Genomic DNA, 142,801 nt, shown 5'->3' on the forward strand with positions numbered 1-142,801 from the left:
CCAGGGGATATTCCCTGCCCCTTCCCAATTTATGCAGCAAGCAATGCTCCTGAGCAGGCTCGAACTTCCCCCTCTTTTCAGCCCCCCCCCTCAAGGTTTAAGGTCCAAAGTTTCGCCGTTGCAGAACTTCAGCCTCTTGGTGAGATTCACCTGTGGCCAAGTGAGACTCACCTGTGGCCAGGTAATACCGTTTGACGCAGCTCTTGGCTTCCAGGTGCACCAGGAGGTCGCCAGCGGGTGGGCAGGGCGGCCAGGCCACGCCTCCTGTTGCCAAGGGGGCGTGACCGGCAGGTGGCTGGGCGGGCGTCACAGAGAACAGGTGCGCGCCTAGCGAAGCCTGGCTGTGACGCCTGCTGGAGGGAAGGACGGAAGGAGCAAGAGTCCCTCTGAGGACGTGCAGAGAGTCCTGGAGGCTAGCAGTGTCTGAAGGCATTGATCCAATTAATCAATGTTGCTTGCTTCAGCCAGTCATTCTCTGCATGCTTGCTGAGCGTAAACCCCGCTCACGGAATGAAAGAAGGGATGCAAATAAATGAACATCTCCCTGCAAGAATGTACACTGGGGGTATGAAACTCTGCCCTCCAGATGTGCACGGATTGCAATTCTCACCAGCCTCTGCCAGCATGGCCAATTGGCCACATACAAAAAAGACCCAGAGGGCGTTGGTAGTTTTTTTGTGAGCAAACTGTATAACAGAGGTGTAAAACCCTGACCTTCCAGATGTTCATGGACTACAATTCCCATCAGCCCCTGCCAGCATGGCCAATTGGCCACATACAAAAAAGACCCAGAGGGCGTTGGTAGTTTTTTTCGTGAGCAAACTGTATAGCAGAGGTGTAAAACCCTGACCTTCCAGATGTTCATGGACTACAATTCCCCATCAGCCCCTGCCAGCATGGCCCAATTGGCCACATACAAAAGACCCAGAGGCGTTGACCGGGCCTGTGAAACCTTTAGCTAACAGAGGTGTAAAACCCTGACCCTCCAGATGTGCACGGATTGCAATTCTCACCAGCCTCTGCCAGCATGGCCAATTGGCCACATACAAAAAAGACCCAGAGGGCGTTGGTAGTTTTTTTGTGAGCAAACTGTATAACAGAGGTGTAAAACCCTGACCTTCCAGATGTTCATGGACTACAATTCCCATCAGCCCCTGCCAGCATGGCCAATTGGCCACATACAAAAAAGACCCAGAGGGCGTTGGTAGTTTTTTTGTGAGCAAACTGTATAACAGAGGTGTAAAACCCTGACCTTCCAGATGTTCATGGACTACAATTCCCATCAGCCCCTGCCAGCATGGCCAATTGGCCACATACAAAAAAGACCCAGAGGGCGTTGGTAGTTTTTTTCGTGAGCAGACTGTATAGCAGAGGTGTAAAACCCTGACCTTCCAGATGTTCATGGACTACAATTCCCATCAGCCCCTGCCAGCATGGCCAATTGGCCACATACAAAAAAGACCCAGAGGGCGTTGGTAGTTTTTTTCGTGAGCAGACTGTTTAGCAGAGGTGTAAAACCCTGACCTTCCAGATGTTCATGGACTACAATTCCCATCAGCCCCTGCCAGCATGGCCAATTGGCCACATACAAAAAAGACCCAGAGGGCGTTGGTAGTTTTTTTCGTGAGCAGACTGTTTAGCAGAGGTGTAAAACCCTGACCTTCCAGATGTTCATGGACTACAATTCCCATCAGCCCCTGCCAGCGTGGCCAATTGGCCAAATACGAAAATACAAAAGAAACCAGTGACCATCCGTGAAATGATAGTTTCTCTCTCTCTCCTTGGGCTTTTTGTGAGCAGAGTGTACACCAAGGGTGTCAAACTCTACCCTCCAGATGTTCATGGACTTCACTCCCCACCAGGGCTAATGGAAATTGCAGTCCATGAACATCTGGAGCAGCAGGGCCTGCCCGCAGCCGCCTAACAGTGCATGTCCATGAACATCTGGAGGGCAGGGCCATGCTGGCAGGAGCGGATGGGAATTGCAGTCTATGAACATCTGGAACGGCAGAGTGTGACGCTCCTGCTGTGCGCTCTGCTCACGAAAACCCTGAAGAAGAAGAAGAAGAAGAAGAAGAGGAGGAGGAGGAAGAGGAGTTTGGATTTATATCCCCCCTTTCTCTCCTGCAGGAGACTCAAAGGGGTTTACAATCTCCTTGCCCTTCCCCCCTCACAACAAACACCCTGTGAGGTGGGTGGGGCTGAGAGAGCTCCGAGAAGCTGTGACTAGCCCAAGGTCACCCAGCTGGCGTGTGTGGGAGTGCACAGGCTAATCTGAATTCCCCAGAGAAGCCTCCACAGCTCAGGCGGCAGAGCGGGGAATCAAACCCGGTTCCTCCAGATCAGAGTGCACCTGCTCTTAGCCACTGCTCTTAGCCACTACGCCACTGCTGCTCAAAGACTTTCATTTCAGGAAGGCACACTGGGACTTGTTTGCATTTCTATAAATATTGCTCATCACAGCCTCCCCAGCTGAGCGCAGGAAAAACATTAGCTTAGTTGGGTTCTTTGTGATTAGTCCTGAGCGTCAGAGGAGAAAGGAAGGTATCGATCCCGCAAAGCTATAAATAACTGCGTTGAGCGGCTGAGCCATGAAATCCCGGAAAGTGGAGTTTGGACCCCAAAAAACTACAATTCCCGCGCGGGCCCGCGGGTATCAGCCGCTCTTCCCAACTCAGGCCCGCGCACAGGCCCATGGGATTCGTAGTTCCTGTCTCCGGCTGAGCTTCCGGTTGCCATGGCGACCGGCTGGCCTCCGACACGTGGCAAGACTTAGAGGCCGCTGTTCGGTTGCTGCGGGCAGGCGTGGCGTGAAAATCGAGGCCCAGGCTAGAGAGGGGGTAGTAGGCCCCACGCCCGTATAAAAGCCTGAAGCGCCTCAGTTGGGGGGCATCATGAGGGGGATGGCGGGACTCTGCCTGCTGCTTCTCTGGGGCGGCTTGTCGCGGGGGCACGCAGGGCTGCGCGTTTACTTGAGCAGCTGGGCTGTGCGCGTGCCCGGGGGCGTGCGAGAAGCCCGGAGCCTGGCGCGCAAGCATGGCCTGCTCTACCTGGGCCAGGTGAGGGAGGTTTGGACGTGGAGAGGCTTCTTCCCCCCCCAAAAAAAAACAGGGGTGGGGTATTCCCTGCGGAACAGACAGCAAAAGGGTGGTCTTGGTTAGTTTTGGCTGTAGGAAGAGTTTTTGAACCTGAACATGTGCAGAGTGCCTTACATGAACCAAAGGGCGTTGCTTGCAAACAGTAAGCAATAATATCCTTTTAAAATATTTTTAATTCATTTATGAAAACACATACAAAAGTTAACAAAGTTATAAAAATTATACCATATAACAAGCAACACATTAACATATATATATATACACACATGCTTAGATATACATGTGTGTGTGTAGTGTGTGTATATGTGTGTATATGTATATATGTGTGTGTGTGTGTAGCTGTATCTCTATCTATCTATCTATCTATCTATCTATCTATCTATCTATCTATCTATCTATCTATCTATCTATCTATCTACCTACCTACCTACCTACCTACCTACCTACCTACCTACCTACCTACCTACCTATCTACCTATCTACCTATCTATCTATCTATCTATCTATCTATCTATCTATCTATCTATCTATCTATCTATCTATCTATCTATCAAGTATACACACGCATATGCATACATATAATATATATGTGCACACAAATAGTAAGATGGATCTTAATATTCTGTAACAACATGATGTGGATTTGAGCCAGAACCTTCTGTCTTACTTATTTCACCTAACTTTCTACTATTCAAATACAACCACTGATATATCAAATACATAATTACTTATAGCTTTATATTTACCTATTCAATTAATTCCTCTGATTCTGATTTTAATCCCCTTTGGTATTATTATTATTATTTAAAATTAGATGGTTAAGTAACTATCCTTTTGAAGTAGTTCGGATGTTGCTGTGTGTTTACGTGTAGGATTTAAAAAAAATTTTTTAATTAATTTTCAACCAATTTATAAAACAATAATTATAACATAGTTTACATGATATTGAATATAGAAGAGGAGTTATACAAAAAACAAAGTATTAAAAAAATAACATAATAAAACAGAAGAGAAAAAGGCATAAAAATTATCAAAGGTTCCTCTCTTTTTCTAAAGGCAAGGTATGCAGTAAGTCAGAACTAAAACACTTATGTATTATCATTAACTGTTGTAACTTCTAGTTTTTTATCCACTGTTTCCTTCTATACTGTCCCCTCCCCTATAATATTCTAGTCGAGGAACATATATATGAACAAAATAAAATAAAACGTGTAGGATTTTTGAGCATGTGCAAAAGGGCCTTCTCCATCGCTACTTTCTTTCTTTCTTTCTTTCTTTCTTTCTTTCTTTCTTTCTTTCTTTCTTTCTTTCTTTCTTTCTTTCTTTCTTTCTTTCTTTCTTTCTTTCTTTCTTTTTCTTTTTTTAAAAAAGGCAACCCACATTTATAAAAAGTAATGGCAGAGGCGAAGTAGCTCGTCCCACTGGGCTTCTTCATTCTGGCTTTCCACCCTCCATTTCTGGAAACTGAATAGCTGTGAGAAATTCTAGCCCAGCTGGTTAACATGAGCTTTGTTAGCTGCTCCAAAAGGGAAGATTTTTCTTTCATAAATGAACACCCAAGGGGCAGAGTGTTCCTGTTCATATGCAGAGTCCTCCTATCTCTTTCAAAGCATCGTTTAGGGGTCTCTCTGCAATGATTATAAAATATGAGCTGCCCTAAAGAAACTGGGAGTGGGAGAAAGTGGAAGAAAGCTGCCGGTTGAGTAGGTAGGAGCCTCAAACCTGCTAGTCATGTACTTTCTCCTTTTCTGTCGGAAAAAAAAAAACTAATTTGGCTGCCACTTTGCACTGGGTATGATTTAGTGCAGAGCCTCATCAAAGGCTGTTTGGAAGGAGAAGAGGCTAGCACTGTGAATCTCACAGAGATGCACTGGGCAGCCTCTTTGCTGAGATTGCTCACAGGAATTATGAATTGATTTCGTTCTTGTATGCAAGTTCGGAAATCAGGGTGACTTCCAGTTATTAAAACCATATACATTAACAATACATGATAATAGACCTCGTAAAAGCCAACTCATATAGAACCTATCCTCCAGTCAATTACTTTTATTGAAAGCCCAAAGCAAAGTACCAAGTAGAAAAAAGAGTACAGCCTCCGAAAATATTCAGGATCGGTGCCAGGAAGGACTTTTATGGACAAAAGTGGTTAAGGGGTGGCAAAGTATTTAGAGCCTGATATCGCTGGCGTTGATGAGATCTTATTTTTATAGAAGGGTGGTAATTGAAAGAAATTGTGGCAAACTGGGAAGCATGGAGGGGACTGGTTTACAGAGTATCCAAGAGTCGGACATGATAAAGAAGAGTAGTGCTTTGAGGCCAGGGTTACAATTGTCGCCTGCTGTTTGGAACATTATTCCCCCCAACCTCCACTCCTCGATGTGCAAATTCGATCGAGCTCCCATTATGAATGGATTGATTTTTGCGGTTGTTCTGAATTGTTTTTTTAAAAAGCTACCTGACCCACTTTGAACAAGCTGCGTTTTGCTTTGGATGAACAAATATTCCCTCTCTGGTTTATTTTCTTTTTTGCTTTTTGCTTTCCGTTTTGTCAGCCCTTTTGACTCTCAGCTTTTCACCCTTTGTTTTCTCAGTGTAGTATTCACACATTGTATGCGTTTGGTATCCAGCATATATCGTATACGTGTGTCCCACCAATATATTGGCACCTGTAGCTGTAAACACTGGTATGTTTTGTGTGGAAGAAAATGCATCAGGCGTACCTGGGGTAAATGGCGCCCGGAGACAAATTGTCTCCAGGATGCCCGCCAGGCTCTGTCCCCCTGCCCTGCCCCCAGGCTCTGCCCCACCCCACCCCAGCTCCACCCCCCACTGCCCTCGACCCCATCCATGTCACCATGGACATGGGCAAGGTCTAGGGTGCCCACCTCCCCCCCAGACTCCCCCTGCCGGCTGGGCTCCCAGCTGGCAGCCTGCAGTCTCTTCTGACCTCCCCTCCAGGCAGGCCAGAAGAGACTGCAGTCCCGGCCTTGGAGACATTCTTTTATAAGCACTGAGGCCGGGGGGTGGGGCTTGGGGAGTAGGAAGGGGTGGGAGCCCAGCCGGCAGGGGGGAAGGAAGGGAAGGGGGTTGAGGGCACTTGGAGGCAGCAGGAAGTCCTGCTGTCTCGTTGTTTTCGCATGCCTCAGATGGGGTCGAGGCACGCGAAAATGAGGAGACAGCAGGACTTCCTGATCACGTGGGGGGGCTGATTTTGCGCCCCCCCCCATGTGACCAGAAGAGTGGCACCCGGGGACAAGGGGTACCCCTTGTCCCTAGGCAGATACGCCACTGCAGGACAGTGGGAAGTGGCACAGGCCGCATGAATTTGATTGGCATGAGAGGGCAGGGAATTTCAAGAGGTAAATTCAAAACACAGCCAAATCTAAAAGGATGACAAAATTGACTTGTCTTTGAATTCATGTTCCTTTTATGTCCTTTTTCTGGCTCAGGTGAACAGAGGTGCTGTTTTATAACTTTCTGTATGTCCTGTTGCTCCTATAGGTGATTGAAGGGAGAGATTATTACCACCTTGAACACAGAGGTATAAAACGACAGTCTTTAAATCCACACTGGGGTTGGCACGTACGTCTGAAAAAGGAGCCTGTGGTGAGCAGTTTCTTTAAGTGGTGGTTTGATCTGCATCACCTGCATCATGTTAATGAGTATGGAGTAACTGTTGGCCATGTGTCCGCTGACCGCCCCAAAAAGAAAATCCCCACAGTCAGTCAGAAACCTTGCTGTGCAAAAGCCCTACCTGGCTCTGCCTGCTTCCTACAAACGTTTGGGTTCCACTAAGATATGAAATGCTAGTAACTCTAAAAATGTCACTTCAAGTGCATGTCAGGGGTATGTGTGTGTGTGAAGCGGGGCAGGCTCATCACGACTGAGCTTGGAAGTAATGTGGGCCAACCTTTGAGGGGGAGTCATTTTCTTGCCGCTGTCTGGTGGGGTCTAGTGACATTTAAAATGGTACCGTGTTTCCCCGAATATAAGACAGTGTCTTATATTAATTTTTGCTCCCAAAGATGCGCTATGTCTTATTTTCAGGAGATGTCTTATTTTTCTGTGTTCTGTTCGTCGGGCATGCTTCCAAACAAAAACTTTGCTATGTCTTACTTTCGGGGGATGCCTTATATTTCGCACTTCAGCAAAACCTCTTCTATGTCTTATTTTTCGGGGATGTCTTATATTGGGGGAAACAGGGTAGCAGTTACGGGATTCTGGAGCGATGCTTAAAGCGCTTTCAAAAATTGGCTTTAGGTCCATTGGCTTGAGCAGCAGACTTTAAAGAGACGGTCACGGAGAACTATTACAGTGGTGCCCACAGACCCATGGTTCCAGAGACAGTGGTATATGGTAAGTAGCCCGTGGCAGCAGGTTATAAGTGATCCCCCAAGGCAAGTGAGCCAGGTGCCCAGAACATGAGGTAGCAGACGTCAGCTTCCCAAGGTAGAAGGACAAGGGGAGTCATTTTGGAGGAAACATTTGAAAAGGATGTTAGATTTGTCCATGTCCTCAAAAATGCTGCCCCCCCCCACCCTTGCCTCTTGGCCAGCAGGGAGCTAGGGTGACCTCGTGGTTAAAGGGCTGGGAGATTCAAGTTCCAGTCCTCACTCTGTAGAAGCTCACTTGGTCCTGTCAGACGAGCCTAACCTACCACGCAGGGTTGTTGGGAGGATAAAATGGAGCAGATGTGAAAGATCTTGTAAGCTATTTTAAATCTCTGTTGGGGAGGAAAGGGGATAGAATTGTTCAAATAGATATATTCGTGTAAAAGGCAAATAAAAACAGATGAAGGAGAATTTGGATTTATACCCCACTTTTCTCTTCTGTAAGGGCCCTCAAAGCAGCGTACAAACAGACACCTTGTGAGATAGGTGGGGCTCAGTGAGTTCTGAGAGAACCTTGACTGGCCCGCGGGCACCCGGCAGGCTGCATGTGTAGGAGCGGGCAAACTAATCCAGTTTGCCAGATAAATTAGCCACTATACCACGCTGGCTACTTGCAGAGGGCTGCAAACTCTGAATGCGTAAAAGCAATTTTTTCCCAACCCAGAGTGGGCCATGAATTCCTTTTATCTCTGGGATGCATTTTGTGCCCTCTTTTCCACAGTGAGCATCCTTAGCAGCTTGAAGTGCGTACAAGTGGGGCAAGCAACGTGTGTCATGGGAATCTGAAAGACAGCAGCAGGAATTCTAGTACTCCAAGATGTCTGCTGGCAGGGCAGGAGAAATCAAGCTTGTGAGGAGTCAAAAGCCCAGGAAAACACTGTCATCTCTGCTGAGCCTTGAAGAATTCCAATGCTGGTCAAATATCCTGTGGCAGGGAGTTCCCCAGATGGCCATGCTGTCATAGAAAAGGCCATCTCCTTGCTACTTGCTTTACTTTTAACAAGGGTGGGGGGGTGACCAACGAAAGCCCTCTGGAGGTCTGAGGAACTTATAGCAGATGGTCATTTAGGCATCCAGCTCCACAGCTATTTAGAGCTTCTCAAGTTAAAATCAATATATCGAGTGTGCAGGGGATATAATTAACTTGCGTAACTCCCTGCTCACAGAATTCAGTGGTTCTTTAAAAGAGGATTTAACGCGTTCATGGAGGGCAGGTCCATCGATTAGCCAAGATCGTGAAGTTGAACCTCCATGTTCCAAGGTAGTATTCCTCTGAATTCTAGTGCTCAGTGCGAGAGAGCAAGACTTTGTTCTTTGTGCCTTGCTTATGGATATTTCTGGAGCCATTGCGGGGAGCAAGATGGTGACGTGAGCTACCGTGTTTCCCCGAATATAAGACAGTGTCTTATAATAATTTTTGCTCCCAAAGATGTGCTATGTCTTATTTTCAGGGGATGTCTTATTTTTCCTGTGTTCTGTTCGTTGGGCATGCTTCCAAACAAAAACTTTGCTATGTCTTCTTTTCGGGGGATGCCTTATATTTCGCACTTCAGCAAAACCTCTACTATGTCTTATTTTTCGGGGATGTCTTATATTAGGGGAAACAGGGTAGTTCTGAAACAAATAAAGAACCTTAGACAAACAGGCACTTTACAGTGAATCTCTGTTAATAGGTCGCAGCACGGTGTGCAGGTGTCAGATTCCCCAAAACTGAAACAAACTCCATGTGAAGAACAGAGGTTTATTCATGATCTGAAGAACAGCTTGGAAAAGCCAAGACTGGCTTGTCCCATGCCATAGACCAGTGGTGGAGAACCTTTGGCACTCCAGATGTTATGGACTACAATTCCCATCAGCCCCTGCCAGCATGGCCAATTGGCCATGCTGGCAGGGGCTGAATGAAATGTAATCCGGAGATAGGTACCACCACTACCATCAAGTAGTAATATGTTTCCACACCCCCCCCCCCCCCATGAGAACAGCACTGAGAAAATATGCAGACAGTGAGGCAGCACAAACTGAAACCACTGTGCCCGACCTTGGCCAACACCTGGCAATACAGAGCAGAGAAAGACATCCCATCCCCCACCCGAGGAAGGCAATCAGCAGCCCCAAAAGCAGTCCAACTACTAGGCTTCCTGACAGCAGGATTCAGCAACAAGAAAATAAGGGTTGTAATAGATAAGATCCATTTTGGAAATAAGACTCAAAAGCTCAGAACTCCAAAGCTTGAGGAGACACTGGGATGTGGAGAAATTTGGAAATATTCCTGATCTTGCCCTTTGTTTTGTTTCTTTTCTTTTTAGAACAACGATGTGACTCCAGACCTCAATGTTCTGGCTGCCTGGAGCAGAGGCTACACCGGCTTGGGGGTAGTGGTGAGCATTTTGGATGACGGCGTTGAGAAAGACCATCCCGACTTAACAGGCAATTATGTCAGTAGATCTGGGGAGAAGGGTTGTTGCTGAGTTACTGATCCGTTCTTTTTCGTCTCCAGTGGGGTGGTTTAAATGAAGATTTCCGATTAAAATCCTGAAGTTTCTGGCTCTTCTGAAAATGCAAAGCAGGAATCTTTTCCATCAGCCACACGTGGGATTTTAGATCTTCCTTGTCATCAAAATTAGCTCTATCAGCCATGGAGAGGTCACTTAGCTGTTTTGGTGTGTCATTTCCCCCCTCTTCTTTTCGATTCTGCCTGACAAGCAGTTTTGTGAAGCTGACGTACAGCACTGACAGCAGCTTCTAAAACATGCTTTTAATGGTTTAAGAAGTTTCTGGGACAGAGTTCTGCGTGGATGAAATAAAGCTGTGAGAGCAGTGGCGTAGGAGGTTAAGAGCTCGTGTATCTAAACTGGAGGAACCGGGTTCGATTCCCAGCTCTGCGCCCTGAGCAATGAGCTTATCTGAAATTCGATTAGCCTGTTTTACTCCCACAGCATCCAGCTGGAGGGACCTTGAGCTAGTCCTGGCAGCTTCACCGAGGAGCTCTCGACCCCTGCCTCACAGGGTGTTTGTTGTGAGGGGGGAAGGGCAAGGAGATTGTAAGCCCCTTTGAGTCTCCTGCAGGAGAGAAAGGGGGGATATAAATCCAAACTCCTCCTCCTCCTCCTCCTCCTCCTCTTCCTCCTCCTCCTCTTCTTCTTCTTCTTCTTCTTCTTCTTCTTCTTCTTCTTCTTCTTCTTCTTCTTCTTCTTCTTCTTCTTCTTCTTCTTCTTCTTCTTCTTCTTCTTCTTCTTCTTCTTCTTCTTCTTCTTCTGTCATTATAAAGTTAGGGGAGTGTCCAGAAGTCTCCTCATCTGAATTTCTTCTCCAGATTTCACAGTTCCAGATTAGCTAATCTATCTGTCACATTTTAACTCTCCCCAGGTGGTCAGTCCTTCTCTTCTCCACTTCATCCTCACAACAACCCTGCAAAGTAGGTTAGACTGGGAGACAGTGGCCAGTCCAAGCTTCACAATAGGGTGGGTATTTGTGCCTCAGACTTCTTGGTCCCAAGCCAATCATTACCAATCCCCACCCTACCGTGGGGATTGCTGATTGGTAATTGTTGCATTGCAGACTTCAGCAACCATACCACGCTGGTGAGTTTTGTTTGCAAATGAGAATTGCTGCACTTGGAGCGTTCTCTTGGCTGCTTTTTTTGGTTTGTTTATTTGGTTTCTGAATTTTGAGTGGCACCCTTCACGCGCACAATTGGCCGCAACGCTTTCTGTTCCTTCCACCCCTTTTCATCTCTTCTAGCCTTAGCATTTCGTATCTGTGTATTGATTTAAAAATGTAAGAGAAGTACCATTTTGCTGTAGGATTGTGCGAAGATTCTTTTTCTGTGATATTTTGGCCATGTGCAGAGTATGCGTGCACATTGTCGGCAATAACATCAATAGAATAATGCACATGATTGCATCGAGGTTGGCGGGGTTTTTTATCAGTATTGTATCAGTGTGCAGGAGAGTATATGCACATCAGCATCAATAAATCCCCGAAAGATCTTTCATCTGATGTCTAACTCCGACAAGGTTGCTGTATTATGTGCCTTCGGACCTCAGTTGGGTGCTCTTTCAGACCTTTGTAACTGTTATCCTTCTGCAAACTGTCCTGCCCTTTCCCATCCAAGTCCACGTGTGTTATTTCTTTCAGGATCCTGCAGCGAGTTACGATTTTAACAGCAATGATCCAGACCCCCAGCCACACTATGATGCCTGGGATCAAAATCGGTAAGGTCCGAGTCCTGGTTTGGGAGTTTGGTCCGAACATTCCTGTCAACAGCAGTACAGCTAAAAGAAGACAGTATGTGGAGGGGGGGGGGGGGCATAGGCTAGAAATGAGCAAATTTCCCCCATCACATTCTTTGACTGTGGGACAGAATGGAATTCCTGCACACTCCACTTCATTTTTCTTTTTAACTAAGAACGTTTCTAAAATCAGTTCTGGAATAATTCCAGAATTAATTCTGGAATTCAAATCAGATCAAATCCAAAACCTTTATTAGGCATAAAACCAGTGCCAAGAATTTCAAATACAATAAAAAGATCATTATTGATCAACTTGCAGTACACAGAGCAAAAACATAGCAACAGCTTCAGAGATTTCAACACTAGAGCTATTTAGAAGCTTAGCCATTTTTATTTTATCAAAAAGGAGCATAAATCCTGTTGGTAACACAGTTCTCAAATCGGTTCTGATGTTGTTGTACTTTGAACAATGAAGCAGAATATGAGAAAGTGTATCAGTTGTATCAGGACAAAATCGACAGCGACGCTCATTTTGTGGAATACCAGAGAAGCGACCTTGAAGATGTACTGATGGAAAAGAGTTACACCTTGCTCTAGTCATGACCCGTCTGCAATTGTAATTAATAAGTTGTTGCAGGTATATAGCAGGGCTAGATTTCTGAGGGATAATCCCAAAGAATATTGGAGAGCAAGAGCTTTGCGCTTTGCTCAGGAGAAATTGGTACTCTTGATCAAATAATCTAGTCTTTAAGCGATGGTAAATCTCCAAAGCGGTGAGCATTTGTAGGGCCTCCCAAGAGAAGCCCAAAGAAAAGATCTTTTTTTTTCAATATGTAATTCTGGAATTAATCAATTCCTTAATTCCAGAACTCACTATGTCTTTCTGTCCCGTGCGTTTGTTTTTCTTTTCTTTTCCCTTTGTGTTTGTTGAGAAAACAATGACCCAAAGCAACCTTGATGTGATTGGGCATAGTATTCTGTTTTGCATGTTGGTTCCCTGATGCGCATATGCTCTGCTGCACATTGGTGAAACACTGCACAAAAGAAATTTGCCTACAACTGCCATAAAATCACATCAAGACCACTCTCTTTTTGTTCATGGGCACATGATGCCAACAAAGTGTGAATGAACAGCCCCATGCTTAATGCAGGGTACAAAATCTGGAAATAAAGGGTGGAATAAGTGAGGACTTTGAATGGTTTGGTTCCACTTTTTGGTCATTGCAGATGGACAAAAGGATGCAGCCCCCCCCCCCCCCACTCATTCATGCTGAGCTTGAAATCTCCTTGTAGTCCATACAATTTTGTAAGGATTTGGTACATAGAATCATAGAGTTGGAAGAGACCATCAGGACCATCAAGTCCAACCCCCTGCCACGCAGGAACACACAATCAAAGCACTCCAGTCTCTGCTTAAAAACCTCCAAAGAAGGAGACTCCACCACTCTCCGAGGCAGCGAATTCCACTGTCAAACAGTCCTGACAGTCAGAAAGTTCTTCCTAATGTTTAGGTGGAATCTCTTTTCCTGCACCTTGAATCCAATACTCTGTGTCCTAGTCTCTGAGGCAGCAGAAAACAAGCTTGCTCCCTCTTCTACATGACATCCCTTCAAATATTTAAACGTGGCTATCATGTCTCCCCTTAACCTTCGCTTCTCCAGGCTAAACATCCCCAGCTCCCTAAGCCTCTCTTCGTAGGGCATGGACTCCAGACCCTTTACCATTTTGGTTGCCCTCCTCTGGACACATTCCAGCTTGTCAATATCCTCCTTAAATTGCAGTGCCCAGAACTGAACACAGTACTCTAGGTGAGGTCTGACCAATGCAGAGTACAGTGGTACAATTGCTTCCCTCGATCTAGACCAGGGGTCTGCAACCCACGGCTCCAGAGCCACATGCAGCTCTTTCAGCCTTATACTGCGGCTCCACGTGGCCTGGAGGTCAGAGGGTAGCGTGGGCGTGTCCTTCCAGCCCTCCAGAGAAGTGCTGGAAGGAAAGGTGAGTGGAGGGGCTGAACCAGAGGTGGCTCCGTGCGTGAGGGCACCGCTACGTTGGGCAGATAGGGTTTCCCTGCCCAGTGCCACTGCCTCCAGCAGTGAGAGAGGCGGCAGCATCAGGCAAGTTGCAGTCACCATCCCCCCTCTGCCCCATGGAGCAGGTGGCTGGCTGCTGTGTCAGGCAGAAGGGGTTTCCGTGCCCGGCGCCTCCGCCTCTCAGCACTGGAAGGAAAGGTGAGTGGAGGGGCCGAACCCTCTCTGGCTCGGTAGATCTTCGGGGCTGTGGAAAAAGGGTCCAAATGGCTCTTTGGTTGCCGACCCCTGATCTAGACACTCTACTCTTATTGATGCATCCCAGAATTGCATTGGCTTTCTTGGCTGCCGCATCACACTGCTGACTCATGTTCAGTTTGTGGTCTACTAAGACTCCAGGATCCCTTTTGCACGTAGTGTTGTCAAGCCAGGTGTCCCCCATCCTATATCTGTCCATTTCATTTTTTCTGCCTACGTGTAGAATCTTACATTTATCTCTGTTGAAATTCGTTTTGCTAGTTTTGGCTCAGCCCTCTAATCTGTCCAGATTATTTTGAACCCTGCCCCTGTCCTCCAGGGCATTAGCAACCCCTCCTAATTTGGTAATCTGCACATTTGATTAACATTTCATCTGTTTCATTATCCAAGTCATTGATAAAAATATTGAATAGCAGTGGGCCCGGGACAGAACCCTGTGGTACTCCACTACTCACTTCTCTCCAGGATGAAAATGAGCCATTGATAATCTATCTAACAGTTGCATTGTCTAGTCCACATCTTTCCAGCTTACTTGCAAGAATATCATGGAGCAATTTGTCACAGGCCTTACTAAAATCAAGGTAGGCTACTTCCACAGCATTCCCTTCATCTACCAAATTAAAAAGAGATAAGCCCAGATCCAGCCTGGGAATCAGTAGGTTCATCCCAGGGTATTAGTAGCAGTTTAGCCCTCTACAAAGTAGGTAGAATGCTGAAAGGGGGTTGGGGGCATGACTGTTACAGTTTTATTCTACCATTCCCCCCTCCCCCTCCCACTCCCTGAAGGGTAGGTGGGCCATGACCAGATTATTGGCCCCCTCTCTTCTCCTCTCCTTCCCTCCCCCTCCTCCTAGGTGGGTGGGCCCCTGACCAGATGCCGGCCCCCTCCCCTTCCCTCCCCCCAGGGGGGTGGGCCATGATGAGCCTCCTTTTCCCCCTCCCCTCCCCACTCCCCCAGAGTGAGTGGACCACAATCATGCAATGCAAGTCCCAGAAAAGGCACGCAGTATAAATCCTAGAAAAGGCAGTGAATGTATTTGTCTCGGAGAGGGAAAGGAAGAAGTTGCCACCACATAGATTTTGCCCTCCTTCACTTTATCCACTCAGGAACTCCATGAGGTGTCAAGTCCTGGTTAGTTCTTGCCATGATTTCAAGCCCTGGTTATTTCTTGACATGACTCCCAGATTGTTTTGGTTTCCTGTGAGCTTCGAAGGAACAGGTTCTCGGGCAGGCAGATAACACTGATAGTCTGTCTGGGAACCTCACAAAGCTTGAGTAATGCATACGAGGGGGCTGGGTTGCTTGGCAGCGGGAGGAGGGAGTGGAGCTTCATACCTTGCAGCTTTTGCGGGCCAAAACTCTTGTAATTTTTTTCCTGTGCTTAATTTCTGGTACCTGTCTCTGGGATGGACCAGAGGCATGACATGAGGTAGATTAGTCTGCGAAAGAGTGACTGGTCCAAAGTGTCTCTTGCCTGCCTGGTGATGAACAAGACAGATAAAAGGAAATACTTATTTTCTCAACAAGTAATTAAATTGTGACACTCAGACTTTTGAAGAAGAACCCTCAGTTTTAGAAAGTGAAGTGAATTCCACACTGAAAGCAGTTGGGAGAAAGAACTCACTGGGAGCAGATGGGATATCAGAGGAGCTATTCCAAGCCACAAACATGGAGTCCAGCATAAACTGAACAACAATATGCCAACAAATAAGGAAAATAAAACACTGGCCCGCAGACTGGAATTCACATTCCAGTTCTGAAAAAAGGAGACATCAAGGACTACAGCAACTATGGGACCATAGCATTAATTTCTCAATCGAGTAAAGCGATGTTCAAAATCTTACAGCAAAGACTGTTACCATACATTGAATGAGAAATGCCTGGCTTTCAAGCCCAATTCAGAACAATAAGAGTCTCTAGAGATCATATTGCAAATTGACACTCATTACTGGAGTGTATGAGAGAATTTCAAAAGAAAATCAGCTTGTGCTTCATAGATTGCAGCAAAGCTTTTGACTGTGTGGATCGTGAAAAACTGTAGTTGGTTTTGAAAGACATGGGTTAATGCGTCAATTTTGCTCTGAACAAGAGGCTAATGTTAGGACAGAACATCAAAGAAGAAGTAAGCCTTTATTGGCATAGACAACAGTACAACAGTAATAAAAAACGGATTAAAAAGCATATACAATACAGGTCGAAGGAAATCTACTGGCTAGTAATTTCCAGGAGAAAGTCTGCCACTATCATACAGAGAGAAGGATCAGGGTTGTCCAACAAGTAGTGTAATCTAATTAAATCAGGGAGATGTGGTAAATGTAAAGGAGTAAGATTCACATACTTGAATCTGATTGCATGGAATCTGACAAGGTGTAGTTATTGGTGGGGCAGAGATTCAACTGAGCCATAATTACATGGGCAAAATATTTTCGCCTTTTCTTACTTATTAAATCTGCCATGTAACAAGGCAGAAGGCATAGCATTAAACCTGGCAAGCATTATGGCTCTCCTTTGAATAGGGTTTATTAAGCAATACAGGTAGTGTGCCAAGTGGCCCCGTTCAAATGGGAGAGAAAAATACAGGGGGGAGCATGTTTTCTTGGCTGCGGTGATTAGGGAAGAGAACTCTTTATCCAATAGTTGACCTTTTAATTTCCTATAAGCTTCTGAATAGGACAAAGGGCAAAGTGAATCCACTGACAGTCCAATAGAGGCCATTTTTTCTTCAATTGTGGAAAACCAGGGGTTGGAATGGGTGTCAGAGAGCAGAACATGAAAAAACTGAATGGTTTCCAGTTGGCAAAGGTGTCAGGCAAGGATATATTTTATCTTCAAATCTTTTCCGTCTGTCTACAGAACATATCATCATCCCTGTGACTATGTGTGGGTGTGAAAGCTGGACAATGGAGAAAGTTGATTAGTTAGAAATGTGATGTTGGAGGAGAGTTTTGTGGCTACTGTGAACCACCAAAAATCAAATGGGTGGGTTCTAAATCAGAGGTCTGCAACCTGCGGCTCTCCAGATGTTCATGGGACTGATGGGATTTTTAGTCCATGAACATCAGGAGAGCCGCAGGTTGCAGACCCCTGTTCTAGATCAAATCAACTCTGAACTTTCCCTAGCAGTGGTGTAACATCTGGAGTGCCAAAGGTTCGCCACCACAGCCCTAGAAGCTAAAATGACTGAATGGAGATTATTGTACTTTGGTCACATTCTGAGAAGACGAGAGTCACCGGGAAAAAACAATAATGCTAGGAAATGTGGAAAGCAGCAGGCAAAGAGGAAGACCCAACATGGATGGATGGACTCTATAGAAGAAGCCATGACTCTCCTGCAAGACCCGATCAAAGCCGTTAATGATAATAATAACGTTTGGAGGATGTTAATTCGTAGGGTTGCTGTAGGTTGGAAGCGACTTGATGGCACTTGGCGCATGCGCACGTACAGGCTTGTACTATGACTACAGATGGTTTTATCAGAATTATACAGATTGGTATATCTGGTATATTGGAGCAGCAGTGGCGTAATGCTTAAGAGCAAATGCACTCTAATCTGGAGAACTGGGTTTGATTCCCCACTCAGCCACCTGAGCTGTGGAGGCTTATGTGGGGAATTCAGATTAGCCTGGGCCACACACGCCAGCTGGGTGACCTTGGGCTAGTCACAGTTCTTCGGAGCTCTCTCAGGCCCACCCACCTCACAGGGTGTTTGTTGTGAGGGGGGAAGGGAAAGGAGATTGTAAGCCCCTTTGAGTCTCCTGTAGGAGAGAAAGGGGGGGATATAAATCCAACTCTTCTATATTACTATCAATGATGATTAAACAGCATGTGTACATATAGAGAGCAGGTATACTGCTATTCATATTTCCTGTTCTTATTTGTTCAGTAGTCTTGACTCCTAGGAAAGTGTTTTTAGGACTGGCGTATTTAGGGTAGGGCAAGCCAGGGTGTGAGCCCGAGCGGTACTATTCTTAACAGCAGATAGACCAACCCTCGAGAGATCTGGTCTACCAGCAATTGAAAGTAATAAGTAGATTTGCGGAGGCCAGGTCTACAATTCTTCTTAATCGTGGGCAGACTAGTCCTTCAGAAAGCTGGTTACCAGTAATTGACAATAATGGTAGACCTGGCCACTGGAGAGCTGGTTCCCAGATGAAGAAGACCTGTCTTTTGGGGGGTGGGGGAGGCGCTATTTTAGTGCTAGCCGTGGGCACCATTTTCTGTATATACACCCCTATCCAGGGCAACAAGTTGGCCACTTTGTAAAACAGAATGCTGGACAAGATAGACCCCCGGTGAGATCCAGCAAGGCTCTTATGTTTTTAATGAATTTCAGGACAGAAGGCCAGTTTGAGCCTTGGTCTTCCCGATCATAGCCCAGTGCTCTAACCAGTACACCACACTGGCTCTGTTTGTCTGGGTTTGCACTTCCACATCCATTTGTTGGCTCTTTGCTTCTTGGGCATCTTAAAAAGGCTTGTCTGTGGAAGGGACCTCCCTGCTCCTCCCTAGCAAACGTCCACATCTCATTGAGAGCACCCCATTTCTCGTCCTGCAAGTCCTGGGAAAAAAATTGCAGAAGGGCACTTAGGATAAGGTGACCAGATGGTCACCTTGTGAACCCGGGACAGGCGTAGGCAGCTGCACGCGCACGCAGCCGCAGGAGCACGGCCTTCTGGGGCACTGCTATTTCCCGCCCTGTTACAGGGCGGGAAACAGCAGCACCCCAGAAGGCCGTGCTCGACTTTACGTCTGTGAGCGGGAGGCTGCCGCACTGCCTTGCGCCCCAGAAGGCAGTCGCGGCAGCCTCCCAAAAATCGGGGACAATGGAAGAGGAGCAGCGAGGTTGAGACAAATTGATGCAAAGGCTATTGTCCCGCCAAAAGCGGGACGGTTGGTCAGCCTAACTTAGGATAGTCTTATAGTGATGCTAACTTTCAGCTCTTCCACCCAGGCACGGTACTCGCTGTGCGGGAGAAGTGGCGGCTGCTGCCAACAATGGCGTTTGTGGAACTGGTATTGCATTTAGAGCGAAAATTGGGGGTAAGTGAGCCTGATACGAGGAGTGAGCAAATTTCTTCCATTCTGTTCCTTTGTTCGTTCCAGTTTTTCCTTGCGCTGCCATCTGCTTCTCTTTGATTCGCACGTCATTTGGAGAACTTCCCAAATTAATTCTAGAAATGGGCAGATCTGGCCCTGTTTGCTGAAGATTAGTGTTCTTCCTTTCATGCATGTTTGTCCCTCCGCCTCCTAGATTGTGTTATCAGTATGTGCTGGTAAAACACTGCCCTGTTTTGATGGGGTCATGCATACGATTTGTTTGGTGTGGGGTTTTCCTGTTGCACAGAAGCAGTCTTGGATGTTGATGAGGCTCCACACAATTGGAGTCTTGACCCGACTGCATGTGCACTACGAAGGACGCTCATTTGCAATGTTTTAACAAAGTGAGCGTTGGAGTTGCTGAGGAAGGAAGATACAGGTGGGCTGAAAGCTGTGCCTGCTCGAGTCTGTGCAATGGTTCTGTGTTAGACCAGATGTATGAGAGAGAACAAATCAAGACCTGTTTGCACTAGTCTTAGGGTCACGTGGAGGCCATGTGGGATGCTGGGGGTTACCATAAAGTGTTCTCAACTGGGGACGTAGTCCAAGACGTCAACCAACATTTAGCTCTTCTCTCCCAGGCGTGAGGATGCTGGATGGGCCTGTGACAGATATCGTGGAAGCCCGGTCCTTGAGTTTCCATCCCCAGCACATCGACATATATAGTGCCAGCTGGGGCCCAGAGGATGATGGGAAAACGGTAGATGGCCCAGGGACTCTGGCCCTGGAAGCCTTCTACAATGGGATCGTCAACGTAAGCTGTGCGCCAACATACCTTCGTGTTTGGAGGGACGATATGTTAGATAAAGCCAAGAGAGTAGAAAAATAGGGCTACACCAGCAAACCAAAAAAAGGGGGGGGAGATGATGATTTTATTGAGAGCACAAAATTGTACAGGTTTTCAGATTAGAGCGGTGGACTCTAATCTGGAGAACCAGGTTTGATTCCCCACTCCTCCACATGAGTGGCAGACTCTAATCTGGTGAACGGGATTTGCTTCCCCACTCCGCCCCATGAAGCCTTCTGGGTGACTTTGGGCAGTTAAAGTTCTCTCAGAACTCTCTCAGCCCCACCTACCTATAAACTGTACCTAAAATAATGCATCAGGTGCACATGTCCTTGAGGTACTAAAGAAACATAGGCCCTTTCCGCACTGCGGAAAGGGCACCCCTGCACCGGCAGGAATCCTGCCGGTGGAGGGGTGGGGGCCGTTCGCACGGGAGCATGTGAGCGGCCCCCGCAGAGGCTGGCGCGGGAGAGGCGGCTCCACACGGAGCCACCTCTTCCCCGTCCCCCCCACACTCACCTCGTCGTCCTGCGTCGCCCTCCTGGACTACTAAGACCCGCCCACGCTGCCCTCTGACCTCCAGGGGTCGGAGGACAGCGAGGGAGGGTCTCAGCAGCCCGGTAGAGCGACGCAGGATGACGAGGTGAGGGGGGGATGGGGAAAACAGCGTGTTCCCGGCGGTGCCGTTCGCACTGTGGGGAGGGAGGTTTTTTGGGGCGGCCTGATGCCACTCTGGGGGAGTTGGAGGGAAGCCAGGTCGGTGCTGCTGCGTTTCCCGCTTGGTGCAGCCTGTCTTGGCTGGCAACAGAGAGGAAAGGCATTTTTTGCCATCCCTAAGTGGGTTGTATTGAGCCCGTCTTGAAGCTTGACCATAGCAAAGTTTTTCTCACCTCATTATTCTGTTGTTCTTTTAAACTGTGGGAAGGTGGGTGGGGGGAGATCCAGCAGGAAAAAATGTGTTTGGAATAAATGTGTCTGCAGAAACCATGATCCTTAGATCTGGCTTTCTGCAGCAATCGTCACTGACACAGGTTCTGCTACAGGAATTTGGTAGCCTTTATTATTCTGTCATAATAAAGGCTACCGAATTCCTGTAGCAGAACCTTCCATCTATCCCTACTTGTGAGAGGTAGAGACTCCAAGGGTCTTGGGTAGAGAGAGGGAGAGCATTTCCACCACCTGTAACCTGAAGTAGGTACCTTTTGCATCCAAAGTGGGTCTTCTACCCATGAACTGTTGGCTAAAAAAGGGTAGTTGCAGATTTTGTTCTTGAATCTATGGAACCACCTTACGATGGGTCCGCATGGATTCCGCTCGCTCCAAATGGTCTCTCAGTGCCAACCGCTTTCATAGGTCTCTGCCAGCCCTACAGGTGGGGGACCTTCTACCTGCACAGAGTGTGATGCACCACTGGACGTTCTTTGCGTCCCTCTGCAGTCTGAATAACTTGTTTAAAGAATATTTCAGTTTGCAGCACTTCAGCGCAATGATATGCAAGTTGGCGGTGGTATCAAAATATGCCCCTGCCATCCTTTAACACATACACACACACACACAGCCAGGGATATTCTGCCAGGATTCTGATTCTGCAATATTTCCCCTATTCCAGGGCCGTGGCGGACTGGGATCGCTCTTTGTCTGGGCCTCCGGCAATGGTGGTCACCGTTACGACAACTGCAACTGTGATGGTTACACAAACAGCATCTATACTTTGTCAGTGGGCAGCACTACCGAGAGTGGCCGGGTCCCCTGGTACAACGAGGCCTGCGCGTCCACCCTGACTACCACCTACAGCAGCGGGGCAAAGGCAGAAAAGCAGATTGTACGACCCTTCGCTGCAGCGACTGCATGTTTGTTAAGGGCTGTCATGTTGCGTCTGACTTACGGCAACTCTATGAATTATTGCCATCCAAAATGTCCTATTGTAAAGAGTTGTCAGACTCTCAGATCAACAACAACTTACTTAAAGTTTTAAGGAATTTATTCATGACAGAAGAGCAACAGCAAAGAGAGTTCTGGCAAAAGGGCGCCCAAACCAGTGATAATATCATGTAGCATCCCCCCCCACCCCCCCATGAGAACAGAGTCGTAGTTATGTCCAAAGGCAGAGGTTGGGAACACTTCCCCAGCTCAGATCTTCAAGGACGGTGAGATGAGCACCTGCAAAAAGCAACCAGCAGAGAACAAAGCCATTCCCCAGCTCCTGTCCCTCTCTCTCGCTGCCATGCCGGGAAGCGAGGTGCTTTTGAAAGCCTCGCAGAAGCCGTTTGCCTCGGCAATGTCCAGTGGTGCAAACAAAGGAACAAAGGATGTGCTAAAAGATGACAGAGAGATTGCAGAGAAGCTAAATGAATTCTTTGCATCTGTCTTCACCCAAGAGGAGGTGAGGAAAATTCCTGCACCTGAACCAAGCTTCCTAGGAGGTGAATCCGAGGAACTAGTGAAGATAGTGGTAGACAAGGAAGAAGTTCTGGCAGCCATTGATAAACTAAATCAGGGGTAGGGAACCTGTGGCTCTCCAGATGTTCAGGAACTACATTTCCCATCAGCCCCTACCAGCATGGCCAATTGGCCATGCTGACAGAGGCTGATGGGAATTGTTGTTCCTGAACATCTGGAGAGCCGCAGGTTCCCTACCCCTGAACTAAATGCTACCAAATCCCCTGGCCCAGATTGCATTCACCCAAGAGTTCTTAAAGAGCTCAAGCATGAAATTGCTGATCTTCTCACTTTAATATGCAACTTATCCCTGAAATCTGCCTCCATCTGTGAAAACTGGAAGATGGACAATGTCACACCAATCTTTAAGAAAGGGTCTAGGGGGGACCTGGGAAATTACAGGCCAGTCAGTTTGACATCTGTTCCTGGTAAATTAGTAGAATCTATCATTAAAGATAAAATTATTAAACATGTAGAAAAGCAAGACCTGCTGAGGAAGAGTCAGCATGGCTTTTGCAGAGAGCAAAGATCCCTGTCTTACAAATTTACTAGAGTTCTTTGAGGGTGTAACCAGGCATGTGGATAAGGGGGAACCAGTGGACATTGTCTACTTGGATTTCCAAAAGGCTTTTGACAAAATTCCTCACCAGAGACTATTGAGAAAACTCAGCAATGAAGGAATAAGAGGGGAAGTCCTCCTATGGATTAAAAACTGGTTAAGGAACAGGAAACAAAGGGTGGGTATAAATGGGAAGTTCTCACAATGATGTAGGGAGTGAATTGTCCACCAGGATCCCATTTTGGGACCAGTGCTGCTTTAACTTATTCATAAATGATGACCTGGAAGTGAGGGAATTGGGTAGTGTGGTGGCCAAAGTTTGCAGATGATGATACCAGAATTATGTAGGGTGGGTGAGAACCACAAAGGGATTGCGAAGAGCTCCAAGCAGACCTTGATAAATTAGGTGAGAGTGGGCTGAGAAATGGCAAATGCACAGTTCAATGTAGCAAAATGTAAAGTGATGCACATAGGGGCAAAAAATCCAAACTTCACATACACGCTACAGGGGTCAGTGCTATCAGTCACAGACCAGGAAAGGGATTTGGGCGTCTTAGTTGATAGTTCCATGGGCATGTCAACTCAATGCATGGCAGCTGTGAAAAAGGCAAACTCTATGCTGGGGATAATTAGGAAAGGAGTTGATAATAGGAATTTTACAGGATTGTCCATGCCCTTATATAAAAGCAGTTGAGTGCGACCACACTTGAATTACTGTGTTCAGTTCTGGTCACCACATCTCAAAAAAGATATTGAAGAGATAGAAAAAGTGCAGAGAAGGGCAACGAGGATGATTGAGTGACTGGAGCACCTTCCCTATGAGGAGAGGCTGCAGCGTTTAGGACTCTTTAGCTTGGAGAGGAGACGTCTGAGGGGGGATATGATTGAAGTCTATAAAATTATGCATGGGGTAGAAAATGTTGACAGAGAGAATTTTTTGTCTCTTTCTCACAATACTAGAACCAGGGGGCATTCATTGAAAATGCTGGGGGGAAGAATTAGGACTAATAAAAGGAAACACTTCTTCACGCAACGTGTGATTGGTGTTTGGAATATGCTGCCGCAGGAGGTGGTGATGGCCACTCACCTGGATAGCTTTAAAAGGGGCTTGGACAGATTTATGGAGGAGAAGTCGATCTCTGGCTACCAATCTTGATCCTCCTTGATCTCAGATTGCAAATGCCTGAGCAGACCAGGTGCTCGGGAGCAGCAGCAGAAGGCCATTGCTTTCACATCCTGCCTGTGAGCTCCCAAAGGCACCTGGTGGGCCACTGCGAGTAGCAGAGTGCTGGACTAGATGGACTCTGGTCTGATCCAGCTGGCTTGTTCTTATGTTCTTAAACCAAGGACCCTGACTACCTGGATTGAGTCAATCCATCCCAGGTTGGCTCTTTCTCTTTTCCTGCTGCCTTCAACTTTTCTTGGCATTATTGCATTTGATTCGAATGACTCTATGGAGAGCGAGAAGTACAGAAGAGAGAGAGGACCAGTCAGAGAGAGGCTCCCAGGTTGAGACAGAGAGTGGGACATCCTGTTCAGGGAGATAACACTTATATGCAGTTATTTATTTCTTAGATTGGTATATAGCCCTTTCCCTTTCAGGCTCAGGGCAGTTTTCCAGTGTCTGATAAAACAAAATGTAAACATTCTAAATACTGAAACCCTTGCATTTTTCAGCAAATGCAAAACTTCAAATCTAATAATAAAAACATACGCAGACCATTGTCCAGTCTATACCAGTGTTGGCGAACCTATGGCACGGGTGCCAGAGGTGGCACTCAGAGCCCTCTCTGTGGGCACGCACAAACAGAGTGCCCCCCTACACCTCTAGGCTGGACTGGGCCGCTGGGCTCCATTATTAGCATTAAACCTAACACCTAGTTTTGGGAAAGCAGCGTAGGTCACCCTGTTAAGTGCTGTTAAACCTTACTTATTTTCATGCGTAGAACTAAAGCGCGATTCTTTACCTGGGAGTAAGCTCGGTTGCTGGCAATGGGGCTTGCTTCTGAGTAAACCCTCCTAGGGTCATGATTCACCCGTTGGAAGAGTTGCACAGTTGCTTCAAAGCCAAGCCACCAACTACCACCAAGCTTACTCCTGAGTAATGCATGCCTTGGAGCCAACCGTTTTTTCTAAACTAAAACCTCAGTATTCAGGTTAAATTGCTGTGTTGGCACTTTGTGATAAATAAGCGGGTTTCGGGTTGCTATTTGGGCACTCGGTCTTGAAAAGGTTCGCCATCACTGGTCTATACAAGCGGTCTCCTTTCTACCAGCATTTGTGACCTCAAACTTGAACGGGATTTAGAGTGATGTAGCGCCCTCCAATGGCCAGGCACGCTTCAACATCTACTGAGTCATTTTGCATTGTTTTAACACATCATGCTATCGAGATATTTATATTTTGCTTGAGTTCTGTTTTCAGGTTTCTGATTGGTTCCAGGTTTTTACAATCCAGATCCTATTGCACTGTTATCAGATGTCCTATCCTGTTGATTGTATTGAGGTACTCTGGGCAACGCACCTTGAGTCCTAGTGAGAAATAAAACCAAAACCTGATAAAGATGATTTTTGGAGAGATGCCCTCTACTGATGCCACTCCGTGACTGAAGATCCTTGGCTTCATCACTTCGTCTTCCTACTGACTCCCAAAGGGCACTTTCACACATGCAGAATAATGCACTTTCAATCCACTTCGCAGCTGGATTTTACTGTGCGAAACAGCAAAATCCACTTGTATGAATTATTCTGCATGTGTGAAAGTGCCCTTTCTCTCTCTTTCCAGGTAACAACAGACCTACGGCACAGATGCACCGACAAGCACACGGGCTCCTCTGCCTCCGCCCCTCTTGTCGCCGGTATGATCGCTCTTGCTCTGGAGGCCAAGTAAGAATTGGGACCTCAGTGGATTTCTAGCACCCTTGAGTTTCAAATCACAGTGGTGTTTGGGCTCTTTGCAGGGTTTTTTTTTGGGGGGGGGGTCATCTGCCTTTTTGTTCAATGGCAGAAGAGCTTTGTCACTTCCTTCCATGTGAATTTTTAGTTTTGTTTTCCTTTTTTAAAAAAGTGTTTGCTTGTCGTGCAAGGTCCCAAACACATCCCTTCTTTGTTTCCATCGTGCTGGTTTGCTCTATCTGTTACAGGGGTCCCCAACAAGGTGCCCATGAATGCCAGGGTGCTGGCCAGCACCTTCCCTGGCACCCACCAAGTGCTTTCAGGAAGTGGGCCAGGCCAGGTTGGCCTTTTGCCCAGCAAGGCTTCTGATTGGCCACCAGAGATTTGGTTGTGCAAAGTTTTTAAAAACATTGCTTTGCTGGCCGCTCTTGCCACAGCTCAGCGATCTTTACTGTATGGCTGAAGTTAAGTGGCAGCCACCCTTTTATGGCAGTCGTTCTGTGGTTGCCTGCACTGTGCTGTACCAGAGTTGCAAAGGTGTCTGTGGGCTCAAAAAGGTTGGCGACCGGTATTTATTTACACATCTTGCTTACCACGCAAGGATTAAAAATGCAGTCATTTGCCTTCTCTTTTCCCTTCTACAAGACTGGCGAAGTTTCCCTCTCTCTTGTCAGTTTCATCCTGGGGGTGGAAACAGGGCAGGAGATGGCAGGTTTGAAGGTGGTCTGCCCCGCTGTGACCACACAGGTGGTCTGCCTCTTGGTGAAGGTAGATTCTCTTTGCAGCAGAGTTTCTGTTACGGATGCCTCCCCCTCCCCATCACTCACAGCACAGCGGATCTGATCATCTCTGCAGTTTGTGGAAGTGGGCAAAGAGTGACCTTCCCCCTATCTTTGCAGGGAAAGCAAAGGCCCTGTATTATATTCTTCCCTTCGGGATTTTTGACTCCACTTTGCCTCCCCCTTTATTTCTGCTCTTGCAGATGATAAGGAGGGCACTTTTTAACATTAAACACCTGGATAATATTGGATCGATAGAAATAATGCTAAATCTAACATGGGAAACAATTCTTTCAACAGATCTAATAATGCCCATGCACTTAGTGTTAAAAAAAAAAGCCCTTCCGATCATCGGCAAAGGGGGAGGGGGAAGGCAGGTTGGAACCGAACAATGGTTGGGAAGCCAATGAGAAAATTGGTGGCGGGCAGGCTAAGAGCAGTGGCTAAGAGCAGGTGCATTCTGATCTGGAGGTACTGGGTTTGATTCCCAGTTCTGCCGCTTGAGTTGTGGAGGCTTATCTGGGAAATTCAGATTAGCCTGTGCACTCCCACACACGTCAGCTGGGTGACCTTGGGCTAGTCACAGCTTCTCGGAGCTCTCTCAGCCCCACCCACCTCACAGGGTGTTTGTTGTGAGGGGGGAAGGGCAAAGAGATTGTAAGCCCCTTTGAGTCTCCTACAGGAGAGAAAGGGGGGGATATAAATCCAAACTCCTCCCTCTCCTCCTCCTCCTCCCTCTCCTCCTCCTCCTCCTCCTCCTCCTCCTCCTCCTCCCTCTCCTCCCTCTCCTCCTCCTCCTCCTCCTCCTCCTCCTCCTTCTTCTTCTTCTTCTTGCAGGGCACTCAGGTAAGTGCAGAAAGCTCCAGGGAAACCCCACTGCAAAGCGAGCCTCTGCAGAGAGAATGGAACATGCATGGAACATGCATAATGGGCCTATGATAGAAAAGTACATGTTGGATTGAATCCAAGCTCCCTAGCAGAGGGGTATTGGCCAGTGTCCAGGGTAGCTGGGGGAAAGGAATGCCTTTGTCTGCACTAGCTGGAGAAAGTGTGCTACCTTTTAAATTGTGGAGAACAAAGCTCCTAAAAGCCTGGGAACACGCTGTAACCTAAACAAGAAGGTTCCAGAATCGTCATGCAAAGTTTTTGAAAATGTGCATGTCGTTTCAGCTTGACAGCTTGACTGCTGCTTGCTATGATTCTCGGGAGCTGCTTCTGTGCTGCATGCATGAAACTTCTTCTCCTTTGTGTTCTAGCCCAGCATTGACCTGGCGGGACATGCAGCATCTCGTGGTGAGATCATCCAAGCCAGCTCACCTGCAGGCGCCCGACTGGGCTGTGAATGGAGTAGGACGGAAAGGTGAGGTTGGAGCCGACTGCTGTGGCGGTAGTGAACTGGTCCAGAACTGGGATGTGGTAGAATTATCTCTCTTCCCAGTCCAGATCTTATCATCTGCTTTTGGCTTTGGTTTTGCTTGTTTCTCTTCCACCAGACAAATTATAAGCGAACGAAACCTTCAATCAGTTTCATTGTGTGGATGTAGCTCTTGAAGGCTTAAACAATGTTAAACAATTTTAAGTTTAAAAATTTAAGATGATACAAGTTAAACAGGTAGAAAACAAGGCAGATGTAAAGCTGTGATCAAGAAGGACTTTTTCCTCTCTGTGAGACGGGTGCTAGGGAAACCCGGATCAAGTTTCTCATTCTACCATAAAGCAATCTGAGTGATTTGGGATCAGGCTGTCTGCCTCCCCTACTTCATGGTTTTGTTAGATAGACTTTTAACAGCAGTTTTTTATTCTGCCTTTCCTCCAGTGAGCAGTGTTGTTGCATGGGTTTCCCTATTTTATCCTCACAACAACCCAGTGAGTTAGGTTGTGGAGACCAATAGGGAGAAGCTTGGCCATCAATCAGTGAACTTCGTAGCAGATTAGGGGTTCGATCTTTGATGCATCTACAACGTCAGTTACACACGAAGCAGGGTATAAGATGAAGGATGGAATAAAAATGTGATAGAAAATAAGTGATTTCCCCCACCTCCTCCAAGCCAGCACACATTCTTGTACTTTCCAGGGCCTACCCTAGAATAATAGCAGTCAGGGGACGTTATAGAAATGACAGACTGTATGTATACACCTATATTTTATAACCTTGCTCAATCTGTTGCTGTGTAGAATATGTGTGTGGACACTTTTTCTTTAATAAATGTCATATTATTTTGGATGCTGGAAGCTTTGGTCTTCATAACCATGATAAGCCCCACTCAAACCAGTGTTAAAAGGGCACCAGGGATGAAATTGGTCAGTAGATCCCTAGATCCCCAGAAGCGAGCAAGTGTCGTAAGCTATCCCTGTGAAGGCTAGTCAGAGTGGAAGTAGGAGAGGAGGGTACTAGGCAGAGCCAGCCAGTGAACATCATTAATGACACATACTCTAACTTACCAGCTGGTGGCAGCAGAAACAACAACAGAAACACCAGAAACAACAGTGAAAAATCAAGAAACCGTTCAAGAGTTGGGTGAATCCGAAAGAGCGGTTAGGGCAGGGGTCTGCAACCTGTGGCTCTCCAGATGTTCATGGACTACAATTCCCATCAGCCCACCAATTGGCCCTGGTGGCAGGGGCTGATGGGAGTCTCAATCTATGAATTTATCGAAGGCATACAGGAACCAGACTCCTGGAGATTGAGACTTGAGGCTGGACTTGGGACTTGCTGGACTTGAGGCTGAGGTTCTCAACCCCTCAGAGAATCCAAATTGGAATGGCATTCTGTGGCTCAGCGGGACGTTCTGTGACACCTGCCAAAAAAGAAAGCACCTGCACTAGTTGCCAGATGAATGCTGGATCAGGTTTAAAGTTTTAGCAGTAACTTTTAAGGCCTTGAGTGTTCTGGGACTTCGGTATCTTCAGGGACTTGGGTATCTCCCTATCCCCACAAAGGACACTTCGGTCCTCCAGTAGCAACACTCAGTTAGGCTCAGCCAGGGCCAGGGCCAGGGCCATTTCAGCTCTGGCTCCGGCCTGTTGGAACTCCCTGTCACCTGACACCAGGATCTGAACCAGTCCCACAGGGCCCGTAAAACAGATGCTCCACTGGGCCTTTGGTGGAGGCAACAACATGGGTCTGTTTCATCTTGCCTCCCCCCACCCCGACCTTGCCTTCCTCCTCCCCATCCACACATTGAGTAGATCTATGATGAGACAGATAGATAGATTTCTAGTCTGTTTCAGGATCTGTTAGGGGCATCTGACTGGCCACCATTGAAACGAAACTGTGTGTTGTGTTTTAATGTTGCTATTGTTGGAACATTGTTGCTATTTTAAATGATTTTAAGTTTTATTGTTTAATGATATTTTGTTGTGATTAAGCAATGTCTGGAAGCCGTTCTGAGCCTGGTTTTGCTGGGAAAGGGGGGGGTGTCAAATGTAATAAAATAAATGAAATGAAATAAAACCAGAGAGAATCTTGAAACAGTATACAATTACATCAAGATTGATTTTTTAAAAAAACTGCTATAACAGTATTACAAAGGTCAGAAGGTGAAAAACATCGCAAATGGCACACACGCAGCACTGTACAAAATTCAGGAAGTTTAAAAAATAGATAACTGAAAGCTTCCTAGTTCATTTGTTTCCTTTTTGGAAGCCTGATCTGATACTTCAGAACTCAACAATTTGGGGAGGAATTTGGATAAGGAGAGAGTTTTGAAAACATCTCTAGTTTTAGCAAAATGTCTCTGTTGCTTCCTTCTCTTCTTTCCTTTTCAGTGAGTCACCATTACGGATATGGGCTCTTAGATGCTGGACTGCTGGTGGATCTGGCCAAAAAGTGGACACCAACTCGGCCCCAGCAAAACTGTTCCATCAATGTTATCCACAAGCCACTGTAAGACGAGCACAAATCTCCACTTGATTGGTTAGGAGACTTGGGATAGATAAAATCAATTCCTCTGTGTGTGTGTGTGTGTGTGTGTGTGAGAGAGAGAGAGAGAGAGAGAGAGAGAGAGAGAGAGAGAGAGAGAGAGAGAGAGTTTACTGGATGAGGATATGGGATGCTGACCTGCTTGATAGTAGAAAGCTGGTGCTACAATTCCACCTCCCTCTTTCCAGAGTTCTGTAGCTTTAAAAAAAAGAGCAGTTTTTTTAGAAGCAATCACAGAAAGATGCTAGTAGGGCTTTTGTTTACTATTAAGACAGCCACATGTTGAATCATTCACTGTCAGTTAACTTTAGTGATTCTCTGCAAGTGAATTTTGATCTTTGACAATGTGTTTGTCTGTATTTTCATTTTCCTTACTTGCATATTCCTGTTTCTTGGTTTTTCCCCCTGTTCCACACATGTTTTGGTCCCTCTAGCAGCCAATTCAATATTACATTGTTAGATGTCTGGCATAAAAACCTTCAGTTTAAATCTTCAAGGGGATATGCTGGACATAAACCAATGCAATATAGAATCGACCACTAGAGAGATCAAAGCACTTGCAGAACAGACACTGCCTCAAAGAATCAGGAGTTTACAAGTGAGGAAAATGAGAATATTGAAAATCCCAAAGTGAAATCCAGTTGCATTGAAAGTGCATTATATTTAGCGTTTGTGAAAGTGCCCATTAAGAAAAATTCAACTGGTGTTTAAAGCTGGAGGAAGCTTGTTGATTGCAGTGTGAAGGGGGTTGGGGAGGGTAGTTGGGCTGCTGTTTTCTAGCATGTCTAACTGCCCTTTGGGTCTCTTGGCAGGACAGTCGGCTCAAGGCTATCCATCTCCACCAATGCCTCTGCCTGCCATGGGAAAAAAGCTGAGATTCTCTCCCTAGAGCATGTCCAGGTACAGCTTTCACTCAGCTACAGCCGGAGAGGAGATTTAACCATCACGTTGACCAGTCCAGTGGGGACTAAATCCACCCTAGTGGCTGTCAGGTAAATTAGAGCGAAGTGGAAAAGTGGTTAGAATTAAACTGGGATTTTGGAGATCTGGGTTCAAGTCTCCTCTCAATCATAATAGCTAAATGGGTGTGTTCCCTCTCTCTTTCTTCTGCCCTCTCCCAGCCTTGCCTACGATGCATGGTTGTTGTGAAATAAACCAGTGGAGGACCTTTGTGTATACTACATGGAACTCGTTAGAGAAGGGACTCGATGAGAACCTGATGGATAGATATTTCTGTCCAAGAGATGCAAAGCCGTCACTGCCAATTCTGTACTTCTTTTGTAAAGTTCCAGAATTTTTTTGTGTGTGCTCTGAATCCCATTTCCCTTTTGTTCCAATTAATGAGGCAGATTTCCAAAGTTAACAGCAGAACTAATGCACACCTTTGTCTCTTCAGTCTGTTGATCTTTTCCCTTGTCTGATTTTGCAGTTCACGCAGACACTTGAATCACAAGAGTGCATCAGTAAAGACACGGCACAAAAACAATCACTATATATATTGCTGAAGGTTTTCACTGCCAGAGTCACTGGAATGTTGTGGGATTTCCAGGCTGTATGGCCGTGTTCCAGTAGCATTTGCTCCTGATGTTTCGCCTGCATCTGTGGCTGGCATCTTCAGAGGATCCTGTGAAGATACCAGCCACAGATGCAGGCAAAACATGAGGAGAAAATGCTACTGGAACACGGCCATACAGCCCAGAAATCCCACAACACTCCAATCACGATATGATCATACCAAGCTTTCTTTTTCGCAGTGTTAAGTCGGGGAGTCAAGCGAAATATCCAATTGAGTGAGAAGCTGTGGGAAGCCTTGCTTGTATAATATAGTGTACAAAATTCAGAAATAAAATGTCACGAGGGAAGATTCCTGGTGGTTTGTCTTCTTCCACTAGGCCTTATGATACTAGTAGTGACGGGTACAATGACTGGTCCTTTATGTCCACACATTACTGGGATGAAGACCCTCGTGGCGTTTGGACCCTTCTGCTGGAGAACAAGGGAGATGCATACAACACAGGTAAACCAGCCAGCTTCTCCCAACTCAAGAAAGAGCTGGCTGCCCCAGCCTTCTCCTGGTTTAGCAGCTTATATTAAAAAAAATCTGTGATGCTCTGCACCTTTTCACAGAACTTGGTCCTCCTCTCCATCACTGGTAATGCCAGTGATTTTAAACAACCCAAAATTTTGAATGATCCTTAGTGCTTTGTTTCTACTTTTCAATAACAAGGCCTAGATCGTTTGGATATTCAAAATTTGGAGGCTGAGGATTTCAGTCGCACATTACTGTAGAACAGGGATCTTCAAACTATGGCCCTCCAGATGTTCATAGACTACAATTCCCATGAGCCCTACCACTTGGCCATGCTGGCAGGGGCTGATGGGAATTGTAGTCCATGAACATCTGGAGGGCCATAGTTTGAAGACCCCTGCTGTAGAACGTGGTTCCATATTTCTGGAGCTCACATGTCCATCTTCTTCTACACCCCTCCAAAGGTGTCCTCACCCACTTTGTGTTGAAGTTGTACGGGACAGATGAGGACATGTCAGCCAGGAGAACTGCTGCCTTGGTGGTGAGCGAGTGCGTGAGGCGAGACGAGGACGGGACATGCCAGGGTGAGTTGTTGGGGGGATTTCATATTGCTTTCTGTTACTGGTGAAAGATCTTTTAGTGGGGATGCAGCCAGGGGACATCCTTCAAATTTTTGCCACAAGATCTCGGGAAGGCTACCAATATCAGCAGAGTTCTTTTCAGGATGTTCCTGTTGCTACTGCATTTCCACATCATGTGTCCAAAGGGCATTATAATAAATCGATCCCCTCACCCAATTTCATTTGACTGTAGTGAGGAAAAATGGGAAAGGGGGTATTTTCAGCAGAGAAACAGAGAAAAAGTTCATTCACCACCACCACCACCCCCCCCCCCCAGTCACTGGGAATTTAAAGTCTAAAACAGTCCTTATGTACCAGATTTTCGAACAAGATCCTCGGTTATTGAGTGCGTTCTGTGTACATATGTTGGGCATGCTCTGTGAGTGTCGCCGAGTCAAGATAGGGGAGAGTTACCCAGAGTCCGAATCACTGCCCGATCATTCATGCGGAGTGTGTTGTAATTTCCCCTTCCCTAAACACAGGATGCTGTTGAATTTCTCTTGCACACCATCCTCCCTCAACCCCCCCCCCCATTTTTCTCCCTTCTTGGGTAAATTGAAGTTGTGATTCTTTATTTCCACACACTGAACTTTCCCCAAACAATCTATATGTTCAATGTATTGTCGAAGGCTTTCACGGCCGGAATCACTGGGATGCTGTGTGGTTTCCGGGCTGTATGGCCGTGTTCTAGCAGCATTCAGATGGTGTTCTAGCACCATCAGATCCTCTGAAGATGCCAGCCACAGATGCAGGCGAAACGTCAGGAGAGAATGCTGCTAGAACACAGCCCGGAAACCACACAGCATCCCAATCTATATGTTCTTCAAAAGTGTTTGTGCGTTGATAAACCGGCAACAGTTATGATGTATGTATTGTATGCATAATAGACAGTCACTGCCACCCTGTGATCCTTTGTGACGTGAGACTCTGCCAATCCGGTGTCCCTGATTTGTATTGACCTCTCTCTTTCCCAGAGTGCACCAGCCCGTTCTACACTTTTCGCCACCTGTGCCTCTCCTACTGCCCGCCCAGGTATTACAACCATTCTCATCATTCACGCGATCCCAGTGGAACTACCCGCACGGTCCAAGCATGTTCTGCCTGTCATTCCTCATGCTACACGTGCCAAGGAGGAACAGCCGATAACTGTACGGCCTGCCCACCCTTCAGTGCCTACAATAAGCGCACCTGTTCCCAGCCACTGCGCACCTACCTGTCCCATGGCGGAAGCCTTTTTCAGGGACCCCAGCGCCTTCTGCTCTTGATTGTGGTGGTCTTGCTGTGCGTGGGCCCTGTTCTTGCTGGCATCCTCTGCCTGGCGTACCGCTTGCTGCTCGTGGGCCTGTGGCGGAAGAAGCACGTCCTCACTTCTGGTTCAGAGGCTGCTGGCTTGGAACTGGTCCGCTGCAGCCACGGTGAATCAGTGGATCAGACGAAGGAAATGGGACAGAGGCTTCTTCCATGAAGCCCTGACTGCGGTCTCTCCTCTCCTCTCCAGAAATAGCCAAATGCAACTTGTATTGTTATTTTAATCTCCCTAAATTAATAAACAGCCGACTTCAGCACGTCTCGCTTCTAGTTGTGTGTCCGCTTCCAATTAAAGCAGTCTGGGCAGGGCTGAGGTCCTAGTTTAGAAGAACCTTGTTAAATCTAAAGGTCCATGTCTTCTGTTATCATTTTTCCAGCAGTAGCCACCCAGACATCTCTGGGAAGATCACAAGCAGCAGAACAGGGAGGTAAAGGTCCTTCTCCTGGTATCTTTCTCTGGCTCTAAACATGGAGGGTTGGTTGAACGATCATAACTGGTAGGCCCTTCTAGATCTTTCTCTGCTGAATTTATTCAGTTCAATTTTAGTAAGAACAAGTGGGGACTGGCAAGAAACCTGTGGGTGCAGTCATTCCATCACCCCCACATTTGCCTTCTCCCATGCATGCTTGCACATTTTTTTCCTTGCAAACTTGGAGGTTCTAAGCTTTGCAGAATTGCTTTCTGTCATTGTGTCCCTAATCTGTAGATATGAGTATCTGCAGATTGGGTCACACTTGATTAGTAGGCATGTATTGGAAACATTACTTGATATATGTCAGAAGACAGATATATGTCGGAAGAGAGAGAGATGTCAGGCCAAAGGTCCATCTTTTTCATCATCTTCTTCTCAAGAGTTGCATTTTGCGAGCAGAAATAAACCTCTCTTTCCCCTACAGCAATGACGGCGAACCTTTTCGAGACCGAGTGCCCAAATTGCAACCCAAAACCCACTTATTTATCCCAAAGTGCCAACACAGTAATTTAACCTGAATACTGAGGTTTTTGTTTAGAAAAACGGTTGGCTCCAAGGCGTGCGTTACTCAGGAGTAAGCTTGGTGGTAGTCGGTGGCTTTGCTTTGAAGCAACTGTGCAACTCTTCCAACGGGTGAATCACGACCCTAGGAAGGTTTACTCAGAAGCAAGCCCCATTGCCAGCAACCGAGCTTACTCCCAGGTAAAGGATTACGCTTTAGTTTAACAGCGCTTAACAGGGTTACTTACACTGCTTCCTCAAAACTAGGTGTTAGGTTTAATGCTAATAATCAAGCCCAGTGGACCAGGCCAGCCACTGATAGATGTGGGAGGGGAACTCTGGGCTACAGGCGTTAGCCTGAGAGAGGTGGCTCTGAGTGCCACCTCTAGCACCCGTTGCGGGAGGTGAACCATCACTGCCCTCTGAAGCTTGAGAACGGTCCCATGCCAAGGAATTGGGGTCCCTTGGTGCATCTTTTTTCAGGATTGTCTAGTCCAGAGCTGTGCACATGGAACGCTGACACAGGCTCTCAGATGTTCAGGAACTACAATTCCCATCAGCCCCTGCCAGCATGGCTGAGTGGCCATGCTGGAGAAGGCTGATGAAGGCAGATTCCTGAGCTGCCTCTGGAAAACATGATTCCCCAGTCTAATCAGAGATGGCAGTGAACAGCCTTTTCCAACATCTGCTATCAGAGAGCCTTTCAACTGAGATACCGTTATCTTTACAAATCATTTTTTAAAGTGGGGGGGTGGTGGTTCTGGGGGGGGGAATTGCTTGCTTTCCTCTTCCCATCAATCGATGAAAGATATGGAGGGGAGCGGTTTCCTGTGTGTGGAATGGAATGAGGGCAGAATTCTGTTCCAGAGCCATACCAGGACATCAAAACCAGGGATTCCTCATACTGGGTCAGAGAATACTAATCTCTTGTGTGAAAGGGCACACCAGATTCCCATATCCCGGGTTGTTCTTCTGCTTTGCTCTAGTGTGAAGGAAGAGCACTGAACTGGATTACAAAGGACTGCAGCAGAACACCTTGCAATCCCAGAGGTTCTTATGTCACCCTGGAATGGTGAACCCAGGAGAACCAGACTGAGCCGTTCACTGGAGAAGGAAGTGCCATGGGCATGTCAGGGGGCAACTATTGGGCCCACATCTCCTGTAACAAACATCAAAATTGAGAAAACTAAGCCCTGTAACAAAGTCAGGGAGAAATACAACCTGTACATTCCGGGGGGGGGGGGGATCCCCCATAGCTGAAGATTAAAACTCAACCCCAATAATACCCACATACAAGGTTTATTTTTATTTATTTTATTACTTTTCTACCCCACCTAATTCCTGACAAAAGGGCAGCTTACAGTATAAATTAAGAGCCAATATAACATCGGAAAATCACGAGTAAAACACTACAATATGAATGCCACTCTAAAACAATCCTATAGAATTCTAAAAATCAAATACAGATGTCACCATACAATAAATCTTAAGCCTAAACTCATCACTTTCTATTATTTCTCATCACTCTCTTTTATTTATTTGCTGGGGGGAGAGAAGGGAACAGAGGGGGAGAGCCAGGGAAGATGTATTTTGTTTAAAGAATGGAATGGAGTCCAAATATCCGTCGCAGTTCTTTTTTTTGCCCGTGTGGCTTATGAAGGTAACGACGGATATTTGGACTCCACATTCCCGTTAACTCTTGGCGATCTAATTGAGCTTACTGTTGCCTCTCACACCACACACACATAGACTCTGATCTCGAAGTCTCTAATTAATGAGACGCCCAGTTATATTTGGCTGATATATTTCAATGTTCTGAACTTACCTGTATATTTGCATGTTGCTAAGTTATAGGATATTTATAGTTGTGACTAAGAATATAGTTATCATAAATCCAATTGCACTATTCCTTGCATTGGGCGTTTATTTTGGGGTTGTTGCCAAACCTGTCCATTGGTTTATATTTATGCCCGGTTGATTTTTGTTCCTTGTAAAGGACGCCAGGGCTCTAATCATCATATGGCAGAGAAGGGATTGACACAGAAAGAAAACGTCACCTGCATCAGTCTGCTGAGTTTATGGCAAGATTTAAGTGTGTCTTGTCCTGGGTTACGCCTGCTTCTCCCAATGCCTGTCCAGAGATGTTCCGTTGCACAATCACAGGGCTGCTTCGGAGAAACCAAAGAGCTGCCCTGGAAAGTCAGTGCAGGGATGAAGAAAAAAAAGCAGGGTATCTTAATTTTGAAGTTTGTGGCGGAGAAATCATTCACCCGCCGAGACAATCGCCGAGTGTCGGGCAGGCAGAGCAGGGGGGGATGTAACCCGGCGGGGCGAGCCACGAAAAACCAAAGCCATACCACGTAGAGGCAGAAGAGGTTGTAGGCCATCAGGGCGAGGTTGGGGAAGAAGGACAGGCCGAACCCGAAACCTCGGTAGGCACTGCAGAGATGCAACGTCACCCAGTAGCTGAACCTGCAGGACAGAGGAGACAGGAGCAGTGAACTGTGGGGGCCCAAAGCAGAGCCCCAAAGCAGCCCAGGGCCCGTCTGGCTCGGTGGGGTCTCCTGTGATTGGCAGCAGCATTTCCAGGGTCTCAAACTTCTGTCGGCTGAAATCCTTAGAATCTGGGGTTTTGAATTTAGCACTTTCCAGCGTGCAAAGAACGTGCTCAACCACTGAGCTATAGTGTAGCCCACCTGACCTGCAGCAGTGCGGAGGGAGAGAGGGTGGTCTTTTCCCAGAATGGTGCCCTGTCAGACCTAGCAGGACAGTGCCCTGATGCGTAGGAGTCTGTTTTGTTTCAGATACTCCATCATAAGAACATAAGAACATGCCAGCTGGATCAAACCAAAGTCCATCTAGTCCAGCTCTCTGCTACTCGCAGTGCCCACCAGGTGCCTTTGGGAGCTCATCTTGGGACTGTCTCTCACCTTGTGAGCAAGAATGCCTAAAGGACCTCCCCCCCCCCGCCCCTCCCCAAACCTCATGCCTGGCACTTATTCAGGAAATAACATTTGAATATGAACAACCACACGCCTGGGTGAGACCAGTTCTCTTTTGTCTATGTTCACCTTCCCTGTCAGTCATCACCTCCTTGTGACCATTTATGTCTGGGGTCTGCAACCTGCGGTTCTCCAGATGTTCACGGACTACAAATGCTGGCAGGGGTTGATGGGAATTGTAGTCCATGAACATCTGGAGAGCCTCAGGTGCAGACCCCTGATCTATGTTGTAACACCCATTAAGGGTCATTAGAAGAAGAAGAAGAGTTTGGATTTATATCCCCCCTTTCTCTCCTGCAGGAGACTCAAAGGGGCTGACAATCTCCTTGCCCTTCCCCCCTCACAACAAACACCCTGTGAGGTGGGTGGGGCCGAGAGAGCTCCGAGAAGCTGTGACTCGCCCAAGGTCACCCAGCTGGCGTGTGTGGGAGTGCACAGGCTAATCTGAATTCCCCAGAGAAGCCTCCACAGCTCAGGCGGCAGAGCTGGGAATCAAACCCGGTTCCTCCAGATTAGATACACGAGCTCTTAACCTCCTACGCCACTGCTGCTCCTGTATTATCCATAATGGGTCAGCCATCAGGTCAAATGGTCTGACACTCAAGACCATTACCTCACCTGGAACAGCAGGAAAAATCCTTTCTTAAGGGATCTCCTTGGCCCCATGTTTTGGCCTATAAAAGCCCACCCCAGACCCCAGTCATTTGTTCAATATTATCACACCACCATGGTGTTCAATAATATTATTCCATCCGCGCTGCTCATCCAGAGCCTAGTGCTGGTCATTAGGTCTCTGCTTCCTGGACATCCACTACGACTGGTAAATATAATTTTGATATCCCATCTCCCCCTCACTCTCTCTCCAAAACCTGTCTTTCACCTAACCCTAACCCTAACCCTAGAAAACCTTGCATGTGTGTTTTTACCCCAGTAACTGAGTGACTGTGAGTGAGATTTTATTTTATTCCATTTGTTGTTTTCCCAATAAAACCACTGAAAAGGAAATTTATTTTTCTCTGGTGCATCCTTATAGTGAGCTGATATATAAATAAATATATATATAGCGATCAAGTTACCCTTGCTCCTCAAGCGACCTTGTGCTCTAGAGCTAATTTCCACAACCAAAAAGGGACGTTGCGTCCCACCATTTTGGGTAACAATAGGCAGGGGTGTCCAATTGTGGTCCTCCAGGGGCTGATGTGGTGGCCCCCCAACCCTGCTGCAACACTCAAGGTCACAGCAGCCAATAGTGGGTCGCATCCCCTGCACACTTGCCTCTCCAGTCATCCCCGGGCCAGGCCTTCGCACTTGTGCTTGGGAGCCAGGAACAGAGGGAATGTCCCGCCCCCGTGCAAGTAGAGTGGGAATGAGAGAGACCAGTGGTGGGATCCAAAAATGTTAGTAACAGGTTCCCATGGTGGTGGGATTCAAGCATGGTAGCCAATGGGGACTGGGCGGGGCCGCGACGAGCGTGGCGGGCATTCTGGGGGTGGAGCATTCCTGGGCAGGGCTGTGGCAGCCACTGCGCCGGTCCTAGGGCGGGAAACAAATGCACGCAGGCGCAGGCTGCCACGCACGCCGGTGCACCTCCTGCTAGACTGCTTCAAGTTCTGTGCACTACTGCTGAGAGGAGGGGCGTAACTAAGGCAAAAATCACGCGGCAAAATCACCAATTAGTAACCCCCTCTCGGCACACACAAATAATGAGTAACCTACTCTCAGGAACCTGTGAGAACCTGCTGGATCCCACCTCTGAGAGAGACCCATTGACTGATCTTACTTGTTTCCTTAAAAGCATCCATGGCCTCTCCCTCACCTGACATGCTCACACAACTGTTGAAGCCTTCCCACATTCATTTGCCAGAGCCTCATCAGGGATTGGCTGGGAGTGAGTCGTCACCATGAATTCCTGGCTTACTGAATTATATCCCCCCTCTGATTGGAAGTTGGTGCTGGGCTGCTGGCTCATCTTTGTAACTGAATTTATGGCCACTGAACTCTTCCCGCGCTTGTGTGCTGGAACCCCATCAGGGATTGGCTGGGAGTGAGTCATTGCCACACGTTCCAAGCTTGCTCAATTATATCTTAGGATATTAATTTCGAAGTTTGCTGAATTAACCCTTTTTTGGCCATTTGATTTCACAGAAGCCTGGAGCTGGAAGTGGTGATACTCGCCAGCTAGTTCAACCCCTGGCTCAAATTTGCTTTTAGAGTGTGTCCATACCACCACCACCACCACCCATCTTTCTTTTTAGTCCTATTTCATGGGAAAAAAAGAAACCAAGGAATATCTAGAGCCGGGGGGGCCGGGGAGGGGGCAAGAAAAAGAAAGTTGGGGAGGAGGGGGAGACAAGGAGAAACGGAACCACGTGGTGGCAAAGGAAAGCCCAGGTGTTCACCAGCACCTGTTGATGCTCCAGTGGCTGCAGTCGGTGTTGCAGCTGTGGCCTGCCTGCTGATTGTGAATGTGGGCTATGAAAGAAGACTCCTGCATTCATCTAATAAGGTGTTACGGCTCATATTCACCGGTGCTCGTTCTCACGTGTGGAGCTGAGGTTTAACCACTTCTGGGTTTCCAAGGGAAGTCGAGATTGGCCGTCAAGAGGTCAAAATTGGAGGTGGGGATATTTTATAACCCCTCTTGATTCTTTCCTCTTTCAGCTCCATCCCATGTCCACTAGACTGCACCTTCACAGAATATGCACACAGGAAGCTGTGATTTAGTGGTTAAGAACAGATGGATTCTAATCTGGAGAACCAGGTTTGATTTTCTACCCTTCCACATGGCTGGCAGGCTCTAATCTGGTAAACTGGATTTGTTTCCTTGCTCCTACACATGATGCCTGCTGGGTGACCTTGAGCTAGTCAGTTTTCTCCAAACTCTCTCAGACCCACCTACTTCACAAGGTGTCTGTTGTGGGGAAAGGAGCTTATAAACCACCTTTAGTCTCCTTACAGGAGAGAAAGGTTGGGTATAAATCCAAACTCTTCTTCTTCTTATGTCCAACCACCGCATTGGTCCATCTAACTCAGGGGTCTTCAAACTATGGCCCTCCAGATGTTCATAGACTACAATTCCCATGAGCCCTACCACTTGGCCATGCTGGCAGGGGTTGATGGGAATTGTAGTCCATCTTCTGGAGAACAAAATGATATCTCCCGATGATGCGTGAGGGCAGCGCTCCAGATGTTATGGACTACATTTCCCATCAGCCCCTGCCAGCATGGCCAATTGGCCATGCTGGCAGGGGCTGATGGGAATCGTTGTCTGTAACATCTGGAGTGCCAAAGGTTCGCCACCACTGATTAACTCATTACCTCAGGATACTAGTTGGTGAGGAAAGCATCAACTGAGGGACTTTGGGCCTCTATGCTTCCGTTTGTGGAAACTTGGTGGGCCACTGTTTGATCCAGTAAAGCTCTCCTTTGGGAATCCAGGTTGGAGTACCAGGAGAGACGGTGGCTTACCTGCCAACAGAAAACAGCCCAGCAAAGATGGGGATGAGGCGGAGATGTTCCTGAGGGATGAAGGTGGCCGTCACCACCAAGTTGAGGCAGAAGATGGCAAACTGGTCCACAGAGGCTGCAACAAACATCTGATGGAGCAGGACTGTTCGGGAGCAGGTGTCCAGCGGACCAAGGCTGCCCAGGCACAAGGCCGAAGAGGCCCTCAAAGTGATGCCTACAGAGGGAGAAGAGAAGAGTCGATCTTTGGGAACACTCTTGTTGTGTCTCACTACCAAAAGCAGCAGCGGGCTGACAAACTATGAAGTGCAAAGGAGCGAGAAACTTGCATTTTTAAAATGAAACCAGAATATCCATGGAAGGCTCCTAGAATTCACAGAACAGGCTCTGGCATATTTCTCCCTTCCTACTTCCTTCGCGGGCCAGTGCTTTTTGCTCAATTGCATTTGAATTTTCTCAATAAAGTCATTTCTTGACTAGGGATGTGTAAACTGGCACCTTTTGGGCTCCCAGAAGTTGTTGCCAGAAACCTTCCTTTGTTGCCAGTGTCCCAAAATAATGTCATGTGTGGAATTTTCTCATTTAAATTTTAGATTAGATTAGATATTTAATTTATATACCGCTCTCCCCCGAAGGGCTCAGGGCACAACAAAGTAAATAAACAATAATATAATAATATAATAGGACTAACAATACGTTGCTGCTGAGATTGTTTCTAATAATGCTGGCTTTGGGTCTGATGTATACTCTGTTTCAGAAAAGGATAAAAGCGCTGTCAGTAGTGGTGAGGTAGAAGTGCATGCTTCCACAGTAGAAAATAGTCCCAAAGGACTATCAGTAGGTGAGCAATGAGTTGCGGGTGGGGGGAGGCATGTTCCATTCCTCCTGAATTCTGGTTTACCTAATGAAATTCCTTCCCGAGTTGCTTTGTGCATGCTTCGCTGCAGTCAATGTGGATCTCCATCCCCCCATAAACCAAGAAATCTGAAGGCATTCATTCACACAACTGAGCGGTGTGTCACCAATATGCATATACGCCCTTGCACATTTATAAGACTGCAAAAAGAAGTCCCACCGAGATTGCTTTTTTGGGGGGGGGACAATGGCCCTTTCCCCACTTACCCTTGTTGGAGGGTTGCTGCGTGCAATTCCTGGCACGTGCCCCGGGCTTCCCCACGACCTCGCGCTCTGCGTGGGGTCATCAAAAGGCGCCATTTGAAAAGGCGCCAGGAATTCCACGCGTCGAGGGGGCTGCGTTCTCACTGCCCCTGAAGTGGGGAGTGCAGCTGGACCCCACGCTACTTTAGAAGAGTAGCGCGGGGCTTAAGGTAAGTGGGGAAAGGGCCAATGTGGAAAATGTCTTGACATCATTATATCGATTTTTTTTGGCGTCTTATCAATGCACACTCGAGCATCAGCAATTTAGAAGACAGAAACACAGTTGAACAGAAGGATGCCGCGGTTGCCCACGTGCAATGCTGTCTATGGTGGAACTGATTAAAAATGTGTTTGGTCCCACTTGAGGGAAGGTCTTTTGGAGCATCGCTATCCAGGGAGGAATTTGGATACGTGCAGAGCAAAAGCTCTGCTGTAGTGAGGAAAACGATGCTGGAAGGGTTCCTTGCCCCCACCCCACCCGAGCATCTAATTAACAGAATGATGTTTTGTTTCCGAAAACCTGCAATTAACAAGGCCCAAACGTCCTTGTCACACTGAAGCTGTTCTTGCACGCATCCCGTTATGACAGGAATGCTCAGCTTGGCCAAAATTCCCTGGAGTTCACCCGCGGAACACGCTTCCCATCCGTCCTGTTTAGAGACATAACAAAAGAGTGGCATTTGTCTAATTAAAATGGAGGAGGGGAAAGGGGGAGAGAATGCAAGCTGCCCAGTTTGAGAAGGGATGATGATGATGATAAAGAGGTCAAAGAATGCACAGGCGAAGAGCACAGAGAATTCTCGGAGCTGGAGTTTACATAGCTGAACCCTGACCAGAACTCCTCCCAACGTGCCCTCCCATAAATTCAACTGGACTTTGGAATTTGAAATTATTGCTACACTAGAACTCCATGCAATATCTTATTTCTACATCATGCTCTGAGATCTGCACATGTGTGGTTGGTGCAAGTTATGTATGTATGTATGTATTTATTTATTTATTAGATTTTTATAACCGCCCACCCCCAGAGGCAAGCAGGATGTGTTTGATCTCCCTAATAGCAATAAAGCCCATTGTGCGAAAAAATGCAAAGGGCTCAAGAAAACTGTTACTGGTCGTTTCCGTCACTGTTCCTGGCATTGCTAGCTCGTGCCTGAAGATCACACATTTGTTACAAGGCGCAGTGGCAGGAGGCAGTTGGAAAATTGGCAACTGCTTTGTTCCTTAATGATCTGAATTCCCCTAAGAGTAAATGTACTCTAAGAACATAAGAACAAGCCAGCTGGATCAGACCAGAGTCCATCTAGTCCAGCACTCTGCTACTCGCAGTGGCCCACCAGGTGCCTTTGGGAGCTCACAGGCAGGAGGTGAAAGCAATGGCCTGCTGCTGCTGCTGCTCCAGAGCACCTGGTCTGTTAAGGCATTTGCAATCTCAGATCAAGGAGGATCAAGATTGGTAGCCAGAGATCGACTTCTCCAGAAATCTGTCCAAGCCCCTTTAAAGCTATCCAGGTTAGTGGCCATCACCCCCTCCTGTGGCAGCATATTCCAAACACCAATCACGCGTTGTGTGAAGAAGTGTTTCCTTTTATTAGTCCTAATTCTTCCCCCCAGCATTTTCAATGGATGCCCCCTGGTTCTAGAATTGTGACCCTACTTTCATTTCTTTCTGTTATCTCATGGGGCAGGAAGCCAGGTGACTCTCTCTTACTATCTGCTGCAAACCTGGCTTGATACTATTGTTTGCCTGGCCAACCAAACCTGGCTTGATACTATGAGTCATGCAAGGCCCAGGTCAGATCCAGAAATGCTGGGCTCTGCAGCTTCTAAGCACCAGGACTGATCAATCCACTGAAATGCAATCACAGCAGCCTGTCCGCAGGTTCTTTGGCTGGATGGGCACGGGCAGGCGGGGAGTGCCAACTGCTGACCCCGGATGGCGTTAAGCTGAAAGCTGTACCTACTGTTTGGAATGTGGGTGTGCTCCTGGGCATCTCCTTAACCATGGAGGTCCAGATGGCACACACGGCGTTCTTTTATCTGCGCCAGGCAAAGCAGGTGGCCCACCCTCTCTCCCAGCCTGACCCTGCCGCAGAAATCCACGCAACAGTCACCTCCAGGTTAGACGTCTGCAATGTGCTGTATGCAGAGTTGCCAGCTCCAGTTGGTCCAGGGTTCAGCAGCAAGGGTGCTGACAGCGACCCCATGGCAGGCACATATCCACCCTGCTGTTAGAACTGCAAGCCAACAAGCAGACTCTGAGGTATTGATCAGTAGGGTTTATTGTTGAGGTAACAGATTACCCAAGCTTGGCAAGGCCAGTTCTGAACAACCCGGCCTTTGCCACCCCCTTTATTTTCCATTGTAAATCCCCCCTCCCGTTTTTCCAATGTCGTAAAAGACAGAAAAACAGACCCTGGAGCTGAGGCGCCCCAAGGTTTGCAGCAGATAGTAACAGAGAGTCACCTGGCTTCCTGCCCCATGAGATAACGGATGCAGTTCTCTCTCTCATGGGACCAGAGGGCCAGGGGAAGCCTAGTTATCTACAAAGCGTGTGAAGCCATAAAGTAAGGATCAAGGAAAGAATGCCCCAAATGGTGAGGGTTACATATATCTTTTCGTAGCAGCCTAAAAACTCTCTACATTCCTAATGATCGAATTGCCTACTACAAGGAGCCCCACATATCCCCAAGGGGTATCCTCGGTGTAAGAGGATAGCTGATCACCAGCTAAGGAAGGGGTCCCATCTAAGGGAGCATCTTCCACCACCTCAGACTGGCACCCTCCGTCCCCCAGACTCTCATTCTCCAAGTGCTGCAGATTGTAATCCAAAGAAGAGAACTGAATGAATAGTTCATGAACCCACCAGTGTGAGGGATAAAATCTTAAATAAGCAGCCAGAGGGCATGAACCATAGCCTTCTATGTCTCTACACTAATGCACAGAACATGGGAAATAAACAAGATGAACTTGAACTCTTAACACGGATAAGCAAATATGATATAATAGGCATCACTGAAACCTGGTGGGACGAATCTCATGATTGGAATGGAATAACTGAAGGGCATAAACTATTTCAGAGAAATAGATCAAGCAAGAAAGGAGGAGGAGGAGTGTTATACATCAGGGATGATTACACCTGTGAGCAGGTCCATGACTTAAATCCTGGAAGCCATGTTGAGAGAATCTTGGTAAAAATTAAGGGAGAGAAAAACAGCAGTGGTCTCATTGTGGGGGGTCTATTACAGACCCCCCAGCCAGACTGAAGAGTTGGATGAAGCCTTCCTGGAACAGTTGACCAAACTTTTGGAAAAGAAAGAAGTAGTAGTAATGGGAGATTTCAATTATCCTGATATTTGTTGAGAGTCAAACTGTGCCAAGACCATCAGGCCCAACAAATTTCTCACTTGCCTTGCAGACAGTTTCATGGTCCAGAAGGTGGAAGAAGCAACAAGGGGAACGGCTATTTTAGATCTGCTCCTAACCAATAATAATGACCTGATAAGTGGAGTGGAAGTGGTAGGATCCTTAAGTACCAGTGATCATGTTCTCTTGGTTTGTTATATAGTGGTAAGGGGATGCTAAGTGTAACATCCTAGAGACACATCCTAGACTTTAAGAAAGCAGACTTCTGTAAGCTCAGGAAACTACTGGGTGTGATCCCGTGGTTAAAAATACTAAAAGAGAAGGGAATGCGTGATGGATGGGAATTTCTTAAAAGTGAGATCTTGAAGGCACAATTTGAAAGTTCCAATGAGGAGAAAAAATGGGAGGTGTCTCAGGAAACCAGGATGGACGTCTAAAGAACTTCCAACTGAGCTAAGATTTAAAAAGGACATGTGCAAGAAATGGAAAAGGGGGGAAATCACCCAAGAGGAACTCCAACAAATAGCGAGGATGTTTAGGGAGAAAGTCAGAAAAGCTAAAGCTCACAATGAGCTCAGACTTGCCAGAGAGGTTAAAAACAACCAAAAAGGCTTTTTTGGGGCATGTCCGTAGAAAAAGGAAGAAAAAAGATAGGATAGAGCCACTGAATGGAGAAGATGGCAAAATGCTAACAAGATCCTTCTTGCATGGTGGTGCCCAGAACTGAACACAGTACTCTAAGTGAGGTGTGACCAATGTAGAATAGAGAGGTACTATTATGTCCCTTGATCTAGACCCGTGATGGCAAACCTATGGCACTCCAGATGTTCACAGACTACAATTCCCATCAGCCCCTGCCAGCATGGCCAATTGGGAATTGTAGTCCATGAACATCTGGAGTGCCATAGGTTCACCACCACTGATCTAGACACAATACTCCTATTGATGCATCCCGGAATTGCATTGGCTTTCTTGGCTGCCACATCACACTGCTGACTCAGGTTCAGTTTGGGGTCTCCTAAGACTCCCAGATCCCTTTTGCATGTAGTGTTGTCAAGCCAGGTGTCAACCATCCTTTATCTGTGCATTTCATTTTTCTGCCTAAGTGTAGAATCTTACATTTATCTGGAATGGGTCTAAGAGGAGGGCAACCAAAATGGTAAAAAGTCTGGAATCTATGCCCTACGAGGAGAGACTTGCGGTCTCTTCCAACTCTATGATTCTAGCACCCTGATACTCAACTGAACATGTAGGGAGGGAGGGGTGGCATGCAAGGGAGGGGAGAGAGGGGCTCCGGCATCTGGACATGGCCCACCCACCCTAGCAGAGGGAGAGGGAGGGGAGGCATGCAAGGGAAGGGGAGGGAGGGAGGGAGGGGAGGGAGCAAGGACGTAGGTAAGGGGTGGGTTCTCGGGTTCAAACCCCCCCCATTACATGTCCAAAGCAGAGGGCGCAGTTTTTAGATTAGAAGCACCAAAATTTCAGGGATTTTTTGGGAGACTCTCCTGATGATACTACCCAGGTTTGGTGAGGTTTGGTCCAGGGGGTCCAAAGTTATGGACTCCCAAAGGGGGTGTCCCCATCCCCCATTGTTTCCAAGGGGAGCTAATAGAAGATGGGGGTTTGAGGGCCCATAACTTTGGACCCCCTGAACCAAACTTCACCAAACCTGAGTGGTATCATTAGGAGAGCCTCCTAACGATGCCTTGAAAGTTTGGTGCTGCTAGCTTAACAACCGCACCCCTGACATCAGGCACCCCCCAAATTTCCCCAGAATCTCCTTTTAAATCCACCCCCTTCGGCATGGATTTAAAGGGAGAATCTGAAGTCCCCAGTTTAAACATTGAAAGTGATGCTGTTTCAGGGTGGGGGATAATCAACCCCAAAACAGCATCACATTCAATGTTGTTTTAACTGGGGACCCCAGATTCTCCCTTTAAGGTGGATTTAATAGAATTTGGACTCTCTAGTTTAAACACTATTGAAAGTGATGCTGTTTGGGGGTGGATTCTAGCATCACAGCAGCCGCCCATGGGGGGGCGTGCAAAACTCAGATTTTGCACTGGGCTCCATTTTCCCTAGCAACGCCTCTGCCCAGAGGGGAAGGCAGAAGGGTCTGCCGGCCGGGAGCCCAGGTGGGGGGGGGGGGGGAAGGGCGTGGCGCGGAGTCTGCCATCCCCAGCCTCGGAGAGCTGCACTTATAAGCACTGAGGTTGAGGGTGGGCTTGGGGAGGTGTGGCCACGCCCCCAGAGGCAGGTGGGGGCATGGCCCTGCCCCCTGAACTTCCCCATAAAAAATCTATACCTACGTCCCTGGGAGGGAGGGAGGGGTGGCATGCAAGGGAGGGGATGACAGATACAAGCAATTTTGTCAGCAAAATGTATCACGAGTGTCACAGTGCGCCAGGTGCAAGGAAAACAGCCCTCTTCCACTACCCAGAAAAGCTCCACAGGACACGATGGTGCAGACCAAGAGTGGCAGAAAAGGATCCACTGAACATCACAGAAACAAAAACCCTGGATTCCGTTCCGAGCGAGGAAGGAACTGAAATGTGGATTTTCTGTCAAAGCAGCAGGGATGGGAAATGTGAAGCAATCCCTTTGGATAAGAACTAAGCTCTTTGTGCAGGTTGTGTGTGCGCGCCATGAGGCCACAACTGGCTTATGCCAGCCCCACAGGGTTTTCAAGGCAGGAGATATTCAGAGGTGGTTTGCCATCCCCTGCCTTCATGTGGGCTGAGAGAGTTCGGAAAGAACTGTGACTGGCCCAGTTTCCCCTCAGCAGCCTTCACGTGGAGGTTATAATACGATATGCAAGCTATAATTTAGCTTCTAGGGCAGTGGTGGCGAACCTTTGGCACTCCAGATGTTATGGACTACAATTCCCATCAGCCCCTGCCAGCATGGCCAATTGGCCATGTTGGAAGGGGCTGATGGGAATTGTAGTCCATAACATCTGGAGTGCCAAAGGTTCGCCACCACAGTTCTAGGGGCAACCAATATATCCCCCCAGCTCTGCAAATTTTCAAAGCAAGGGCGAGAGCACAACTGCTTTATGGAGCGCCCATTTGGTTAACACCCAGCAACAGTGCCATTAGATCATTCCATTCTAAATTTCTGCACAAATTATTTGGCGTGCCATATGCAGTTCTATGTGCAGTTCTATGTCTAGAATCTGGCCAATACTCTATAGAGGCCACTATCTGGTTAAACATCATAAAATTTGGGCTGCATATTCATTATCAAAGCTCTGACAACTCACTGACGCAACTCACCTTGAGAGGAGGAGGAGGAGGAGGAGGAGGAGGAGGAGGAGGAGGAGGAGAGTTTGGATTTATATCCCCCCTTTCTCTCCTGCAGGAGACTCAAAGGGGCTGACAATCTCCTTGCCCTTCCCACCTCACAACAAACACCCTGTGAGGTGGGTGGGGCTGAGAGAGCTCCGAGAAGCTGTGACTAGCCCAAGGTCACCCAGCTGGCGTGTGTGGGAGTGTACAGGCTAATCTGAATTCCACAGATAAGCCTCCACAGCTCAGGTGGCAGAGCTGGGAATCAAACCCGGTTCCTCCAGATTAGAAAGACGAGCTCTTAACCTCCTACGCCCTGCTGCTCCCTCCATCACTCTAAATGGTGCACAACAGTTATAACAAAGATTGGGGAATTGGGCTATGATAGTGATTCTCTGAACATGCTAACCCTTACTGAGACATTTGCCCTCGTCAAAGAGCGGCTACTAGCAATGGATTATCAACAACTGCAGAGCTTGGCCAACAAATCCTGCTCGCCAATGAACGTGGCAATTCCATTTGTGCAGGGAAACCCAGCCTACTATATTGCAGTGCTTACCAACTCTATATATAGGAGAGCCTACATGCTGGCTAGATTTAACATTATGCCATCCCTGCTCCATAGAAGAAGACTCAAGGGTCTACCAAACGATACGAGCCTTTGCCCCTGCAGTCCAGGGCAGTTGGATTCCATTGCGCACATTCTCCTCCACTGCCCGCTTTACCAGAATCCAAGATCCAGCTTATTATTACAAATCATTGACTCTATGAAAACCCTGACAGAGCTTGATAAAGTAAATATGCTCTTAAACTGCAATGACCTTGACTGTTGTCTCGCAGTGGCAAAGTTTCTGGCTGAGGTTGGCGAACTGAACTTATGATCCAGTGTGAAGTTTTATCTAGTAATTTTAACTGTATTTATATTGTATGTTCTGTATGCCAATAAAGGCTGATTGAAATTGCTATAATTTAGCTATACGCTTTTATACAGCTTTCTTCCGACAAAGAAGAGTCTTCCCCTCTCTTTTATTCCTACAATAACCCTGCGAAGCGGACTAGTCAGTGCGAGGGCTTCACAGCAGAAATGCCCATCCAATAGCAGTTTTTTAAAATCAGTATTTTTTGTAGGCTGTCCAGCCCAATAAAACCATTTTGCCTGCCTTGATTTTGGCTCTTGTTTCTTCCTCTGCGGTTACCGTCGTTTTCCCCATAACAAATGTGTGCTTTTCCCCAATGCTATGTCGGACGGCTACGTAAAAAAAAAGACATGCAAAAAGACCAGCGAATCATTCTCAACTCTGATGCCAAATGAAAAGGTTGAGGACATCGTTTCATTTAAAAAGCGAAAATTGCAAGAGCAAGGGTGTTCAACTCTGGCGCCCCAGATGTCCATGGACTACGCTTCCCATCAGCCCCTGCCAGTACGGCCAAATTGGCCATGCTGGCAGGGGCTGATGGGAATTGTAGTCCATGAACATCTGGGGAGCCAGAGTTGGACACTCCTGGGATAGAGTGACTCTCCCCTCTTAAGACGCCCCCCCCAACTTGCAAACCCCCATGCAGATTTACCGAGCAGGATAGGAATGCCGGCGATCAAAAGGCAGCGCAGAGCAAATGCCATTCGGCTGGCGAGTTCTGGACAGGTGGGAGCTTGGAGAGGCAGGAAGTAGTAAAACCCATACAGGAACCACGGCGCAAGCAGCAGGGCCACAAAGGCGGAAGCCACGGCCTTCATGTGGTCACTGGAGCAGCCACGACAACACTTGCCTCTCCCGCCACAGGAACGTGGGGCGGAGTCCTCCAAACTGTGGCAGGAAACGTGCCGTGTGGCTTCCACCTCCAGGAAGGGCTGATGTTCGTGGTGATCGGGCGAGTCTAGAACCTCAAGTTGGCCCTGCTGTGCCACAGGTGTCTGTGGGCTTCCTGATAGCGGTTGGACAGCATCCAGAAATGACGTCTCACTGGGCATTCTGATGGCTACGGTCTGGACCCCATCTTGAAGAGTAGCATCCTCCACCAGATTTCTAGATCCATCCATCGCTTCTGGTGGCCCAGGATTCTTCTGGGTCACAGGATTCTGAAACCTACCCACGTGGTCCACCGTTGCCAGTTCTGGAACCTGCACCGCGACAAGACTGCAAACGTTCCCCTCCTTGTCTTCCTCATTCTCGGTAGAGTGAAGCTCTTCCAACGAAGATTCAGGGCTGTCGGAGATGGGGGCCAAGGAGATCTGGGTGTCCAGGTCAAGGAAGGGTGAGAAGGAGAGGCGGCTGGGGTCGATGTCACGTAGCTGTCCGATGATATCCACGAGGGAGTCGTGGACGCTCTCAAACTCTTTCAGCTGACACTGGCCGGCTGGACTCTTTGCTGTCATTGTGTCCTGGGCCCTAGGAGAGCTGAAGGAGGCAAGAAACCAATGAGGGCAGGCTGGAGACCCCAACCCCTAAAGAGGACTACAAACCTGCTGGTCAAATATTTGGCCGAACCCTCCAGCAATTGGTTTTCATCCACTGTCTTTGGCTACCCCTCGCAGATCTGCATCTCGGCCCTTCTGGGGGCTCCCCAGATAGCTGCCGTTACCTCATTTCTGATAAAGCTCTAAAAAAAACAGTAGTACAAAGGGGCATATAAATTCTAAACATCCCTAGCACAAATGCAGGCGAAACATCAGGAGAAGATGCTACTGGAACACGGTCATACGGCCCAGAAACCCCACAACACTCCAGTGATTCCGGCTGGGAAAGCCTTCGACAATACAAAGAACAACACTGTTTGTCGACATTCTCCGGCACGCAGTTTCCCACGGAGCAGCTAAAAAATGTTTCTGAGCATGATGCCTAACCTTCAATCCATAGAGGGGAGGTGGCAGTCACCTTCTAGCCCCGTGGTGGCGAACCTTTGGCACTCCAGATGTTACAGACAACAATTCCCATCAGCCCCTGCCAGCATGGCCAATTGGCCATGCTGGTAGGGGCTGATGGAGTAGTCCATCTGGATTATAAGTGCTCCTACTATCTAACTGTCATATATTTAAGAATTGTGGAGATAAGCAAAAGAAGATTTTTGGAAAGGGGAAGAGTTCTGTGTATCCTTATCCACAGTCCTGAAGAGAACCAGTGGTTCATTTTCTAACCCAGAGCTGTTGGGGGCAATCATATCCCATCCTCTAACCCAGATGGTCCCCTTTGCTTCCATAATAGCACACAAAGGAATCAACTCCTAATATGCTCAGAAAAGTGAAGTCCGTCTTCTATATTTCTTGGTCCCAGAACCCAGCGGGGAAGGTGTGTTGTGACATCAGTTAACTCCCCATGTGGCTCAAGGTGCTAGAAAGGATTCTTGTGTATCACTGGCAATCAACTAATTCATGCCATCGCATTCTCTGTTACAATATATGGGTGTGAAATTTGGATGATGAAGAAAGCTACTTGAAGCAAGTAGATTCCTTTGAAATCTGATGTTGGAGGAGTTTATGGACACTGTGGAGGCTGCAAAAAGAGATAAACCAGAGGGTTCTAGATCCGTGGTGGCCGAGAACCAATTGGCCATGCTGGCAGGGGCTGATTGGAATTGTAGTCCATAACACCGGAGTGCCAAAGGTTAGCCATCACTGTTCTAGATCAAATCAAGCCTGAACTGTCCCTAAAAACTAAAGTACTAAACTGAGGCTATTGTACTTTGGTTCCATTATGAGAAGACTACAATCACCGGGCCGAATCATTTTTTAGGAAATTATTTCCTGAAGGCAGCAGGGAAAAGGAAGATCAACCACAAGATGGACTAACCCTATGGTACAAAGCAAGCCTTGGTTCTCCCCTTAGGAAGACCTGAACACGTACTAAGGACCAGATGTTTGGGAGGATATCAACTCACAGGGTTACCATGAGTCCGGAAGCTTAACGTGATGGCTGTAGTAGCACAAATTCATCCCCATCCCACTGTGCTGATTGCTCCAACTATTAAATCTGTCTGTTATTCCTCCATAGGAACCAAACCACTTCTCCCTAGGGCTCATGAACAGTCTTCCCAAATGAACAGGAATCTTTTGCCTCTTCTACATCTACTGGGGTGTACTGCTAGTGGGGCTTCAACAAAATCAGGCAAAATGGGGTATGCATATGCCTTCATTTGATCCCACCCCCAAATCTGACATTTACAACATGGGATCTGGTTCCAACTTGACCACCCAAAAATCTCTAATAATTGCTGGCCCCCCCCCCATGTTGTCCATCACCCCTGTTTTCTCCTGACCCAGTCTGAACCCTTGATCCCCACTTCGTCCCAAACTTCCCCTTTCCTTTTCGGCTTCTTTATTCTGGGTTTTGCTTGTTTCGTTTATTCTAGCCTTTTATCCCACCCGACTGACTGGCTAGGCTCACAAGTTTAATACAACAACAAATTCAATGCACACAATCAAGTAAACCAGCCTGATGCAATTTTAAAATGTGCATTTCATCAATATATCTTGGCATCGTTGAAAACTCCCCCCTCCAAATCTCTCCTGGAGTGCCACCCCAGAACTTTCCCAACACTTCACCCCCAATTCATCTTTCAGGTCATCCCCATTCTTCACAAATACTCCTGGGTATATCCACAAACCCCAAAGTCCACTTCTAGATCTCCTAGTCCCCATCACAAAATCCCTCCAATCTCCTTCTGCCACCCCTTTGCCAGAGCCTACTGTTTCCTCCCACTCCCATGCTGAGCCCGCTTCCCCCCATCTTGGCTCCTCCATTTCCAGCCTCTGCTCCACTCCCTCCCCTCAGATACCCCCCCCACACACACACAATTTACTTCCCATGTGCCCTCCAAAATGGTCCCCCGGAGCAATCCCACATGAGAAGTGGCCCTATTGGCCTCATTTCCCAAACCGGACCTTCCCCAACTGCCTCGGTTTCTCACCCCTTGCCACCAAACCGACCCTCCTTTGCCAGCCCCATTTCTTCACTCTCTGCCCCCCTCTCCCCAGCGCCCCACATGGACCACCGGGGCTCCCACTCTACATCTGGAGCGATCACCCAGGAACGTCTTCCCCGCCCCGCCCCCCCACCCCTTCCGGGCGCCCAAGCAACCTCTACAAACCTGGCAAGCAACAAGCTTTTCTCTAACTTCTGCTGCAAACTTTTTTTGACTGGATGCCGAAAGCGCTCTCACATGCCATTCGCCTGCTCCTGCCCACGCCCGCCAAGCAGCCAATCGCTGCTCCCCGAATCCCACACCGAAGGCTTTAGATATGCATCTAACCGCATTCAACCTCGCGGGTGGAGGGGGGGGGCTGGAGATCATTCAAAGGAATTAGGGGAGGGGCTGCAACTTATAGCAAGTGGCCCCGCTTTGTAGGGGAGTGGGGTGGGCGTGTGTGAATCCTGGCTGTTCCATTTTATTTCGGGCAATTCTGGGATTTTCTCAGAGCAGAGACAGAATCTGTTTCAAGGGCTGGAGGGGTTTGCAGTCAAGAGGATAGAAAGAGGGGTCCTGAAGCTGAAAGGGGGATAAAGTTGGAGCATAGGGTGGGAGATAATGGGGGGGGGGGATCTAACCCCTCTTCTCTTTTTTTTTGGGGTCACCCTCTATGTACTTTGGTGGTAGACGCTCAAGGACCTCTTTCGGTGCAGCGCTTAGAGCTCACTGCCATTTAGGGTTGCCAACTTCCAGGAGCAATTTCATTTGGGATTACAACTGGGGAATTCAGAAGGAGCCTGCTTGCCAGAGGGCATGCCTAGGCAAACTGGAACCCTGAGGGTGAAACCCTGCATTTGATACCCCCCCCCCATGGGCAGCCACCACTCCCCACCGTGACCAAGCAATGAGTCGTTTCAAAGTCACCATCACATTATAGAACATTACCCCAACTCACTGTAAATCTAATGACACAGCAATGAGGCCATGCCACACAGCGGAAATAATTTTTTTTGAAAATAATTTCAAAATGCTTTCAAAATGTTTTATTACTACAGTGAAAAAAACATTTTATGAATTGCTGGCTTATCATCCAGTCCCTACCAATTGGGGAAACAGCTATCACTTTCAGTACCCTAATTTAAACTGGAGACCCCTAGATCTCTCCTTTCTTCACTTAACTTGATGTGATTGGTGTTTGGAATATGTTGCCACAGGAGGTGGTGGATGACCACTCACTGGATAGCTTTAAAAGGGGCTTGGACAGATTTATGGAGGAGAAGTCGATCTATGGCTACCAATCTTGATCCTCCTTGATCTCGTAGATTGCAAATGCCTGAGCAAGACCAGGTGCTCCAGGAGCAGCAGCAGCAGCAGCAGCAGCAGGCCCTTGCTTTCACCTCCTGCATGTGAGCTCCCAAAGGCACCAGGTGGGCCACTGCGAGTAGCAGAGTGCTGGACTAGATGGACTCTGGTCTGATCCAGCAGGCTAGTTCTTATGTTCACCACCCTACATAATTTGGTACTAAATTATCATCCGCAAACTTGGCCACCACACTACCCCCCCCCCCCTACTTCCAGGTCATTTATGAATAGGTTAAAGAGCACTGGTCCCAAAACGGATCCTTGGGGGTTCACCACTTCCTACATCTCTCCATTGTGAGAACTTCCTATTTATACCCACCCTTTGTTTCCTGCTCCTCAACCAGTTTTTAATCCATAGGAGGACTCCCCCTCTTATTCCTCTCTTCCCTCTATCCACAGCCAGCCTCCCTAGTCTTACCCCCCAACTCCCTTGCGCTGCCTGCCCCACTGCAAACACTGTCAGTCCTGGTTAATTTTTGCTTGGGAGACCACTAAGGAGGTCTAGGGTTACTATGCGGAGGCAGGAAATGACAAACTGCCTCTGTTAGGGGCTTTCCGCACTACAGAAGGGAGCTAAGGTCGACTCGGTTCCCTTCAGTGGGGGGCGATTCCAGGCTGTCCACACAGCAACTTACTTGGCCCCCTGGAACTGAGCTAAGTGGGCGGGATCATCTTGGTGCCTGTTTCGCTCCTCGATCATGATTGGAGCTTGTGTTACCATGGGAAACAGGAGCATTCTCTTTTTTTTACAGTTTTTACAGTTTACAGTTACATGCCCGCCACGACTCTCCCGTTCTGCACATGCCACAAAAGCGGCTCCTGATTGGTTGAACGGATGAGGTGTCGTTTTGATGCGTCCGCACTTCAAAGCTTCAAAGCGGTATCGACCTTGTTCGAGCAGAAAGGTGCAGTTCATAACTGCGACAGGGATGTCGCAGTTCTGGGGGGGGGGAACTGAGGGGGGGAACTGAGACAAAACAATGTTGAGCTCAGTTGCAGTGCAGATACACTGAGGTGAACCTAGATAGAAACCAGTACAACTCTGTCAGTGCGGAAAGCCCCTTAGTCTGTTGCCATGACAGCCCCATGAGGAGTTGGTATGAGTTAACTGCAACTTGATGCTACTACAGAATCAGAGGCAGATTCTGCCCCAAAAGTTGGCGACTGGAGCCGTTGCTGTTAAATCTGGATTCATAACAACAGGAGCTTGAAAGGCAGCCGTGTGCTGGGATTTGACCAATGTCGAAGGGCAGCCTGAGAGAGGGAAGGAAAATAAATTCTGGTTGGGCTGCTAGAGAACAGGTTGTGTGAGGGCTTTGAAATGTGTCCCTCTTGGCTTCCAGAAATTCTGTGCCGCCTATGAAGGAGCTGCCTCCTAGTGGAGAGAAAGTGAGTCGGACCTTCCAGCTCTTGGGGTTGGGGTTACATTGGATGGAGATCCTCTGCGGCTGAGGTGGGGCGGGAGGGATTCTTCTAAGTGTTCATCGGCAAAGAGGTGTCTGCTAGCAGGCTGGGGGTGGTGGGGGGGGTGGAGAGTTTAAGATTTTGTTGAAGAAGAAGAAGAAGAAGAAGAAGAAGAAGAAGAAGAAGAAGAAGAAGAAGAAGAAGAGAAGAAGAAGAAGAGAAGAAGAAGAAGAAGAAGAGAAGAAGAAGAAGAAGAGAGGACGAGGAGGAGGAGTTTGGTTATATCCCCTTTATACTCCTACAGGAACTCAAAGGGGCTTACAATCTCCTTTCCCCTTCCCCCCCTCACAACAAACACCCTGTGTAATTGGGTGGGAGCTGAGAGAGCTCCGAGCTGTGACTAGCCCAAGGTCACCCAACTTTGGCGTGTGTGGGAGTGCAGAGCTAATCCTGAATTCCCAGATAAGCCTCCACAGCTCAGGCGGCAGAGCTGGGAATCAAACCTGGTTCCTCCAGATTAGATACACAAGCTCTTAGCCTCCCACGCCACTGCTGCTCCTTGATAACAGTTCTTTAACAGTTTAAAGGTTCATTTAGCATTTCTGCATTGCCTTAAATGTTTTCCAAGGCTTGAAAACCAGGCCGCAGGGTTTTGTGTGCATTCCCAGATTGTCCAGGCCTGTGGAACGTGTGTGCTCCATTGCTGCCCTTGCTGTTAAATAATCTGTGCCATAAAATGGACTCTGGAGCACGTTAGCGTGTTTAAATTGAGTTTATATTGAGGAGCATCAGTGGTGTCGTGGTTAAGAGCTCGTGTATCTAATCTGGAGGAACCGGGTTTGATTCCCAGCTCTGTCAGCCTGAGCTGTAGGGAGGAGCTTGCCAGGGGGGTATTCAGGATTAGCCTGTGCACTCCCCACATGGCGTGCCAACGTTGATGACCTTGGCCTCGTCAGCTGAGCTCTCTCAGCTACAACCACCTCTCAGGATCGTGGCATTGTGAGGGGAAGACGCAGGGCCCCTGAGTCTTGCCAGTGCAGGAGAAAAAGGGGAGATATAACTAAACTCCAACAACCTTCCTGCTGCTCACTCATAAGCTCTCTTCCTCCTCTCCTTTCTTCCTCTTTTCTTGCTGCTTCTGCTGCTTTTCTTTCCTTCTCTTTAGCCTTGCAACATTAACGTTTAAATAATACAACTTTTTTTTGCTGCCTTAAAATTTTACTAATCCTGCCAGTCAGTGGCGTAGCTAGGGAAAATGGAGCCTGGGACCCCCACCACGACCAGACAACTTTTTTTTGCACCAGGTCATCTCAAAGTCACCATCACATTATAGAACATGCCCCAACTCACTGGAAATCTGAACACATCCAGGGCTCTCTAGTTTAAACAACATTGAAAGTGATGCTATTTTTTTTTGAAGGAGGAATCCCACCCTGAAACAGCATCGCACAATTTTAATGCTGTTTAAACTAAAGAAAACCCAGAGAGCTCCAGATCTCCTTTAAATCCACCTTAAGAGAGAGACTCTGGGCTCTCTAGTTTAAAGCTCATTGATGAAAGTGATGAGTTTCAGGGTAGATTTCCCACCCACCTCCCTCCACCCCCAAACAGCATCATTGTCATAATGTTATTGGTTGTGGGCATTTTTTCTGGGCTGTGTGGCTGTCAGTCCTGGTAGATCTTGTTCCTAATGTTTCACCTGCATCTGTGGCTGGTATCTTCAGAGGTGTATCACAGAGAGAAGTCTGTTATACACTGTGTCCAGACTTCTCTTATAACAGACTTCTCTCTGTGGTACACCTCTGAAGATGCCAGCCATAGAAACAGGTGAAATGTTAGGAACAAGATCTACTAGACCACGGCCGCATAGCCTGTAAAACCCACAACAATGAACCGAATCTAGTTGTGAAAGCCTTCAACTATACTTTCAATGTTTTTTTTTTACTCTAGGGAGCCCAGATTCTCCCTTTAAATCCACTCCAAAGGGGGTGGATTTAAAGAGAGAACCCGGGGAAAATTTGAGGGTGCCTGTCAGGAGAGCAACGTTTAAGCTAACAGTACCAAAAATTTAGGCTATCTTCAGGAGACTCTCCTGATGAAACCACCCAGGTTTAGTGAAGTTTGGTTCAGGGGGTCCAAAGTTATGGACCCTCAAATGTGTAGCCCCATCTCCTATTAGCTCCTATTGGAAACAATGGGGGATGGGGGCACCCTCTTTAGGAGTCCATAACTTTGGACCCCCTGAACCAAACCTCACCAAACCTAGGTTAGTGTAACCTGGAGCCTTGTCCAGGTCAGATCCGTGCTTATCGGGCCAGAAGGGGCAAGAGGCCAGATGGGGGAAGGAAAAGGCACAACAGGACAGAGGACTAGGGAGGGAAACTTTGATTGTATAGGAGCTGCAGGCAACGTGGTTGGTGTGCCGGGGTTTTCTTGGCTCGTGCAAACCTTTGCCACAAGAACCTCCTGCAGTAGAGAAAGCACAAGGCTTCCCAAGAGCCTTTGGTTTGTCACTGCAAAAGGCCGGTTTCCAGAAGAGGACAGGCACTGGCAGATGGGTCGAGGAAGCGAATGCCGGTTTTGGGAGGGACACCCTTCCCTTCCTTCTTCTGTCCCGAGGAAGCTATCTAATGGTCTGGCTGGAAGAGGCCCTGAGTTGGCTTAGCACAGTGGTGGCGAACCTTTGGCACTCCAGATGTTATGGACTACGATTCCCATCAGCCCCTGCCAGCATGGCCCACATTCACAATCAGCAGGCAGGCCACAGCTGCAACACCGACTGCAGCCACTGGAGCATCAAGAGGTGCTGGTGAACACCTGGGCTTTCCTTTGCCACCACGTGGTTCCGTTTCTCCTTGTCTCCCCCTCCTCCCCAACTTTCTTTTTCTTATTCCACCCCCCCCCCCCCGGCTCCAGATATTCCTTGGTTTCTTTTTCCCCCTTGAAATAGGACTAAAAAGAAAGATGGGGGTGGTGGTGGTGGTATGGACACACTCTGAAAGCAAATTTGAGCCAGGGGTTGGACTAGCTGGCGAGTATCACCACTTCCAGCTCCATGCTTCTGTGAAATCAAATGGCCAAAAAAGGGTTAATTCAGCAAACTTCGAAATTAATATCCTAAGACAGTGGTGGCGAACCTTTGGCACTCCAGATGTTATGGACTACGATTCCCATCAGCCCCTGCCAATTGGCCATGCTGGCAGGGGCTGATGGGAATTGTAGTCCATAACATCTGGAGTGCCAAAGGTTCGCCACCACGGGCTTAGCACGTGCTCCCCCCACCCATTCCACACACTCAGAGCTCCTGGGCTCCCTGTCTCTGTCCAGATCAGTCACCAGTTGGGCAGGGACTGGGAGCGACTCTTCAGGCTGAGCCTGTGGCAAGCAGGGGGCTGTTCAGGGAAGCGTGTTCCGCTGAGGGCCCGTCGGGTTTCCAAGGAAAGGAGGCCAATCTGGTAGGGGGCTCCTGGGTGAGGTTTTCGCCCTCAGGTGTCTCCTCTCCCCCGCCCCTCCCCAGGCTGAACAGCAGCTTGTCAACTGTGCCCAGGGCTTCAACAACCACGACTGAAGTGGGTGAGTGGTACCTTCTGGCGTGGCCCCGTTTCCCCCCTCAGCCCCTTCCTCTGCTGATAGTGCTCCCCCCTCCCCAACCTGGTGTCCTCGATATTCTCCTTCCTGCACTGGCAAGGGCTTTGCTGTTTTCTGTCTTTCCTCCTCCAGCGGCCTCCCCAGCCAGGCTTTCGAATACATCCAGTACAACCGAGGGCTCACGGGCAGTGGTGGGATCCAAAAATTTTAGTAACAGGTTCCCATGGTGGTGGGATTCAAACAGTGGCGTAGCGCCAATGGGGCTGGACGGGGCACGACGGGGGCGTGGCCGGGCATTCCGGGGGCGGGGCATTAATAATTTCTCTGTTACTGTAAAAAAACTCTTACTGTAAAAAAAAGTTCCTAATTTCCAGCTGGTATCTTTCTGTCCATAATTTAAACTAATTATAGCAAGTCCTATCGTCTGCCGCCAACAGAAACAACTACTTCTCCTCTAATTGACTGCCTGTCAAATACTTAATACTTTCAAACACTTAATTTTGTTTCTAGAACAGGGGTAGGGAACCTGCGGCTCTCCAGATGTTCAGGAACTACAATTCCCATCAGCCCCTACCAGCATGGCCAATTGGCCATGCTGGGCAAAACTGATGGGAATTGTAGTTCCTGAGCTCTAAACCTGTTCTAGAAATCAAGAAAGGATACTTTCCTTAAAGAAGGAACTTTACCATATTTTTTGAAGCATGTTTTAAAACACGAGCCAACAGGGAGAGAATTATCCGTTTTCTACCTTCGGGCTGATATTGAGATGGGAAACAAGCGGGACTTCATGAGTTTTGGACCGAGATGGAATTTCTAATGGAAAAAGCAGACCCAATTAGTAACCCCCCTCTCGGCACACACCAATAATTAGTAACCCACTCTCGGGAACTGGTGAGAACCTGCTGGATCCCACCTCTGCTCATGGGTGAGGGTTCGTACCCGTATTGGGCCAAGGTAGGGCTTCTGCGATGGCGAGGGGCCCTCGGGGCATGTCGTGCAGCCGGCCATAACAGGCTTGCTTCATCTTCCCTGCAGAACGGCACCTGCAAGTTCCAGCCCACGGAGGCCGTTGCCTTCGTCCAAGATGTCGTCAACATTATGCTGGTGAGCACCCCCTCCGCTTCTCCCCCACCCCTTTCCTAGAGCACTTTACTGCCAGCGAATTTTTAAAAAGTCTTTTAAGTTTTGCTGAATTGTCGTGTTGTTTTATTGGTTTTTAAATAATATTTATATTAAACTAGGTGGGGAGACTGACCACGCATTGCTGTGGCAATTGTCCTTCTCTCATCACAGTCCATAACTCCACACAGATGTCCATGCAGGTCCAATGATCCGCATAGCATAGCCTTTTAGGGTGGTCAAATGGAATCCCTCTTTCCCTTTTCAATGCACACATCGTTATATGAAAGTGCTGTCTATTTTTTAGTATAAGGTAACCCTTCCATTCCACAAGCGGAACTGTCCAGAGTCACGAATCCCGCCGTCCATGAGGCTTGGTTGACACGCGACAGCTCCTGGCTTAAGGTAAAGGGCAGAACTGGGGCAAGGAGGCTATCCCAGTCAGGCAGCAGGAGAGAGGCAGGGGTGGTGAGAAGCTTCAGGATCGAGGCCAGCTCCCCTGTAGGTTCTTACAGGGCCAATTGCGATGCAGAGAGCGGAGGCCAGTAATGTTGGTTCACCCCCCCACCACGCATGGTTTTCTGAGAAGAAAAGGGCAGAACTCCAGCTTCGCTTTTAGTAAAAGAGAGGCTGTGGTGAATATGGGTGAGGGAAGTGGGTGAAAGTGGTGATTGGATGTGAGTGGGAGGGGCAGAGTGAGGTGTGTGTGAGGATGAGCTGGATGTGGATGAGAGAGTATGTGTGTTGTGTGAGTAGCAGTGGGTGGGAGGCACAGAAGAGTGAAAGGATTACCTGCGTGTGAGGGGGGGGGGAACCCCACCTGACGTCTCACATGTGCAAAGTGTGTATGTGTTTCACTTCCACTCATTATTGGCTACCTAACAGTATTATTACCCTATTTACTGTTTTCAATGCTCATCTCTGGCCATCTGCGCAAACATTGTAAGGGCATACCAACCCCTCAGGCCACAGACATGCTGAATGAACATTCTAAGGATGACAGTTAAACACAGCCAGCTTCATGGCCTGGTGCGCCTGGAAAAATACATTTTACCTAACTTAGGTATGGACTTTCTCAAGCGATTTGAAGATCCTGGATTGCCTACCACAGCCAGCGTAGGGAGGAATGTCATGTGAAAATTTGGGGGCGATCCGTCCAGCCGTTTCGGCATTAGGGCATCACTAACAAAAACACTGTTAGCTTTATATACATGTAGGGATGAGCCCCGCGAACCCAGCAGAACCTCAGAAAGAGTGCATGGAATGCCTGTGCCATCTGTGTCCTTCTGGGTGCACATGCTCACCCATCCCCAGACCCCTCGTGGAGTCAGCAGGTGGTCATGAACTACCCTGACTCCACGGGTCACCAGATCAATCCCAGACAAACGGGACAAAGGGCTCTTGCCCCAGGTATGGATTTCAGGACCCAGACACCGCGAACATTTCCTCCCGCTTACGTAGGCAACCCCATGATGTCATGTATCCTTATGATATTCTCCCCGGGCTCTCCCGCCTCCCGCGTTCACGCTATCGTAAACCCTAATAAAAGGTGCCCCAGGGGACTAGCACACTGCGGCAGAGTTGCCAGATCCACGGATCTCATGCTTCCTACTGCTGGCTCTCTCTCCACCCGGATGATATCACAGCGTCTACCTCAGCCTCTTTCCCTTGCGAGTAATTCCCCATGGGCAGTGCGACTTCAATATATATAGATGATTGATCTCTGATCACTTTTCCATCTTGTGTGGTGACTAACAGAAAGAGGAAGAAAGCTAGCGGGGCCCGGCCACACGTTGCTGTGGCAATTGTCCTTCTCATTACAGTCCACAACCCATATACAGATGTCCATGCAGGTCCAATGATCCGCAGCATAGCCTTTTGGGGTGGTAAAATGGAATCCCTCTTTCCCTCACATGGGTGTCTAAAGAGATCTCATTGCAGTGGAGAGGAAATTTTTGAAGGTTACCTGGCCCAGATAGTATGAGAGGTGCTTGCTATACACTTCAAAGGTGTTCATGTGACTGTGTTAGTTCTATTTATAGGGTTTCTTCAAAAGTTTTCCTTGATTCCGCAATAGAATGTCTTGATAGTGTGGCCACGAGTCTCTGCTATTCCTGTCTTTAATGTGCTGTGCCTCCATCCTTGAGATCCAGGCTGGAATTTTAGCCCCATCCACCTCACAGTGTGTGTGTGTGTGTGTGTGTGTGTGTGTGTGAGAGAGAGAGAGAGAGAGAGAGAGACAGAGAGACAGAGAGACAGAGGGGGAGGCATGCAAGGGAAGAGAAGTGAGAGAGGGGAGATAGTGAGGGGTGGCATGCAAGGGAGGGGAGGCAGGGGGCCCAGCACCTTTCCATTCCCCTCCCAAGGAATGTGGGCAATTACACATCAATGACATTGCACAGTATCCAGAACTGCGTGTTTGCATGAGCACGTACTCGCTGGCCTCTGCAATTGATTTTGCTGCTACTGTTCCTTTCCCATTTCACCACAATAAAGCCACAGCAATGCGTGGCTGGAGCCCAGCAAGTAGAGAGATATAAAAGGTTTGTAACAAAATGTGCATTAAACGATAAAAAAGTGTGTGTCATATTTGATGTAGCAGTAGTAGTAGTAGTAGTAGTAGTAGTAGTAGTAGTAGTAGTAGTAGTAAGTTTATTGCCTTGGCCATAGACCTTCACAATCTCCTCATACACAGCATCATAAAATTAAAAAATAACAAAAAAACATCCCATGTATGTATTATTACAGCTAAAAATAGACTAAATACGTACATCAATATAAATATCCCTATCAAATATTACAACACAACATCATTACACCACTACTTAATCTGATTCTTCTTGCAGCTGTCAGACTCTCGAAGGCATTGGAAATAACAGAGGGCCATTAGGAAGGTCCAAAAAGCCAGTTTATTCCAGGTGATCTTGAGAAAGAGTAACAATGTAAAGCAGAATCTGACCTAGAGGAAACTCAGATCAGGACTTACATCTTTTAATCCCCCGTTTATTTACACCAAATGTCCATTATAGTTTCTACTACAAAGTTACAAAGAACCTGGGAACCTTTCACACCTCTTTGAAAGGAAGGGCCGATCACCCTCCAGCCAGTGTTATGAGCAGTCAAAGCGCACTTCATCACCCTTGTCTCCCTTATCTGGCAACCATCCAGTGGCAGCTCAGCCCCGAAAACTTGCGGGAGAGATAGGAACATGGATACAACCTCCCATCACCCCTTCTATAGTAGGACAGCACCCATAGCCTTGTCCTGAAGCATCAACATGCACAATAAAGGGCTTGGAAAGGGTTGCCATGGCATAGGCATATAGGTTCTGGCGGTGAAGATCGCGGCTTAAGCGCCTGGAAGACCCGCACTCCGAGGGACCATGGCGGCGAGGGCGAAGGAAGGCTTGGTTGCCACGGCCTTACTCCTTCATCGCGCCTTAAATCCAGTGAGGAGAGCCAGTCGGGCAAAGTTAGGAATAAAGTCCTGATAGAAATTGGCAAAGCCCAGGAACGACTGCAACTGACACCTGGTGCGGGGCTCCTGCCACTGCAACACATCCTGCACCTTACCCAGGTCCATTTCCCACCCCTGGCTGGAGATCCAGTAACCCAGAAAGTCCAACCTCTCCTAATGAAACATTTGGAAAGTTTAACGAACAAGTCATTGTTGAGGAGCTGCTGTAGCACAGCCCACACAGTCTTAACATGGTCCTCCTCCGTCTGGGAGTAAATAAGGATGTCATCCAAATACACCACCACCCCCTTGAACAGAAAATCTTGGAGAACCTCATTTATCAAACACATGAAAGTCCCGGGAGCCCCGGATAACCCGAATGGGAGGATGCGGTAGGCAAACTGGCCCAGCCTCGTGTTGAAAGCCGTCAGGTGCTCGTACCCCTTGGCGATCCGCACCCAATAGTAGGCTTCCCTTAAAATCCAACTTAGTTAAAACTTTGCCCATCCCCAGACAACTCAGTAAGTCCTTGATCAGGGGCAACGGATATTTGTTGCACACGGAGACTGCGTTCAGTCCCCGATAGTACACAGCCGAAGGGAGCCGTCCTTCTTCCGCACAAACAGTACGGGAGTGGCAAAATCACTGGTTACCCTTTTTATGAAACCTCGTTTCATGTTTTTGTCCAAAAACTCATGAAGTGCCTGGGCTTCTGATGGGCTCATGGGGTAAAGACGGCTTTTTGGGAGCTTAGCGCCAGGCAGTAGTTCGATCTTACAGTCCGTCTTACGGTGGGGCGGCAGCTTGTCGCACTCCATTTCCTTGAACACCCTCCGAAGGTCCCGGTAGGGTTGAGGGATGGCCAAGACATTAGCGTGCTCCCAACCACCTGGTAGGAGTCCCATACCTGCTGTGACGAGGGACGGACATATGGTTGCCCATGGTCAACAAATGGGATAGAGTTGGAGGACAGAATGTCGGGGAATTAGGGTCCCATTAGCCAAGGCACTCTAGTACCAGGAATATTTAGCCATCTTAGCGATGATGAAGTGCCACTCTTCCCAGTGCCCCCCAAATTGGACCAGGATGGGTTCTGTTCGATGTGTGGCCGGTGTGCCCCCAATGTACCCCCGTCCATCTGCTAAAACAGGATGGGGCAGTATAGGGGGACCCGCTGCAGCCCCAATTGGTCCACTAGGGACGGCTGCATTAGGCAGCGGGTCAATGAGTGCCTGCGTCTGCACACTAGTCCCACAAGTCTGATTTGATGCAGTCACAGGAAGAAGGAACGGGCCCGTTGGTTACACTCACCCTCAGTTCTGCGCCCTTAGAAGGGACCTGGCATCGGGCGCACTTCAGGCCAGGTCACTGTCAGTTTCTTGCTGACTCCTCGCTGGACTCGGGGCCACCCGCCTCCTCGGAGGCCGCACTCGCCTCGCACGGCTCCATTTGTAGTCCCGAACTCTTCTTGAACGGGGACTTTCTCTCTGGGTCCTTAGTCGTCCCGGCCTTCACTGCTCCACTGGCAGGGACTACCGGAGGGTCAAGTTTCTTGCTAGGACACATGGCGCTTTGTGCCCCTGTCCTCTACAGCTCAGGCAAAGTCCAGCCGTGCGCCGCCCGAGGCGTAAAAAATTCCCGGTCTCCCTGCTTGCCACCGAGGAAGCGGAGGTACCCCGATGGGGAGAAGCAGACAGGATTTCCCCACTGTTTCAATACTTGCACTCTGCACAGATGGACCTCTGCTTTGCCCGCCCGCGTGTACCACCCCACCAGGGAGGTCGGTTCTGCAGTCACCATGGCCCACTGTGCCACCTCAAGGTGAAGCCCCTCTCGGAAGTGAATCTTCACCTGCTCCAGCCAATCCTGGATCACTCCGGCTAACTGACGGAACTCCGAGATGTACTCACTCACAGATCGGGACCTTTACCTGATTTGCCACAATCTGGCACGGGCCTTCTCTTCCTCAAACGGGTCCTCGAACTGCCGCCGCAGTGCTAACATGAAGTGGGGGAAGGAATGAACTCTGGGGCCCGGCCTTTGTAAAGTCCCATGTACCAGCCGGCCGCCGCCCCCTCTAGGAGGGACCCCACCTCATGTACTTGCTCAAATCTCGTCCTTGTAGTCACCACCACACCTCTCCATATGTGCTTTGACTTGCACGAGGAAGTAGGGTAGCGTCTCCGTCATCCCGTCGAAATGGGCCTTCAAGCGCTGCCACTCAGGCACCCCCGGCGGCATGTTGTTGAGGGGTGCGGGCACCGGCTGCTCCCACTCCAGAGGCGGCAGCGGCAGCTGCGGCAGATCCTGGCGATCCCGCTCTGCTGCCTCAGCGCAGGCCAAGAGGAGTTCCATGTTGCGCCGTAGGAAGTGTATCTCCTGCCGCATCTTGTCTCGCTCTCGCTGCCAGGCCACCGCGCCTCGCTCAGGGGCCCACGCCCCTGCCTGGACCTGGACCCGCAACCCACTGGCACAAGCTGCGGGTCCTCCCGGTAAATGTCCTGGTCCATGGGTTGTGTGAGCCAATTGGACTCCGCCTTGGCTCCTATGGCCCCCAGCACAGCTTCCGAGAGGGAGCCCAAGGTAGAGGCGATCCATGCTCTCCTGGCTGGTGCCCTTGCGGCACCCAAGTGAGATGGAGTGTGATTGGGAGATGGGAGAATCCCTTCTCCTCATCTCTCCTAAATCTGGGTCATGGGGCATCTCGTCCTCCCTCATCAGGTTAAGCCAGCGAGGGGACCCGCCTGCGGCTCCATCCTTGCCAGCCATGGATCCAGTGCGGGTCAAACTGGGAGATTCTGCTTAATGTCCAGACTCGAGCAGTGGAAATAACAGAGACCGTAGAAAAGTCCAAAAGCAGTTTTATTCCAGGTGATGCAGTAACAATGTAAAGCAGAATCTGAGCTGGAAAACTCAGATCAGGACTTAGATCTTTACACGGTTTAAGCCCACACCGATGTCCATTACAGTTTCTACTGCAAAGCTACAAAGGACCTGGGAACCTTTCACACCTCTCTTTGAAGATGGGCTGGCATGGAGATTGCTAACAGGAGATTGCTAGGAAGGGAAGGGAAACAGGAAAACAATTGCAAATCACACACAACGAGAGACATCAAGATACTGACAGGCCTGGTCCTGACTTTTGGATGAGCAAAAGTGCTACTCGATTGGTAATGTATGGATCACCATCAGATAATAGACAAATCAATTTCCAATGTTATCAGTATCCTCCACAATTGGAAGAAGTCCTTTTTTGGTCCTTATGTCGTATAAAGAGGACACTCAAAGCATTTTGTATAATTGGGTTATTGCTGTGCATGTATACATATCGTTTGCTATTATTTATCCTAAATGATAGAAGTTGTTGTGTTTAAATTAAAGGTTTGCTTATTTGTTCAAGCAATTTCATATTTGGTTGTGGTGGGTTTTCTGGGCTGTGTGGCGTGGTCTGGTGGATCTTGAACCTAACGTTCGCCTGTATTTGTACCCGGCATCACAGAGGACACACTGTGTCTCAGACTGATAAGTCTCATAGAAGGTCAGCTTCATTGATAGTTTCATTAGACTATAGCATCCTTCATAAAATGCCTCCCCAAACATTCCCATCTTGCACATACTGTATACTGGTTAAATAGCCAGGGACTATTTGTCATGCCCTTATATAAAGCCATTAGATGCGACCGTGCCAGGTACTGTGTTCGAGGTTTGGTCGCCACATCTCAAAAAAGGATATCGAAAGAGATAGAAAAGTGCAGAGAAGGGCGAGGATGATTGAAGGATTGGAGCACCTTCCTATGAGGCTGCAGCGTTTGGGACTCTTTAGTTTGGAAGGAAACGTCTGAGGGGAATATGATTGAAGTCGCAAAATTATGCATGGAGTAGAAAATGTTGACAGAGAGACATTTTCTCTCCTTCTCACAATAATAGAACAAGGGGCATTCATTGTGAGAAGAGCTGGGGAAGAATTAGGACTAATCCAAAGGAAACACTTCTTCAAAGCAACGTGTGATTGGTGTTTGGAATATGCTGCCACAGGAGGTGGTGATGGCCACTAACCTGGATAGCTTTAAAAGGGGCTTGGGCCCGGTTATGGAGAATTAGATCTATGGCTACCAATCTTGATCCCTCTTTGATCTGAGACTGCAAATGCCTTAACAGACCAGGTGCTGGGAGCAGCAGCAGCAGAAGGCCATTGCTTTCACATCCACTGCATGTGAGGCTCCAAAAGGTACCTGGTGTAGACCCGCATGAGTAGCAGAGAGCTGGACTAGATGGACTCTGGTCTGATCCAGCTGGCTTGTTCTTATGTTCTGGAGCTGATCCCTCTATATATTCTCATGGGAGAAGTTCCCTTCTTTGGGGCCATTTTTACCCATCAAAGCAAAAAAAAAAAAAAGGGGAAAGAGTCTGTTGTTTGTCACATGATTCAAATGACAAGCAATGGAACCCCCATTTCACACATTCTCTTTTCTTGTGTTGAAGACACTGATTATGCCCAGAACCCCTCAAATTCCACTTGGATGGTGGATCAAAATTGGTGCCTTTAATGGGGTTTTCAACTTTCAGGGTGGGGCTGAACCCCCAGTGTCTGTCATGGAGGTCCTCGACAGCCATATTCCCTCACTGAGCGTAGCCCCCGCCCTGGTCCCAGAAACCACAGCTTCTGAGAGTCTACCAAATGTCCTGGGATTTGCCCACAGCTTAACCATGGCTGCGGTTGATCCCCGCCTTCCCCCCTTCCTCGTTCTCCACGCTTTCCCTCCACTGGCTTACTCTGAAGTAAGCCTTCCAAGATCCACGTGCAAGGCTTTCCCCATGCTCCTGCCCTCCTTGGCAATGCAGAGCAAACAATTCCCACCCGCCTCCCCATCAAACAGCTGACGAGTGCAACCTTGCAGGGCGGAATATGCTCCTTTAAAACCTGACATTGTATTTCTCACCTGGCCTCAGCCAGGCTGCAATCCGCAGAGCCCTGGGCTCAGGGAGTGGGGCTGCTGAGGGTCCTGCAACAAGGTGGCGCTGCTGGGGTCCCCATGTGGTCCTGCCCCCAAGAAGGGACCCGAGGGAGGGGGAAATGAGGCCACACAAAGTAGGGTTGACCCTTCCTCCCTCCCTTCCTCCCCTCTATTCAAGGGGGCGGACTGAGGTTAGGATTGCGCTGAAAATCTGCACTCCTGCACAACTCCCTCCCGTTCCTGCCCTTTGCTGCTCACACCTGTTCAAAGAGAGGATCCACCAGTGGTGCTCCAGCCCGCCCGTCATCAGCCAACCCAGGCAGCTGGGACGGGGAAGCGAGGAAGTGGCTTGGGATAGCTGTCTGGGCTGTGCCTCTGTGGGAACAGGGGACTCTTTCCCATTAACCCTTGGGGCGACTCTCTGAAGGGGAGGCTGGGGACCCAAGCCACACAGAGCCACAGTGCAGGGCCGAGGAAACATGTGGCTCACAGGAACCCATGAGGGGCGAACCTCTGGTCCTAGAATGTTTTATAGTGGTTTACTGTCATAGTGTATGGGATTTTAATTATGGTTTATTGTACCACAAGAGACTGTCATAAGGAGTGAGAAGAAGAGAAGAAGGAGGAGGAGGGAGGAGGAGGAGGAGGAGGAGTTTGGATTTAGATCCCCCTTTCTCTCCTGTAGGAGACTCAAAGGGGCTGACAATCTCCTTGCCCTTCCCCTCTCACAACAAACATCCTGTGAGGTGGGTGGGGCTGAGAGAGCTCCGAAAAGCTGTGACTAGCCCAAACCCGGTTCCTCCAGATTAGAATGCACCTGCTCTTAACCGCTACATCACTGCTACTCCATTAATGAAGAATTAATGACGACAACAACAACAATAATGTCGAGATCTTGTGGAACTTTCAAATCCAAACGGACAAAGTATCGGCACATAATACACGGGGCATCACAGTGATCGAGGACTAGAAAGTGACCGTCATTGACATAGCAATACCTGGTGGTAGCAGGGTAGATGAAAAAGAACATGAAAAGGTCACTAAATACAATGATTTGAAAATTGAACTTCAGCAACTATGGCACAAACCTGTCATCCCAGTGGTAATTGGCACCCTGGGCGCCATTCTGAAAACAGTAGGGCAGCACTTGAAACACCTTCAAATCAACAAAATCAACATGATTTTAAAATGATTCCTTGGTTTGAAACGTTTTCAAAACATCTTTACTTGCCATGCGATCTATTTACTACATTTTCCACGCCTCTGCACCGTCCCCAAACTTTCTCCTTGGTGCCATTTTATCACATTGCTGAGGTCTCCCTGGTTCCCCTTGCTTGTTTATTTTCATCAATTCTGCTTGTTTTTTTAATTTGGGGGGGAGGGTAAAAACTTCGAAGAACTGATTATATGATTATATGAGCTACGGAGAATCATAAGAACATAAGAACATAAGAACAAGCCAGCTGGATCAGACCAGAGTCCATCTAGTCCAGCACTCTGCTACTCGCAGTGGCCCACCAGGTGCCTTTGGGAGTTCATAGGAAGGATGTGAAAGCAATGGCCTTCTGCGGCTGTTGCTCCCGATCACCTGGTCTATTAAGGAATTTGCAATCTCAGATCAAAGAGGATCAAGATTGGTAGCCAGAGATCGACTTCTCCTCCATCAATCTGTCCAAGCCCCTTTTAAAGCTATCCAGGTGAGTGGCCATCACCACCTCCTGTGGCAGCATATTCCAAACATGAATCTGCGTTGTGAAGTGTTTCCTTTATTAGTCTAATTCTTCCCCCAGCCTTTTCAATGGATACCCCCCCTGGTTCTAGTATTGTGAGAAGAGAAAAATTTCTCTCTGTAACATTTTCTACCCCATGCATAATTTTATAGACTTCAATCATATCCCCCCTCAGACGTCTCCTCTCCAAACTAAAGAGTCCCAAACGCTGCAGCCTCTCCTCATGGGGAAGGTGCTCCAGTCCCTCAATCATCCTCGTTGCCCCTTCTCTGCCTTTTCTATCTCCTCCAATATCCTTTTTTTGAGATAAATGACCAGAACTGGACTGGGACTCCAAGTTGGAGTCGCCCTGCATGACTTTATAGAGAACAGGACAATCCTTGCAGTTTTATTCTCAACTCCTTTACTAATGATCCCCATAGCAAGAAGTGTCGAAGCATCCATTCAACAAATAACTAAGAGAAGGAAAAACCACTCACGGCAGCCGTGTATCGTTTCGAGGGGGTAAGTGAGGACAAACATTGTGGCAAAGGGACTAAAAAGCGTTTTATGGCGTCTTACAAAATGTTTTGCAAATGTTTCAGTGATTTGCTTGGAAAGGGCCGCAGAATATAGCCTGGATTTTGCAACCCGCCTTGAGTGCCAGTTAAGTTCCTATGGGATTGCTGGTGGGAAAGAAGGCAAAAAATGATCCTCTGAGTAGATGTCAGAGGCAGGAAGGAACATTGGATCCTGTTCCCTCTCTCCGCAGCAGCCTCTGGCCCCCACATGGCTCATTAGACCCCACAAAAAGATGGTTGTGGGGAGAGGAATGTGAGAAGTGTCTTGCAACCACCTGACTCTTCAACTGGCGGGTTGTGAAGTCCTACCCCCGTGGTGGCAAACCTTTGGCACTTCAGATGTTATGGACTACAACTCCCATCAGCCCCTGCCAGCATGGCCAATTGGCCATGCTGGCAGGGGCTGATGGGAGTTGTAGGGGCTGATGGGAGTTGTAGTCCATAACATCTGGAGTGCCAAAGGTTCGCCACCACTGTCCTACCCTATGTGAAGTTGTCCTACCCTATGTGAAGATGCTGCGGGCGCATCTGCTGTCGGGGGTGTTTGTCTCTAGAAAACGAAGCAGTGACGCTTTTTGATCTGGAAAAAGGTGTCGGAGGGGAGATGAAAAAAATAGAACTCTGCCGAAGTCTTGTCCAAAACAGGTTTATTAGCCCGAGGTGCTCAAGAGAGAGGGCACCCTAAAAAAAAAATGGAGTCACATGCTTGAGCTACTTGGGACCGCCACACACCAGCCGTTTCCCCAGCCTCCTAAGGACAAGAAGTAAACTACAGACTCAATGCAAGGTGCCTACCGAACGAGACATCCGAAGACCCACGATTCTATCTCCAGTGCAATTTTTTCCTTCTCAGAATTGAGCCAGTCCTGATTGGGATTGAGATCGTCAAACTGGGTGGCGGGGGGTGGGTGGGTGGGTGGGTAGGAATGCAACTCTTTCACAACTGGAAAGGATTGCTGCTACCCCAGGTTGCTATTCTGCCCCTCTGAGAACGCATAACAGGCTACCTGTGCGGTGCCAATATAGTTTCCTAAATGGAGAAAGGGGGGCTCTGAGGTCTGTTTGAGGCTCGGAAAATGGCATAAGGGAACAAATGAAGCCCACAGTCCACAGTCTTCCTATGTGACTGAACGGCCAAAGGAAAAACACACTGAAGATTAAATCCTGGATCTGTTCTATAATCCCCCCCCCACCCCCACCCCCCACAATGCACCGGCAAGATCTCTAGACTTCCCCACAGTTCTGATCTGCGCGCTGTACAAGGAGACTCTGCCGCTATTCAAAGCATCACCAGATCTGGCATTTTTGATTGGAGATCCTGTGTCCGTGTTCCGGCTTGCTGGGCCGACGGAGAAAAGGAGCTTTACAAGGTCGGTTTATAAATTAATGGCTGTGAGTCAGCCCTGCCAAGCAACCACGAGGACCGGCCAAAGAAAGCAAAACAGACTGACTCGACGCGCATCCCTTTTTTCCCCTCTTCTGGTTCGTGAAATAAAACGGGGTAAAACAGTGCACAACGCAGGGAAAAGCAGAGATTCGGCTACCGGGCTAAAGTTACGTCTTTCCAGGCCTACAGGAAACAAGGACAGGCTGGGAAGGGCACAACGCTCGGTTGAGGCGGGGCTGGTCAGTCATTCGAGCCGGCTCCAGCTACCTGATTTTGATTTTGTTGCTAGTGGGATGGCTGCTGCCATTCTGTTGAAAGGGGGTCTCTTTGCTGATGCAGCCGCCATTGCTGCTCAAGCTGGGCACAACAGGTCCATTTTCCTGGGCATCCTTCGGCAGCGTTGTCCCTTTCTTGTCCGTCTCGCTGTCTTCCGAGTCACTCCTCAAGTCTTTTTCCATCTGCAACAGAAGCAGACAGCCCGTCACCCATCCGTTTTGGCCCAGACAAATCCCCACACAAATTTGACCTACATCTTCCTTCCCCCACGAAAAACGGACAAGTCTATTCCGCCGGGAGTACAGTCCAGATTCTGAAATCCAGAAAGGATTAGGCCACACACTCACTCGGTGGTCCTGCTAAGCGAAACTTCTCTGTGCATGCTCAGGGGCTTCTGCATGCAAGGGGGTTATCGGTCAACACACCACGCTTGCAGGAAAGCAAGGTGAGTCTAATCCAGTTTGAGGCACCAGACTTTATCTCATATGACCCTGGGCACATAAGGAAAGAGCCGCGGTGGTTTTGGCCGTGTTTGGAAATGGCCTCATCTCCTGCAGTCTGATGGCTCAGGGCAGACCTGGGCATTATACGGCCTGCGGGCCACATCCGGCCCGCCAGATGACCCTGACTGGCCCCCCTGCCTTGCTGGGGAGCGAGGCGCCTCTGGAAGCCCCGCAGAAGCCGGTTGCCTTGGCTGCCGGCTTCTGCAGGGCTTTCAAAAGCGCCTCGCCCCCCCCGCCTTTTGGCCTGGCCCTCCACAACATTTTCTGTTTCTTATGCGGCCCCCCATGGAAAAAATAATTGCCCACCCCTGGCTCAGGGTGCAGACAGGGTTGGGGCTTTCCGGGCAGCCTCCCAATGCCAGAGGCCTCTGGCCACGGAGGGAGATGAGCCAGCAAACGGGGCAAAGCACAGGAGAGGGAAGACCTGCATTCAAATCCCGACCTGTCCATTCGACTCACGGGTCAGCCATTTTCTTTCAGCCTAAGCTTCTTCACAAGGCCGTGGTGAGGCTGAAAAACAGGCGGCCACGGAGGCTGCCCTGAGCTCACCACAAGAAAGGGGGAAGGCCATGCGTAAAATGTAACACAACTAGTTTCAGGAGGCTGTGCCATACTGACCTACAGTGTATTTCTGGGAGGGACCCCAGCAGGGGTGGGATGAAGCCTATTCGCACCTATTCAGTAGAACCGGTTGTTAAAATTTTCTCAGTTTGGGGAACCCGGTTGTTAATGATTAACTCCACTAGGAACAAGGGGGTAATCTCTGTCCTTGGGTACAACAAATCTCATCAAGTGAGGAATGCCCACCCCGCTCTGGAATTGCCCAGCTCTGGAATACCCCACCCGCGGAACGCCCAGGCCACGCCCCCACCACGTCACGCCCCACCCGACCCCGTTGGCCCCACCATCATCGGAACCTATTGTTAAAATTTTTGAATCCCACCACTGGACCCCGGAAGCTAAAATAAGCAGGCAAGCCGGGCCTCCATTCCAGAAAGACTACCAACCCAATGGAACTTGCGATTTGGGAGAAATGGACCACTACAGTTCTGGATGTTTCAACAGAATTTTTTCCTAACTGGGGGTCAATTTAGGTCCATGTAGGCCTCCCTGGGTGCTGAGGTCAGCAGTGAGACGCGGCCTTCGTGGCGGCTCGATCGCCTTCGAAGATTTTGGGTTGGGGCTTGACACTGTGCTCATCTCTGGCTTTGAAAACGCCACGGTCCCGGGGTCGTCATGAAGAAGAGGAGTTTGGATTTATATCCCCCCCTTTCTCTCCTGCAGGAGACTCAAAGGGGCTGACAATCTCCTTGCCCTTCCCCCCTCACAACAAACACCCTGTGAGGTGGGTGGGGGCTGAGAGAGCTCCGAGAAGCTGTGACTAGCCCAAGGTCACCCAGCTGGCGTGTGTGGGAGTGCACAGGCTAATTTGAATTCCCCAGAGAAGCCTCCAAAGCTCAGGCGGCAGAGCTGGGAATCAAACCCGGTTCCTCCAGATTAGATACACGAGCTCTTAACCTCCTACGCCACTGCTTAACCTCCTACGCCACATGAGACAGTTTTGACTTGTCGGCTTCTGCAACTGCAGACTACAGCTGGCTGAATAAGACCTCAGTAAGTGAGTAAGTGAGGCTGGAGCAGGTGTGTTTTTGGGCCTGCCTCGTCGGAACATGGACAGCTTCCAGGGATTCTCAGGGACCAGCTGAAGCGACGGTTTTATTAGAACAGAGCTAATCACCTGCATAAGAACTTAGGCTGGGATATGGAAGGGTAGAGTACAGCCCAGTAGACGAGGAAGAAGAAGAAGAGTTTGGATTTATATCCCCCCTTCCTCTCCTGTAGGAGACTCAATGAAGCAGACAATCTCCTTTCCCTTCCCCCCCCTCACAACAAACACCCTGTGAGGTAGGTGGGGCTGAGAGAGCTCCAAAGAGCTGTGACTAGCCCATGGTCACCCAGCTGGCGTGTGTTGGAGTGCACAGGCTGATCTGGTTCCCCAGAAAAGCCTCCACAGCTCAAGCGGCAGAACAGGGAATCAAACCCAGTTCTCCAGATTAGAGTGCCCCTGCTTTTAACCACTGCGCCACGGCTGCGCAAGGCTGTGAAGCAGTGAAGGGTCAATTTAACATGGAACTATTTAACATGCCCATTAACAACTAAGATCCGCTGTTCCCCTCTCAGAGGAGTTGAGGGGTTAATGGTTGAACGCCATCTGTTTTAACTGATTCTCAATTTGGAGCGCTGCATTTTAACTGACATGGATTTTTAGTATTTTATTCTGCTTATCCACTTGTTTATACTTATGATGTAAACCGCCCTGAGCCCTTTGGGGAAGGGCGGTATAAAAGTGGAACAAATAAATAAATATACTAAAAAAAAAACCAAAAGGGAAAAATCACATCATGGTGGCCAGCAATCGTTTCGAGGGCGTGAGTGCAAACATATGTCGTTGTAAAGGGGCAGGGTTGGAAATGTTTTAGGGCAGGGGTAGGGAACCTTTAACACTCAAAGAGCCATTTGGACCTGTTTTCCATGGGAAAAGAAAACACTTGGAGCCGCAAATAATTGTTGACATTTAAAATAAAGATAACACTGTATATATTGGGTTTTTTAACCTTTTACTCTGCTCATTCTGAGAAATGCATGGATGCGTCCGCCCTGCTGCCTGCAGGGCGGGCAAGGATGGGGCCAGTGGCTCAGCTTCGCCGGCCACAGGGAAAGCGCCCACCCCGCTCCAATGGGGCAGGCGAGAGGGGAAGCCCGCGGCACAGCCCAGCCGGCCGCAGGCAGTTGGTGCGCCCACCCTGCTGCCTGCAGGGCGGGCAAGGATGGGACCAGCGGCTCAGCTTGTGGAGCTGCAGTGCAAGGGCAGAAGAGCCGCATGAGGCTCTCGAGCCGCAGGTTCCCTACCCCTGTTTTAGGGGATTTCTGCGGAAAGGGCCAAAGGCAAAACACTTCTACTGAATGACTTACTTTGAAAATGACACCAGGGGGTGCTACAAGTCAGCTGCAACTTGATAGCATTTTACACATATAGAGCAATTTAGTCCAGAACAGGCATGCCTGGAACATCAGGAAAAGCTTTAGGCCAGGGGAGTCCAACTCTGGCTCTCCAAATGTCCATGGACTATGATTCCCATCAGCCCCTGCCAGCATGGCCAATTCTGATGCAGGGCCTGATGAGAATTGTAGTCCATGAACATCTGGAGGGCCATGGTTCGCCACCACGGTTATAGAGTATCAGCCACTGCAGGTTACAGCTGGTGAGAAATGAGTTCTAATGACAGGCTACTTTACCTGAGAGAAACTGAGGCCAGAGCGGAAATAAATACCAGAGACAGAACTTTAGTTGGTGCTATGAACTAGGGTGGGCGCTGCTTGTTTTAATTTCTCCAAGTAATCTGTGGTTGACTTGATGTTTGGATTGATTTGATGGCTCTATTTATTGCATTTATTTATTGGTATTGCATCTGTCTTTATTGTATTTTAAAATGTTGGAAACTGCCCCAATTCCCCTGTGGGGAGAGGGTGTGGGGTAGAAGTTAATTAAATAAAGGGAGGTGGAATATGAAAATAAATTTTGCAGCAAATAAAGGGATACTGGCAGGTTAACAGAACCTGATATTATCAGGTTTTACCGTACCTGTAGATTAATTACCACTATCTATTGGTTCAGGGAAAATTATATGAAAACTGAGTGTTGTGAATTTTCTTGGCCTTGTGGGCATTGTCTAATTGTTTTCAATGTTTTGCCTGCATCTATGACTGGCATCTTCAGAGGCACGTCACGGTACTAACCTTTAGACCAGCCCTGTAAGGTAGGCCAATATTGGTTCTGGTGGGTTTTCTGGGCTGTATGGCCATGGTCTGGTGGATTTTGTTCCTAACGTTCCGCCTGCATCTGTGGCTGGCATCTTCAGAGGTGTATCACAGAGAAAAGTCTGTTTCACACTGTGTCTAAGTGAGAAGGGAAAGTTTAGCATGGTATATTGTCCATATCCCAGGGTGGGGAACCAATCATTAAGTGTTTGGGTGGAACTTGCTATGCAAAGGTGTGGTTGAGTGCATTGTATTGCGGGTGGGGTTATCAGTCCATTTTTTAAGTACTGGGAGCCAGGCTTTGCTTATTTTTAACATCTCTACTTAGAGCCAGTTGAATCCGGCCATGAAAGCCTTTGACAATACATAGGCCAGTGGTGGCGAACCTGTGGAACGGGTGCCAGAGGTGGCACTCAGAGCCCTCTCTGTGGGCACGCTTGCACAGAGTTCGTCATGTGATAATAGTGTAATTATTTCAGGGAGATTATTAGCATTAAACCTAAGACCTAGTTTTGGGGAAGCAGTGTAGGTAACCCTGTTAAGTGCTGTTAAACCCTACTGATTTTCATGGGAAGAACGAAAGTGTGATCCTTTACCTGAGAGTAAGCTCGGTTGCTGGCAATTGGGTTTGCTTCTGAGTAAACCCTCCTAGGGTCGTGATTCACCAGTTTGAAGCGTTGCACAGTTGTTTCAAAGCAAAGCCATCGACTACCACCAAGCTTACTCCCGAGTAACGCGCGCCTTTGAGCCAACCGTTTTTTCTATACTAAAACCTCAGTATTCAGGTTAAATTGCCATGTTGGCACTTTGCAATAAATAAGTGGGTTTTGGGTTGCAGTTTGGGCACTCGGTCTCGAAAAAGGTTCGCCATATTACTCACATTGCAGTCATGGATGCGGCTGAGAAGGGCGTGGTTTGCTGCCTAAAGTTATTCACAAGAATTGAACCAGGAAACTGAACCTACCTGGATAAATGCTCATGCTCCTAACCACTATGTTTGCGGATGTGGTAGGCAGCCGACTGAAGGAAGCCAGTATATTAAGCAAAGGACTGACTTGAAAAATTAAAAAAAAAATTACAGAAAGCAATTGGGCCATGGAAATCAATTTTTCCCCGCACTAAGTTGTCACAACTTCATAAATATAATTACATTTTTGGAGGAGGGGTTCACCCCTCCCTCAGTTTAGCACCAAGAGTTAGTCCTGTGGAATGGGGAGGAATAATAACAAACATTTCTGAGCATATACAGAGAATTGATTCCCATGCTGGAGGTCTGCAAACCACCCTTACTGATGGGGGGGATGGTTTGCAAAGTCCCATGATATTTTTTTTTATTGGACCTTGATGAACCCCCGCTTCCTGCACCTACCGTGCCACATGCAAGGAACCTGAGTAGCATGTGGATGATAAGGTAGGACCAGAAGACGTGCAGCAGCTGTAGGATCATCAGTAGAGCATTCATAAAGTAGTACCCGAAAAAGGGCTGGAAGATTTCCATGGAATGATAATACGTGTTGTAGAGCACTCTACGGAGAAAGAAAGGGGGAGTCAGGATGAACCTCTCTTATATCTTTGCCTTTAGACTACCGGTTCTTTGGGGAAGGATATTCCGGTCAGAACCGACTCCTGTTGAGCGCTGGTGCAACCATCTAGCCCAGTGGTGGCGAACCTATGCCACGGGTGCCAGAGGTGGCACTCAGAGCCCTCTCTGTGGGCACGCGCAAACAGAGCCGCCCTCACCCTCTCACACACATCTAGGCTGGCCTGAAACTGCTGGGCTCGGTTATTAGCATTAAACCTAAGACCTAGTTTTGGGGAAGCAGTGTAGGTAACCCTGTTAAGCGCTGTTAGCATAAGCATAAGCATTTTATTGTCATTGTGCACGCACAACGAAATTTGTAGCAGCATTCCCTCGATGCACACAATTCCAGACTCACTTACCCCATCCTCGCTTTCCCCTTCCTCCACCCATCCCTACACAGCCCCAAATACATCAATATGAAGCAGCGGAGTTTAGCATAGCCACAGCTCTAGAGTAGAAGCTGTCTCTAAGCCTCTTTGTCCCTGGATTCTGAAGACTGTATGCGTCGCAGATGGTAACAGTTTAAAGAGAGTGTGCTGGATGAGCCGGGTCCCTCAGAATATTTTGGGCCTTATTTAGGCTTCGGGAATTATAGATTTCTTCCAAGGAGAAACCCCACTGATTTTCATGCGAAGAACTAAAGCGCGATCCTTTACCTGGGAGTAAGCTCGGTTGCTGGCAATAGGGCTTGCTTCTGATTAAACCCTCCTAGGGTCCTGATTCACCCATTCGGAGAGTTGCATGGTTGCTTCAAAGCAAAGACAACGACTACCACCAAGCTTACTCCCGAGTAACACACGCCTCGGAGCCAACCGTTTTTTCTAAACTAAAACCTCAGTATTCAGGATAAATTGCCGTGTTGGGCCTTTGCGATAAATCAGTGGGATTGGGGTTGCAATTTGGGCACTCGGTCTCGAAAAGGTTTGCCATCACTGATCTAGCCTGCTTTCTGTCTAGTCCAGGGGTAGGGAACCTGCGGCTCTCCAGATGTTCAGGAACTACAATTCCCATCAGCCCCAACCAGCATGGCCAATTGGAATTGTAGTTCCTGAACATCTGGAGAGCCGCAGGTTCCCTACCCCTGGTCTAGTCTGATAGATGTACCTGCAGACTGACACGTCGAAGGGGCCTGTTTCTCGCTTCCTCCTCCTTTCCCTTGGATGTTTATCACTTGATGACAAATGAAGATAACTAGGCAAGACCCCCGTGAAGCATCCTAGCCCTGCGCAACAAGATATGTCTGTTGCACCGCAAGGGAGAGGTTTTGCAGGCGGCATAGCCTTCTCCCTTCTAGGTCCGTGAGACGCCCAGGCTCCTAAGCAATTCTTTGCACACTTGTGATGGGAAAAAGGGAGGGGGGCTAGGGCTCAGGGATAAAACTGCCTAGGAAAAGTCAGAAGTGGCTTTTCTCCAGCTAGGGCAGTGGTGGCGAACCTATGGCACGGGTGCCAGAGGTGGCACTCAGAGCCCTCTCTGTGGGCACGCGCAAACTGTGGGCCCCACATCTAAGCTGGCCTGGGCCGCTGGGCTTTCAGGGAGATTATTAGCATTAAACCTCGATTATTAGCATTAAACCTAGTTTTGGGGAAGCAGTGTAGGTAACCCTGTTAAGCGCTGTTAAACCCCACTGATTTTCATGGGAAGAACTAAAGCACGATCCTTTACCTGGGAGTAAGCTTGGTTGCTGGCAATGGGGTTTGCTTCTGAGTAAACCCTCTTAGGGTCGTGATTCACCCGTTGGAAGAGTTGCACGGTTGCTTCAAAGCAAAGCCACTGACTACCACCAAGCTTACTCCCGAGTGACGTGTGCCTCGGAGCCAACTGTTTTTTCTAAACTAAAACCTCAGTATTCAGGTTAAATTGCCGTGTTGGCAGGGGCGTAACGAGGCAGCCCTGGGCAAACTGTAGCCCTGGGCAAAACCTGAGTTGGATGCCCACCCCCATGGGCAGCCACTCCACCACGACCAAATTTTTTTTTTGCACCAGGACATTGGTGTCTGCAGGGGGTGCATTTTTAGACATATCAGCACCAAAATTTCAGCATATTATCAGGAGACTGTCCTTATGCTACTCCCCAAGTTTGGTGAGGTTTGGTTCAAGGAGTCCAAAATTATGGACTCCCAAAGGGGGTGCCCCTATCCCCCATTGTTTCCAATGGGAACTAATAGGAGATGGGGGCTACAGTTTTGAGGGTCCATAACTTTGGCCCCCCTGAACCAAACTGCACCAAACTTGGGGGGTGCCATCATCTCCAGATGATACCCTGAAATTTTGGTACCAATACATGCAAAAATGCACCCCCTGCAGGAACATCCTAAAAATTTGCCCAAGAATCTTTGTTCTGCATTGAGTTTTCTGCATTGCTGTCACTGGGGGTTGCAGGCTGTGGGGGGCACATTTCTGAAGGCACAGTGTCAAAACTTTCAGGGTCTCATCAGGAGACTGCCCTAATGACACCCCCCAAGTTTGGTGCAGTTTGGTTCAGGGGGGCCAAAGTTATGGACCCTCAAAACTGTAGCCCCCATCTCCTATTAGCTCCCATTGGAAACAATGGGGGATAGGGGCACCCCCTTTGGGAGTCCGTAATTTGGACTCCTTAAACCAAACCTCACCAAACTTGGGGGGTAACATAAGGACAGTCTCCTGATGATACGCTGAAATTTTGGTGTCGCTATCCTAAAAACTGCGCCCCCTGCAGGCCAAAAATGGAAAACCACTAAAATACCCAAAAACGAACCCAGCATTTTGATGCCCCCCACAAGGTGATGCCCTGGGCAGCTGCCCACCTTGCCCAATGGGCATTACGCCAGTGCGTGTTGGCACTTTGTGATAAATAAGTGGGTTTTGGGTTGCAGTTTGGGCACTCGGTCTCGAAAAGGTTCGCCATCAATGAGCTAGGTACTACTGCCTTACTGCTTTCCACAAATGCTGCTCATCAACCACCAAGAGTCTGTCTATTGTATTAAGGAGTGAGACCTAACATATTACTTAGATATGTTGCTCTCTAATTGTTACATAAACAATGCAAAAATGAAATTTGATCCAAAAGGCTACCACCACAACCACATGGCATATTTCAACAAATCGATCAGTTTATAAATGAAAGTTTACAATAAATCATGTGTTTTCATACACTTCATATATACATTTCATGATCCAACATTAAATCCTATCAGAAATAAGTACATAATTTTACATGAATAATTTTCAGTTACAAGCAAACTGGAAACTTAACTGAAAATGGTTTATGTAAAATTGTGGCTGACAAACAAACTCCTTTCTTCTCCTCCTCCTCACAACAGCCACCTTGGGAGGCAGGTGGGGCTGAGAGGCTTCTGAGAGAACTAGGACTGGCCCAAGGTCACCCAGCAGCCTTCATGTGGCGGAGCGGGGAATCAAACCCGGTTCTCCAGATCAGAGTCCACTGCTTTTAACCACTACGCCACGCTGGCTGAACAAGTGTCATCGCAGCTCTTAAAACTGGATACCCACACTATGTTATATATATATATATCCAATTCCAAAGCCTTTATTGGCATTATAAATTACAGAGTTAGTAAAAAGGGGCATTTATCCACTAACTGAGACATTAAAATATTAAAATACATTAAAACAACGTTGAACATTCACAACATTCACGCACACATAAAATAGTTTAGCCATTTACTACTATGGCAGGCAATGATGATTGCTTCTGACCAAAATAGTTCCTCAAAAAACTTCGCCCAACATTCTCATCACGAGATCCCAGGAACCGTTGAGTAGAAAATTCATAGTAGATGGTAGCCTGACATCGTTTGAGCTCTCTATCAATGGACAGATGTATATAGAGCGTAACGACTCGTACATTGGACATTCCAATAGTACATGTTGAACAGTCTCAACAACGGCCATATTACATTGGCATAACCTGTTCTCATATGGAGTGTTATTATACCTGCCAAGAGTCATAGCGTTAGGCAGAGAGTTAAAACGAGCCAAAGTGTACGCTCTGCGTTGTTTGGGATTGCACAAAATGTACAAATAGTTGGCACAATGGTCTGATCGGACAATTCCCAAGGCCTGTGGAGAGCAGCTTCCCCCCCCCCCTCCTGCACCATTTCCAGTTTCTCTCTTTCGACTAAAACAGATTTAATTTCATTATGAATTCTGATGGCAGACATAGTTTGGAAGATAGATAGATAGATAGATAGATAGATAGATAGATAGAAGATAGATAGAAGATAGAAGATAGATAGATAGATAGATAGATAGATAGATAGATAGATAGATAGATAGATAGATAGATAGATAGATAGATAGAAAGAAAATTTATATATATATATATACACACACACACCGCCCTCCCCCGGAGGGCTCAGGGCGGTGAACATGAATAGAGCACAAAATAAAATCAATAAATCTCAAATAATTAAATAAATCATAATAAAATGGCTCTATACACTTTGAATCATTAAAACCCCATTAAAAGCAGCGCATTAGCATCAAAATACAATAAATAATACAACCGGAGGCGACCTACTAACTAATCCCCTAAAAGAGGGGAGGGACGGCAGGATCCACAGATGTTAACGGGGGGGGGGGCATCAGCGGCCAGCCTCCCCAAAGGCCCGGCGGAACAGCTCGGACTTGCAGGCCCTGCGGAACTCGTTGAGATCCTGCAGGGCCTGCTCAGCTGGAGGGAGAGCGTTCCACCAGGCGGGGACCAGAGCTGTAAAGGGTCTGGCCCGGGTGGAGGCTAGCCGCATCATGGAGGGGCCAGGGATCACCAGCAAATTGGCCGCTGCCGAGCGCAGAGGCCGGTTCAGGACATATGGGGCATTTGGGTAGGGCTGACATGAAATGCCTACCCCATCATCATCATCATCATCATCATCATCATCATCATCATCATCATCATCATCATCATCATCATCATCATCATCATCATCATCATCATCATCATCATCATCATCATCATCATCATCAATATTAATATTAATAATGATAATGATAATGATAATGATAATGATAATGATAATGATAATAATAATAATAATAATAATAATAATAATAATAATAATAATAATAATAATAATAATAATAATAATAATAATAATAATAAAAAAAACTTGCTATACCGCCCTATCCCCGAAGGACTCAGGGCGGTGAACAACACAAAATCATACAAAAACATAAAAATCTTAAAACAGGTACATTCTAAAATAGGGCCCACGAGACCCATATACCACCCTCTTCCACAAAATGAGGAGGGGTCCCAGCGATGTTAGGGGACCCTATTAGCAAGGGGGGGGGAGGGCGGGGCATTATCGTTGGCTGGGCTCTCAAAGGCTCGAGAATGGAATAATTTGGTTTTACAATTTCTGCGGAACTCTCCAAGGTCCATGAGTCTTGAATAACTGATGGTAATATCTTCCACCAGGCTGGGTGCCAGGGCTGTCATACAGTGGCTCATACTTACAGTTGGCTCACGTCTGTCTGGTCTCCACCAAGAGCGGCAGCTCGAATGGGACAGGAGGGGCTTCAGTGTGACCCAGAACTGAAACTTACTTGTAGGGTGGAATCACGCAGCAGTGTCACCAGGAAAACAACAGTGAAAGTAATGGTGAAATGTCACAAATTGATTGCCATTTCAGGTAGTTGAACATCTTGGTGGGCTGAGGGACACAAAAAGCACCAAAAGTTTTTTTTTTAAAAAAAAAATAATATCGTGATATCATCATCATCATCATCATCATCATCATCATCATCATCATCATCATTTATTAAACTTGCTATACCGCCCTATCCCCGAAGGACTCAGGGCAGTGAACAACACAAAATCATACAAAAACATAAAAATCTTAAAACAGGTACATTCTAAAATAGGGCCCACGAGACCCATATACCACCCTCTTCCACAAAATGAGGAGGGGTCCCAGTGATGTTAGGGGACCCTATTAGCAAGGGGGGGGAGGGCGGGGCATTATCGGCGGCTGGGCTCTCCAAAGGCTCAGTGGAATAATTCGGTTTTACAGGCCCTGCGGAACTCTCCAAGGTCCCGCAGGGCCCGAATAGCTGATGGTAATATCTTCCACCAGGCTGGTGCCAGGGCTGTTATACAGTGGCTCATACTTACAGTGGCTCACGTCTGTCTGGTCTCCACCAAGAGCAGCAGCTCGAATGAGACAGGAGGGGCTCGGTGGTGTGACCCAGAACTGAAACTTACTTGTAGGGTAAAATCACCAGCCGTGTCACCAGGAAAACAACAGTGAAAGTAATGAACAGAGCGTCACAAATTCGGTGCCATTTCAGGTAGTTGAACATCTTGGTGGGCTGAGGGACACAAAAAGCACCAAAAGTTTTTTTTTTTAAAAAAATAATATCGTGATGGGCAGCAGCTTCCTGGGCAAACAGACAAATGACAGTCCTCCACCAGACAGGGCATATTCTTTGTTGACTGTTGAGCAGCAGTGGCGTAGGAGGTTAAGAGCTCGTGTATCTAATCTGGAGGAACCGGGTTTGATTCCCAGCTCTGCCGCCTGAGTTGTGGAGGCTTATCTGGGGAATTCAGATTAGCCTGGGCACTCCCACACACGCCAGCTGGGTGACCTTGGGCTAGTCACATTTCTTCGGAGCTCTCTCAGCCCCACCCACCTCACAGGGTGTTTGTTGTGAGGGGGGAAGGCCGGGCAAAGAGATTGTCAGCCCCTTTGAGTCTCCTGCTCTTAACCACTGTGCCACTGCTGCTCCCGCACAGACTGGTGGGAGGCAACTAAACAGTCCCCCGTGATGCCATTTCTGGCTGAATAACCAGAAGTTCAAATGGGGGATGAGCAGGCCACTGTTGTCTGTTTCACTCCCTCAGCAACAGATTTTAATCTTGCCGGTAATTTTAAAAGTGACTATTCACAGGATTCGTTACGCAAAGCTACAGTTTAGAATGACATTGTTTTGAACTGCAACCTGATACGGCTAATAAGCACATTATAAAGCCGCTCATTATAAAGATAGACATTATAAATATACATATATAATAAAATATCACTTACATGCTGGGAATTATGATGAATGGCTAATGAGTGGATTCAGAACACATTTGTCATAGGTGTTGGTTTGCAATTCTAAACTACTGCTTTGCCTAATAGGTCTTCTGATAGCGACCTCTGAATATACAGACCAGATTAAAATCTATGGCTGAGGAAGTAAAATAACTTTACCACCAAACAAGCAACGGCGGCAAGTTCCTGCCGCATCTGGATTCTTTACAAAACTCTGGACTAAATAACTGCCTTAGACAATCCAGCTGGTTTTGTCGTCTGTTTTGAGATGTTTGCACTTTTCTTATTGCCTTACATTTTGCACTTTTGGCTTTGTATGGGTATAGCTTTTTGTTGATGATTAATTGCCTGGACACTATACCTGTGTCCATTATATGTAAACTGCATAACCAGAAGAGACACCACCAAGCTGCAAGACGTTCTAGGACAGTGGTGGCGAACCTATGGCACGGGTGCCAGAGGTGGCACTCACAGTCCTTCCTGTGGGCACGCACAAACAGAGCCCTCCCCACCACATCTAGGCTGGCCTGGGCCACTGGGCTTGATTATTAGCATTAAACCTAAGACCTAGTTTTGGGGAAGCAGTGTAGGTAACCCTGTTAAGCGCTGTTAAACCCCACTGACTTTCATGCGACGAACTAAAGTGCGATCCTTTACCTGGGAGTAAGCTCAGTTGCTAGCAATGGGGCTTGCTTCTGAGTAAACCCTTCTAGGGTCGTGATTCAGCCACCAACTACCACCAAGCTTACTCCCGAGTAACGCACGCCTCGGAGCCAACCGTTTTTTCTAAACTAAAACTTCAGTATTCAGGTTAAATTGCCACTTTGCGATAAATAAGTGGGTTTTGGGTTGCAATTTGGGCACTCGGTCTTGAAAAGGTTCGCCATCACTGTTCTAGGATCCCCCAAGACAGGGAATCCGTAGCATCCCACCCTGTGTGGTGTCAGTTCCACTTACATAGCCAGAAATGGTGTTGTAAGTGGCGTAGCGCAATGGGGGAGGGGGTGTGTGCGACACACTGGGCACGAGCCCCTGCAGGGGTGTGGCAAGGGCGTGGCTGAGGCGTGGGGTGCAGGGCACTTTCCCCCTCACTCTGCCCCTGGTGTTGTGAGAGGCTACTCCGGGCAGCCTATTTCCCCACCACCACTCAGCTGAGTTAGGATGAGGAAAGAGTTAGGATGAGGAAACAGAGGGCAAGAATTCCCTTGCCCTTAGAGGACACTTAGCAACCATGTTGGCCTACATCAGGGGTGGGCAATTATTTTTTCCATGGGGGGCCGCATGAGAAACAGAAAATATTGTGGAGGGTCGAGCCAAAAGGCAATAGGGCTTAGGCGCTTTGAAAGCCCCGCAGGCTCTGCAGCCATGAAACCAGGCTTCTGCAGGGCTTTCTCCCAGACGGGCTTTGAAAAGCCCCAGAAGCCGCAGCCAAGGAAACCAGTCTCTGCAGGGCTTTCAGCTTCTCGCCCCTAGCAACGTGCAGGTTAGTCAGGGTCATCCGGCGGGCCGGATGTGGCCCGCGGGCTGTATAATGCCCAGGTCTGGCCTACATGGGAGAGTAGATGCTGAAGTAGATTGCCTCTTTGCCGGATTCAGCAGGCGTGTTTCCACATCCCCTGTGTACATAGCTATGTAGTTCTAACGATGCCAGGTTTTAAAAAGAGGTTCTAGTCCCCCTAGTCCCCCTGAGCCCTCCGAGGGAGGGCGGTCTATAAACCCAATAAATAATAATAATAAATAATAAATAATAAATAATAAATAATAAATAATAAATAATAAATAATAATAATAATAATAGAAACTGAAATGAAACCTCCTGACTGCATTTCCTTACAGCTCTCCACTGTTGCTTGTTTGTAGGCTAAAAAGATTTGTACTACCTGGAAACAGGTACGCCTTCTGTTCTAGATGCACAGACTTTCTCAATACACACAGCGGACCCAGAACGCTTTCCCGTTTGCATTGCTGGGAAGCCTCACTCACCTCTAGAAAAATGTCGGAAGTATCATGGATAATCATGACCAGGGTGCCAATGCGGATGTAGTTGGCACAGTACGAGAAGCTAATGAGGAAGATCGTAGCAGCGTGGTGGACAATTTGTTCCTTAAAGTCCTGTAGTGAGGGAGAGAACATGGCTGAGAGACCATTGGTTGTAAGGAATCAGAAAAGTCCAGACCCAAAGTAACTTTAAAAGTTCTTTATTGACTGGCAATCATGATCTTCTACAGACAATGCGGAATCTGACCAGACTTCCCCCCAGCAGCCGCTTTTACGGGCAAACGTTTTCCCACGAAAACCCCAACCCAAACAACCCTGTTTTCCCATCCCACTATTCCCGCCAAAAGTAGATTCACACAGAACAGAAACCAGTACTGGTAAGCACGCAGCAAGGTTAAGGAATAGATAAAGATTTGTCTGGGCACTACGCCCAGACGGAGGAAGGTAGATCCAAGGTTGAATCAGGCCGCTAGCAAACTGAAAAAACCTTACACTGGTGGCACAGACCCCCCCTACCCCAGTAGAAAGAGGGCAAGCAGGATGTGCATATCGGGCCACCATTGCATCCGCATGTCCCCGGTGCACGCTTCGCTTTTGGTCACATGGTCACATATCCCCCCAAGTGATGAAACGGCGTGCACCTGAGCCACCCACTGCGGTGCCCCACTGTCCCAGCCTCCTTGGAGGCCAGCTTCTGCCTCCCCAGGTGGGTCCTGCGGCCACCTACTGCTGCCCCCCGCCCCCAAGCCCTGCCCTCCCCCAGCCTCCCTGCTGGCTCCCGTAAGTGGGGCGCGGGGAACGCGGGGAGGCGGTCATGCCCCCGGGTGCCATTTAGGCCCGACACGCCACTGGAAGCAAGCAACACTTCGCATTTGTATTTGGCTTCTTGGGGATTCAAAAGGGGGAAGGAGAATTCTGTCATTTATTTACTTCCAGTAAAGCTGACTTGCAGGAGACCCTGCTCGGTTTTCAAGGCAAGAGATGTCCAAAGTCACCCAGCAAGTGACTTTCCACGGATTTCCCAGATCCTCGTCTGACCCCTGACCCACAACACCAAACTGGCTCTCACCTTTCAGTTACAGAATGCCTAGCCCAGTGGTGGTGAACCTATGGCACTCCAGATGTTCATGGACTACAAATCAAATCCAAATCCAAAACCTTTATTAGGCATAAAACCGGAGTGTGTCATGAGTTCCAAATACAATAAAAAGATCATTATTGCACCACTTGCAGTACACAGAGTAAAAATGTAGCAACAGCTTCAGAGATTTCAGCATTAGAGTTATTTAGAAGCTTAGCCATTTTTATCTTATCAGAAAGGAGCATAAATCCTGTTGGCAATACAGTTCTCAAATCAGTTCTGATGTTGTTGTATTTTGAACAGTGAAGCAGAATATGAGAAAGTGAATCAGTTGTATTAGGACAGAAACTGATTGTATGTATGTTGAAATTGAAACTGATATTGAGGAGATAGAAAAAGTGCAGAGAAGGGCAACAAGGATGATTGAGGGACTGGAGCACCTTCCCTATGAGGAGAGGCTGCAGCGTTTGGGACTCTTTAGTTTGGAGAGGAGGCGGCTGAGGGGGGATATGATTGAAGTCTACAAAATTATGCATGGGGTAGAAAATGTTGACAGAGAGAAATTTTTCTCTCTTTCTCACAATACTAGAACCAGGGGGCATTCATTGAAAATGCTGGGGGGAAGAATTAGGACTAATAAAAGGAAACACTTCTTCACGCAACGTGGGATTGGTGTTTGGAATATGCTGCCACAGGAGGTGGTGATGGCCACTCACCTGGATAGCTTTAAAAGGGGCTTGGACAGATTGATGGAGGAGAAGTCGATTTATGGCTACTCAATCTTGGATCCTCTTTGATCTGAGATTGCAAAATGCCTTGTAACAGACCAGGTGATCGGGAGCAACAGCCTAGAGAGGCTGCCATGCTCACATCCTACATGTGAGCTCCCCAAAGGCACCTGGTTGGCCACTGCGTCAGTAGCAGAGAGCTGGACTAGATGGACTTTGGTCTGGATCCAGCTGGCTTTGTTCTTATGTTCCTTGAAGTGCGAAATCCACAGCAATGCTCATTTTGTGGGATATTAGGAGAAGCTTACCCTTGAAGATGTACTCGATGTGAAAAGAGTTACACCTTGCTCTAGTCAGTCATGACCCATCTGCAATTGTAATTAACAAGATGTTCCAGGTATATAGCAGGGCTAGATTTCTGAGGGATAATCCCTAAAGAATCATTGGAGAGCAAGAGCTTTGCGCTTTGCTCAGGAGAAATTGATATTCTTGATCGAATAATCTAGACTTTAAGCGATGGTAAATCTCCGGAGCGGTGAGCATTTGTAGGGCCTCCCAAGAGAAGCCCAAGGAAAAGATCTTTTTTCCAATATGTAGCCACCATTTTGAAAGCTGAAGCTCTCTCATTTCTAACTGGGACAAACTGTTAGGGTCAGTGCAGAAACAAAGACGCAGACAAAACTTAAAAGTAACAACCCGTGCCCTTGTTTCTAATAAATGTTGCCCTGATTCCAAACAAATACCACCATAGGGGACACAATACGGGGTTCCAAAGATCTTATATAGGAAATTGGATTGAATGCGTTCCAATTTCTGGTGCCATGCTTGGATCCAATTGGCAATGCTGGCAGGGCTGATGGGAATTGTAGTCCATGAACATCTGGAGTGCCGTAGGTTCACCACCACGGGCCTAGCCCATCTTTCTGCCCTCACAAGGTTGCCAACGAGGACAACAATTTAAAACATACAAGATAAAAATTATATTATAAAACTCAATCGCATTATTAAACTCAACACCCCTCCCCAACATACACTATTAAAACGGTTTTTAAAAGAGTTTTAAAAGACATATGTACAAAACAGGTAAAATACGTATGGAAACATTGATCAGGAAGGATAGTCATTGAGGGAATGCCCAACACAACAAAAATGTCTTCACCCGCTGGAGGAAGCAGCGACAGAAGGGGGCAGATGAATCTCTCTGCGGAGAAAGTGCCAGAATTTGGTGGCCTGACCAAGGCGGCCATCTCCCAGGCTTCCTGATCTCAGAAGGAGGGGCTCAGAAGATGCCCTTCATGGTCTGGCAAGTTCATAAGGGATCAGGCCGTCCTTCAGGTACATTGGCTCCAAACTGCACATGGCTTTAAAGGTCAAGACCAGCCGCTTGAACAGTGGCCGGAAACAAACTGGGAGCTAGTGTAGACAGACTAAGACTGAGTGATGTGGTTCCTACAGCCCACTCCAAATCAACCTCTGGCTGCAGCATCCTGTACCAGCTGAAGAGAAGAAGAGTTTGAATTTATACCCCACGTTTCTCAACTGTATAGAGTCTCAAAGCAGTTGGCAAACTCCTTCCCTTCCTCCTCTCCTCACAACAGACACCTTGTGAGGCAGGTGGGGCTGAGAAAGTCCTGAGAGAACTGTGACTGGCCCAAGGTCACACAGCAGGCTTCATGTGGAGGAGCGGGGAATCAGCTGCACCACACTGGCTCACTCCGAACACTTTTCAAGTCAGCCCCGCATGGAGAGTATTGCAGTAATCTAATCTAGATGCAACGAGCGCATGCGCCGCAGCGGCCAGAAAAGATCTGGAAAGGCCCCAGCTGCTGAATCAGCTGAAGCATGTTAAAGACAATCTTAGTCACAACCACCCCTAGTTTATTTAGCAGTAGGTCTGGGTCCCAGACAGTGAGGGACGGAGCGAGAGGAAACTGCACAACCTGCCTACACGCATGGCCACACCACGCCCGATTCGCCCGTGCCCCGCCCCTGGGAGTGTTGGAAGATACTTAGTTAGTGTGTATATACCGTAAATCAGTGGTGGCGAACCTATGGCACGGGTGCCAGAGGTGGCACTCAGAGCCCTCTCTGTGGGCACAAGTGCACAGAGTTCATCATGTAGGGGGCGGAAAATCGCCCCCACACACACATCTAGGCTGGCCTGGGCTGCTGGGCACGACGTGTAGGTAACCCTGTTAAGTGCTGTTAAACCCCACTGATTTTCATGGGAAGTACTAAAGCACAATCCTTTACTTGGGAGTAAGCTCGGTTGCTGGCAATGGGGCTTGCTTCTAAACTCTCCTAGGGTCGTGATTCACCCGTTAGAAGAGTTGCACGGTTGCTTCAAAGCAAAGTCCTCGACTACCACCAAACTTACTCCTGAGTAATGCGCGCCTTGGAGTCAACCGTTTTTTCTAAACTAAAACCTCAGTATTCAGGTTAAATTGCCGTGTTGGCACTTTGCGGTAAATAAGTGGGTTTTGGGTTGCAGTTTGGGCACTCGGTCTCGAAAAGGTTCACCATTACTGCCGTATATGTTTTCTCCCTCAAGTTAAAAATAAAGTTCTCCTTATGTTTATAAACTTCTGAGGTAAAACAGCCGGTCTTTTGACAGATAACTATTCTGATTTAAAGTGCCGCCCTGTCTGCATTTCTGCTCGTTACTCCGCTTGACAGGATTTTATATTCTAAATATACCTGTTGCCCTTCACACGCCTCGCCCTGATTCACCCATGCTTCGCCCCAGGGAGGGAATGATTTTCCACCCCCACATGACGCCAGTGGCACGCGCCTGGGGTGCAACACCCCCCCAACCTGCTGCAGCTTCGCCACTAGTCCAAGAGTACTCCCAGATGATGGAGCTGTTCCTTCAAGGGGAGTGCAACCTCATCAGGAATGGATGACACCTTAAATCCCAGGTCAGGCCTTTTCCCTCCCAGCAGCACTTCCGTTGTTGCAGGATTACGCTTCAGTTTATTAGCAAAATGTACTTCAGTCTATTTGCATCTTTTCACTGTTCTTCATTACCAATGCATAAAGGTGCCGGCTCTAGACCAGTGGTGGTGAACCTTTTCGAGACCGAGTGCCCAAATTGCAACCCAAAACCCACTTATTTATCACAAAGTGCCAACATGGCAATTTAACCTAAATACTGAGGTTTTAGTTTAGAAAAAAACCGTTTACTCCGAGGCATGCGTTACTCGCGAGTAAGCTTGGTGGTAGTCGGTGGCTTTGCTTTGAAGCAATTGTGAAACTCTTCCAACAGGTGAATCACGACCCTAGGAGGGTTTACTCAGAAGCAAGCCCCATTGCCAGCAACTGAGCTTACTCCCAAGTAAAGGCTTGCACTTTAGTTGTTTGCATGAAAATTAGTGGGGTTTAACAGCGCTTAACAGGGTTACCTACACTGCTTCCCCAAAACTAGGTGTTAGGTTTAATGCTAATAATCGGGCCTAGCGGCCCATGCCAGCCTAGATGTGGGGGGGGGGGCGACTCTGTTTGCATGTGCCCACAGAGAGGGCTCTGAGTGCCACCTCTGGTACCCGTGCCATAGGTTTGCCACCACTGCTCTAGACGATGCCAGGTGAGCTAACTTAAGTGGCCACTAGGTGGCAGTCTGAGGTCTATAGGTGGCACAGTCTTTAGCTCAGTGGTTCCCAAAATGGGTGGTACTGCCCCTTGGGGAGGTACTTAATGGGGCAATAAGAGGCAAGGGGGTAGCGAGGTGGGGCTGCAGGAGGTGGGCCCCTTCATTTGTGTTGTTCACTTATTTACAATAGATCAAGTTGTGGAACCATGCCGGCAAATCTGGTGGAAACCACCAGAATTTTTTTACTGGCTTTGAAAAGCTGGAATCACAGGGTCAAGTTCATCCATTTTGCAGAATAAACTGAAAAGTTTTAATTGGCTTTTGAATGAACGAGCAATTAACGAGCGTGTAGGCTGGTTTTTAATTTAATTGTCGTAATCTTCTTTAGTGAGTCATGCAAACCACTATTTTGAATAGTGCTTTTTATAGGGCCACTGGGCATGAGTTTATGGTCATATTTGAGAACCACTGCTTTAGATAATGTGGCTCTTAGACCTTGAAGGATGTGATGGATAGGAGGTTACCTGGCCTCTAGTTGCCAACAGTCACTGCCCCGCCAAGGCTCGGGTTGATTTGGAGGACAAGGGATATTGAGGGAAATCAGGGAGTTAGCAGGTGAGGATTAGTTTTTACCTCAAGCCATTTACACACTAACACCATCCCGCAGGTTTGTAGTATGTCGTTTTGAAGCTTCTCCCCCGCCCCACTGTGGCCTCAGGAGAGCAATTACCACTCCCCCTTTTTTCACTCCCCCCCTCCCGACATCTGCAGAGGGGCAACAATTACCCTCTGCAGAGGAGTTGGCTTTTCCTGGTTTCCAGCTACTGACGTCAATCTGATGAACGATACTGATCAGCACTTCAGAGTCCATTTATTAGCTTAACGTTCAGAGACCTAACAGACGTCCAAGAAATATCAGGGTTATGAGCCAGGGCAGGCAATGGCAAACCACCTTCCAATGACTCTTTCCTTGAAAACTCTACAGGATCACCATAAATCAGCTATGATTTGACAGAAAAAGGTAAAAATCATGCGAGATTCCTTTTGCATGGTGAAGTCACTCAGCTTGGACACAGGTAGACCACCACATTGAGAACACAGACTGACAATCCCAGCTTTCCCACACAGGTGCTGTGAGTGACCTTCTGCTTCAACATGACCACTTCCAAAAGACAGCTGCATTTGAACCTGAATCTGTAACGGATGTTTTTCAATGCTAGCTTGTAATTCCTCCCAATGCCCCATTTCACAGGTGTCAAACTCGCGGCCTTCCAGATGTTCATGAACTACAATTCCCATCAGCCCTTGCCAATATAGCCAATGCTCATGTTGGGAAGGACTGATGGGAATCATAGTTCATGAACATCTGGAGGGCTGCGAGTTTGACATCCTTGCCCCATTTCATATCATACACCGCAAGGGATCCCAGCAGGCCAATACTGGAAAGGCACTTAAAAATGAGAACTCCTTAGGACCTGGCCCATTGATGCACTTGGGTCTCCTTCGCATTGGACGTTTATTCCCTTTGGGTTGGATTCTTGGAAAGGCATATGTTTTCCTCCCTCCCGAATCCACTGTGCCTCAGATCAGAGAATCTCCACGATTTTGGAAACCTCTGAAGCGTGACTATGCCTCTAATTCTGCAGACAGAGTGAATTAGCATGCATTTTGCTCTGTTTGGGTTTTTCGTTCATCCCGGCTTTCCCAGGCCCAACAGTAGCTGTTCCTCCTGCTCAGCCCAGTACCACTTCAGAAGGATCAAAAGGGCCGTTTTGTTTTTATTTTCACACTGAGGGCCTATCACTTGAGCAACAGACCCTTAAGAACATAAGAACAAGTCAGCTGGATCAGACCAGAGTCCATCTAGTCCAGCTCTCTGCTACTCGCAGTGGCCCACCAGGTGCCTTTGGGAGCTCACAGGCAGGATGTGAAAGCAATGGCCTTCTGCTGCTCCTGCTGCTGCTCCCGATCACCTGGTCTGCTAAGGCATTTGCAATCTCAGATCAAAGAGGATCAAGATTGGTAGCCATAGATCGACTTCTCCTCCATAAATCTGTCCAAGCCCCTTTAAAGCTATCCAGGTGAATGGCCTTCACCACCTCCTGTGGCAGCATATTCCAAACACCAATCACACGTTGTGTGAAGAAGCGTTTCCTTTTATTAGTCCTAATTCTTCCCCCCAGCATTTTCAATGAATGCCCCCTGGTTCTAGTATTGTGAGAAAGAGAGAAAAATGTCTCTCTGTCAACATTTTCTACCCCATGCATAATTTTATAGACTTAAGAACATAAGAACATAATAACAAGCCAGCTGGATCAGACCAAAGTCCATCTAGTCCAGCTCTCTGCTACTTGCAGTGGCCCACCAGGTGCCTTTGGGAGCTCACATGTAGGATGTGAACGCAATGGCCTTCTGCGGCTGCTGCTCCCGATCACCTGGTCTGTTAAGGCATTTGCAATCTCAGATCAAAGAGGATCAAGATTGGTAGCCATAAATCAACTTCTCCTCCATAAATCTGTCCAAGCCCTTTTTAAAGCTATCCAGGTTAGTGGCCATCACCACCTCCTGTGGCAGCATAGTCCAAACACCAATCACACGTTGCGTGAAGAAGTGTTTCCTTTTATTAGTCCTAATTCTTCCCCCCAGCATTTTCAATGAATACCCCCTGGTTCTAGTATTGTGAGAAAGAGACAAAAATTTCTCTCTGTCAACATTTTCTACCCCATGCATAATTGTATAGACTTCAATCATATCCCCCCTCAGCCGCCTCCTCTCCAAACTAAAGAGTCCCAAACGCTGCAGCCTCTCCTCATAGGGGAAGGTGCTCCAGTCCCTCAATCATCCTTGTTAGCCCTTTCTCTGCACTTTTCTATCTCCTCAATATCCTTTTTTTTGGAGATGCATGCACCAGAACTGGACACAGTACTCCAAGTGCGGTCAGCATCTACTGCTTTTATATAAGGGCATGACAATCTTTTGCAGTTTTATTATCAATTCCTTTTTCTAATGATCCCCAGCATAGAGTTTTGCCTTTTTTTCACAGCTGCCGATGCATTGAGTGGACATTCCCAAGGAACTAACAACTAAGACGCCGAAATCCCTTTCCTTGTCTGTGACTTATAGCACTGACCCCTTTAGCATGTATGTGAAGTTTGGATGTTTTGCCCCTATGTGCAATCAATACTTCTACATTTTGCTACATTGAACTGCATTTTGCCATTTCCTGGAGCCCACTCACCTAATTTATCAAGGTCCGCTTGGAGCTCTTCGCAATCCTTGCTATGTTCTCACCACAATCTCACATAATTTGGTATCATCTGCAAACCTGGCCACCACGCTACCCACCCCTACTTACCGGCCATTTCTCAATAGGTTAAAGAGCACTGGTCCCAAAACGGATCCTTGGGGGACACCACTCTCATCGGCTATCTCTCCATTGTGAGAACTTCCCATTTACACTCCACTCTTTTTGTTTCCTGTTTCTCAAACCAGTTTTTAATCCATAGGAGGACTTCCTCTTATTCCTTTCATTGCTGAGTTTTCTCTCAACAGTCTCTGGTGAGGGAACTTTGTCAAAAAGCCTTTTGGAAACTAAGTAGACAATGTGTCCACCGGTTCACCCCTGTCCACATGCCTGTTTACACCCTCAAAGAACTCTAGTAAGTTTGTAAGACAGGATTTGCCTTCCCTGCAAAAGCTTGCTACATGCTGGACTCTTTCTCAGCAGGTCTTCTCTTTTCTACAAGTTTTATAATTTTACCCCATTTCCTTTAATGATAGATTCTACTAATTCTACCAGGAACAGATGTCAAACTGACTGGCCTGTAATTCTCCTCGGTCCCCCCTAGATCCTTTCCTTAAAGATTGGTGTGTGACATTGGCACATCTTCCAGTCTCTCAGGGATGGAGCCTGATTTCAGGGATAAGTTGCATATTAAAGTAGGAGAAGATTTCCTCCAGCACCTACATGCTTGAGCTCTTTAAGAACTCTTGGGTGAATGCAATCTGGGCAATAGGATTTGGTAACATTTAGTTTATCAATGGCTGCCAGAACTTCTTCCCTGTCTACCATCATCTTCGCTAGTTCCTCGGATTCAGCCTCCTACAGCTTGGTTCAGGTGCAGGAATCTTCCTCACCTCCTCTTGGGTGAAGACAGATGCAAAGAATTCATTCAGCTTCTCTGCAATCTCCCTGCCATCTTTTAGCACACCCTTTGTTCCTTTGTCATCTAACGGGCCTACCGCTTCCCTTGCTGGCTTCCTGCTTTTGATGTACTTGAAGAACTGTTTGTTGCTGGTCTTGATGTTCGTAAGCCATGCATTCCTCATAATCCTTTTTTTTGCCTCTTTTACAGCTAACTTGCTTCTCTTTTGCCACCATTTGTGTCTCCCTCTCATATTCTTCTATATCAGCCAAACTGGACTTCCATTTTCTAAAAGACATTTTCTTTTTTTCTGATAATTTCCTCAACCTCTCTTTGTTAACTATGGTGGCTTTCTTTTGGACTGGTGCTGCCTTTTCAAACCTGTGGAACACATTCCAGCTGAGCTTTTATTACTGTGTTTTTAAATAACCTCCAAGCATCCTGGACAGTTTCTGACTCCTTTTGATTTTTTCCCTTTCAGCTTCCTCTAAGCACTGGTCCCCCTCATCTTTGAGAAATTTTCCCTTTCTGAAGGCGAATGTAACTACATTAGTAGTTATCACTTGTTCGCATGCAGAGATACTGACTCTGACAGAATTGTGGTCGCTGTTCCCTATCGGCTCAACAACACTGACTTCCCGCACCAGGTCCTGGGTGCCACATAGAATTAGATCTAGGATCACCTCTCCCCTGGTTGGTTCCACAACCATCTGCTCTAAGCCAGAGTCTTTTATCATATCCAGGAATGCTCTCTCCTTACTATGACCTGAACATGCATTTTTCCAGTTTATGTGGGGATAGTTAAAATCACCCATTACCACTACATTTTTGCTTTTGATGGTCTCTCTAATTTCTTTTTCCATCTTAGAATCCTCTTGTGCACTTTGGTCAGGGGGACGATAATATATTCCTAATATTAAACTATCCTTCACACCTGGTATTGATATCCACAGTGATTCTGTAGGGGAACCAGCTCCCCTTGCATTGTCTATTTTATGTGATACTATGCTCTCTTTGATGTAAAGGGCAACTCCACCCCCAATGCGCCCTGTCCTATCCTTCCTATAGAGCCTGTAGCCTGGTATAACAGCATCCCACTGGTTCTCCTCATTCCACCATGTCTCTGTAATGCCCACTATATCAAAGTCCTCCTTCAAAACTCTGTACTCTAGCTCCCCCATTTTAGGTCGAATGCTTCTACTATTAGCATAGAGACACCTGTATACCCTGTCTCTTCAATCATATCCCCCCTCAGACGTCTCCTCTCCAAACTAAAGAGTCCCAAAAGCTGCAGCCTCTCCTCATAGGGAAGGTGCTCCAGTCCCTCAATCATCCTCGTTGCCCTTCTCTGCACTTTTTCTATCTCCTCAATATCCTTTTTGAGATGTGGCGACCACAACTGAACACAGGACTCCAAGTTGGGTCGCACCACGGCTTTATAGAAGGGCATGACAATCCTTGCAGTTTTATTCTCAATTACTTAAATGGTCTAACAAATTAACACTCGACCAAAACAGACCCCCCCCCCTCCAAATGGTGGCAAGCTACCTCCCCAGCTTCTGAAAAATTGCACAAATAGAACAAGGAAGTGGGAGGGGGGGGGCAAAATGGGACATCAGCTCAACCCAGTTTGCAGGAGAATCCCGTTTAAACAAAAACCGGTGGGAAAAACCCATAACGTAGCAAACAACTGAGCGATGAGCCCCCAAATGTAAATGGGCTCGCTCTGAGGTTCCTCACTCACCTTTCTCTTCACATCAAATGGGAGTGTGATCACCAGAGAGAAGTAGAAGGAAAGTTGCAGCATGTAGTAGGCAAAAATTGAAGGCACAAGCGGCTGGAATGGAAGCAGAAAGGAGGGGAGACTGAGTTATCCCGTCAACATTCGAAGTTGGGCTCAAATGATCCGCCGGCTGCTCTCTATGCGACTACTGCCCAACGGCCCCATGGCGTCCCTTAAGTTAACAATGGGGAAACCTGCTCGAATTTCAGCCTCTTGGGGGAGGGGGTGGACAGCTAGTGGCACCAGGCTAAATCCCAGTGACCACAGAAATGCCACGCCAGCAGTACCAGCGGTCTAACATCTTCAGAGGGAGAAAATGTCAACAGGAACATGCCAAGACTTTTGAGGATGCTGCTCCAGTCTCTCATCTGGCTTTAGGTGCCTCTTGACAGCCGACCGGCAAACTCTGACTATTCCAAGGTAGATTCTCTGTCTGGAGGTTCTATTAAATTATCATGGCTTGAGGGGGTCAAACACCAAAGTCACCCTTAAACGGTCTTAAGTAATCAATGAACTACTAGCAGGGAAAGGTACCAGTTGCAGACCTGTTTGGGATGCCATTCCAGAGTTGCCTTTGAAAAGACTTCCTCTTTGGGGCCACCCACCATACTGCTGATGGTAAGAACATAAGAACATAAGAACAAGCCAGCTGGATCAGACCAGAGTCCATCTAGTCCAGCTCTCTGCTACTCGCAGTGGCCCACCAGGTGCCTTGGGGAGCTCACCTGCAGGATGTGAAAGCAATGGCCTTCTGCGGCCTCTGCTCCTGACCACCTGGACTGTTAAGGCATTTGCAATCTCAGATCAAAGAGGATCAAGATTGGTAGCCATAAATCGACTTCTCCTCCATAAATCCGTCCAAGCCCCGTTTAAAGCTATCCAGGTGAGTGGCCATCACCACCTCCTGTGGCAGCATATTCCAAACACCAATCACACGATGCGTGAAGAAGTGTTTCCTTTTATTAGTCCTAATTCTTCCCCCCAGCATTTTCAATGAGTGCCCCCTGGTTCTAGTATTGTGAGAAAGAGAGAAAAATGTCTCTCTGTCCACATTTTCTACCCCATGCGTAATTTTATAGACTTCAATCATATCCCCCCTCAGACGTCTCCTCTCCAAACTAAAGAGTCCCAAACGCTGCAGCCTCTCCTCATACGGAAGGTGCTCCAGTACGGGATAGACAGAAGACCCTCTGATATGGAAGAGACAGGTCTGTCAGTTGCTATTAGCCGTGATGCCAAAAAAATGGGAACCTTCCCTTTTTGAGGAAGGATATCTGAACGCCAGCATGGGATGATGGAAGTCCTTCAGACATGATATTCTGGGACTTTTTGAGGTCAAAGGTCATGAATGGGGCTCAAAAAAAGTGACGCCCGAACAACTGGAGCAGCCCTTTCCTTGCCGCTCTGCTTTGGAATAGCTACAGCCTCCTCTGTAAGCCTGGTTCCATGTTGAGGATTTCTTGGCCACTTACCTGCTGTGGGTACCCAGTCCAGCACTCGCGGTGGTCCCAAAACCAGGATTTCTGCAACGAGACAGAAGGATGGAGAACTGCTTCCTGCTACCTCATACAGTAGTCACAAGAGAGCTTGATACAAAGAGGAGGAAGAATCAAGATGGAAATTTGGGACGTCACCTGCTCAGGGCAGGAACATGGTGGACCTGAACGATCTGACTGCTGCTCTGAGCCCAGAGGTAGAGCAAATGGCTTCATGGAGACCACAGGAATACATTCACTGTGGGGCCACTGAATTGAGAGCACGTGGCTGGCCTGTGGCCACCCATCTCAGCTGAAGATGATTAATAGTTCTCTTTGGTCAGACCTGTGTAAGTGGGGGTGCTCCAAACTTCAACCCAAAAACCCCAAGCTTGAGGTCTCCCACCCAGGTCCTAACCTGGGCTGACCCCGCTCAGCTTCTGAGATTTGATGAGACTGTGCTAGCCCAGATCGTACAGCTCAGGACGGCCCATATTAGATGTGGTGGTTTGCCCAGTTTCAATTTTGAACCAGCGCAGTGACTGGATGAAGACTTTGGGGGCCATATTGGAGTGCTCTCTGGGGATGACAGCAATTTGTGTTTCACCACGTTGCACTCAACAAAATAAGCCGTTTTCCCCTTTCCCTTGTAGGCATCTCACTGGATACTAAGCATTAGATTGCTATCATAACAACAACGATGTTGGTTACATTAACTATTTGCTACTGGTATACAGTACCTACCTCTGCCAGTAACCTGTGGGTTCACAGTCAACCAAAGTCAAATAACCTGTGGGAACCTATTGCAGTCCTTGCCCCCTATCCCTTGTTCTGTGTTAGTTGCCACTAACAAACTCTGTGTTTTATAGTGGAGTGTTGATACTGTATGCTGTTGTGATGCCTGGGCTCTGTTGGTGGGTCTTCAGTCTGGTCTGTGGAGAGGTGTATGGGAATGGCACTTTTGATGAGTCCATTTGGACTAAACTATTGATAAGACTCTGAATGGTTGTTGTATCTATCTGTCTTTTATGGACAATTGTTTTATTGTATTTTGGAATGCCACTAAAGGCTTGTCTATCTGTAGGCATCTCACTGGAAACATGCAATGGCGGAGACAATCCACAAACCACCAGGCCGCCATTTTGAAACAGTTTATATTCATTCAGCATACTTCTATGCCGCCTCTTCAGAGTCAATCAGCCAGTCATTTATTTACTGTAGCAGCCATAGGCCATGACATCATTAAACAGATATATTACACAATGTGTTTTACAAACAGTTAATTGGAATATATTACAAACAAATAACAAAGCAAATAAGATCCATGCAATAAATCAGCAATCTATTGTCGAAGGCTTTCACGGCCGGAATCACTGGGGTGCTGTGTGGTTTCCAGGCTGTATGGCCGTGTTCTAGCAGCATTCTCTCCTAACCTTTCGCCTGCATCTGTGGCATCCTCTGGAGATGGCATCTGTGGCATCCTTTGAAGATGCCAGCCACAGATGCAGGCGAAACGTCAGGAGAGAATGCTGTTAGAACACGGCCATACAGCCCGGAAACCACACAGCACCCCAATCAGCAATCTATTAATAGTAAAACTTTCCAATTGGGCTAGGATTCTTTCAGAATTAATAGGTACTGATTTCTTCCTTATATCAATTGCTAAAAAGAAGAAAGTAGCCACTTCAAGAGTTTCCAGAGGGATAGCTTCAGCTTATAAAAAGCTAACGCATTCCTCCTCAGAGCTGGACATATAGAAAGAACAATATAAAACACAGTGGACAATATCTTCTGTCTGACTGAGACCACAGGAACAAAAATGTTGCACCACGGGTTTTTTTTTGGGGGGGGGGGCGGATCTGCCCTGTAAGAACTCAGATGGTTGGCCCTAAAGATTGCTTTTCTTAATAAGGCATTGGTGAGATCTGCTAAGTAGCGGGAGAAGAATGTATTTTTCTTAAACCGCAAAAGAAAAGGTTGATTGATGAACCATACTAATGTCAGAGAGGGCTTCTTTTTCAAAAAACCCATGAATGGATTTTGTTCACGTCCCAAAGCTCTACCACAGTGATGGTGAACCTTTTCGATACCAAGTGCCCAAATTGCAACCCAAAACCCACTTATTTATTGCAAAGTGCCAACGCGGCAATTTAACCTGAATACTGAGGTTTTAGTTTAGAAAAAATGTTTCAAGGCGTGCGTTACTCAGGAGTAAGCTTGGTGGTAGTCGATGGCTTCGCTTTGAAGCAACGGTGGAACTCTTCCAACGGGTGAATCACAGAAGCAAGCCCCATTGCCAGCAACCAAGCTTACTCCCAGGTAAAGGATCGCGCTTTAGTTCTTCGCATGAAAATCAGTTTAACAGCATTTAAGAGGGTTGCCTACACTGCTTCCCCAAAACTAGGTCTTAGGTTTAATGCTAATAATTGAGCCCAGCAGCCCGGGCCAGCCTAGATATGTGTGTGTGTATGTGTGCGTGTGTGTGTGTGGGGGGGTGACTCTGTTTGCGAGTGCCCACAGAGAGGGCTCTGAGTGCCACCTCTGGCACCCGTGCCATAGGTTCGCCATCACTGCTCTACCACTTCTCAGGAGGGCAGGGATCTTCACAGTCCTGCCGGAGAAGGCTCCCAATGCAAGGCTGCCGTACGCTTTTAAAAGCACCTTAAAATAACTGGATGGTGTCTGTGTACTCACATCATATAGAACAGCCAGTCCTGTGGTGAAGGATGTAATATAAAAGGCGGTTCTCCAACTGCAACACAAACAGAGGATTAGAAATCAGGGTTCAGTTGGGTAGAAGAAGCAGGGGTGGGTGTGGGGGAGGTTGCATTCTTGGTCAGGAGTATCTCCCCGAGGCCCGTCTATTTATTTATTTATATTTATTATTCCACTTATATACCACCGTCCCCCGGAGGGCTCAGATCCTCCGGAGGGCTCAGATAACACAGGTGCATTAAGGGCCCATCCTGCGAAACTCAGAGGCACCAGATTTAGGACAAAAAGGAAGCAACAGCCGCAGAAGGCCATTGCTTTCACCTCCTGCATGTGAGCTCCCAAAGGCACCTGGTGGGCCACTGCAAGTAGCAGAGAGCTGGACTAGATGGACTCTGGTCTGATCCAGCAGGCTAGTTCTTATGTTCTTATGTTCTTATGAAGGCTCTGTTTAAGTGAAAGTAATTTCCAGAGCTTTTTGCTGCAAAACATAGCAACGGCTCCCCAGTTTTAAAGTGGCACTAGAACCGTGATGGCGGACCTTTTCGAGATCGAGTGCCCAAATTGCAACCCAAACCCCACTTATCGCAAAGGGCCAACACGGCAATTTAACCCGAATACTGAGGTTTCAGTTTAGAAAAAATGGTTGGCTCCGAGGCATGTGTTACTTGGGAGTAAGCTTGGTGGTAGTCAGTGGCTTTGCTTTGAAGCAACCGTGCAACTCTTCCAGTGGGTGAATCACGACCCTAGGAGGGTTTACTCAGAGGCAAGCCCCATTGCCAGCAACCGAGCTTACTCCCAGGTAAGCGCTTTAGAAGAAGAGTTTGGATTTATGTCCCCCCTTTCTCTCCTGCAGGAGACTCAAAGGGGCTGACAATCTCCTTGCCCTTCCCCCCTTACAACAAACACCCTGTGAGGTAGGTGGGACTGAGAGAGCTCCGAGAAGCTGTGACTAGCCCAAGGTCACCCAGCTGGCATGTGTGGGAGTGCCCAAGCTAATCTGAATTCCCCAGATAAGCCTCCACAGCTCAGGCAGCAGAGCTGGGAATCAAACCCGGTTCCTCCAGATTAGATACACGAGCTCTTAACCTCCTACGCCACTGCTGCTCCTTTAGTTCTTCCCATGAAAATCAGTGGGGTTTAACAGCGCTTAACAGGATTACCTACACTGCTTCCCCAAAACTAAGGTTTAATGCTAATAATCGAGCCCCGGGTACGGAAATCAAAGCTGCCTGTCCGGACAATCTTGGTTGGGCCCTAATTCCATCTCGGGCCCTGCCTATCTCCTCCCCTTCTTTCTTCTTTCTTCTCCTTTTCCTTTTTTCTTTGGCCTGTAGATCGGGTGCCTGTGTAAATGTGTATATGTGTTACACAATCTTGCTGTTTTAATTATTTATTGTTATTAATTGCTGCTGAGTTTTAATGGATTAATTTTATGTTGTATCAAGTTGCTGTTGAAACAGCCGTGTGGTGAGCCGCCTCGAGCCCTTTCGGGGATGAGGCGGCCTATAAATTTAATAAATAATAATAATAATAATAGATGGGCCAAGACTGGAGAGATCTGGTCCCTACGACCTACTCTAGTGCATTCTGTACCAATTTCAGCTTTCAGACAGTCTTCAAGGGCAGCCCCACACTGAGCCCCACACTGCATCCTGACTTCATTTCTGTTCTCATTCAAAACACACCATCCTTTGGGGCTCACCAGGATTCGCAGAATTTCTTTGTCAAGCTGGGCCGGTCTTGGTTGAGCCGGTATCGGAACCATCTCTCCACCTGCCGGGGCTGTAGGTCACACTGCTTGGCCAGACCAGTCAGCTCGCTCTGGGAAAAGAAGGGCAAAGCTCCAATGAGGAAAAACCCACAGCCGTTCCCCAAGAAACCAGTTTTGTACGTCCAGAGCATCCAAATGCACCATTTCAAACTGTATCCCTACACATAGGGAACTAATAGATCAAGAAGAAAGTAGACCCAAACCTTCCCCCTGTCAGGGGGGATGTTATCTAGTTGATTGAGGTGAATTCCCGGAACCATGTACCTGCTTAAAATAACAAATTGCTGCTGCTATTAAGATATACATAACCAGCCTGCTATACGTAACCACTGCCACCTGCACATTCTTCTCTTGATCTTGCTTTATGGCTTCACATGCTTGTAGATAACTAGGCTAACCCTGACCCTCGTGTCCCGTGGGAACAATGTTGCTTTCATTATCACGTGGGGCAGGAAGCCAGGTGGCTTTCTCTTGCTATCTGCTGGCGACCTTGGGGTGCCTTAGCTCCAAAGACTGTTTTCCTAAATTCTTGGGGAAATGGGAGGGGGCTCACTCGGGGGATAAAGGGGACATTGAATGCCAGCTTCGCCGGAATTGGCTTATACCAGTTGGTGATTTACCAGTTGGTGCTTTGATGCCTTCTCAATTAACACTATTGATCAATACTTCAGAGTCCATTTGTTGGCTTAAGGGTCCAAGACCTAACATTAAGTCAGTTCTCCCTGACCCATAAGAACATAAGAAAGAGCTGCTGGATCAGACCATCTAGTCCAGCACTCTGCTACTCGCAGGGGCCCACCAGGTGCCTTTGGAAGCTCACATGCAGGATGTGAAAGCAATGGCCTTCTGCTGCTGCTGCTCCTGAGCACCTGGTCTGCTAAGGCATTTGCCATCTCGGATCAAGGAGGATCAAGATTGGGAGCCAGAGATCGACTTCTCCTCCATCAATCTGTCCAAGCCCCTTTTAAAGCTATCCAGGTTAGTGGCCATCAACACCTCCTGTGGCAGCGTATTCCAAACACCAATCACACGTTGCGTGAAGAAGTGTTTCCTTTGATTAGTCCTAATTCTTCCCCCCAGCATTTTCAATGGACTTCAATCATATCCCCCCTCAGACATCTCCTCTCCAAATTAAAGAGTCCCAACGCTGCAGTCTCTCCTCATAAGTCCCAAACGCTGCAGTCTCTCCTCATAAGGAAGGTGCTCCAATCCTTCAATCATCCTCGTTGCCCTTCTCTGCACTTTTTCTATCTCCTCAATATCCTTTTTGAGATGTGGCGACCAGAACTGAACACAGTACTCCAAGTGCGGTCGCACCACTGCTTCACCCCTGAGCCTACTTTATTCCTATCGGTACGGATAGAGCTATGGGCAGGGAGGATACCAACAATGGGAGCAACGGGGAGATTGGAGCCCAAGATATGGTACACCTGATTGTGACCTGTATTCAGTGCTTTAGGAACCGTGAAAGTTGCTGTTGATGTTGCATTGAATTACCTAATGCATGTGCATGGAATTATAGTAATTATAGTACTATTTCTATGTTGCATTTGGAATACAATGGAACCTCGGTTTTCATTGCCTTCGGTTTTCATCGGTTTCAGCTTTCATTGATTTTTTTCAGTGAAAATTTTGCCTCGGTTTTCATCGATTTGCAGTCAGGCGCAGGGGTTTGTGGAGAAAAATCACCCGGACAAAGCTGTTGCCGGCCGTGTCTGCAACTTGTTTAATGACAATGTCTTGCCCATTTCAGACAAATCTTAAAGAGGCGTCAGAAATAGACCTCTTTGGACAGCTTTCTGGTGCGACATTGGTCCACTGTTGACCTTGAACCTTCCAGCCAATCGGAAGCGCGGTGGAGCAATTAGCAGGCGTGCAGCCTCTTTTGTGTGCCAGCTGAAGTGGCCTCTGAGAAGAGCATTAAATGGAAGCTACGGTATAATGATTTTGATAAATTGTTTATGTGGCTCCGTTGATAGCTTGAGAAGAATAACATGAATTTTCAATCAGGGGCGGAGTAGTGTTTCTGCACCAGCATAATAGCCAATCAGAAGGCGGGGAAATTCTGCCTACACATCTACATAATAATGTAGCTGCGTGGAAAAAATAGTTCTTTTAAAATAGTTCCTGCCCCAACACAACTTACAAACAACAGCCAATCGGAATGAGGAAGAACAGACTCGCCGAGCAGACTCGTTTGTGGGGAAATTACATTACTTGAATCCACGCGATATGACCTCAGGGGTCTTCACTGGAACACCGCTACGAGGTGGGGAGGGGAAAAACCATGATGAAAGGTGCTGTTCTTTTGAAACACAATTGCATTATCTGGCTTTAATGTCTCAGTGGGGAAATGGCCTTAGTAAATTAGTAGTAAAAATCTAAGTTTGTGTGTTTGTGTTCTTAAGTACTTGGGACTGGCTGATTTTTTTAATTGTTAACTGATGTTCAGTACGCTTAAGTCCTTTTTGTAGTGTGTTTGCTTGTTTATTGGTCCCTGTAATACCTAGAGGGTTGTTTGGGGGGTTCTCCTCCTGTTGGAAAAATTAGTGTATTGTGCTGTTGAGATTCCAGTTACGTTTTACATAGAGGGCCCCTGCGCACTGTAGGATTCGACCTTAGTTCGACATAGGTCCGACCTGGGTACTCCACACAGCCGTAGCGTTGGACTCGTGTCTGTCGGCTCACCCCTCACCATTAAATTTTTATTTCGACTGAGGTGCAACTTCCTGGTGAACATCGGGTTGCACTCAAGATGAAGCCGGTAGTCTGCGAATCTCCTACTTCATACCGACTCTACCAACCAACCAATCACAGTGCAGTATTTTAGGCTATGTAGATATGGGAGACTCGTGGCGGTAGCGAAACCTTTAAAAATGTCGTCCTACATTGGCTCCTAAATTCGATTGCTTGGCGGAACAAAAGGGACGCTCACGTTCCATGTAAAACCGGCAATGTCGGGGAATGGGAGGAAGGCGAGGGGAGGCAATTAAGCCCTCTGAACTCAACTCGGAGATACGAGTCCAGCTACTGTCTTGGGAGAAAAGCGGAGGAAGTCGAGCTCAGGTAACGATTTCTCTTGGGATCTCACGGTCAACCTGAGTGGTAAGCCCAACTTATTGTTGTCGCGGGAGAGGAATGAAGTGTCAGTAAGGGTTTGTTAGAAATTGGTTTGAAAAGGTCAAATTAAATTTCATCATAGGGTTTGGGTTTCAATTTGTGGGTAGGTTGTATCACTGCTACTGTTTTTATTCGATGTTTTTTGTATTCTGATATTTATTGCCTGGAGAGCGGTTTATTAAGTTGAATAAATAACAACAACAACAACAAGATAAAGATCTGGCAGCTGTGAAATCTACAATAATACTAATACTAATACTAAAAAGAAGAGGCAATGCTGTTCTTTAGCTGATTCAGTTTTTAAAATTTCAAAATCAAAGACCAAAACATACACAAAAACCAGAAAGTCATCAAATTATAACGTACTTATTTCCATCAGATTTCCAGTTTCCGCTACACTGAATAATAGCTTTTAAGCCCTACATTTTCAGCACTTGGTCACTAGGAATCAAAATGAAATTAAATCTTTAGCATCATTATGAATAAGTCTCACTTTTCTCTATTGGGTCTTAATTTAACAATCCTTAACCTATTTGTTAAACAATAATTGCGTGAGTGCTAATTGCCTGAAAAAAAGTTTTAGAGACTGCTCAAAACATTTGAAGCCGGGCAGCAGTTTTAGAAAAATAGTGCTTTAGACTGACTTAGAGTTCCATTTTCAGAAGGGAACTCCTGAAATCTTGAAAGGATTTAAGTGCTCTTACGGCACAAGAGGCAGGAAAAGTTTCATATGTGTCCTTACACTTTTTAAAAAAAGTTTCTATCTCAAGAAAAACAAAAAAATGTGAGTATTAGATTGGTGATTTTAACTATCCCCATATAAACTGGAAAAATGCATGCGTTCAGGTCATAGTAAGGAGAGAGCATTCCTGGATATGCTTGCTAAATGACTGTGGCTTAGAGCAGATGGTTGTGGAACCAACCAGGGGAGAGGCGATCCTAGATCTAATAATTCTATGTGGGACCCAGGACCTGGTGCGGGAGAGTCAGTGTTGTTGAGACTGATGGGGAACAGCTTAACCACAATGCTGTCAGATTCCAGTATCTCTGCATGCTTGAACAAGTGACAACTACTAGTGTAGTTACATTAGCCTTCAGAAAGGGAAATTTCTCAAAGATGAGGGGGATAGTGCGCAGGAAGCTGAAAGGGAAAATCAAGAGAGTCAAAATTGTCCAAGATGCTTGGAGGTTATTTAAAAACACAGTTGTAAAAGCTCAGCTGGAATGCGTTCCGCAGGTTAGGAAAGGCAGCGCCCAGTCCAAAAGAAAGCCACCGTGGTTAACAAGGGAGGTTGAGGAAATTATTCGAAAAAAGAAGATGTATTTTAGAAAATGGAAGTCCAACTCGACTGATAAAGAATATGAGAAGGAACACAAATGGTGGCAAAAGAGAAGCAAGTTAGCTGTATGGGAGGCAAAAAAGGATTATGAGGAATGAATGGCTGCGAACATCAAGGCCAGCAACAAACAGTTCTTCAAGTATATCAAAAGTAGGAAGCCAGCTAGGGAAGCGGAAGGCCCGTTAGATGACAAAGGAACAAAGGGGGTGCTAAAAGATGACAGGGAGATTGCAGAGAAGCTGAATGAATTCTTTGCATCTGTCTTCACCCAAGAGGAGGTGAGGAAAATTCCTGCACCTGAACCATGCTTCTTAGGAGGTGAATCCGAGGAACTAGCGAAGATAGTGGTAGACAAGGAAGAAGTTCTGGCAGCCATTGATAAACTAAATGCTATCAAATCCCCTGGCCCAGATTGCATTCATCCAAGAGTTCTTAAAGAGCTCAAGCATGAAATTGCTGATCTTCTCACTTTAATATGCAACTTATCCCTGAAATCTGCCTCCATCCCTGAAGACTGGAAGATAGCCAATGTCACACCAATCTTTAAGAAAGGATCTAGGGGGGACCCGGGAAATTACAGGCCAGTCAGTTTGACATCTGTTCCTGGTAAATTAGTAGAATCTATCATTAAAGATAAAATTATTAAACATGTAGAAAAGCAAGACCTGCTGAGGAAGAGTCAGCATGGCTTTTGCAGAGGCAAGTCCTGTCTTACAAACTTACTAGAGTTCTTTGAGGGTGTAAACAGAGCTCCAAGCGGACCTTGATAAATTAGGTGAGTGGGCCAAGAAATGGCAAATGCAGTTCAATGTAGCAAAATGTAAAGTGATGCACATAGGGGCAAAAAATCCAAACTTGTACAGGTGAACATTAGTAACACGTCACAAAAATACAGCCATATTCTAATTCCATGTCAGATTCTTTTTGTGTCTCAGTGATATGCTCATGTGACGCATTGATAAGCATGGTTCAGAAAGAACCCTGATACAAACTATACATGAAAAAACCCCGTTTTATTTCCAGTGTTCTCCTATGCACATTCTTGGCCATGTAGAAAGGACAGCTAACCAGCAGCAAGCTGCACATGGCAGGTATTTCTGTAGTGTATTCAAAAATAAAATACAAAGCCAAACAACGGACTACTCTTAAAAAAATCATTTGGACTAGAGGACATGTAATTTAAATCCTCAAAAGCTGGGTGGAGTTCCCACAAGCTCCTCTAAATACCAATGGTGAAAATGTATTGTCGAAGGCTTTCACGGCCGGAATCACTGGGGTGCTGTGTAGTTTCCGGGCTGTATGGCCGTGTTCCAGTAGCATTCTCTCCTGACGTTTCGCCTGCATCTGTGGCTGGCATCTTCAGAGGATCTGATGTTGGGAAAGCAAGTGGAATATATATCTCTGTTGGAGTGTCCAGGGTGGGTGAAGAAACACTGTCTGTGAGTAACAAAGAAGGCAACCAGGTCAATAGGTGAGGGCATCTGAATAGAAGTATGAGTAACAATGAAGTCTAGTAACAATGAAGTCTAGTAACAATGAAGATAGCAAGGTCAATAGGTGGGAACATCTGAATAGAAGTAGTCTGGCCTTTGTTCCCTTTGATTATCTGTAGTCATCCTGTGTCTGTGTGGAGCTGATTAGTCACTGTCTTGACTCTAGTGTTTTTCAAAACTGGCAGCCAAATTCTGTTCATTTTCATGGTTTCTTCCTTTCTGTTGAAATTGTCTATGTGCTTGTGGATTTCAATGGCTTCTCTGTGTAGTCTGACGTAGTGGTTGCCAGAGTGGTCCAGAATTTCTGTGTTTTCAAATAATATTCTGTGTCCAGGTTGGTTTATCAAGTGTTCTGCTATTGCTGATATTTCTGTATGAAATAGTCTGCAGTTCCTTTTGTGTTCTTTGATATGTGTCTGAGTGCTGCGTTTGGTGGTTCCTATGTAGACTTGTCCACAGCTGCATGGTATGCAGTAGAATAAAGTAGCTAAGAGGATCCCTCTTGTCGCTTTGCTGAGCGTAGCATCTGTTGAATTTTCTTAGTGGGTCTGTAAGATTGTTTGTAGGATATGTTTCTTCCATCAGTTTTCCTATCTTGCGGATTGAAGTAAGGTTCCCTTGATGTATGGTAAGAACACTTTCCCTCTAGATGGCTCCTTATCTTTGTTCATGTGGCTAGTTCTTGGTCTTGCAGCCCTTCAGATGTCTGTATTAGAGTAACCATTAGCCTGTAGAGCCCAGTTAAGGAGATTCAGTTCATCTTGAAGGAAGTGGGGTTCACAGATTCTGTTTGCGCGATCTACCAAAGTTTTTATGGTGCTCCTTTTTTGTCCTGGATGATGATTGGAGTTTTTGTGTAGATATCTATTCGTGTGTGTAGGTTTTAGGTATACTGTGTGGCCCAATTGTTGGTTTGGCTTGCAGATGACTAAGACATCTAGAAATGGCTGTTTTCCTTCATTTTCTTTTTCCATAGTAAATTGGATGTTTGGGTGGATCTTGTTGATATGGTCCAGGAACTTGTTTAGTTCTTCTTCTCCGTGGCTCCAAATGGTGAATGTGTCATCCACATAACAGAACCATATGGTGGGCTTTTTTGGTGCTGTTTCCAGGGCTTGTTCCTCAAAATGTTCCATACAAAAAGTCTAAAGTCATCAGCTTAAGTCTAAACCAACTGCCACTGGTGTGAGGTGCTGAGTGACCAGGACGGTTTAGACTTAAGCTTCTTTGTTACTCACAATGTTTCTTCACCCACCCTGGACACTCCAACAGGTATATATACTCCACTTGCTTTCCATTCCTACCATCAGATCCTCTGAAGATGCCAGCCACAGAGGCAGGCGAAACGTCAGCAGAAAATGCTGCTAGAACACGGCCAAGACAGCCCGGAAACCACACAGCACCCAACGGTGAAAATGTTTGTAGCTCCTGGAATGGTTTGCTGGAACAATGTGTGGGAATTGCTTTATAGGCTGCAGGTCAGCACAAATTGTGACACCTCTGGAACAAAGCACCTATATCATGTAGTTTAATTGCTATGCTGGAATGTGAAGAGTAATCAAGTGTGTACTCAGCAAAGTTGTTATTTAATCTAGATAAGCTGTAACAGTCACTTGAATCTGTTAAATATAATTTATTTTTTTCATTAGCCCCAGAGAACTTTGTTAAGAGCGTTAAGAAGTGCCCATAAATACACTGACTTGCGGGCCCATCAAAGGCTGACCCGCAGCTGGTCTGGCAGATTTGCTGTCTTCGGGGCACTGACCCCAGCGGAGGGATGAAACTGCTTGTGGGCACCCGCCGCTGCCCTCCGTGGTGGTGGGGCGTGCCACAGGATGCTGTGACGGTGTCCCTGGGCCTCCGCCGCAGTGGGAGCAATCCGGGGGCGTGGCTAGGGGAGGCCGTCCGGGTCACTCAGCACCTCACACCAGGCAGTTGGTTTAGACCCATGGTGGCGAACCTTTGGCACTCCAGATGTTATGGACTACAATTCCCATCAGCCCCTTCCAGCCTGGCCAATTTGGCCGTACTGGCAGGGGCTGATGGGAAGCGTAGTCCATGGACATCTTGTGCGCCAGAGTTGAACACCCTTGCTCTAGGGGCTGGCAGGGGCTGATGAGAATTGTAGTCCATAACATCTGGAGTGCCAAAGGTTCGCCACCACTGGTTTAGACTTAAGCTGATGAAACAGCGGCACAAGTCTATACAGCTCCTCAGAGACGTCTTGGCGGCAGGGAGGTTCTCTCTCTTTCCCGGCCTCCCTACATCACCGGCAAGCCTCTCTGGGGCAGATTCCGAACGGGCCAAAAACCAGCGGTGTGAATGGTGTGAAAATGGTGTAAAATGGTTTAAAACTGTGTAAAAGGATTTACACCGTTTTCACACGGCTGTTTTTGGCCCATGTGGAATCCACCTGGGAGCTGCGTCGACATGGGAGGCCATTTGGATGGGGCCCCCTGACTTGCAATGTTATAACGGAAAAACAATCCGCTTTAGGGTTCCAATTATTTTACACAGAGGACCAGCAGACGTAAAATCTAGAAGCCTGATCTCTATATGCCTAATTTCGCCTTAGAAGTGCATTGTGAAAGTTTGAACAGGGGTTCTATCAGTGGCATCAAGTCAGCAAAGACTTCTGTATTTTGGCGAGCATTTCGTGGGCACTGAGCTCCCCGGTTTAAAACCAGGTTAGCCTCAGTCTTAAAGAAGGTGTAACTATTATGCATCTGGATCAAGTTCAGACCTTTGGGAGTTAATTTCAGACATTATTTGCACAAGCTGGATCTGCCAATCTCTACTTGTTGCTAGACTTATTGCATCTGTCTCTCTCATAGGATGGGCTGTCTCCTTTAATACACTCCTATGTGCCAACTATTATTATTAATATCTATATATATAAAAATCTAACAGTGTGTTTGTCCATGATGGTCTCCCTCAGAAGCTGCTGGACGGATCGCCCCCAAATTTTCACAGGACGTTCCTCCCTGTTGCGGGCAGGTGTCGGGCCCCTTCAAATCGCCGAAAGTCCATACCTGAGCCAGGTAAAAACTCTTTTTCCTGGCGCGCCAGGCCATGAAGCTGTTTGTGTTCAACTGTCACCCTTAGAGTGTTCGTGCAGCATGTTTGTCTGTGGCCTGAGTGGTAGGTATGCCCTTACAATGTTCGCGCAGATGGCCAGAGATGAGCAGTGAAAACAGGAAATAGGCAATACCTGATAGGTAATACGAGTGGAAGTGGAGCACATACACACTTTGCCGTGTGAGACGTCAGGTGGGGTTCCCCCCCCCCCACACACATGCAGGTAACTTTCACTCTCTGTGCCTCACCCACTATTACCACACAACACACATACTCTCATCCACATCCAGCTCATCCTCACACACCTCACTCTGCCCTCCCTCACATCCAACCACCACTTACCCACTTCCTCACCCATATTCGCCACAGCTCTCTTTTAATAAAAGCAAGCTGGAGTTTGCCTTTTCTTCCTAAGAGAAAATCTGCGGGGTGGGGAGGCGAACCACCACCTACCAGCTCAGCTTCTTTTGCACGTGGCCGCTTTAAGAACCCAGGGGAGCTGGCCTCGATCCGAGCGCCTCACCACCCTGCCTCTGCTGCCTGACTGGGATAGCCTGCTTGCCCCAGCTCTGCCTTACCCAAGCCAGGACTGTGCGTGTCAACCAGCCTCATGGACAGCGGGATTCGCACTCTGGACAGTTCCGTTGTAAAATGGAAAGGGTTACCTTATACTAAAAAAAACACGACAGCACCATATAACGATGTGCATTGAAAAGGGAAAGAGGGATTCCATTTGACCACCCCAAAAGGCTATGCTGCGGATCATTGGACCTGCATGGACATCTGTGTGGGTTGCGGACTGTGATGAGAAGGACAATTGCCACAGCAACGCGTGGCCGTGCCCGCTAGTTTATTATATTTAATATACCGTCCCATCCCCAAAGGGCTATGGTAATCTGGCAGCCATCTGTTGTCTATCCTACTGTCTGGGTTGGCCTATCTGGGACTGACTACAGCCGGGGACTTCTCCGCTGTGGCTCCACCTTTGTGGAATGGGCTCCCTGAGGAGGTGAGGTCAGCTCCTTGGAAATCTTCATGACGCACCATAAAGCCCACCTGTTTGCCAGGGCTTTCCAGGGGATGTAAATAGCAGGCATCTTTTAAGGCAAGACGGATCTGGAGCTGGTTATTTTATCTTTGGTTTTGGCAGGGACGTAGGTATAGATTTTTTATGGGGGGTTCAGGGGGCTGGCAGAGGCGTAGCTAGGGAAAGTGGAGCCCGGTGCAAAATCTCAGTTTTGCGCTGCCCCCACCCAGAGGCATCCCTCCCATTGGGTAAAAAGGGCAGTTGCCCAGGCCGCCCCCTTGTGGGGGGGCGCAAAAACTGTAGGTTCATTTGTGAGATTTTTTGAATTTTCAGTGTTTTTCTGTTTTTGGCCTGCAGAAGGCGCAGTTTTAAGGCCAGCAGCCCCAAAATTTTAGGGATCTTTCGGGAGACTCTCCTGATGCGATCACCCAGGTTTGGTGAGGTTTGGTTCAGGGAGTCCAAAGTTATGGACTCCCAAAAGGGGTGCCCCCATCCCCCATTGTTTCCAATAGCAGCTAATAGAAGATGGGGGCTATACTTTTGAGGGTCCATAACTTTGGACCCCCTGAACCAAACTTCACCAAACCTGGGTGGTATCATCAGGAGAGTCTCCTAAAGATACCTTGAAAATTTGGTGCTGCTAGGTTAACAATTGCACCCCTGACAGCAGGCACTCTAGGCCAGAAATTTCCCCAAGATTCTCCTTTTAAATCCATCCCCTTCGGCATGGATTTAAAGGGAGAATCTGAGGTCCCCAGCTTAAACATTGAAAGTGATGCTGTTTCAGGGTGGGGGAGAATCAACCCCCAAATAGCATCACTTTCAATGTTGTTTTAACTGGGAACCCCAGATTCTTCCTTTAATGTGGATTTAAAAGGAGAATCTGGGCTCCCTAGTTTAAACACCATTGAAAATGATGCTGTTTGGGGGTGGATTCCAACATCACTTGTTTAAATTTAAGGGCGCTCAGATTTTCCTTTTAAATCCACTTTAAAGGGAGAATCTGGGGTTCCCAGCTTAAATAACATTGAAAGTGATGCTGTTTCCCCCAATTGGGGGGACTGGCTACAACACCATAAAATGTTTTCATAGCAGTAATAAAACATTCTGAAAGCATTTTGAAAACGTTTTCAAAAAAAATTATTTCTGCTGTGTGGCATGGCCCATTGCTGTGTTCAGATTTGTGAGTTGGGGCTTGTTCTATAATGTGATGGTGACTTTGAAACGACCTGGTGTAAAAAATCATTGCTTGGTGACGGTGGGGGAGGGCGGCTGCCCATGGGGGGGCCACCAAACTCCAGTTTGCCTAGATACGCCACTGGGCATAGCTACAAGGGGGCGGGGGGTGGGTGCGCATTGCACCAGGCATGCGCCTGGGCGGGCATCAAACGCAGGTTTTGCCCAGGGCTCCAGTTTGCCTAGTTACACCACTGCCCCCACCCCACCCCCGGGCAGCCGCTGTGATGCTGAAATCCACCCCCAAAAAGCATCACTTTCAATGGTGTTTAAACTAGGGAGCCCAGATTCTTTTTTAAAATCCACCTCAAAGGGAGAATCTGGGGTCCCCAGTTAAAACAATATTGAAAGTGACGCTGTTTTGGGGTGGATTCTCCCCCACCCTGAAACAGCATCACTTTCAATGTTTAAGCTGGGGACCTCAGATTCTCCCTTTAAATCCATGCCGAAGGGGATGGATTTAAAAGGAGAATCTAGGGAAATTGGGGGGTGCCTGCTGTCAGGGGTGCAATTGTTAAGCTAGCAGCACCAAACTTTCAGGGTATCTTTAGGAGACTCTCCTAATGATATCACCCAGGAGCCTACGGCCATACCACCCTGAACACGCCCGATCCCATCTGATCTCGGAAGCTAAGCAGGGTCGGGCCTGGTTAGTACTTGGATGGGAGACCACCTGGGAATACTGGGTGCTGTAGGATATCACCCAGGTTTGGTGAAGCTTGGTTCAGGGGGTCCAAAGTTATGGACTGTCAAAAGTATAGCCCCCATCTTCTATTAGCTCCCATTGGAAACAATGGGGGATGGGGGCACCCCTTTTGGGAGTCCATAACTTTGGACCCCCTAAACCAAACGTCACCAAACTTGGATGGCATCATCAGGAGAGTCTCCCAAAAAATCCCTGAAATTTTGGTGCTGCTGGCCTAAAATGTGCCCCCTGCAGGCAAAAAACTGAAAAACACTTTAAAAATACAAAAAAACTACAAATAGGGGGCGGAGCTTCGGACATGTAATGGGGGGGGGGGTTTAAACCCGGGAAACCCACCCCCCTTACCTACGTCCTTGGTTTTTGCTGGGGATGTTTTAACTGTTATTGCCAGGCACCCTGAGTCAAGAGAATAAGGAGGATATAAATGTTATTTAATAATATTCCTTCCCCTGGATTTAACAGCCATTAGCTATTCATCCGCCATTTCACACTTAAAAGAAGAAAGGGGAGGAGGCAAAACTGAAGATTAATTTCTTCTTGACACTACAAAGAGAAAAATTGCCACATCTCTCACACAGTTCACCAACCTACTTAATAGCAGAAAACACAGTACCTGCTTCTCAAAAAGTATCAGCAGCTGTTTAATCCAGGCAGTTATATATTTATTTCTCAGGGACATATTTATTTTGTGCAATACTGTTTCGTGAAAATGCAAAAACCGTGTGGAGGCCCAGGAAGTCTGCTTTGTCTGGACAAAACAGGCGTTTGGTTCTGCAATAATTTTGCTGTTTCTCCTTTGGGCCTCAGCTGAGACTGAGGCGTTACACCTTCCGAAATTAAAAAAAGCGTGTCTAAACTGGTGGATTTCTAACCAGTGGAAATAATCTGGCAAGGAAAACACGCCATTAAGAGGTATCTGGAAGAAGAGAAGTGAACATTTGTGACCTGGCCTTCAACTCCAGTGTTTGCTGTTTCTAGCGAGTGCTTATCGATGCTCACGTTTCCCTTTGGGCTGACACTGTGACTTTCCTTGGAACCGTTCGAGTGTGCCAATGCCAACATTTTTCGAGCACAGCCAGAGATAGGAATATCTTCCATTGAGAGACAGTAAGGTTACTAGAGGTGGTTGCTGCAAAGAAGGCTGCAACCCGATACCTCCCTGGGAGCAATTAAACTTCACAGGAAAACCAGAGAGATCTGCTTAGGACACTCTCTTCCATTTGAACAGCTGCCCGCTTTTGTCGAGACAGCGAGGGAAGTGCTCTCTGAAAGGGGGGGGGGGCTTTGGATAAGGTGTCTGACTAAGGAATAATGACACATTGAGATGTTCACATCAGGACATCACTTGCCTTTCAAAGGTCAGCCGCAGACCGATGAGGAGGAAAGAGCAAAGGATACCGAGGAGGAGGTGGTGGGGTTGCGGGTAGCGGATCTCGTCCGTCTCCTTCATGTCCTCCCAGGTGATTCCCGGAGGAAGCCAAAATTCATGTTTCCAGAACCACTCGGTCAAAGACAGCAACATCCTAAAGGCAGGGAACAAAGGGGAAAAAAACCAGTTGAAAATATCTGTACCGTTCCTTCAAAGGGCTACTAAACGTTCCTGCAACACTGGAGGTGGGAGAAGAGGGGGTGGGGTAGAGACAGCCAGGAAATTTTGGAATATTCCAGGGTGCCGGAAACCAGTCAGAAAACCAACAAGTGCATCTACACGTTTTGATTCTGACATGAATACAAGTGTACACAGTTCCCCATTTTGCCCTCACGACAGTCCTGTAAAGTAGAGAGAGAGTTGATCCACCTGAATGTCTCCCTTGGGCAGACAGTTTTTTGAACATGGAACAGACTTTCTTACCTCCTGCTATACCCCAAAATGTTCCCGAGCACTGGTACAGCCCCCTACAAAAAGAATCTGGACACAACTGGCAAAGCAGTACACAATTATTTATTATGAAAAATACTGTCGTGGGGTGTTGTGTGGTTTCCGGGCCGTGTGGCCGTGTTCTAGCAGCATTTTCTCCTGACGTTTTGCCTGCATCTGTGGCTGGCATCTTCAAAGGATCCTCTGAAGATGCCAGCCACAGAATACTGGCATAGCTATCGAGGAAAGAAATGGTACCCCTAAGGCTGACCTACGGCTCCGAAGCTCCCCCAGTGATTCCGGCCATGAAAGCCTTCGACAATATTGTCATGCAACTCCACCAAAGGGCCAGAGATGGTTTATGCAACAAAATCTAACAAGCAACCCTGGGACAATACACCAAATCCTTATTTGAGAAAGCCAAACAGAATAAGATTCCCTCCAACCACTCACCAACAACTGATTAAAAGAAAACTCACAGCATTCAACTGAAAGGGCAGCCGACAGAAGAAAATACTCAAAGAATAATTTTTAAAAAGCTGATAGAATTGATACACGCATTACAATGGTGCAGCATTCAAAAGTGTGGGGGAAAATAAAGAAGGTCCTAAGACGGGGGTTAGCAAGCTTTACTATCAAAAGAGCCATTTTACATCAAACCCCCACCCCCCCACCCCGAAAAATACTGCCTGGAGCCACAAGACATATTTGAGCCTTATAATGAAGATAATCGGCCTATTAGGACTAAATTAGCCTATCATCATTGCTATTAGGTCTAACTGAGCATTAATTAATATGTTTTATCACAAGCGGCTCTCCGCTCTACTCTATGAGTCCGCTTTATGATTATTTGGTACTTTAACATTGCATTTCCATGCTTTGTGGCACATATACTAACTGAGCAGCAGTACCATCAAGAGGGTGTTAGTACTAACTTCTTTATACAGCACATAAACAAAGAAATTCACCAGCACAAAAACGCACTGATTTATCATCAACACATATTGCTTTAATGGGGAGTTAGACAAGCTTACGGAGAGGTATGCTAGCAGCCATGTCAGCAAACCGAGCCTCCAGGTTCAGAGGCAGTATACCTCTGAGCACCAACTACCAGAGGAATCCTACAAGGGAAGGCTGCTGCCTTTCACCTTGCAAATTTAGGATTCCTAGACATAGATGGACCTTGGCCTGATCCAGTAAGGCTTTTTTTTTTACAGATGACCAACCCCATTTGCCTACGTGCCTTGAAAAGGGCAAAGGTCTACATTCCATGCCACAGGATACAGACCTTTGTGCTGTCCTCAAGCCCAGCCCTTTCCCTGTAGTTGCTGCCACAACACGATGATCAGTCCATACAGCACCATGGAGCATCCCGGCGCCATATATATATATATACACAGCACAACTCAATTATACAAAGTCTTCAGTGCCTTTTTAGGAAAAGCTACACAGTTATAGCTACTGACAGTACCCAGCAAATGAAGAAAAGCAAGGAAGTCCAAACATTGAATAATGCAGGGCTTCTTTATCCCACCTGTTTTTCTACATAGGGGGTAGCTGAAGGTCTTTCTTCAATTTGGGCTTGTACAAAATACGCAATTCCCTCCATTGAGCTGTGGGTCTTCCTTTTCATGTTGCAGGCTAGATCAGCTCAGAAGTATAACGTAATCCACAAACTAATAGACCAGTGGTGGCGAACCTATGGCACGGGTGCCAGAGGTGGCACTCACCCTCTCTGAGTGCCATACACACCTAGGCTGGCCTGGGCTGCTGGGCTTGATTATTAGCATTAAATCTAAGACCCAGTTTTGGGAAAGCAGTGTAGGCAACCCTGTTAAGCGCTGTAAAAACCCACTGATTTTCATGCGAAGAACTAAAGCGCGATCCTTTACTTGGGAGTAAGGTCGGTTGCTGGCAATGGGGCTTGCTTCTGAGTAAACTCTCCCAGGGTCGTGATTCACCCGTTGGAAGCGTTGCACAGTTGCTTCAAAGCAAAGCCACCGACAACCACCAAGCTTACTCCCGAGTAATGCGTGCCTCGGAGCCAACTGTTTTTTCTAAACTACAACCTCAGTATTCAGGTTCAATTGCCGTGTTGGCCCTTTGCGATAAATAAGTGGGTTTTGGGTTGCAGTTTGGGCACTCGGTCTTGAAAAGGTTCGCCATCACTGCTATAGACCCTTCCATTACATTGGGGAAATTCTAATACATTTTTCTCTCTTCTTGGACCCACCACATACCTGTAAAAAAATATGCAATTGCCTCCATTGAGCTGTGGGGCTTCCTTCTCCTGTCGCAGGCCAGGTCAACTGAGGAGGGTGGGGCCCCTTGCAGTCGGTAATATGTAAGCAAGCTTGCCGACTGCACGTGCTCATTGAGTTCTTGTCGCCCGGGCCCTGAGCTACAACCAAAGATCCAACCAAACCAAAGTTCAAGCCAAACCACAAATACCCTTCGGGGGCTGGGTGGGATATAAAGAGCCCTTTGGGGATTGGGTGGGATTTATATCCAGCAGATAAATAAACAAATACTAAAATGGCATGGGTTGCACCAGCAAGGTCTGGGTCGGGACGATTCAAAGAAACTGACTCCTGTGTTAGGACCGAAGCCGAGGTGGGGAGATGCCCACATCGTATTCCTCGTGCCAACTGTATGCATGACTCACAAGCTTAGCCAAGACACGTGGCAATTTCTGCCTCACCCAATTTCGATTTAGCCTTGCAGCTATTTGGCACGAGGATGCTGAGTCTCAGGCCGCAGCTCTGGCGCATGCTCGTGCAGGCCCTGGGGAGCCCAAGAAGTCTTTAACAGCCGGTTTCCACATCAGAGCATCAAAAAAAAAAGAGAAAAAAGAAAAAACAGGAGAGAAAATGTTTTTTTTTTAATAATTTCTTTCACCTGATTTTATAGTCTGCCCCTCCCTGGCCCAAGGTGGGGGATACCAAAATTATCAACAGTTCAAAATACATTACAATAATTTAGAACCCCATCAATGAAGTTTCTAGGAGCCACGTGGCGTAGTGGTTAAGTGCTTGCACTGGGGATAGAAATCCAAACTCTTCTTCTCTTCTACTATATGATCCACTCACACGGTCAGGAGTTCGAGCCCCCTGGGGGTCAGATATCCTGGCAGCTGGCTCACGGTCAACTCAGCCATCCATCTATTTCGTGGTCGGTAAATGAGTACCTAACTCATAGCTGGGGGTAAAGAATAGCCGGGGAAAGCAATGGCAAACTACCCCCACAAAGAGGCTTGCCTATAAATTGCAGTGGTACCCCAGGGTCGGATACGACTGAAAGGGGAAATTTTACCTAACGAAGTTTCTACATTTTGGTGCTACAGGGTGACCACCACAAGTGGAAGGAGCATAAAGTAAAGCCAGAAACCAAACGTCCATGTTTCCCCGAAAATAAGACAGGGTCTTATATTAATTTTTGCTCCAAAAGGGCTTATTTTTAGGTTATGTCTTATTTTTTTCCATGATTTTGCACCCCCCACATGAGCAGATCAGCTGGGTGTCTGGACGCTCCTTCTGTGGGCATCGGGTTTACCTTCAACTGGGTGCCCCACAGCATTTGCCCCTCCCAAGCAAACTTTAGCAAAGTTGGCTGGTTCCTTTCAGGAGACTCACACCAGCAGGCCTCCAGAAAATAAGTGCCCCCACCCAGAGCAAAACCCCTACCAGAGCCCCCTCCCAAATCTCCAGCACAGAGCCAGCTGGGCATAACAGCAAGCCCCATTGAAGTCTATGGTGGGAAAAGTTAATTAGTTTTTCCCACCACAGAACTTGCTGAAGAGCCTGGCAGATTCTGCGCTCTGCAGTGGCTCCATTGTAGCCAATGGGGAATTTCTGATTGTGTGAGCAGGCTGCACATTTCTGGAGATAGAGGCAACCACACTTTCAAGGTGGCTCCAGGAGGCCTTTCTGGTAACAGCATCCAGTCTTGGTGAACTTTGCTTCCGAGGGCGGTGGTGGGTGGGTGGGTTGAGAGAGTTCTGAGAGATCTCAACCAGCAGGCTTTATGTGTAGGAGCAGGGAAACAAAATAAGCCTTTTGGGGGCCCATAAAATTGAACCCCCAGATTTTTCCCCCCCAAAAGTGATCTCCCCACTGCCTCCTTCAACCTTTCTGGAAAGACCCTGGGCTCAGTGACAAATTGTGCGTCATAAGGCAGTGTGTCACACAGCAGGACTTTTCAGGGAGATGTTATATCTATTTTCCAGTTCTTCTCTTCCTCAAATCCACATATCACCCGTTCCATTTTTTCCCCTGTTTTATGCAAAAAGTCAACCAGGGGTCTCCATGAATTTAGACGAGTACTTTTCTTTAATCAAAGAAGTTAGTTTAGCTATCTCTGCCAAATCCAACCATTTCACAAGCCAGTCTTCTGTCGTAGGTTGTACCTATCATGTGTCCCATTTTTGACTATATAATATTCTTGCTGCAAAAGCCATGTAAAAAACAAACGTCCATGTTTTCTTTCATAAGTCCCAAAACGAAAACCCTCCAGCTTCATTTGTATATTAGTCTTTAAAACAGGGGTATCAGACATACAGCCCGGGGGAACGGATCTGGCCCCTTGATGGGGACCATCAGGCCTGCAAGCCAGCTGAGGCAAGCCCCCTCCTTGCTCCAACCATTGAGTTTGCCAGATTGGGAACATAAGAACATAAGACAGAGCCTGTTGGATCAGACCAGAGTCCATCTAGTCCAGCACTCTGCTACTTGCAGTGGCCCACCAGGTGCCTTTGGGAGCTCACAGGCAGGAGGTGAAAGCCTTCTGCTGCTGTTGCTCCCGATCACCTGGTCTGTTAAGGCATTTGCAATCTCAGACCAAGGAGGATCAAGATTGGTAGCCATGAATCGACTTCTCCTCCAGAAATCTGTGCAAGCCCTTTTTAAAGCTATCCAGGTGAGTGGCCATCACCACCTCCTGGGGCAGCATATTCCAAACACCAATCACACGTTGCGTGAAGAAGTGTTTCCTTTTATTAGTCCTCATTCTTCCCCGCAGCATTTCACCGTGATGGATGATGGTCTGATCCAGTACACAGCAGCTTCATGGGTTCATGACAAGAACTGGAGAGTGGGATCATCTGCTAGTTCTCTGAAAACAGAAGTCCATCCCGGTATAGCCTATGAAACTGGGTGGGGAGGTTGGATGGGGCTCTCAGAGTCTTCAAAACCACAAAACCACACCACCCAGAGCCCTTAGGGGATGGGGCCAGTGGTGGGATTCAGCCGGTTCGCACTGCTTCGGCAGAACCGGATGTTAAAATGGTGTTTGTAAGCAACCAGTTGTTAAATTATTTGAATCCCACCACTGGATGGGACGGTATATCAAAACTAACAAAGATATTTTATCTGTTTTAAATCTCTCTAATAAAGTGTGCATTTACAAAAACCCAGTCAGAACCCAGTTACCGGTACTTCTACTAACATTTCATCTCTCAATTCCATTTTAAATCCCCCTTGTGAAATGCCGAAAATGTCACATCATGTTATCCACTGGTTTTCAAATTATCATTTCGCGTCCAAATGACGCTTCTTGTGGTGAAAGCCAGCTCACTGATTTTTGACAGTCTAGGTTTAAACACCTCCCATAATTCTTGGCGTGGCACGGCTAATCGAATGATTATTAAAACCTTTATTAATTTTAACTGCCACCCATATCTCAAATCATGCCCTCGAGGCAATGGTTTCATTTCTCAACATAGTTTATATTCTTTCAACCAGACCAAACAAGCCCAACCCTGTTAACCAGTGTATCAAACTGGCTCTTCTTGACTACGGAGAGCGCGCAGAAGGACTTTCCAGGGAGTTGTCAGCCGATGAGGAAGATTTGTACGGACAAAGAGGTCCTTTGCATGGTCCAGTCCCAGACCATTTAGGTCCTGGACGTTAAGACCAGCAGACTGTTGTGGGTTTTCTGGGGTCTGATAGTTTGTGCTCTTAATGCTTTGAGCAAAATGAAATGTTAGGTGCAAAAACTAAGACCAAGGGAACCCCACAACAGCCAGTGAAAACCTTCAACTGTACTTAAGTCCAACAAAAGAGGAGGCGTCTGAGGGGGGATATGATTGAAGTCTATAAAATTATGCATGGGGTAGAAAATGTCGACAGAGAGAAATTTTTCTCTCTTTCTCACAATACTAGAACCAGGGGGCATTCATTGAAAATGCTGGGGGGAAGAATTGGGACTAATAAAAGGAAACACTTCTTCACGCAACGTGTGTTTGGAATATCCTTCCACAGGAGGTGGTGATGGCCACTCACCTGGATAGCTTTCAAAGGGGCTTGGACAGATTTATTGAGGAGAAGTCGATCTATGGCTCCCAATCTTGATCCTCCTTGATCTGAGGTTGCAAATGCCTTAACAGACCAGGTGCTCAGGAGCAGCAGGCCATTGCTTTCACTTCCTGCATGTGAGCTCCCAAAGGCACCTGGTGGACCACTGCGAGTAGCAGAGTGCTGGACTAGATGGACTCTGGTCTGATCCAGCAGGCTAGTTCTTATGTTCTTATGTTCTTAAAACTTTTACATTTCCAACAGGGCTCCATGGTTGCAAAAGGTTTACATTTCCAGCAGGGGCGGAGTTGGCAGGTGACAAGCTCTGCGTGCAGGATATTTTGAGGCTCCTCACTTGTTAAAAGGGTAGCTGGTGTTGGAAAACAGCTCTTCCCTGAAAAGTTATAAAAGGGCTGGGTGGACTAACAGTTAAACCCAGAGTAAGGCAACTTCTTGTTTATGGGGCTGGAAGATTCTTGCTGAGGAACACAGCCTTAGCTTTGCATGAAGAAATTCCCCAGGTCTAGCCTCCAGTATCTCTAGTCATCATCTCCCAGGCAGCGGTCCATGTCATCTCCCCACCTGCCTATGTTCACTAAGGCAGGGGTGGGCAATTATTTTTTCCATGGGGCCGCGTAAGAAACAGAAAATATTGTGGAGGGCCGGGCCAAAAGGCAGGGGGGCGAGGCGCTTTTGAAAGCCCCGCAGAAGCCAGCAGCCAAGGCAACCGGCTTCTGCGGGGCTTTCAAAGGCGCCTCGCTCCCCAGCACGGCAGGGGGGCCAGTCAGGGTCATCCGGCGGGCTGGATGTGGCCCACGGGCCGTATAATGCCCAGGTCTGCACTAAGGTGTATGGATTTTTAATTTTTTTTGCTGTCAAGTCGCAGCTGATTTAGGGTGACTGCACAGAGTTTTTGAGTCAAGAAGGGAACAGTGATGGTTGGCTGTGGCCTGACTCTCCCCAGCAACCCTGAAGTCTCCCATCCAAGTTCTCACCAGGACCAACCCTGCTTAGCTTCTGAGATTCGATGAGATCAGGCTTGTCTGGGCTATCCAGGCCAGGGTAGATGGGTGCAACACTGCAAAAAACAACAACAACCAAACCCTAACAGCCCCCAAACCACGTCCTCTCTTTTGCATGATCCCATCAAGTTTCTTTTGGGATATCCTTGCTTCCAGACATCAGGAAGTGGTGATGTATGTTTTTGTCCTTGGCTGCGTCAAGGATGTGCTTAACCCAGTGTTTCCCAACCTTTTTGAGGTCAGGGTACCCTTGACCTCACTCTTCATATCTCACAGTACCCCTGCCGCCACTCTCCACCTTCCCCTCCCATTGCCCCTGCTTGCCACCACCCCCCCCCCACCTTCCCCTCCCAGGGTGAAGGGAAGCACGGGGGGGGGGGGTGGCTGCTGACCTTGTGACAGGTCCTGCCCCATGGGCCAGCTCCATGTCCTTGCTGGCGCCGGTGGGAGACACCACAAAAGTGAGGGGGGGGGGGCGGTAGTGTTGCCGCGGTACCCCTGGGACATGCTCACGGCACCCCAGGGTACCAGGGAACCCTGGTTGAAAATGGCTGGCTTAACCAAAAAGCAAGGCGGCAGGGTTTTTGTTTTAAAAAAATTACAGAATCCACCACCCTTGAAACAGGTTGCCTGTTGTATCTCTGCCTGCATCCCTGATCCATGCTAGCTTCTTTGCACTCAGGAAAAAAAATACTCAGACTGTGGCAGTAATATGAGGGGAGGGGTTTCCTCGGAAGGCGAGGATTCTCACTCGTGCAGATTCACAAAAAAGCTGCTTTAGGATTTTAAAAAAAGCTGCTTCCGATGTATATTCAGAGCAAAGACGGACCGGCCTGGCCTGGCTGAGTGGGATCGTCCAAGTGTCATTTGCATCTCCTTTTGAAATGGGTTTCAAAGCTTTGAGTCACACTCTCTGGCCCCGCTCCAAATTCCCAACTTCATTTTGGAACCACTCAGAGCGTTTGGCTGCAAACAAAGGCATTCCCTCCTCCACTACCAGCCCCCCCCCCCTTGCAAAACTATCACAATCAAAACTTTGTCTTTGGGCACCAAGCATGATAATTTCGGGAGCTCCCCCGCCCACCCACCAACCTCCTTCTTATTGGTTTCCAGAGGGGCATTTTTCTGACCGATACTCCCTTGTTCCCTGCCTCCAATTTCTGGCTTGGAATGTAAGCATGTGCTTTGGCACAATGGCTTCCCCTCTGACCCACGTTTGGCACGGACAGCTGGTGTGTCTGTCACTTCCCTTCCACCCAAAGGTTTTACAGTAAGCTCAAGAAACCCTGCTGCCCACCCTTTCAAAATATATTTGGCAATCGCATTTTCATAGCAAACCCCCGCAAAGGCGGCTCCGGCGGCCGGCTCAGTTTCAAGGGCTGCCTGCAACGCTGAATTCTTTCAAGCTTCGGTGTCTCCAACACAGTACACAACACGGTATTTTTGTTTCGAGGAATACACAGCTTTGCCCTGTTCTTTCATTTCTGATTCAGAAATCCCACTTCTATTTGATCCTGGTTAACCCAGAGGTATGTCTAAGCTCACTTTCGGAACTGGCACACGCACACATCTACTTTGGCCACAGGAAATGCATGGATAAAACGCCGTTGTACAGAAATCTCAGTGTGATCTCACGTCTGACTATCTTTTTTCCTGTGTGGGGTTTTGACTAATGCACTCGTGTGCTCTTACATCAGGGGTAGGGAACCTTTAACACTCAAAGAGCCATTTGGACCCGTTTTCCACGGGAAAAGAAAACACTTGGAGCCGCAAATAATTTTTGACATTTGAAATAAAGATGACACTGTATATATTGGGGGGTTTTATCTTTTACTCCACTCATTCTGAGAAGCGCATGGATGTGCCCGCCCTGCTGCCTGCAGGGTGGGCAAGGATGGGGCCAGTGGCTTGGCCTTACTGGCCGCCGGTAAAGCGTCCGCCCCCCTCGAACGGGGTGGGCGAGAGGGGAAGCCCGCGGCACTGCCCAGCCGGCCATGGGCAATTGGTGCGCCCGCCCTGCTGCCTGCAGGGCAGGCAAGGATGAAGCCGGCAGCTCAGCTCGTGGAGCCGTAGTGCAAGGGCAGAAGAGCCACATGCGGCTCTCGAGCCGCAGGTTCCCTACCCGTCTTACACAGTCACTGGCCATTTGACACAAGGTCTTGAGACAAATGCAAGATGGCTTTTCTGCAGAGGGGCGTCAACCCGCAAATGCACATCAATCATCTGGAAAGATCAGAAGAAACAGGAAGCGCTGGAAACTGGTTTAACAAAACTGGGAAAATTAAGAGCAAACTAATGGAGGACTCATAATTCACTGGTTGTCACTTGGAAATGTGAAGGAGATAATGGCAAAGCCCTGGGAGAAATTAAGAGGGGGAGGATTCCGGAAGCATTCCAAATTCCACAGCCGGGAATGTCGACGTGCGACCTGAAGTTTCAGACATTTAGCTCCTGCCAATTGTACATGAACTGGCCGTGGTCACACGGCAGGCACTATGCACATGTCCTCCCACAAAAAAACAAACATCGAGAAGGCTGAGCACTCAGCTATCTGTGGATTGCACTCATGAGAAATACAAATGGAATGAGCTCTAACTCCAAAGTCAGGATGTTTTCCAGTGGAGAGCCAAAAGGGTTTATAGCACAATTCTAAGCAGATTTAAAGCCTTCTAAGCCAGTGACCTCCATGCATTTAAAAGGATGTCACTCGGCTTAGGGTAAGCTGTTAGTGTGCGGGCCTAGGACGGGAGACACCTGGGTTCTAATCCTCCCTTAGCCACGAAGGTCACCACATAGTCTTCGGACTGGGCCTTTCCTCTGATTCTCACCCAACCCACAGCGTTGTTGCGAGGATACAGCGGAAACACTGTGATGGTCTCTTTGTAAGCAGCACAATGCAATGGCCACCCACAAAAGAAGTGACCTGGGTAGCCCAGGATCTGATCAGATCTTTGAAGCTAAGCAGAGTAAGCCCAGGTCAGTATTTGGATGGAAAACCACCAAAGAATACCAGGATCATGATGCAGAGGCAGGTGGTGGCAAACTATCTCCAAACATCTCTTTCCTTGACATTCCCGCCAGGGGTCACCGTAAGTCAGCTGTAACAGGATGGCCAGAAAAGTGAAAACTACAGGTTTTCCTAATTAAATACTTTTGTTTGTTTGTTTGTTTGTTTGTTTGGTCAAACTTGGATCTTCCTAAGAGGCACCAAATCCAAAAACGGTGATCAAAAGAACAATGTGATTCCCTCCTCCGATAAGAGCAGCAAACATGATCAAGGCCAACATAAAAATATCCTCAGATGATGCAAAGTGAAGATTGTGCAAGGAAGTTGATGAAACTGTAGATCACATGCTCAGCTAGGGCAAAAATATCACTCAGACCGAGTACAAACAGCTGGCACAACTCACTGGCCAAGATGATCCACTAGAATTTATGCAAGAATTACAACATCAGGATGGCTAAAAACTGGTGGGAACATTGTCCATGGAAAATGAGAAAGTTAAGATCTTGTGGGATTTTCAAATCCCAACGGACAAAGTGTTGCCACAAAACACACTGGACATCACAGCGATTGAGGACCAGAAAGTGACCATCATTGATACATCAAGACCTGGTGACAGCAGGGTAGATGAAAAAGAACATGAACAGGTCACTAAATATCATGATTTGAAAATCGAGTTTCAGCAGCTATGACACAAACCAGCTGAGGTTGTCCCAGTGGTAATCGCCACCCCGGGAGCAGAGGTGGGATCCAGCAGGTTCTTACAGGTTCCCGAGAGTAGGTTACTAATTATTTGTGTGTGCCGAGAGGGGGTTACTAATTGGTGATTTTGCCACGTGATTTTTTGCCTATAGTTACAGCCTTCCTCCTCCTCAGCAGTAGCAGCCAAGCCAAGAACTTGAAGCAGTCCTAGCAGGAGGTGCACCCGGCGTCGCGTGGCAGCCCTGCATGCCCTCGCGTGCATTAGTTTCCATGCCACTAAGGATCCCCGGCCGCCCAGCGGCTGCATCACTTTGCCACAGCCCCACTCCAGGAATGCCCCCCGGCCTCCTGGAATGCCAGGTAGCCAGCCCCCGTCATGCACCTCGCACCAGCCCCACTGGTAGGCCTGCATACAGTTTGAATCCCACCACCATGGGAACCTGTTACTACGATTTTGGGATCCCACCACTGCCTGGGAGCCATTCTGAAAACACTAGGATGGCACTTGATACGTCTTCAAATCGACAAAATTGACATCTGTTAGATTCAGAAGACAGACCTGCTGGGATCCACACGAATACTCCACTTGTACATTACAACATCCTAGACCTCTGAGTGGGGCTCAAATTGTAACGGAAGGCCAACAGCCAGCTAACAAACTGGCAGTTACAAGTACAAATACTTTCATAGAATTAAATATACATATAATCAGAAAGATTTATAGATCGAAATAGTAAAAGTTATGGTTACAATTGATGTTATGAAAAGATAGAATTGGTGAATATGTTATGTCCTTTTTCAGAATTCATACAATTATTCCCTTAAAATTTTTAAAGATGTAATCATTACATTTTTCATTTTTAAAATCCGTGAGAAGTACTAAACAACCAAGCTTGTAAGTCGGGGATCTCCATCAGACAGGAGGAGAGCAAGCTGTTTCTCTTTGCTTTGAGTTGTGTTGACCTGGGCCACTGGGGCAATATGTTTATCCTGTAATTCCTTATAAAGCTGACAGTCAAAGAGTATGTGGGAGATAGAGCAGTGGCGTAACGTCAATGGGACGGGGGGGCATGACACCCCGGGCAGAGCCAGCAGCAGAGGTATGACCAGGCCATCAAGGGTGTGTGGCATGGCGTGGCATTCCGGGGGAGAGCGACGCTGTGGCAGGGACGCAGGGCAAGCATGCACCCTGGGCCGGTTTCCCCTTGCTCTGCCCTGAGATAGAGCCCAGCATTTCTCCCCCGCATGCGCAAAGTCACATGGAGTGTGGCACATGGAGGACCCTCCCAGAAAGGATGGATGACAGGAAGGAATTCCGCCTGGCCATCATAAAAGCGTATCTGTGCTGTGGGTGATTCTAGATCAGAGAGATAAATTGGAATTGGAATTAAACTGAATGCCTATGAATTGGAGAGAACAAATTCATGGGTTGTGTGGAGATAATGTTGCAATTTCATGGTCATGAAGTTTTTGTGTGCAATTGTCCTTAGTATACTCAATTGATCAGCCAGAAGCAAAAGGCCGAAGTCAATGCCAACAGATCTCATTATATGAAGAATTTTCCGACACCAGTTGGATAGGTAACTCTCGTTTAACACTGATGAGAGAAGATTCGTCGACTGGGATTTGAAGAGCTCACTCAGCCAATAATTCATAATTCTTGATTTGACAAGAGGTTGTTGAATTTCTGCACAGATTGTATAGCAACTGACACATCTAGGCATTCCTGCAATCTGTTGGAGGAAGTGGGCTGAGGAAATTCAACCACACTGCTATATGCATGCATCCACACCATTATTCCATATAGTATAAGGTGACCAGATTTTCATCTTTGCATTAGCCAGCGGGATGCATCGCTGGTGATCAACCTGCTGACAAGCGGGAGAGCACACTGCCTTTTATTAGCTTCCCCAGTCGGGAAACAGGGAAGTCTTTGCCCAGAGGCTGAGTGTGGCAGCGTGGAAGTTGCACCATCGACCGCGGGCGCACTGCCTTTTGCGGCGCTCCCCGGTTTCTTGCCCTGTCACAGGGCGGGAAACCGGGGAGCACCACAAAAGGCAATGCGCTCCTGCGGCCGCATGCGCCTCCCGCACTGCCTTCTGGGGTGCTTCCTTGTTTCCCGCCCTGTGACAGGGCGGGAAACCGGGGAGTGCTGCAAAAGGCAGTGCGCTCCTGCGGCGGCGTGTGCGCTCCTGCGCTGCCGCGCTGCCTAATCGGGAGAATTAAAAAACCCCGCGGGACACATTGCTCAAAAGCGTGACTGTCCCGCCAAAAGCGGGACGGCTGGTCACCTTAATAGTTGTGGGATTACTTTCACATTCAACATGGTAGCAGCAGCGGGAAGAAGTTGATTTCCTTGATGGAAATAAAAATTGGAGATTGCTGATGTTGAACATTTGGCTAGGCTAATAGCTCGAGATCTATGAGATGACCAATTCAAATTGCAGTGAAAAGTCAGGGCCAGATATTTAAAACTTTCAACTTGTTCAGTCTCAGTATCTTTAACTTTTCAATTTGGAACATTTCCACCTTCTTGAGAAGGTGATATGAATCCATTAACAATTAATATTTAATATCTTGCTCTTCCCACTGGAGCAAAGCCGAGAGCAGCCAACAACACAGAGATACACTCCCTTTCAGGAGCCGTGGTCCTTCCAGGAAATGGGAGCGCGTCCACAATGAAAACTCTGCCCCGGAGGAAAAGGGCTCACCAGTGTATAATTGGTCTGTGTTTGGTTGTCTTCTTTCGGGGGAACCAAAAGAGGGGTGCCTGGGAGGGTGAGGGAGCAAACTGGGCCAGTATCCATTCAGGTAGAACTGTCTTCAGGACAGATCCTTAAGATACACCTGGATCATATCTGTTGGACGCCTTCAGAGCACTCGGCAGGTGAAGGAGTGGCAAAAGCAGGGCAAAAGCAGCAAGAACACAGGGGAGACGGGGGTATCCTACAGACACCAAAGGAAGTGCCAACAGTCGGAAACAGATGACACAGGAGCCCCACTTATCAGGAATAGCCGGGGAGCAGGATGCTCAAGACCAGAGGGCCAAAATCTGTCACAGTGGTGGCGAACCTTTGGCACTCCAGATGTTATGGACTACAATTCCCATCAGCCCCTGCCAGCATGGCCAATTGGCCATGCTGGCAGGGGCTGATGGGAATTGTAGTCCATAACATCTGGTGTGCCAAAGGTTCGTCACCACGGATCTATCACATACAAACTCTGAAATGACTGCCTCCTGAGATCAGGAAAAAACCAACCAACCAACCACATAGACACAGCAGATTGAGCCTTTAAAAAGAGCAGGGTGTTATATCAAATGCGGTTGAGGATTTGTTGACATTCCCTTATTGTACAGTACAGTTCATTTAAGAAGATCCCTTCAGGTAAAAACCTTGGTTTTAGTTTCACTATTCATCTGTTTTGTTAGCTGCTGGCGGTAGCTGGTTATGGCCTTGCTGTGCCCAGACAAAGCCAGTCAAGTATTTTTGCCTTCTTTGAGCTACCTTGGTCCAGGTCTTCTGCCACCACAGTTCCTGCAGAGCAAGGGCATCCCCTGGGGGTTATGGTCCCCACTTTGCATCCTGCCTGACGGTTATTTCAGGTGCCATTGGCAAGGTCTCTCTCGCAGGTTTGGGCTCTGCTGGACATTGTCATCAGATCCCAGGGAGCAGCAGTGGCGTAGTGGCTAACAGCAGGTGCATTCTGATCTGGAGGAACTGGGTTTGATTCCCAGCTCTGCCGCCTGAGCTGTGGAGGCTTATCTGGGGAATTCAGATTAGCCTGTGCACTCCCACACACGCCAGCTGGGTGACCTTGGGCGAGTCACAGCTTCTTGGAGCTCTCTCAGCCCCACCTACCTCACAGGGTGTTTGTTGTGAGGGGGGAAGGGCAAGGAGATTGTAAGCCCCTTTGAGTCTCCTGCAGGAGAGAAAGGGGGGATATAAATCCAAACTCTTCTTCTTCTTCTTCTCCTCAGTGTAGGCCCACCCTGCCCTCCGGGTCCTCCTTGCTCTCTTCTTCTGAAGAGTTAGAGTCACTGTCAGCATGGTGCAACAGTTAAGAGCAATGGACTCTAAACTGGAGAACTCTGGAAGCAGCAGCAGAGCAGTTGCAGTGGAGAAGAGGAGTGGGACAGAAAGAGCTAAGTGAGTTCTGGTTTTCTTTTTTGGAGGGCTTTTTTCAAAGCCACGTTTCTTTTAGCCACATCTTTTTAAGAGGGGTTAACAGGGGTTAACAGCCACATCTTTTTAACATGGGTTTTCTTGGTTTCTTTGTTCTGAGAGGTGGGGCTGCTGAGAGGTGGGGCTTCCTATTAGGTGTGTGACTCAGCCTCTGAAAGCAGCAGAGGTCTCTGGAAGCAGCAGCAGACGAGTTGAAGGAGAAGAAGAGTGGATCAGAAAGAGCTAAGTGAGCTCTGGCTTTTTTTTTTTGGAGGGCTTTTCTCAGGTTAGGAAAGGCAGCACCCAGTCCAAAAGAAATCCACCATGGTTAACAAGGGAGGTTGAAGAAATTATTAGAATAAATATTTTTTTTTGAAAATGGAAGTTCAGCTTGACTGATGAAGAATACGAGAAGGAACACAAGCGATAGCAAAAGAGAAGCAAGTTAGCTGTAAGGGAGGCAAAAAAGGATTATGAGGAACACATGATTGTGAACATCAAGACCAGCAACAAGCAGTTCTTCAAGTACATCAAAAGTAGGAAGACAGCTAGGGAAGCGGAAGGCCCGTTAGATGATGAAGGAATAAAGGGGGTGCTAAAAGGTGACAGGGAGATTGCAGAGAAGCTGAATGAATTCTTTGCATCTGTCTTCACCCAAGAGGAAGTGAGGAAAATTCCTGCACCTGAACCATGCTTAGGAGGCTGAGATCCGGAGGGAACTAGCTGAATAGATAGTGTAGACAAGGGAGAGGACAGTTGTGGCAAGCCATTGATAAACTACAAATGCTACCAAATCCCCTCGGCCCCGAAAAGATTGCATTCACTCCAAGAGTTCTTAAAAGAGAGCTCCAAGCATGAAATTGCTGATGTTCTCACCTTTAATCATGCAACTTATCCCTGAAATCGGGCCTCACATCCCTGAAGACTGGAAGTATGTGCCAATGTCACAATTCAACGCTTTAAGAAAGGATCTAGGGGGGACCCAGGTAATTACACGCCAGTCAATTTGACATCTGTTCCTGGTAAATTAGTAGAATCTATCATTAAAGATAAAATTATTAAACATGTAGAAAAGCAAGACCTGTTGAGGAAGAAGAGTCAGGCATGGCTTTTGCAAAGTTCAGCCTTTACAAACTTACTAGGAGTTCTTTGAGAGTGCAAACAAGGCATGTGGATAAGGGGAAACTCAGTGCAGACATTGTCTACTTGGATTTCCAAAAGAGCTTTTGACAGAGTTCCTCACCAGAGACTATTGAGAGAAACTCAGCAATCAAAGGGAATTAAGTTAGGGGAAGTCCTCCTATGGATTAAAAAAACTGGTTGAGAAACAGGAAACAAAGGGTGGGTGTAAAATGGGAAATTCTCACAATGGAGAGAGATAAGACGTGAGTGAATTGTCCCCCAAGGATCTGTTTTGGGGACCAGTGCTCTTTAACCTATTCATAAATGACCCTGGAAGCAGTAGGGTGGGTAGCGTGGTGGCCAAGCTTCGTGCAGATGATACCACCAAAATTATGTAGTGTGTAGGGTGAGAACCCGCCAAAGGATTGGCTTGAAGAGCTCCAAGTGGACCTTGATAAATTAGGTGAGTGGGCTAAGAAATGGCAAATGCAGTTCAATGTAGCAAAGTGCAAAGTGATGCACATCGGGGCAAAAAATCCAAACTTCACATACATGCTACAGGGGTCAGCGCTATCAGTCACAGACCAGGAAAGGGATTTGGGCATCTTATTGATAGTTCCATGGGAATGTCAACTCAATGCATGGCGGCTGTGAAAAAGGCAAACTCTATGCTGGGGATCATTAGGAAAGGAGTTGAGAATAAAACTGCAAGGATTGTCATGGCCTTCTATAAAGCAGTGGTGCGACTGCACTTAGAGTACTGTGTCCTACCTCTGCCAAGTCTTACTGACCAGAACTGAGAAAGTCTGTCTCTCAACCACCGCCTGCCTTCTGTAAAACGAGGATTGCTGCAGTGATACATTTTGCCAGGTTGCCTGTCAGGCCAAAGTGCCATTTGCTAACTACGCTGCAACCGCTCCAGTCAATTAGACACTGCATAACGGACTCTGAGCAGAGAGCACATTCCCAAGGGAGCCATACATAATATAGCTTTTTTCAGACACACCCAATATATGCAGCTGCAAACAGTTGCTGAACAGATGTAAAACACCGACCAACCGTTTTGGGGAGGAGGAAGAAATTGAAGCCAATTCCTTCTCCGGAAACATCTGTTCACGCTAAGGACCCTTTTAAGCCTGCAACTGTATTTCCTCACAGTGGAAGGTCACACGCACCTAGGCCACCCCCAAATAGGCTTCGATAGTGACTGATTACATCATCTGTTAGTCAGAGATATACTGCCTTGGCACAGAGAGGTTCCATTTTGCCATCATGGTGAATTAAGGTTGCCAGTTCTGGTTTGGGAAAGACCTGGAGACAGTGACAAAGGGAGGGGGAACTGCGCCTGGGGCATGAACTGCCCACGCACCCACCAAACGCCTCACCCCTGAAATGCCCCCAAACACCCCCAGCCCTGCCCCCAACACATGACTCCATGCTAAGCAAGAGGGGTGTCAGGCTCTCGAACGTGGAAATAACAGAGACCTTAGAAGTTCCTAAAGCAGTTTATTTCTACAACGCGTAGAGTAACAAAGAAAGCTGAATCTAAGTTCCCCCTCTTAGATTCAGCTATTATATCCTTCAATTCCCCCCCCCCATTCCATTCTCACCAAATGGGTTACACATAGAGCATCACATTTGCACTTCAGAGCCTCGAGGGGCCTGGGAGCGTTCGCACCTTCCCGCAGGCGGGCTGGCGCCAGGGAGGGGTAGAGGGAAACCCGAAAGTCTTTAGAAGAAACATTTGCAATCTCTACACAGCAAGACATCTAAGCACTGTCAGGCATGGACCTGACAAGGGGAAGGTACACACCAACGTGAAAATGAAGAAAACTTGTACCAACCGGCTACAATGAAGACTTCAAAAAATTAGTTCTCCCACTGGAGTAGCAATTTACTTTTAAGTAACCAAAATAAATTTATAATTTTACAAACAGTAACCAAATGTTTTGGAAAAATTGGGAAATATAACAAAATAAAGACTTGTTACAAAGAAGTACAATTTACAAGTGAAACTGATTTCCAAAACATAAAAATACTTGTTTATATAAAATAATCAAATTGTTACTGGTTGAACGCTATAATCACAACTGTTTACTTATTATTTTTTGTAGATTGTAACCATTATTGTATTTTGAAAAACCCTCACCTGCCTTTTGTAAGTATTTTTATGTTTCGGAAATCAGTTTCACATGTAAATTGTAATTCTTTGTAACAAGCCTTTATCTTCAAGTTCCCGAGACTTGTGTCCACATTACATTTTGTGGTAACAACGCAATCTGTGGTCTGTACTAAACCTACTCACAGAGTCAGACAGCATCTGGACACCAGAGACTCCGGGGTGGGCAGTGGGGAGACACTGGCCCTTTCTGCACAAACCGTGGAGGAAATGTTTTATTTCCTGCCTCAAAACATTTTAAAAGGTTTGTGCAGAAAGATAACTCTCGTGCAGAAAGATAACTCTCGTGCAGAAGATAACTCTCGTGCAGAAGATAACTCTCGTGCAGAAAGATAACTCTCGTGCAGAAAGATAACTCTTGTGGTCCACTAGAGAGGCTCGCCTCCAGTTGGGACCTGTGGACTCCCCCGGAATTACAGTTCACCTCCAGACATCAGTTCCCACGGAGAAAACAGATACATGAATCCCCTTTTAAAACGATTCTCTGGCTGAAAGGTTTTGAAAATGTCCTCAGTTGCTGTGAGACCAACGCCCGACATTTCCCACGCTCCTCTGCTTCCCTGAACTTCTTCCTCGGTGCCATTTTCAGAGCACGCCCAGTTCGCCCTGGCCTGTTTATCTGCAGCATCTCTCTGTTCTTTTATTTTTTTGGGGGGAGGGGGCAATCTTCAAAGCATCGAGGACACAAGAAGTAGAGAATGGAGCATGAGGCACGGAAGCATCGAAGCATCGATTCGACACAGAACTTTGAAAAAGGGGGAAATCACGTCACAGCAGCCAAGAGTCATTTCGAGGGGAGGAGTGCAGACAGACATCGCTGTAAATGTGTGTGTGGGGGGGGGGGTAGAGATTGAAAGCGTTTTAGGAATGTTTTAGGGGATTTGTGCGAAAAGGGCCATTGGATGCCAAATGCTGCCTCCCTGACCCTGGAAAGGGACCGGAAGGGAACTGAATGGACCTCTTTGGACCGGCTGCATTTGACCCCCTGTCATCCAGATGTTGTCATTTCCTACCAAGCTCTGCACAGAAGATAGCTCTTATGCATCACTAGGGATGCCCACTTCCAGTTGGGATCTGTGGACTCCCCCGGAATGACAGTTCATCTCCAGACTATGGACATCAGTTCCCATGGAGAAAATAGATGATTTGGAGGACTCCGGGGCATTGGTAGGTCAGGGGCATTGGTAGGTCAGGTAAAGGAGCAGCAGTGGTGTAGGAGGTTAAGAGCTCGTGTATCTAATCGGGAAGAACCAGGTTTGATTCCCAGCTCTGCCCCCTGAGCTGTGGAGGCTTATCTGGGGAATTCAGATTAGCCTGTACACTCCCACACATGCCAGCTGGGTGACATTGGGCTGGTCACAGCTTCTCAGAGCTCTCTCAGCCCCACCCACCTCACAGGGTGTTTGTTGTGAGGGGGGGAAGGGCAAGGAGATTGTCAGCCCCTTTGAGTCTCCTGCAGGAGAGAAAGGGGGGATAGAAATCCAAACTCTTCTTCTCCTTCTTCGTCCTTCCCAAGCTCCAACCTCAACTCTCCAGGAGTTTCCGAACATGGAACTGGCAAAACCCGGCATCGAATTTCTTAAAGCAGGGGCGTCCAACTCTGGCCGGGACTGATGAGAATCGGAGTCCACGAACATCTGAAGCGCCAGAGTTGGACCTGCTTTGAAAGCATGGAGTGCATGCAGCTCAGCAACTGGGCACTTGATGCTGGAAAGCATGGTCGCTGGCCAGTAGGTGCTTTCACAGAGATTGGTCTCCCTTGCATTGCTGGAAGCTCTCGGGCTTCGTTCTTGGTAACAGAGAGACAGAAAAGAGGCACCCGGCAAACAAGGCCGGCCAAACTGCCTTTTCTTTCCTGCTCTAAATTCTAGCCACATCTGGCAGCCGGCAGCCTTCCCCCTCTTGCTGTCTGGAAGAGGCATGAGAGGTTTGCAAATGTCTGAGACCCGACGGCTGAATCCGAGGCTGGGAAAAGGGGCAGCCACCTCGCTCGATTCGTCTGCTGCCTGTTGCTTTCCGATTGCCTGGAACTCATGATTTGGCGGAATCGGTTTCACAATTGAAAGGTTTCGTATTTTCCCGCAATATTCTCATTGCAGCCGTTCACACACGGAGTCTGCAGTCAGGCCGAGGCGGTGAGATACAATCACGTCCGCTTCTTCACCCTTCTGCTCCGAGTCCTGAAAATGCACACTGTTTCTCCGTCACCTCCATCCACCCAGGAGCAGCAGTGGCGTAGCGGTGAAGAGCAGGTGCACTCTAATCTGGAGAACCGGGTTTGATTCCCCGCTCTGCCGCTCGAGCTGTGGAGGCTGATCTGGAGAACTAGATTAGCCTGTGCACTCCAACACACACCAGCTGGGTGACCTTGGGCGAGTCACAGCTCTTCAGAGCTCTCTCAGCTTCAACCTCCTCACGGGGTGTTTGTGGTGGGGTAGTGGGAGGGAAGGGAGATTGTCAGCCCCTCTGAGTCTCCTTACAGGAGAGAAAGGGGGGATTCAAATCCAAAATCCTCCTCTTCTTCCCATCCGGTCCTGCATTTTTCACTTAGCAAGAATCAATTATCTGCTTTCCTTACAATTGTCATGAACCTGTTTGTCAACATCCTATGAAGGACACTTCTCCGTGGAGCAGGGAGACTGACCACAGAAACTGGAGATGCCACTGCACCTCGCCTAACAGTGGCAGGGAGCGTGGCTGTGGTGGTTTTCCGAACTGGGAGCCTGCGGTCTGGTAGTTTTTGCTCCTAAGCGTTTCATCTGCATCTATGGCCGGCGTCTTCAAGGCCATGCCACAGTAAGGGGTCTTTGAGCCTAGTTTCACTGCAGATAAACAGATATACTGACTCACATATTTAGCCTGCTCTTGGTTGCCCCGATAACCGCTTTACACTTAAGAATCTTCTATAGCTCCTTCCTGGCTGCCCTTCTGAATCTCGCTCTCCTTTCGATTGCTTGGTTGCAATCTTTCAAATTAATTAAATTAATCCAGTCACAGTCAGTCACTGCCTTCTTCATTCTTATACGAGGGAAGTTTGGGTATTATTAAACGTACCAATGTCATGATCAGCCCATTTCTGGTTGGATCCTGCCATGTCACCCACCCGGGACGTGGGATCCTTTCTTTCCATCTTAATTACTTTGGTTGTATTTTCTCCCTCTTCATACTTTTGCTTCCAGAGCAATACCTGATCAGCTCATTACGGCTCTGGTGGTTCTGTCAGTAGCGTGGAATGTAGGTTGTGTTGACCCCGGGAGAGGCTGCATTGTCTCTGGACTGTGGGACTGGAGGGGTGCCACCCCCACCCCCCTTGGGAACTGGTAGTTAGGGGTAGTGTCGTGTGATGTGGGGCATGATGTGGGGGTATGACGGAGGGTGTTTTGATGCTTATGCTTTAGTTCTGGCAATAGATGCCTAAATGCTTATTCCTAACGGGGTGCTGTGTGGTTTGTGGGCTGTATGGCAGTGTTCTAGCAGCATTCTCTCCTGACGTTTCATCTGCATCCTGAGAAGATGCCAGCCACAGATGCAGGCAAAACGTCAGGAGAGAATGCTGCTAGAACACGGCCACACAGCCCGGAAACCACACAGCACCCCAGTGATTCCGGCCGTGAAAGCCTTCGACAATACGCTTATTCCTAATGTTGTTTCATAATAAAGAAATCATCTGAACACAGAGTCTTGTTATTGAATAGTCCAGGGGCACGGCCACTAACAAAACTGATGGAGCGGATAATGAATCTAGAAGTGAGACTGTAAAACTGATCTTTCTCTGTCCTGTTTTATAGATTCCAGGC

At 47.6% G+C, this 142,801-nt stretch overlaps 3 protein-coding genes and 1 non-coding gene across 7 annotated transcripts; 2 read left to right on the forward strand and 2 right to left on the reverse strand.

Annotated features, from left to right (window-relative positions):
• Window positions 1-2,894: 2,894 nt before the first annotated feature.
• LOC125433087 (proprotein convertase subtilisin/kexin type 4-like) lies at window positions 2,895-34,694 on the forward strand. The gene is made up of 15 exons (XM_048497424.1): window positions 2,895-3,059; window positions 6,600-6,704; window positions 7,359-7,454; window positions 9,796-9,924; window positions 11,627-11,703; window positions 18,962-19,050; window positions 19,689-19,861; window positions 21,504-21,716; window positions 25,677-25,777; window positions 27,822-27,925; window positions 30,334-30,451; window positions 31,300-31,479; window positions 32,380-32,504; window positions 32,981-33,100; window positions 34,111-34,694. The coding sequence occupies exons 1-15, from the start codon at window positions 2,895-2,897 to the stop codon at window positions 34,599-34,601; spliced, it is 2,286 nt and encodes a 761-aa protein (XP_048353381.1). The 3' UTR covers window positions 34,602-34,694.
• Window positions 34,695-36,516: 1,822 nt separating this feature from the next.
• LOC125432365 lies at window positions 36,517-52,601 on the reverse strand. Of its 4 annotated transcripts, none has more exons than XM_048495820.1 (4): window positions 51,266-52,601; window positions 41,889-42,102; window positions 37,776-37,890; window positions 36,517-36,577 (listed from the first exon to the last, which is right to left on the reverse strand). In XM_048495820.1, the coding sequence occupies exons 1-4, from the start codon at window positions 52,068-52,070 to the stop codon at window positions 36,560-36,562; spliced, it is 1,152 nt and encodes a 383-aa protein (XP_048351777.1). In that variant the 5' UTR covers window positions 52,071-52,601; the 3' UTR covers window positions 36,517-36,559. The 4 variants fall into 4 exon arrangements, with proteins under 4 accessions (XP_048351777.1, XP_048351776.1, XP_048351775.1 ...); XM_048495819.1 differs by lacking the exon at window positions 36,517-36,577 and adding an exon at window positions 37,141-37,610; XM_048495818.1 differs by lacking the exon at window positions 36,517-36,577 and having other exon boundaries at window positions 37,142-37,890; window positions 51,266-52,092; window positions 52,158-52,601.
• Window positions 52,602-74,246: 21,645 nt separating this feature from the next.
• Window positions 74,247-115,691, reverse strand: CERS4 (ceramide synthase 4). The gene is made up of 10 exons (XM_048496587.1): window positions 115,650-115,691; window positions 114,341-114,508; window positions 106,596-106,714; window positions 104,873-104,930; window positions 102,176-102,226; window positions 100,665-100,757; window positions 89,363-89,491; window positions 86,548-86,654; window positions 80,127-80,283; window positions 74,247-74,617 (listed from the first exon to the last, which is right to left on the reverse strand). Exons 1-10 carry the CDS (start codon window positions 115,689-115,691, stop codon window positions 74,423-74,425), a joined length of 1,119 nt encoding a protein of 372 aa, XP_048352544.1. The 3' UTR covers window positions 74,247-74,422.
• A 2,846-nt stretch (window positions 115,692-118,537) lies between these two features.
• Window positions 118,538-118,656, forward strand: LOC125434042. Its single transcript, XR_007244696.1, has one exon. It is a non-coding gene; the product is annotated as a 5S ribosomal RNA (ribosomal RNA).
• The last annotated feature ends 24,145 nt before the right edge of the window (window positions 118,657-142,801 follow it).

This window comes from Sphaerodactylus townsendi, linkage group LG05 (assembly GCF_021028975.2).
Source record: "Sphaerodactylus townsendi isolate TG3544 linkage group LG05, MPM_Stown_v2.3, whole genome shotgun sequence".
Taxonomy (NCBI): Eukaryota; Metazoa; Chordata; class Lepidosauria; order Squamata; family Sphaerodactylidae; genus Sphaerodactylus; species Sphaerodactylus townsendi.

Excerpts from the sequence above, each read along its gene's own strand:
- LOC125433087 (XM_048497424.1), top strand. The coding sequence starts at position 2,895 with ATGAGGGGGATGGCGGGACTCTGCCTGCTGCTTCTCTGGGGCGGCTTG. Across the intron at positions 7,455-9,795 it reads TCCAGAGACAGTGGTATATG|AACAACGATGTGACTCCAGA; the intron begins GTAAGTAGCCCG and ends TTTTCTTTTTAG. Across the intron at positions 33,101-34,110 it reads CGAGGACGGGACATGCCAGG|AGTGCACCAGCCCGTTCTAC; the intron begins GTGAGTTGTTGG and ends TCTCTTTCCCAG.
- LOC125432365 (XM_048495818.1), bottom strand. The coding sequence starts at position 52,070 with ATGACAGCAAAGAGTCCAGCCGGCCAGTGTCAGCTGAAAGAGTTTGAG. Across the intron at positions 42,103-51,265 it reads CGGCATTCCTATCCTGCTCG|GCATCACTTTGAGGGCCTCT; the intron begins GTAAATCTGCAT and ends CTCCCTCTGTAG. Across the intron at positions 37,891-41,888 it reads GGGCTGTTTTCTGTTGGCAG|GTTCAGCTACTGGGTGACGT; the intron begins GTAAGCCACCGT and ends TCTGTCCTGCAG.
- CERS4 (XM_048496587.1), bottom strand. The coding sequence starts at position 115,691 with ATGGCCTGGCGCGCCAGGAAAAAGAGTTTTTACCTGGCTCAG. Across the intron at positions 100,758-102,175 it reads GGACTGGGTACCCACAGCAG|CCGCTTGTGCCTTCAATTTT; the intron begins GTAAGTGGCCAA and ends CTTCCATTCCAG. Across the intron at positions 89,492-100,664 it reads CATTTGATGTGAAGAGAAAG|GACTTTAAGGAACAAATTGT; the intron begins GTGAGTGAGGAA and ends CCCTCACTACAG.